Source organism: Eptesicus fuscus, chromosome 16 (assembly GCF_027574615.1).
Source record: "Eptesicus fuscus isolate TK198812 chromosome 16, DD_ASM_mEF_20220401, whole genome shotgun sequence".
Taxonomy (NCBI): Eukaryota; Metazoa; Chordata; class Mammalia; order Chiroptera; family Vespertilionidae; genus Eptesicus; species Eptesicus fuscus.
The window spans coordinates 40879209-41023387 of NC_072488.1; the positions used below are offsets into that span (position 1 = coordinate 40879209).

General features: G+C 41.4%; 4 protein-coding genes and 1 pseudogene across 5 annotated transcripts in view; 2 read left to right on the top strand and 3 right to left on the bottom strand.

Moving 5' to 3' along the window:
- Positions 1-13349: 13349 nt before the first annotated feature.
- On the bottom strand, positions 13350-19396 carry LOC103291526 (F-box only protein 48). Its single transcript, XM_054728002.1, is given in 4 exon segments — positions 13350-15247; positions 15755-15971; positions 15973-16094; positions 19340-19396. Coding segments are annotated over 3 exon segments (486 nt in total). The 5' UTR covers positions 16059-16094; positions 19340-19396; the 3' UTR covers positions 13350-15064.
- Positions 19397-23846: 4450 nt separating this feature from the next.
- LOC129151926 (F-box only protein 48-like) lies at positions 23847-27224 on the bottom strand (annotated as a pseudogene).
- A 10201-nt stretch (positions 27225-37425) lies between these two features.
- Positions 37426-43429, bottom strand: LOC129151869 (F-box only protein 48-like). 2 transcript variants are annotated; one of them, XM_054728287.1, is made up of 3 exons: positions 43421-43429; positions 38648-38980; positions 37426-38143 (listed from the first exon to the last, which is right to left on the bottom strand). In XM_054728287.1, the coding sequence occupies exons 2-3, from the start codon at positions 38945-38947 to the stop codon at positions 37922-37924; spliced, it is 522 nt and encodes a 173-aa protein (XP_054584262.1). In that variant the 5' UTR covers positions 38948-38980; positions 43421-43429; the 3' UTR covers positions 37426-37921. The 2 variants fall into 2 exon arrangements, with proteins under 2 accessions (XP_054584262.1, XP_054584263.1); XM_054728288.1 differs by lacking the exon at positions 43421-43429 and adding an exon at positions 43205-43254.
- A 446-nt stretch (positions 43430-43875) lies between these two features.
- On the top strand, positions 43876-111107 carry APLF (aprataxin and PNKP like factor). The gene is made up of 10 exons (XM_054728000.1): positions 43876-44042; positions 58740-58811; positions 72079-72251; positions 76011-76158; positions 76412-76541; positions 82952-83133; positions 93281-93633; positions 97413-97538; positions 106068-106114; positions 109832-111107. The coding sequence occupies exons 1-10, from the start codon at positions 43947-43949 to the stop codon at positions 110026-110028; spliced, it is 1524 nt and encodes a 507-aa protein (XP_054583975.1). The 5' UTR covers positions 43876-43946; the 3' UTR covers positions 110029-111107.
- Positions 111108-132945: 21838 nt separating this feature from the next.
- PROKR1 (prokineticin receptor 1) overlaps positions 132946-144179 on the top strand; it is a 15792-nt gene continuing 4558 nt past the window's right edge. The window contains exons 1-2 of the mRNA XM_008147517.3: positions 132946-133315; positions 137559-138182. Of these exons, the coding sequence (XP_008145739.2) occupies positions 137710-138182 (473 nt within the window). The 5' untranslated portion in view covers positions 132946-133315; positions 137559-137709. The remainder of the gene's footprint in view (positions 133316-137558; positions 138183-144179) is intronic.

Here is a 144179-nt window from a genome sequence, read left to right on the forward strand (position 1 = left end):
GACATCAATTATGGGCCTGGATTTCCCTTTTCTGTCCATGGAGCCCACAGCCAGCATCACTATCTGAAAGTTTACAGAGCGCCTGAATTGAGGTACTGGGTCCTATACAACATAGCATGCAACCAGGGGACCCACTTCACAATGAGGGTTGTAAGGAATGGGCCCAGGACCATGTGATCCATTAGTCATATGACACACTGTCACATCCAGAAGCTGCTGGAGTGGTAGGACATTGGAATGGCCTGTTGAAAGCACAGCAGAAGTGGCAGTTCAGAGGCAATACTCTGCAAAGAGGGGAACCAACATCTGGGATGCAGGATGTCAACCAAATCAGAGACTTCTATATGACACCGTGTCTGAGACCCAAGGGTGAAAGCAGGCGTAGCCTTACTTACCGCCATGCCCAATGACCCATGGGGTGATTTGTGGGTATTGGTCTTTGCAATTCTGGACTCTGTTAAATTAGAGGTCTTTATTCCCAGGGAGAACATTCTTGCTAGAGGACACTGCAAAGTTCCCACTAAACTATAAGTTGAATTTCTTGTGTCTTGGGACCAGCCCACAAGAAGTGGAGTCAGTAACTTGAATCAGAATTAGAAATGTAAGGGAGTTATTGGGGGCAATACGTATGAAAGATAAAAGTGGGAGGATTAGGCAGGGAGCACCTCACATTGTGGTGCAAGTAGGACAATGGCTCAATCCACATCATGGGAAGCTCCAGAGCAAAGATTGCCTGTTCCCCCATTGAGGAGAAATGGCCAAGTCCTCCTATTCCACCATGATTTACTACTTAAGAACAGAGGTATTTGGTCCATATGGATTTTAAAAAGAGCCTTTCCTGTATTTCAGAAAAGGTTCTTACAGATTCCACCCTTATATCTCCCTAGTGTCTAGTTAGCTTTCATATGAACTCTAGTCCTGTAGCTTTGGCTCAATTGAACATTACAATCCTTTATTCTCCCAATAAAACGTGGCATTTACTAATGAAAACATTGGCTTGCATAACTATTATCTCTAAAATGGACATCAAAATCCTAGTTTGGAACTAAAAGCTGAATATTGTTTCCCTTTTTTGTGGCTTAGCTCTGCTCACCCCTCTGAAGAGGCTAAGGGAGTAATAAAAATTGCCAGGAATAAAAAGTACTTGTAATAATATTTCAAATTATTACCCTGCATTGATTTATCTCATAGATATCATGTTGCATAAAAGAAACCAGTCTCCAAAGAATATAATGTATGATTTCTTTTACAGGAGGTTTAAGATCAGGCAAAACTGAAGTTTATAAAAGTCAGAACATTGAATACTTTTGGGGGTATGCTATATCACCTGGGAAACTGCAGGAGGAAATCTCATAAGATGCTGGAATGTTCTATAACTTGATCTGGGAATTGTGTATTAATATGGGGAAGATAAAATTGTTCATCTGTACACTTAAGATTAGTGTGCTTTTGAATATAATTGTATATTGTCTTTCAATAAAAATGTATTGTTAGTTTCCTATTGCTGTTGTAATAAATTATCACAAATTTAGTGGCTTAAAAGAGCACACGTTTATTATCTTACTAGAGGCCCAATGCACGAAATTTGTGCAAGGGGCTTGGCCCTTGCAGTCGTGGGGGCTTACCTCGGCCTTCACAGCCCCGGCTTTGTCCAGAAGGTCGTTCGGCTGTCCGGTCTATGTAGCATATTACACTTTTATTATTATAGATAATAAACATTCAAAAATGGGTCTCCCCGGGCTAAAATCCAGGTGTTGGCAGGGCTGTGTTCCTTTCTAGGGGCTGTAGGGGAAAACCCAGGTTGGGTTTTGTCTTGCCTTTTTGAGCTACTAGAGGTTTCCCAGGTTCTTTGGCTTGGACTCTCCTTCCATTTTCAAAGCCAACATTGGCCAAGTGATGATATCTCTCTGGTTCTGACTCTTCTGCCTCCCTCTTACCCATTTTAGTACCCTGGTGATTGCATTTGTCCCACCGGAATAATCCAGTATAATCTCCCTGTTTTAAGATTAGTTGATTAGCAACCTTTATTCTCTCTTACCATGTAATTTAACATTTCAAGATAATTTCCCAACCCAAAAAAAAGTTTAAAAAACATTTGCAATAAAATCATCATCCCATTTTCAAGTGGCATCTCCCCAAATGGGCTTTTTCTAGTACCAATTATTCCTGGATCTGCTTACTCTAGTGCTCACAAGTTTATAACATGCCCCATGATGTTTCAATTTCCTGTCCTGGCCATTCTCTGAAATATAATAGAAAATTCAGCTATCAAGAATATGAAACATGGGTTTCTAGGGAGAAGATGGCAAAATGCATATCAAGAGAGAAAAAAAGATCAGTTGTGACTTTCATCTCAAGGAACACGGAGGTGAACTCACCTCTCACTATAAAAAATAATTTTCCCTTTGATGGGGAAAGACCTTTCCAGAAGCAACAAATATATGCTACCTCTGCAGCAGCCTGCTTCATCTACCCAGAAGGCTGGCTCTGTTTGTTGACTTCTGGAAGTTCTGCACTTTGCCTGTTAATGCTGTTCTCCTGGTGAGATAGCCCAGCAAATATTATAAACTGTTAATGATCCAGTGTCCATGGGGCATATTCCAAAGTTTTAGACAATTCTTGTAAAAGCCACTTTCTGGGTAGGACAAGGCACATGATTAAGGAGGTTCATATAGTTCATAGTGCTTTTAATTTTAAAGAAGGTTGATTGGTAAGTCCTCATTCTCTTAACTTCTATTTAGTCTCTCTTATGTCCCATTGGTGAAGCACTGCAGTCATGACACTGGAGTTGATGGAGAATCAAACTGCAACATATAGGCAGAACACCAACATGAAGTTTTATCACAAATAAAGCAGTGGGGTGAAGGCTGAAAAAATGCCAAGCTTGGATTTGACTTAGACTTTAAGAGCTTATGACAGAAAAATAAATAAAAATGGAAGCTTTATTTATTTATTTATTTATTTATTTATTTATTTATTTATTTATTTCAGAGAGGAAGGGAGAGGGAGAGAGATATAGAAACATCAATGAATAGATCAATGCCTTCAAAACTCTGAGTAAAATGTATTTTTGACCTGGAAGTCTATATGTGTCTTTTTTAAGGCACTGCTCCTTCAATTCCTGACCATTCTGGGTTTCCACAATGATTCTTTCTGGTATCTCTCCCTGCATGTACTATAATTGACCTTCCTCTTCCTCTGCTAAATCATTTCTCATTCTTCCATCGACTTTCTGTTTTCAGACTGTGTTTCAATTACACATCTCCTTAGTCATATTGAAAATGCACTTTATATTGCTGTTTCTCTTTTTTCTTTTTGTTTTGGGGTAATCTGCAACTAGGTATAGAAAGGCCTTTCCCTGCTTCCTAACAATGGAAAGTTTTTCTCCTTGTTTTACTCATTCAGTCTTTCAATGGCTACTTATTGATTGTCTCTGTTCAGCCAGGCTGAGAAAATAAAACAAAAGTAAGCCCTTATGGCCTCTATTATAATGCAGTGGCAATTCTAATTCTACCCTATTCTTCCTGTGCAGATCAAGGACAAGGTCAAGTTCTTATTCTCAGGAAGGCAAAAGAACAGGCACATGCAAGTGGTTAACACTATCCTGTTACCTGTACATGTTATACACATTCATGTGGCCACCCTTCTGCATTCATGCATCTGTTCTCAGTGTTCTCTCCCTATGTGGATGCTTCTTCGGGGCATCAGAAACGGGAAAATCTTCCCCAGTCGATTCCCCCTGCATTCACTCTTATTTGCATTTGTCTATGAATTTCTTGTCTTTGTCAAATGAGTCAGCAAAGATGTAACTGTTCCCTTATTTGGCTTGTTTCATGTGCTTCAGTGTCATACTGCAGCCAAGGTACCAGGGTTGCATAGTCCATGGTGTCTGCGCATATGGCGCACGCACGTAAAGGCGTCTAGTTCGTTATCTTTTCTGCTCCATCTGGACACCCGAATGTTAGCTACAAATGCTAATTGGTTGAATGCTTTGCATACTTTCTCTTTCAAAGCCTGAAGGTTTTTTTAAAGTTGAAATTTCTAAAATCAATGAAAGGGTTAGTTAAAAAGTGAGGACTCAAAATGTAGTAAATATAGTTTATTAAAGAGTTAACTTAGACACTGCTGGTGGAAATGCAGACTGGCGCAGCCACTGTGGAAAACAGGATGGACTTTACTCAAAAAATTAAAAATGGAACTGTCTTATGAGCCAGCTATTCCACTTCTGGGAATTTGTCTGAAGAAACCCGAAACACTGATTCAAAAGAATATATGCACCCCTATACTCACTGTAGCATTATTTACAATAGCCAAGATTTGGAAGCAGTCCAAGTGTCCATCAGTAGATGAGTGAATAAAAAATCTATGGTACAGTTACATATGGAACACTTACTTGGCCATAAAAAAAAAATCTTATCTTTTGTGACAGTATAGATAGACCTGGAGAGTATTATTAGAAATGAATTAAGTCAGTCTAAGAAAGACAAATACCATATGATTTCACTTACATGTGGAATCTAATAAGCAAAACAAACAAACTAGAAACAGATGCAAAAAGAAAGAGAATAGACTGACATTTATCAGAGGGGAGGGGGTTGGGGGTTGGGTGAAAAAAAGGTGAAGGGATTAAGCAACCCGCCCCCTTCCCCCCCACACACACACACCAAACTCATAGACACAGACAACAACATGGTGATTACCAGAGGGAAGGGGAGGTAGGGGAGGCAGAAGAGGGTAAAGGGAGGATAAATGATGATGGAAGGAGTCTTGATATTTTTTTAACCAGTGTCTCCTTAATAAATTAATTAAAAAACAAATTATTATTTTAAATAGAAGAAAAATTAAAGTAATATATAGACATTGATATTATTGTAGGAATCTTATACAGCATGTATTTTTTAATTTATTCACATGAAGTCAGAAACTTCAGAAACAGTTGTCACTAGAGGGTTTTTAGAAATAAAATCTACACTAGAGTTTTGAAGCAAATGCTCTCAGGTAGCCTTTCTTGTTTAGTTACATAAAAGTGTGTGTAAGTGTGTGTGTGTGTGTGTGTGTGTGTGTGTGTGTGTGTGTGTAGGGGGGCTGTTTGCAGACATTTGCCTGTAGATTCTAAAACTATGTCCCTTAATCAAAGATGGAGTTTTTTACCCTTCTTGGGAGATTAATAATTATGAGGTATCTAGTTACCATGGAAATGTCTTGGCCATTTGTTTTTCATTTTATTTATTTATTTATTTATTTATTTATTTATTTATTTATTTATTTTTATTTATTCAAAATATTTATTGATTAATCACTACATGTCAGCCAGGCACTGTTTTTGCTACTGACCTTGTTGAGTTTATATTCTTTTTTTAAAACAATATATATTTTATTGATTTTTTACAGAGTGGAAGAGAGAGGGATAGAGAGTTAGAAACATCGATGATAGAGAAACATCGATCAGCTGCCTCTTGCACAACCCCCACTGGGGATGTGCCCACAACCAAGGTACATGCCCTTGACCGGAATCGAACCCAGGACCCTTCAGTCTGCAGGCCGACGCTCTATTCACTGAGCCAAACCGGTTTCGGAGAGTTTATATTCTTTTTAAATAGACATTATAATGTGGTGATAATTATTACATGAAAAGTCAGATAACAGGAATAAAGAGTCGAGGCTAGTGATGCTCTATTAGCGAAGGAAGTCAGGGCAGTCCTCTCCAATGAGGTGACATTAGGTTAAAGGAAGAAGGTGAGCCATGCTGATATCTGGGGGGAAATCATCCAGACAGAGAAAACAAGTGCAGAGGGCCGAGGTGGGGTGGGCTTGAGGAACGTGAAGGATGCCAGTGCGGTAAAAGCAAAGTATGAGCGGGAGGTGGGGGAGCGAAGGGGCCTGCAGGTAAGACCAAAGCAGCAGTGGAGTCCAGGTCATGTAGGATCATTTCAGGAAATGCCACAAATAAGTAAAAAATTCCATGCTGTGCATTCTAAAAGTTCTCAGGCCTTTTCTCAACTCCCGAGAAGCATATTTTCAATTAGATTTAGAAATGCAATACATTGTACCTGTCAATTTATTAAACACATAAATACCTTCCATCCACATTGTTAAAAACAATGGTCCCAGAAGTCAGGTGCCATTGGTAGGTCCCTCCTGCCTCCTTAGTCATCTCGCTTACTTTCTAGTTTCCCCTCTACTTCATTTCTCAGTCTCTTTGGCTGGCTCTTCTTCTTCCTCTTCATCTCTGAATGGTGGAGTATCTCAGGTCTCAATCCAAGGGTAAAGGGATGGGGAGAGGGGGATAACTGTTAATTCTCATAACAGTTCCATGAAGTACATACTTCTGTAATCTTCATTTTACAGTTGAAAATCTGAGGCACAGATAAATTGCCCACATAGTTAACAAGGAGCAGCTGCAGAAATGGAAGGATACCATCTAATAATCATTCACATTAGGGTAGCTATTATCCTATATAATAAAGAGCTAATATGCAAATGGTCGTCACACCCTCACACCCTCGCACCGGGGCTGGGGGACCTGAGGCCATGCCCCCCCCCGCCCTGTGGGGCTTGATGGGGTGGGGCCAGTTGGGTCTGGGTCTCGCATGATTTCGAGGCGCACACAGGTGGGCGGGGACTTGACTCTGGGTCCTGCAGTGTGCCCCAGACTCTGACAGGAGGGAGATTTTCATATACATTTTACTAATTTTCTTTCATCTCTGACATTTTTATTATAGAGAAAGGGCAAATAGCCATATTAAAATATTTCCTCTAATTAACTCCCTTTTAATGTGCACAAATTTTGTGCACCAGGCCACTAGTCTATATATATAAATATATATAAGCCTAAGCAACAGTTACGACTGGACAGTAGCTATGATGCACACTGACCACCAGAGGGCAGATGCTCAATGCAGGAGCTGCCCCCTGGTGGTCAGTGTGCACCCACAGCCAACCTCCCGTGGCTGGCCAACCTCCCACAGTCCCTCCCTCTGGCTGGCTGGTCCCAATCAGGATTGGGCGAGACGGCCCTGATAGACCCCGATTGCTGGCCAGGCCAAGGGACTCCACCCATGCAGGAATTCGTGCCCTGGGCCTCTAGTTATCTATGAACCTTGATCCTGAGTGGTGACTTGCATCACAAATATACTGTGCTTAGGCAGGGTCATGACAGTAAAATAAAAAACGAAGTCATATTGAGATAAAACTATATATCATACTTAGGCATATTTTACTTTCATTTTGAGATGTGGATATTGTATACACAATAAAGTATATATAATCCAGGAGACAGATTTCAACACTTAAATGTGAGCAGCTTATTTTTAAATGAAATGGAGTCTTGCATGTGAATTTTGATTACCTTGCTCAGCTCCCCAAGGCCCCTTCCCTTGTTCAATTTTCTGCCTAAATGAGTTTCAAGGGAAAGAATAAAAACATAATTCTAGAAGTTTTTTCACCCCTAGGTGAATTCCTTTCATAGTCTTTTCATATAGGGAAGAAGAATTTATTCACAATGTTAGCGAAAGGGTGAGAAATTTCTTTACACCTCAAGACTGTCAAACCATAAATGTCTATTTCTAAGTTCTTGAAACCAACAAACTCAGAACTCACATCCGTTACTTCAGTAAATATACTCACACTCACAGCCCAGCATCATAGAACTGCAGAATCAGTGGAGACCCTGGGATGAAGAGTTAAAGAATGAATCTGTGGAAAAGAAATAATACCCCTACAGAAAAACACCTGCACAGAATAATTGGACAAAAAGTGCAAAATTAAATCCATATGTTTTAAATTGTGCCTTTGGAGGTTCAAGTAAAGAAAAATATTGGGTGGCCAGATTAGGATTGAGGGGCAGAGAGGGATAGAAATTTTATTAATTGGAGTATTATATTCCTTGACATCTTAAACTTCTAGCTGTAGAGGCTGCTTGTCATTTTGGGTTGTACCCTCCCTATGTTCTTAAAGTCACACTTCACTCTTAGCCCAACCCTCCCACCTGGAGGTGAAACTGATTAGTTTCAGTTCTGTTATTTGGGACTCAAAAGGGTTCAGACAAATTCTGACTTCTGGCTTCTGAGATTAGCAAACGCAGGGAATGAGGAACTTTCTCACACTCAAGCTCTTGGTCTGGTTTCAGTAGAACTATTCCTCCCTCTGCTGGAAGCTGTTAGCATTGACCAGGTCTCAAGGAGGGGGTGGCAGAAACAGCTCTTCCAAGTACAAGCTGTTTGACCTTACTCACCTTACGTTGCTTCCGTGAGCCTCAATTTTTGCATCTTTAAAATATTAATGTTAAAAAACTACCTTTCAAGACTGTTTGATGAGTTAAATGGCCACATAAAAGGCACTCAATCGATGGAAGTTATTATGATTAGACGATTTTAGGGAAGACAGCCAGTCTGTTTCTCAAGTTTTTCAAGGTTGTAAAATATTGTTGGTTTTCTGGATCTGAGAAAACATACATAAATTATGTCAATCTAAGAAGTTGTTTGCTGTAGGGTATAATTTAAAACACTACTCAAAGACCAATGGAAATATTCCTTGGTCAGGGATACGATAACTAGACATCATCAAGATGTGAATTATCCCTAACTTAATAGTATTCCAATACATATCCATGGCGGAACATTCTCCGTTTCTCCTGGAACCTGGGAGAAGGACATCCTATAACAGCATGAAGCAACTGCTGTAGAGTAGAAATGGATGCTGTAGGGTGTTTTATGCAGAGTGGGCCTGAGAAGAGACTGCGTTACCTTACAATGCCACCGCGTAGTCAGCAACCATATTCTGGTTCATGAAGACTGTGGAGTTGGGAGGGGGGTGGGACACACTATAAGACTTAATCTTGCCTATGGAAAGTACTCCAGTCATTTGCACGCTAACTCAGGCTCAACACATTACTCAGTCTTTGGACTAGGGCTGCCAGGTAAAATACAGGTGCCCAGTTAAATTGAATTTCAGATAAAACTGAAACACTGTTTTTTAAAAAAATATATATATTATTGATTTTTTTACAGAGATGAAGGGAGAAGGATAGAGAGTTAGAAACATTGAGAGAGAAACATCAATCAGCTGCCTCCTGTACACCCCCCACTGGGGATATGCCCGCAAGCAAGGTACATGCCCTTGACCAGAATCGAACCTGGGACCTTTCAGTCTGCAGGCCGACGCTCTATCCACTGAGCCAAATTGGTTAGGGCCTGAAACACTTTTTAAAATTTGTTTTAAAAATGAGACATTTGACACACACTTATATAAAAATCATGATTTATTGTTTATCTAAAACTCAAATTTAACTGGGCACCTTGTATTTTTATTTGCTAACTCTGGCAATCCTATCTGGAGTTCCCCCTTTTCCCTTCTTCCCCTTTCCTGGCATCCAGTCAGGGCAGGAAGCTTGGGTAACAGCGTTGCATCAGAGGCGCAGCCTGCGGCCTGCACACCACAGCCTTTCCTGAGAGGCCTCTTGCCCCTTTGGGTAGCAGCCTCTCCTCTCAGTGCGTCCTTTGCCCCTAAAATCTGCAGGCTGTTCTCTGGGCAGGATCAGGGTTTCAGGTATGGGGTGCTCTAAGGACTCTGCGGCATCCTCTATTTCTCTCATGGTTTTGGCTGCCAATCCCATGGCTTCTGCTTTGGGGTCATGTGACCTCATTTCTCAGCTGCTTCTCTAGCTCTCTCATGGGGCATTGGAACTTTGTCAGATCTCCCTCAAGTCCCACTGAGCTGAGGGAAACTTGAGGGTGACCTCTCTCTCTCCATTCCTTCTGGAAGTTCAATGATAAGTATATTACACCTTCATACAGGAGTCACCAAATGGGTTCCATCTTGGGGGCTGGCCCTGCCCTGGCTCTTGACTAGCACAGGAAAGAATTTAAGAACGAGTAGAGTGAGATCCAAAGCAAGTTTTACTTAGGGAAAGTTCTGTATAGGGAGAGAGAGGCCAGGAAGCCAGTTTCCTGGTTACAAATCTGACAGGGTGCCACTGCAGAAGTACACGTCTCATTGGATGCGGGCAAACTCATGCCTGAGTTGTGCGCTGGGTCTTGTTCCTAATATGCTCCATTCTGAAAGTGCCATGGTGCCCCTTCTAATTGTGGTGTCAGTTTTTAAAAAAATCTTTATTGTAAAAATAAATCTTTATTGTTGAAAGAATTACATATGTCCCACACCCCAATTGATCTCTTCTAACCGACCTCCATCTCCCGCTCCAGGCCTTCACCACATATGAACATAGGGGTGCATACATTATTTCTGATTGGTGTTTTGGATTTCTTAGGATATATTCCTAGAAATGGGATCACTGGGTCAAACGGTGCTTCCATATTTATTTTTTTGAGGAAACCCCAATACTGTTTTCCATAATGGCCGCACCAGTCTGCATTCCCAACAGCAGTGCACTAGGGTTCCCTTTTCTCCACATCCTCACCAGCACTTGTCATTTGTTGATTTGCTGATGGTAGCCATTCTGACAGGTGTGAGGTGGTATTGTTTTAATTTGCATCTTTCTGATGATCAGTGACTCTGAGCATTTTTTCATATGTCTGTTGGCCATCTGTTTGTCCGCTTTGGAGAAGTATTTATTTAGATCCTTTGCCCATTTTTCAATTGGATTGTTTGTCTTTTGTTAAGTTGTATGAGTTCCTTATATATTTTGGATATTAAACCTTTATCAGATGTTGCATTGCCAACAGTGCCAACTATTCCCATACAGTGGGCTCCCTTTTCATTTCTTTCTCAGTGGAGAGATTTGGTGTTCCTATCTCAATCAAATGATCAGACTTACCTTCTACATGGATCAGACATTATGTGCTAATTCTTAATGTGATGCAATAAGAAGTATATTACATCACCTAGGTGGTATAGTTGTTAAATATGTTATACCTGTATCAAAACATGAAGAGACAATCAGTCAAATCAGTTACAGAAAATTCTATAAGATAACCAGTCTGAATTCTTTTTAAAAAGTCAGTATCCAAAAAAACAAAATCAAAGGCAGGGGGGATATTTCCGGTTAAGAGATTAAAGAGACATAAAAACGATATGCACATGGAAACTTTGTTTGGATCCTGAATTGAAAAAAAAAAATCTATAAAATCTATTTTGGGGGGCCATTGGGGAAATTTAGGTATGGATTGTAAATGAGATATTATTGAATTAATATAAAATTTTAGATGTGATAATGATATTATATACAGGAGAGTATACTTATTCTTAGAAGATGCATGCTGAAATATTTAGGGATAAAGTATCATCACATCTTCATCTTATTTTTTTTTTTAAATTTCTTTATTGATTAAGGTGTCACATATTTGTCCTCATCCCCCCATTCCCATCCCACACCCCTCCCCACGAATGCCCCAACACCCTGTTGAACTTAACCGTTGGATAGGCTCATATGCATGCACACAAGTCCTTTGGTTGATCTCTCCCCCCTCCTCCCAACCTCCCCTATCCTTCCTCTGAGGCCCGATAGTCCGATCGATGCCTCCTTGTTTCTGGTTCTGTTCTTGTTCCTCAGTCTATGTTGTTCATCATTTCCCCTAGATGAGCGAGATCATATGTCACTAGATATATACTTATAAGAACTGAATGTGAGACGAGCAATAATAGTTATGCTGACAGGCAAATGAATCAGTCTGTAGTGAGTTTCTTTCTGGACCAACAGTTCTTTTGAGACCCAATTTCAATGTCCACCAGTTCCTTATGTGTACATGTCAGCACTGACCCCTCAGCTCTGGATGGTGGACAAATGGTGGTAACGGAGGTCCGACTCCCTCTGGTTTGGTCTCGGCCGGACCCAGGGGCACGGCTTCACCCGGACTAAGGGGCACGTGGCCTCACCCAGACCCAAGGGGCGCGTGGCCTCACCCGGGCCCGGGACCCAGCCTCACCCGGATGGATCCAGGGGCACACGGCCTCACCCGGACACAGGATCCGGCTTCACCCGTACCCAGGGGCACAAGGCCTCACCCGGACCCAGGAGCACATGGCCTCACCCGGGCCCAGGAACCCAGCCTCATCCGGGTCCAGTGGCGCGTGGCCATACCCGGGTCCAGGGGCGCGTGGCCTCACCCGGACCCAGGGGCGCGTGGCCTCTCCCAGACCCAGGGTCGTGTGGCCTAACCAGGACCTAGGTGCGCGAGGCCTCACCCGGATCCAGGGACACATGGCCTCACCCAGACCCAGGGGCGCGTGGCCTCTCCCAGACCCAGGGGTGCGTGGCCTCACCCGGACCCAGCCTCACCTGGATTCTTCATCTTATTTTCAAATACTTCAGCAAAATTAATAATAAAACCAATGTGGAAATGTTAACAACTGGTATATCTAGGTAAAGGGTATACATAAAAGTTTTTGTCACATAATTATACTTTTCTGCAGGTTTTAAATTTTTAAAAATAAAGAGTTGGAGGAACATTCTTGGCTCTTCCATTTGAGTTGCTCATTCTCAGATAAGTTTTTAATTCATTCAATACAAATTTATTTAGCACCTACTGTTACATACTCTTATAGGTTACTGGGGAGTGGTAATGAACTAGAGAGATCTTTTGCTAACCTGTTTCCTCATTCATAAGTAGAGATACAGTAATAGCACCCCCCACATAAGCTAATGCTTATTGTGGAGTAGACACTCAATAAATGTTAACTATTATAATTCAACTTTGTCTATTGTTGACCTACTTCCATCCATTTGACCTTTGGTCTTTCAACTGTACTCTAAATAAAAAGGCATGATCCTCCATCTTATGTATTATTCTTATTTTGTTAATATTATTATGCATTTGAATTTTTGGAGAGAAGGTATTATGTTAAGTCAAAACAAAGATAAAGTAGTTAGGGGTTATATTTTTCAAATTAGGCTTGTATATATGTGACTATTCTAAGGTTTAAAGTTTATATTCATATAGATTTTATTGATGATTATGTCCTGGTCTAAGATTGGGTTATAAACTGGAATCAATTAAAAAAGTGTTTCTAAATTTTAAAAAAGTAGATATTGAACTGATTAAATATTAAAAAACACTGGAAATTCCAATAATCTTGTCTCTTTTACAAACTGTGTATATTTAACATGTTATTTTTTTTCTATATAAGGAGTAAGAGCACTCCTCCCACATTACTCCACCCACTCATGTTTTCAAATGCGAATGGCTTGGTCTGATAAACATACACTTCATTCTAAGCCCATACCATAAAATTTATCTTTGAGTTCCAAAACTTCCCTTTCAGTGTAGACTGAGATCATAGCTCATAACTTATTACACCAAGAATTACTTAAATGCAATAATACTACAAAAACCAAAAACTTAAAATTGATAGGAATGACCCAATAATTAAAAGTAGTAAGTGATACATTTGGGTGAAGTGTATTTTCAAGTATTTATTTAAAAAAATAAAACAATATTTCTACTTTCTGATTTTTCTCTTACAACTTTTGAGCATACCAATACAATTATTCATATATTAGCATTAATATCAAGCATATCATATATCTTATGAGTTTTACATTGCATTTCAGTACTTGTCTACTAACAATATAGTAAATTGTTTTTATTATATATTTTGGGTAGAATTAAAATAAATAACACACAAATAATTTAATATTTTTTATGGAATACCTACTATGTTCCAGACTTTGGGAACACAAAAATAAATAAATGGTCCCTGCCATCAAAAATCTCACAGTTTAAAGGGGGAGACAGACAGATAAACACAAATTTAATGTGGTGTGGCAGCTTTGAGAATGGCATGCACAAAGATCTATGGGGAACCTTCAGAGGGCCACTTAATCCAGAATGGTAGTAGAAGTTAGGGATGGTTTCCGGATCGAGATGGTAAGTTTTACAAAAGAGGTTGCCAAGAATTGAATGCGGCGGGGGTGGGGTGGGGGTGGGGGGATAGGAAGAACAATCCTAAGGAGGGGATTGCCAAATAGTCTTAAGAGATTGGACGGCCTGATCTTTAAGGCCCCTTCCAACTCTAAGAAGATCATAAGAGACAAGCAATCATCCCCTGCTTGATTCAAGAAAGAGAATTTGTAGAGAATGAGGGATATTTCTGATATTTGCCTATTTGTTAAAGACTGGTTTCCTGGATCCCTATTTTTCATGCTATAGAGTACAGTGTAAGAAGAAAACGCCACCCTAACTAAAATGTTTTGTAGACACCTACGATGGTGCTGGCCACAGATTCAGAATGAACAATCTGGTAGAGTGTATACTTGGCACCTACTTTTAAGAAAAAGAGAACAAACACTAAATTAAAGCTATAAACGTTAACAAAGTCAGGTATTTAGGGTTCTCTGAAACAATATAGATTTTTTTAAATGTAGAGAAAACAAAAAAGGAGCTGTCCTTTGTCTTGGTTATCTATGAGTAAAACACTAGATGGTGCTATAAGATGGGCAGAAAGAGAGGTTTGCTAGGAAAAATAGAATGGCAGTTCTGATGGTAGTTAAGTATTCTGAATATTTTCCATAAAATTTCAGTCTCTGAGAGTAAGTTTTAGCCCCATGGTCAGATTAATTTAAAACTAAACAACAAACTTAGCACATTTTATAATGGTTTCAATGTTTAACAGTTCAATCTGATTTCACTGAAATGGAAAACTTAAAGTTATTGAAATATACATTTACTGTACATTTAAACATATTGCAATTAATTTAATTTAGGTTATCTTCCCATAAGCCTAGTTATAACTATTTAATGATCTCCAAGACAGCTTCTTCAAATGGTTTCCTGAATTTTTGAATTATCATTAATCAGAAAATGCCAAACTCTCTTCTCATTCAAGTACCACAATATACTAACATAAATACATGAAACAATACATTTTGGAATTACTCTACTGGTACATTATTTCTTATATAAAAAACATTTCATGATTTTTTCACGTTACATTAAAACCAGAAAAATATTTTTTACTAAAGTGCCAAGTAAAAACAAAGCTTTTCTTTTACAAAATTTTCTACTTTTAAACATTCAAATTTTTAAAAGGTGAACAACAACAACAAAATGAGTGGATAAAGATATACCTTTTGCAACCTAAGAGTCATTTTAGGTTTAAATTCTCACAGTTATGAGATCTGTTTGTGATTTGGTCTTTTCAATTCTGCTTCTAGAATTTCCCCCCAGGTTTCAGCATCCATAGGGCACATGATTGTTTCTGGTAGGCTAATAGGAGAACATATGTTGCTGTATCTGCCACTTAGCCATCCAAGTTTCACTTGACTCTTCTTGTAATTCCTCAGTAGTATGTCCTGAAAGAGGTAAACCAGCATCATCACAGAAGGTAGTAGGTTGCTGCCTGGTGAGTTGAATTTGTTTGAAACCAGAGAAGCTGATTGACAGGGCTGAAAAGAAGATTAAGTTTTTACATTGATATACACATATACTACTAAATGTGTGTGTGTGTGTGTGTGTGTGTGTGTGTGTGTGTATAGATATATATGTATATGTGTATATATATAAATATAGTATGAACCATGGAGTTTGCTGTGTTTTGGATAATGTGAAGTTAAAAGAAGTAGTCACTTTCCTTCTGATTAACAGAGGAAAATGCCCAAACATTGAAGGATGGATGGGAGACAGTGTGGTTTGCAGGCAAAAAATAATAATTCAACTTTAAGTTCAAAAGTCAACACACTCTGTATGTCTGTATGTCATTCTCTATATGAAATCTTACCTCATGCAAGCAGAAAGTAAAGTTTGGTTCAAATCTATCACCATATACCTAAGAATACTGAGATGACAAAAATTACACTTACCCTCCAGGAATAACCGCTTTTTCGATCATCATCTACTTCTCTTTTGCAGACAGCTCGTACAGCCAAACAATGAGGTTTCCATAAGAAGTCATGGTTTCTTATTGTGGCAAACCAGCTCACGCATGTCATTGAAGCCCTGCACAAACTCTGAACGTCCAGATGACTGAAAATGTGTAAAGCAACTTCTTGAGGCAGCCATTTAAAGAAGTGATTTTGATTCATTTTTTTCCTTCTCAGTATCCACAGAGTTCAAGTCTATATCAGAAACTCTTGAATTATGGTTCCTCTTGGAGTTATTCTGCATAGCTTGCTGTTTTAGTTAGTTATCCGCATAGGTAACCTAAAAGTCAGAGCTTAAACTTATTCAGTCTCTTCAGATCAGACTACGGGTCCCACTGTGAGCCAGGTAACTTTTCGGGCATGATTTTAAAAACTTTAACTTTCTTGACTTGAGCCTTTCAATCTGTATCAATGGGCCAATAATGCTCTTCACATGTATGTTCTTGCTAGGATTAACAGGGATAACGTGTGAATCATCTAGCCTCACATCTGAATTGCATGTTGGAGACACTCAACAAATGTTACTTCTCTTCTTCTTTTTAATATTGTTAGTAAATGGGTTTGCTAGTAAACATTTGTCTTTTTGCTTGCTCCCTAAGAACATTATCTAAAAAAAAAAAAAAAAGACGATGATTTATTGAATTTAGTAGAAATGCCTATTGTGAGAACACATTCCAACTATTTATTGAAAATACCTTTAAAAATGTGTAGGACTCAATTCTATTAAGCTCCTGAATACTCATTGTCTGTGGGAACTGATGCCTTGTCATTAAGTTCTTCATCTACATTTTACAACCTAATCATAAACCTGATGGACATTTAGTAGTTTATATAAGAACTAGTGACCTGGTGCACAAAATTCGTGCACATTAAAAGGGGATTAATTAGAGGAAATAATTTAATATTGCTATTTGCCCTTTCTCTATAATAGAAGTGTCAGAGGTGAAAGAAAATTAGTAAAATGTATATGAAAACCTTCCTCCTGTCAGAGTCTGGGGCACACCATGGGACCTAGAGTCAAGTCCCCACCCACCCACATGCACCTCAAAATCGTGTGAGACTCAGACCTGGCTGGCTGCCCCCCCTCCCCCAATGGGCTAGATCCCGACCCAGCCAGTCCCACCCTTGTCAAGCCCTGCTGGGCAGGAGGCATAGCCTCAGGTCCCCTGGCCCAGCGCCAGGATGGGGTGTGTGGCTTGAGGTCCTCCTGCCAGGTGGGGGACACGGCCTGAGGTCCCCTGTCAAGCCCTGCTGGGTGGGAGGCATGGTCTGAGGTCCCCTGTCAAGCCCCACAAGGTGTATGGGGGTGCAGCCTCTAGTCCCACGGCCCAGCATGGAGAGGGGGCCACAGCCTCAGGTCCCCTGTCAAGCCCTGCTGGGCAGGGGCACGGCCTGAGTCCTGCCAACCCAGCACTGGGGGTGCACCTTTAGGTCCCCCATCAAGCCCCTCTGGGTGGGGGGCATGGCCTGAGGTCTCCTGTCAAGTCCAGCCAGGCAGGGGAGCACAGCCTAGGTCCCCTGGCCTGGTGCTGGGGCAGGGGGCGTGGCCTGAGGTCCCCTGTCAAGCCACCCCAGGCTGGGGGTGTGGTCTGAGGTCCCCCGGCCAAGTGCCAGGGTGGGGGGTGCAGCCTGAAGTCCCCTGTCAAACCCCACCTGGTGGGGGACATGGCCTGAGGTCCCCCAGCCTGGCGCTGGGGCGGGGTGAGCAGCCTGAGGTCCCCTGTCAAGCCCTGCTGGGTGAGGGATGCGGCCTGAGATGCCCTGTCAAGCCCCATGGGGGTGGGGGAGGGCATAGCCTCAGGTCCCTGCTGATTGCTCTTTAAGGCTCCTTATGGGAACTTGGCCTCAGCTGTGGGTGCAGCCATCTTTGTGACAGAGTGATGGTCAATTAGCATATTCCCTCTTTATTAGATAGGATTGCTTATCAACTTGTACCTAACGGGTAGGTGCTCACATTGGACACACATTCTATCTGAAATGGATAAGAGGTTGAGGTCAGGGTTACAATGACACAAAGTCTCAAATATTCAATTCCATGATAAGATGAGTGTTTTAGAAACGGCCCCTTGAAGCTATCCTACTTGCACAATTAATTATGAACCAAAGATAATAGTCACTGAGGCTATCAAGCACCAGTGACTAAGCACTATAATGCTTATTATTGTGTTAGGTATAGCATGTAACTAATGATTGTGGTGGTGAACTCACAAACCAATATACAGATGATATATTATAGAATTGTACCTCTGGAACCTATATAATTTTATTGACCAATGCCACCCCAATAAAGTCAATAAAATATTGAAAATAAATAAATAAATATACAAAAACGAATCTTGTACTTTTATTTCTATTAATTAATATATTGAAAGTGTTCTGTATAAATGTGAATATAAGTTAAACTAATGCATACAGGGTTTTTTTTCCTAACTGAAAAAAAAAAGTCCAGTTTCAGCTAATTTACCTGAGGTGCATGGTGCAGGCTTCCGAAATCAGTTGAAAGCATGGAGCTATTTTTGCATATGAAGATAGCTTATACTTACTTACAATTAGTTTACTTCACTTCCTTGTATAGTAGGGATTGATGGTGTTGGAGGAGAGGTTTGAGATACAGCTAAACATTTCTTTAACTTAGCTCCTGACAATTCCCTTTCCAAATGAGCTACTCACCTACATGTTCTGGACGTACCAAGGCCACAGTTGCTCCCGTCCAGGTGGTTGTTTATAATCCAAAGGAATACTGGTGGTGAGAATTTTAAGGCCTGTATTCAACAAAGGACTTCCTCCTCTTGAGGGTTTGGGGAAGTAAAAAAGCCAAGTGGTAAAAACAAGTTTTATGAGTCATCCCCAAGTTTTTGCCATGCACCCCCCCCCCCCCCCGCCCCATCATCAATACAAACCAAAGCCAAACTACCATATTCTTGAAAAGAATCTCATATGAGGAGAACGTTACTATTTGTTACCAGTTCCAGGATCTCACTGGGGAATGAAATGCGCCTTCTCATTAGTTACTCCACAAGAGGCAGAAGAAGGCTTTTGAATTTAACAGTCGGGGGGTACCTTGGTGAGGTTCCTAAAATCACACTAGACATATTTCTTCTGAGTCCAGTTTTGCCTGGATGCCTGGAAAACTATCCCCTTTCGGCCTCTTCTTTAAGAACCAACCTGTCGAGTCACCTCTTGAGTTAGGGAAGGGCTCACTCCCTTTCAGATGTCACTCGGAGGGAGATGGATCCGGAGACAGGACAGACGTAGCCGAGGGCGCCTCCCGGCTCTCGGGGAGCCCCCAACCTGTCCAGACCCCGCAAGTTGGAAGAAATGACCCCGCGTCCCATCTGAGCCACCCTTCTTGCGTGCCACTCGCAGGCTGCAGCTGACAGCTCAAAGAACACAGTTGACAACAACAACTCTGAGCACCGGCTGTCACTTCAGCTCTGCCCTCAGAGCGGAGGCAGCGCTGGCGCAGGGGCCGCGCCCAGGAGACAGCCGGCCAGACGCCGGCTGGAAGGGAAGGGATGACCTTACCTGCTGGAAGGTGCCCGCTTCTCTGGCCATTTGAATCCTCAGCCCACTGAATTCCATTCCCGAGTCCCCCTGGTCCCGCCCACTCTAGCCCCGCCTTGCTGACTCTGATTTCGCGTTGGCGTAGAGAGGAGCGCGCATTGCCTTTTGGGATCGGTAGTTTTACTAGGGCATCATCCGCTGGACCAGGCAGGAGAGGGACGGCGCTATGGACTACAAGGTCCGGCATCCTCCTAGCTAGATGGGCGGTGGGAGGGAGAAGGGGGCGGGCTCCCGGGGGTTTTAAACGGTAGTTGGAGTAGAGGGGACGGGGGAATCCCCGATTGCGTCACTGGTTGGAGTGGAGAGGCGGGATTCGGGACTCCTCGTTGGGGCCCCAGCTGCTGGAGAACTTGACACGCCCCGGCCAATTTCAGCTCCCGCCCCGTGTTTTTCCGGGGGGCCTGTCCAGGCTCCGCGCGTGTTCCTGGGAGGCGGAAACGGCTGCGGGGACCGTCTCCTTGCGGAGGGGCCTGATCCTCGCCGCCATGTCCGGGGGCTTTGAGCTGCAGCCGCGGGAAGGCGGCCCCCGGGTGGCCCTGGCGCCCGGGGAGACGGTGATCGGCCGCGGGCCGCTGCTGGGAGTAAGTGTGGCGAGGGCTCGGCCGGACCCCAGAGCCGTACAGGGAACGTTCTCGCTTCTGAGGCCCTTGCCCGGTCCTGAACCACGCCGGCCACGTCTGGATTTTAAAAGTTTGGGGGCAGCACGTTTTTCACTCAACTTGAATCAACTCACACACGTTCCTCTTATGTTGCCTTTAAAAAGCACCCAGTTGTGTTATCATCATTATAATCTTATCCGGTGGTCGGCAAACTGTGGCCCTGGGTCCAAGTCCAGCCTGTTTTGGTATGGGCCTGCGTCCTAAAAAAATTAGTTTGCCAACCACTGAATTTATCTTTTAAGTTTTTGGCCTCTTTTTGTGACTAATGGCCTCACTTTTATGGTGATAGTCTTTCAGTACCTAACCCTTATGGGGTGTGTAGTGGTCCGGGCATACCAAGTTCTTTAATTCTTTAAAACCCATGTGAGTTAGGTGCTCTTATTATCCTTATTAGTAGTCCCTTGCAGGAGGATTCCTGCTGGCTCTCCCCTGCCCCTCCTGCTTGCCTCCCTTCTCCCCACCTCCCTGCTTGCTGTCCTTCTCACAGCCCCCCCTGCTTGCCTCCCTTCTCCCCGCCCCACCTGCTTGCCTCCCTTCACCCCCCCCCCCTGCTTGCCTCCCTTCTCCCCACCCCGCCTGCTTGCCTCCCTTCTCCCCCAGGCCCCACTGCTTGCCTCCCTTCTCCCCCCCCCCCCCCGCTTGCCTCTCTTTTCCCCCACCTGCTTGCCTCCCTTTTCCCCCGCCTGCTTCCCTCCCTTCTCCCCCACCTGCTTGCCTCCCTTCTCCCCCACCCGCCTGCTTGCCTCCCTTCTCCCCCACCTGCTTGCCTCACTTCTCCCCTGGCCCCGCCTGCTTGCCTCCCTTCTCCCCCGCCTGCTTGCCTCCCTTCTCCCCCAGCCCCGCCTGCTTGTCTCCATTCTCCGCCGGCCCCGCCTGCTTGCTTCTCCACAGCTTAGCTCCCTTCTGCAGGCTTGGCTTCTTCCTACCTGTCTTGATATGCAAATTAACCACCATCTTAGTTGGGTTAATTTGCATACTCACCCTGATTGGCGGGTGGGCGTGGCCTAGGCACAGCGAAGGTCCACCCTACCCCAGACCTTCACCACCCTATTGTCTGTGTCCATGGGTTATGCATATATGCATACAAGGTCTTTGGGTGATTACCTCCCACTCATACACACTCCCTCGCCTTCCCTCTGAGATTCTGCACTCTATTCCACGCTTCCATGTCACTGGATCCACTCTGTTCATTAGTTTATTTTGTTACTAAGACTCCACATATGAGTGAGAACATGTGATACTTGGCTTTCTCTAACTTATTTCACATAGCATGGTACTCCCCAGGTCCCTCCATGCCGTCTCAAAGGGTAAGAGATTCTTTTTTATTGCAGCATAGTATTCCATGGTATAAATGTACCATAGCTTTTTTATCCACTCATCTACTGATGGGCACTTGGGCTGTTTCCAGATCTTAGCTATTGTAAATTGTGCTGCTATGAACACAATTTTAAATATATTTTTATGGATTTCAGAGGGGAGAGAGAAAGTTAGAAATATCAATGATGAGAATCATTGATCAGCTGCCACCTGCACCCCCATCCCCCACTGGGGATTGAGCCTGAAACCCAGGCATTTGCCCTTGACTGGAATCAAACCAAGACCCAAGGGGTGCATACATGTGGTGAGTTGGCACGGCCATGGCATACTGAGCGCGAGGGCGCCTTATGTGCCACACCAGCTCAGCCAGGTTCAGTGACCCCGAGAGGGGCCGGTGAAGGATTGAGAAAAGACACACAAGAGAATGAAAGCTGGGTCTGGGTGGGACGCTGCTTCTCTGAGGGAGAGACAGTGCCACGGACTGCAAGCCGTGTCTATATTTTATAGGCAGATGCCACGAGGCAAAGTAAGGGTGTGGTCAAGATGTTTACAACATTCTCATGGGTTTCAATCCTACTCAATTACATGCACCTGAACTCTATCAAGCCCACATCACTCAGGCAAGTGGGGCCACGTGTTCGGACCATAGGTTCAAGCTTACAACTATAGCTGTTGGCTATAATTGTGCTGGGAGGGCTCTGCCCTCCAAGCTGGGACTTGCACGTGGCCATGAGAGGACTATGCCCTCTCATTAGTCCAAGGCTTGAACCTGTCCATACTCTGTAGCCGCTCTCCACACATACATTCTTTCTCATTGGTATTTTGGTGTTTTTAGGATATATTCATAGATGTGGGATCATTGGGTCAAATGGAAATTGCATATTTAATTTTTTGAGGAAACTCCATAGTGTTTTCCATTATGGCTGCACCACTCTGCATTACCACCAGTGTACTAGGCTGGGGGCAATTGCTTCTGCCTGGAGGCTAATCGTTATTCTCAGTCTCTTAATGGGCCTCAGAAACTCCACACCTTGGGACAAGGTGTTTTCCAATATGGTGGATCTACTGTCTTCCCACTCACCCCCAGGCAAGATCCCTGGATTTCAATTGTCTGCATGAGAAAGATGTCCTCTGCAGCATGAGGGAATGACTCAGCACAGGAAACTGAGGTGTCTGCCTTCTGAGCTCTAACCCTAGAGGCCCCAACCCTGGATTTTGCTGACACAGCTCCAGTCCACTCTGCCCTCCTCTGCTGGAGCACAAGGTAAGTGGCTACACATGGAATTTTGTGAGTTGGCCCTGTATGAGGGTGCAGACAGCAACCCTGCTGCTTGTCACAGCCGGATATTATGTGGACACCTTTCTCATTTCCGGTGCTCTCTGCTGGCGGGCCCAGCTTGGGGATTAGACCCCAGAATTCTCAGTGGAAACCCCACAGATGAAATATCTCTTCAGCTGGTGTCTGTGGGAGTCCTTCCTACCAGTATCTATGCAGTCTCCACTTTCCGTCCTTGGTTATCAGGGTTCTCTCCAGCTAGTCTTCAGTTGATTATTCAAGATGTTCTTTTATTTTAGTTACTAGAGGCCCGGTACACGAAATTCATGGATGGAAGGTAGGTGTCTCTCAGCCCAGCCTGCACCCTCTCCAATCTGAGATCCCTCAAGGGATGTCCGACTGCCCGTTTCGGCCAGATCCTACCGGGATAGGGCCTAAATGGGCAGTCAGACATCCCTCTCACAATCCAGGACTGCTGGCTCCCAACTGCTCACGTGCCTGCCTTCCTGATTGCCCCTAACCGCTTCTGCCTGCCAGCCTGATCAGCCCCTAACCACTCCCCTGTCAGCCTGATTGATGCCTAACTGCTGCCCTAACAGCCTGTTTGCCCACCCCTGCAGGCCTGGTCACCCCTCACTGCCCTCCCCTGCAGGCTTGATCGCCCCCAACTGCCCTACCTTGCAGGCCTGGTCCCTCCCAACTGCCCTCCCCTGCTGGCCATCTTGTGTCCACATGGGGTCAGTCATCTTTGACCACATGGGGGCAGCCATCTTGTGTTGGAGTGACGGTCAATTTGCATATTATTCTTTTATTAGATAGTAGGATCAGATAGGATAGAGGCCTGGTACACAGGTAGGGGCTGACTGGTTTGCCCTGAAGGGCGTCCCAGATCAGGGTGGGGGTTCCATTGGGGCATGGTGCGGCCTGGGTGAGGGGCCTGTGGTGATTTGCAGCCTGGCCATGCCCCTTGGCAACCCAAGTGGAGGCCCAGGGATCTGGGATTTATTTATCTTCTATAAAACTTTGTAGCCTTAAGTGTAGGCCAAGGCTGTCCAGAGCAGGAGGAAAACTTGGCTTCCTCCATTGCCGGGGAAACCCAAGCCTCCTGTTCTCTCTGTGGTTGCAGCCATCTTGGTTGGGTTAATTTGCACACTCACTCCTGATTGGCTGTGGGCATGGCTTGTGGGTATAGCAGAGGCATGGTCAATTTGCATATTACTCTTTTATTAGATAGGATTATTACAGTTTGGACCTGGGAGTGTAGCATCCAATTTCTCTGCTGTCATTTTTAATCTCTCATCTATTCAGTTCTGCTTCTAGAATTTCCCCCCAGGTTTCTGCATCCATTGGGCACATGGTTGTTTCTGATAGGAGAGTAGGCAAATCTATGTTGCTGAATCTGCCACTTAGCCATCCAAGTTTCACTTGACTCTTCTTGTAATTCCTCAGTAGTGTGTCCTGAAAGAGGTAAACCAGCATCATCACAGAAGGTAGTAGGTTGCTGCCTGGTGAGTTGAGTTTGTTTGAAACCAGAGAAGCTGATTGACAGGGCTGAAAAGAAGATTAAGTTTTTACATTGATATACTACTAAATGTGTGTGTGTGTGTGTGTGTGTGTGTGTGTGTGTGTATATATATATATATATATATATATATATATATATATAGTGTGAACCATGGAGTTTGCTGTGTTTTGGATAATGTGAAGTTAAAAGAAGTAGTCACTTTCCTTCTGGTTAACAAAGGAAAATGCCCAAATTTAAGATTGAAAAAATGTTGAAGGATGGATGGGAGACAGTGTGGTTTGCAGGCAAGGAATAATAATTCAACTTTAAGTTCAAAAGTCAACACATTCTGTATGTCTATATGTCATTCTCTATATGAAATCTTACCTCATCCACGCAGGAAGTAGAGTTTGGTTCAAATCTACCACCATATACTTAAGAATACTGAGATCACAAAAATTACATTTACCCTCCAGGAATAACCGCTTTTTTGATCATCATCTACTTCTCTTTCGCACACAGCTCGTATAGCCACGCAATGAGGTTTCCATAAGAAGTTATTGTTTCTTATTGTGTCATTCCAGCTCATGCATGTCATTGAAGCCCTGCACAAACTCTGAATGTCCAGCTGACGGAAAATGCGTTGAGTCATTTCTTGAGGCAGCCATTCAACAAAGTTATTTTGATTCATTTTTTTTTTCCTTCTCAGTATCCACAGAGTTCAAGTCTATATCAGAAACTCTTGAATTATGGTTCCTCTTGGAGTTATTCTGCAATAGCTTGCTGTTTTAGTTAATTACCTGCATAGGTAACCTAAAAGTCAAAGTTTAAAGTTAGTCTCTTCAAATCAGACTATGGGTCCAACTGTGAGCCAGGTAACTTTTGGGGCATGATTTTAAAAATTTTAACTTTCATGCCTTGAGCTTTTCAATCTGTAAAATGGGGCCAATAATACTCCTCACATGTATGTTCTTGCTAGGAATAACAGGGATAACGTGTGAATCATCTAGCCTCACTTCTGAATTGCACATTGGAGATACTGGACAAATGTTACTTCTCTCCTTCTTTTTAATATTGTTAGTAAATGGGTTTGTTAGTAAACATCTGTCTTTCTGCTTGCTCCCAAAGAACATTGTCTTAGAAAAAAGAAGCGATTCTTCACAGATTATGATTTATTGAGTTTAGTAGAAATGTCTATTGTGAGAACACATTCCAACTATTTATTGAAAGTACCTTTAAAAATATGTGGGATTCAATTCTGTTAAGCTCCTGAATACTCATTGTCTGTGGGAACTGATGCCTTGTCATTTAGGTCTTCACCTACAATTTGCAACTTAATCATAAACCTGATGGACATTTTTGATTTATATGAGAATTGTTTATCAACTTGTACCTAGGTAGGTGCTCACATTTGACACAAATACTATCTGAGATGGATAAGAGGTTGAAGTCAGGGTTACAATGACACAAAGTCTCAAATCTTCAATTCCATGATAAGATGAGTGTTTTAGAAATGGCCCCTTGAAGCTATCCTACTTGCACAATTAATTATGAACCGAAGATAATAGTCACTGAGGCTATCAAGCACCAGTGCCTAAGCACCATAATGTTTATTGTTCTGTTATTTATAACATGTAACTAATGATTGCGGTGGTGAACTCACAAACCAATATACAAATGATATATTTTAGAATTGTACCCCTGAAACCTATATAACTTTATTGACCAATGTCACCCAAATACCGTAAATTCAATAAAATGTTAAAAATAAGTAAACAGAAAACTAATCTTGTACCATTACTTGTACCACCAATTACTCTATTGAAAGTGTTTTGTATAAATGTAATTATAAGTTAAAATAATGAATAAAGGTTTATTTCCTAACTGAAAAAAAAGTCCATTTTCAGCTAATTTACCTGAGGCGTATGGTGTAGGCTTCCAAAATCAGTTGAAAGAATGAGCTATTTTTGCATAGAAAGACAGCTTATACTTACTTAAAATTGGTTTATTTCATTTAGCACCTCCTTCTATAATAGAGAGTGATGGTGAGTTTAAGATACAGCTTAATACTTCTTTTAAATTAGCTCATGACAATTCCCCTTTCTAGATGAGCTACTCACCTATATGTTCTGGACTTACCAAGGCCACAGTTGCTCCCGTTCAATAGGTTGTTTATAATCCTAAGTACCTATGGTGGTGAGAATTTTAAGGCCTGTATTCATGCAACAGAGGACTTCCTCTTGAGATTTTGGGTAAGTAAACAAATCCAAAGTTTTATGAGTCATCCCCAAGTTGTTGCCATGCAACCATTCCTCCCAGCCCCTCCCCCCTTCCCCCCCCCATCATCAATACACACCAAAGCCAAACTACCATATTCTTGAAAAGAATCTCATATGAGGAGAACATTGCTATTTCTTACCAGTTCCAGGATCTCACTGGGGAATAAAATGCGCCTTCTCATTAGTTACTCCACAAGAGGCAGAAGAAGGCTTTTGAATTTAACAGTCTGGGGGGTACTTTGGTGAGTTTCCTAAAATCCCACTAGACATATTTCTTCTGAGTCCAGTTTTGCCTGGATGCCTGGAAAACTATCCCCTTTCGGCCTCTTCTTTAAGAACCAACCTGTCGAATCACCTCTCGAGTTAGGGAAGGGCTCGCCCCCTTTCAGATGTCACTCGGAGGGAGATGGATCCGGAGACAGGACAGACATAGCCGCGGGCGCCTCCGGCTCTCGGGGAGCCCCCAACCTGTCCAGACCCCGCAAGTTGGAAGAAATGACCCCGCGTCCCATCTGAGCCACCCTTCTTGCGTGCCACTCGCAGGCTGCAGCTGACAGCTCAAAGAACACAGGTGACAATAACTGAGCACCTGCTGTCACTTCAGTTCTGCGCAGGGGCCGCGCCCCCGAGACAGCCGGCAGGACGCTGGCTAACAGGGAAGGGATGACCTTACCTGCTGGAAGGCTCCAGCTTCTCTGGCGATTTGAATCCTCCGCCCACTGAATCCCATTCCCCAGTCCCCCTGGCCCCGCCCACTGTAGCCCCGCCTTGCTGACTGTGATTTCGCGTTGGCGTGGAGAGGAGCGCGCATTGCCTTTTGGGATCGGTAGTTTTACTAGGGCATCAGCCGCGGGGCCAGGCAGGAGAAGGACGGCGGGAGGGACTACAAGGTCCGGCGTCCTCCTAGACAGATGGGCGGTGGGAGGGGGAAGCGGACCAGCTCCCGGGGGTTTTAAACAGGAGGAGCTCGGGCGTAGCGGGAATCCTCAATTGCGTCCTTGGTCGGAATGGAAAGGCGGGACTCTGGAGGCGGCACCCGGGCGCCAGCTGCTGGAGAACTTGACATGCCCCGGCCAATTTCAGCTCCCGCCCCGCGTTTTTTCCGGGGGGCCTGTCCAGGCTCCGCGCGTGTTCCTGGGAGGCGGAAACGGCTGCGGGGACCGTCTCCTTGCGGAGGGGCCTGATCCTCGCCGCCATGTCCGGGGGCTTTGAGCTGCAGCCGCGGGAAGGCGGCCCCCGGGTGGCCCTGGCGCCCGGGGAGACGGTGATCGGCCGCGGGCCGCTGCTGGGAGTAAGTGTGGCGAGGGCTCGGCCGGACCCCTGAGCCTTACAGCGAACCTTCTCGCTCGCTTCTGAGGCCCTTTCCCGGTCCTGAACCACGCCGGCCACGTCTGGATTTTAAAAGTTTGGGGGCAGCACGTTTTTCACTCAACTTGAATCAACTCACACGTTTCCCTTCTGTTGCCTTTAAAAAGCACCGACTTGTGTTATCATCATTATAATCTTATCCGGTGGTCGGCAAACTGTGGCCCTGGGTCCAAGTCCAGCCTGTTTTGGTATGGGCCTGCGTCCTAACAATGGTCCTTAAGTTTTAAAATGGAAAATGTAAACAAACAAAGGACCTGTTAGCCTTTCAGAGAATAATTGCTCCAAGGGCTGAGGATATTGCTTCTTGATTTGACAAACCACAATATTTACACTAGTATCTGGCCCTTTATAGAAAAAAAAAAAAAAGTTTGTCAACCCCTGAATTTATCTTTTCTAGAATAATTTCTTTTAAGTTCTTGGCCTCTTTTGTGTGACTGATGGCCTCACTTTTATCCTGATAGTCTTTCAGTAGCTAACCCTTATGGCAGTGATGGAGAACCTATGACACGCGTGTCAGCACTGACACGCGTAGCCATTTCTGATGACGCGGCCGCATGCCGAGGATGAAACATTTGCTGCTCCTGAGGATGAAACATTTGCGACTAGAGTCTTGGAGTAAGTTTTTTCCTCAAAGTGACACACTATCCGAGTTATGCTCAGTTTTTTGGCGACGTTTGACACACCAAGCTCAAAAGGTTGCCCATCACTGCCTTATGGGGCGTAGTGGTCCAGGCATGCCAAGTTCTTTAATCCTTTAAAACCCTTGTGAGTTAGGTGCTCTTATTATCCTTATTGTTCAGATGAGAAAATTGAGTTGTAGATCGGTTATGTAAAGGCCACACACGTAAGGTTTTGGACACAAAGTGGCATTAAGCTGTTTAATCTCCACCCTCTTTTGGGATGTTTAAGAATTAGAAAAGTGGTCTGTTGCATTCTGAAACTTTGTAGCTCTCCTAAATATGTACTAGTACAGGCATATTTTCTTAATAGTCAACATTTCTTTTTTAGTGCCCACTTTGTGCAACACATTTTGCAGACTCTACGGGTGTGGGGCATACACATATGAGACATGGGTTGATGCCCTTCAGTTTTCTCTTGGACGGTGGAAACAAACATGTGTCAGTGAGCTAATGCCAGGGAGTAATGACTATGGACTGTTATCCTGGTTAACCTCCACTGTCTAAATGGAACGATTGGTATTAGCCTTAGAACCTTTCTCCAAGCAGGAAAAGTGAGAAGGAAGTCAGTCCTAAAGGGGTGTGTGCGCGTGGTGTGTGTGTGTGTGTGTGTGTGTGTGTGTGTATGTATGTAGTAAGGTTAAGGAAGAAAGTTGAAATTCACCTGTTGTTTATTTTTATTTTTTTACCTGGCAAGTAATTACTTAAATGTTTAAATAACATTGATACTTTCTGCCACAATTTATTAAGCTGTACAAACATTTGAAGGAACTAACTGCCTGGGAGGTTTGTCCTCTACCTCCCCTTTTCTCTCCTCTTCCTTCTTCCCTATATCTATCTCTCCCTCTATCCTTTTCTCTCTCCCTCTCTCTCTCTCTATCTCTTTATATCTTAGTTAGGAACTTAGCAGAGTATGTGCTTCATCTAGATCTTTTGACTCGTGACTAATGAGTTTTGATTTGCTTAACAAATTATATCACCAACTCAGAGTTCTATGGATCTAGTTAAAAGATGGATGGATTTTAGGTCTATGTTTTATAAACATGTAAGTTGCAGACCCTTTCATCAATTGTAGCTTGATCTTTTCTGTTTGTTACTGTGATATGAGCCTATTTGGCTTCTGTTTTTGAAAATGGTAAGGAGTAGAAAGTCATTTATCTGGTCTGGATTTTGCTTTTCCTTTTCAAAGCAAAATCCAGGGATGGGATTCTATTGCCGAATTTGGCAGGCATTAGAAGTGCTTATGAACAATATTTTACATGCATTGAAGGGAAAATGTGAAGAACGAACAAATCATCTGTGGTTTTTAAGATTTTGGAGCTGACAGACACATGTATTTCTTCTCTGGAGTGGTTAAAACTCAACATGAGGGTTGCTTTTTCAAACAATAGTATTTCCAATAAGGTTGGGTTTGTTTTTCCCTTTTCTTTGGTAATATGAGAGAGCAAAGACTTTGTTTTAACTGGAAAAAAATCAGTGTGTTGATTGGAAATTCACATCTATCTGAAATGACATTTAATAATAAAAGTGTAATATAGTAATTAGACCAGACAGCCAACAGCCTTCCAGATGTCATTCCAGACATCCTTCCAGAAAAAGCCACAGCGGTGGGGGCTGAGGCAGAGGCAGTGAGGGGTGGTCAGGCAGGCAGGCAAGCAGTTAGGGGCAATCAGGCAGGCAGGCAGGCAGGCAAGCGGTTAGGAGTCTGCAGTCCCAGGTTGAGAGAGGGATGTCTGACTGCCCCTAGGGATCAGGCCTAAACAGGCAGTCAGACATCCCCCAAGGGGTCCTGGATTGTAAGAGGGTGCAGGTGGGGCTGAGGGGCCCTCTCCCCCGCCCCCCCTGGAATGAATTTCGTGCACTGGTCCTCTAGTATTGGATAATTGGATAAGTGCTGACTAGACTTGTGGGATAATCATTACAACAATTATCTCATTTAACTTTTTACAGACATTACTTTTATAGCATTTATTAGTTTTCTTTCTCTCTTTTTTAAAGGCTTTATTTTGAGAAGCAGTGTTAGGCAGAATTGAGTTGAAAGTAAAGAGTCCCATCTACCTCTGCCCTCGCCTCCCCCCACATCTGTAGCCTCCCCCACTATCAACATCCTGTACCACAGTGATATGTCCTATGAACTTAGCCTTTGAACATGTCATTATCGCCCAAAGTCCATAGTTTACAGTAGGGTTCAGTCTTTGTGTACATTCTATGGGTGTTGACAAATGTGTAAAGACATGTATCCACCATTGCAGTACCACACAGAATAGTCTTACTGTCCGGAAAATCCTCTGTACTCTTGTCTATTCATCCTTCCTTTCCCTCTCAGCCCTTGGCAACTGAACTTTTCACTGCCTCTATAGTTCTACCTTTTGCAGAATATCACATCATTGGAATCATGCAGTATGCATATGTAAACTTTTCAGATTGGCTTCTTTACTTAGTAGTATGTACTTAAAGTTCCATAGCTTTTCATGGCTTTTTAATGAGTAATATTCCACTGTCTGGATATACTACAGTTTATCCATTTACCTACTGAAGGACATCTTGGTTACGTCCAAGTTTGGCAGTTATGACTAAGGCTGTTTTAAACATCTATGCACAGGTTTGTATGGTCAGAATGTATTTAGTTTTGTAAGAAACTGCCAACTGTCTTCCAAAGTGGCTGTACCGTTTTGCATTTCTACCAGCAATGAATGAGAGTTCCCGTCCCAAATCTTCATCAGAGTTTGGTATTGTCAGTGTTTTGGCTTTGGGCCTTGTAGTAGGTGTGTAGTGAATTACTTTTCTTATGTATATAAATATTACCATCTGCCATTTTTTTTTCATATGCCTTCATACTTCTCTATGAGCTCCCTTCTCTGGTAACTTGATTCTGTAGGTGGTATCTGGATATCTGTGTTTTTAAAAAAGCTTTGAAGATGATTCTGTTATGAAACCAGAGTTCAACACCACTTCTAGACACACTATGAGGGATGCTTGGCACAGATAGGTCTTTAAGAAAGGTCTGCTGAACTGAACTAAATAAGTAACAATTAAGAAACTTTAATTTACCAAAGTCTCAAATGAGGATTTAAATGCAGTTTTGTCCTCCTAAGCTTTGCTTGTGCATTTACTCACTATGTTGTCCCTGTCATAATATATTGATGATGAAGATGATGTTCTCACACTTGTATAGCATTCACTCTGCAAGCTGCATTGCAAGCCAAACAGGTTAGGTGAGTTGAAATTTCAACAGCAGCAAGTCAGCACAGTTCCATCATATTGGCTAACAACTCAGCAGCCTTGAATTAGGAGATCAGAAAGTTTTGGATTTTACTTTTAAAAATCTACATGATCCACATTTCATCAGTATTGTTGATTAAATAGGTATTTGTGAGATAGCCTGATAACCTTACCATTTACCCTGTTACTCTTATGGAAAAGTATATTCACAAATTTCAAAAAATTGCTTCACCTCCAGTATACTAATAACCTTTGTAAGCTAATTTGCAAATTGGAGTCTGCCTAGAGAGCTTACGGCCAAAATCAAGTATATTTTCTCAAAGTTGTCCTTTCTTTTTTTTTTTTTAATATATATTTCTATTGATTTCAGAGAGGAAATAAGAGGGAGAGAGAGATAGAAACATCAGTGATGAGAGAGAAATCATTTTTTGGCTGCCACCTGCATGCCCCCTACTGGGGATTGAGCCTGTAACCCGGGCGTGTGCCCTAAACCAGAATCGAACCTAGGACCCTTCAGTCCACAGGCTGATGCTCTATCCACTGAGCCAAACCAGCTAGGGCTCATATAGATTTTATTGATGATTATGTCCTGGTCTAAGATTGGGTTATAAACTACTATTTTTTAAAATAGTAGATATTGAACTGATTAAATATTTGAAAACACTGGAAATTCCAACAACCTTGCCTCTTTTACAAACTGTGTATGCTTAACATGTTATTTTTCTCTAAGAGCACTCCTCCCACATTACTTTACTCACTCATGTTTTCAAATGCCAATGGCTTGTCCTGATAAATGTACACTTCTTTCTAAGCCCATACCATAAAAATTATCTTTGAGGTCCAAAACTTCCCTTTCAGTATAGACTGTGATCATAGCTCATAACTTATTATACAAAGAATTACTTAAGTGCAATAATACTACAAAAACCAAAAACTTAAAATTGATTGGGGTGACCCAATAATTAAAAGTAGTAAGTGATACATTTGGGTGAAGTGTATTTTCAAGTGTTTATTTTTAAAATAAACAAAATATTTTTACTTTCTGATTTTTCTCTTACAGCTTTTGAGAAGACTAAAACAATTATTCATATGCTAGAGGCCCAGTGCATGAAATACATGCACGGGTGGGGTCCCAAGCCCTGACGGGCGATCAGGGCCGATCAGGGCCAGGCTGATTGGGGCCCAAAGGCCCCGTCGGGGTTGGGAGAAGAGGTGACTGTTGCTGGGCCGGGCGCAGAAGGAATAGATGCCAGATGCTGATGCTGCCCTTGGTTCCCTGCCACCCCTGCGGTTCCCCGCCTCCCCCACCTCTCCTTCCCTTGTTGCTGCACCACCACTGGGGGGCTGCTGGCCAGGGGAGAGCCAGAGGGAAGGGCTAGGAGAGGTTTCGGTCCCCAATTTGGAATGTGCAGAAGGCAGCCAATCAATGATTTTCTATCATCATTGATGTTTCTATCTCTATTTCCCTCTCTGAAATCAATCTTCAAGGGGAAGAAAGGTCAGGCAAGGGAGCTATTGATGGGAGCATTTGAGATCTTGCTCACATTTCAAATAGGATAACATAAGGTGGTCCTCAGGGGTGACAGGTGAGGAGTGGCAGTGGGTGGAGCAGGGCACTGCGGGCTGAGGAAAGGGCTGTAATGACTGGGAATGTCTGTGACAGTGACACGAAGCATGTGTTGGGGCCATCACTGGGATCATTCATCCCCAAGAGATTTTGATTCCAGACAGGAGGAGAAACATGGAGATCAGTGGGTCTTTCTTAGCCTAGAGCAGTGATGGCGAACCTATGACACGCGTGTCAGCACTGACACGCATAGCCATTTCTGATGACACGTGGCCGCATGCTGAGGATGAAACATTTGCTGCTCCTGAGGATGAAACATTTGCGACTAGAGTCTTGGAGTTAGTTTTTTCCTCAAAGTGACACACTACCCAAGTTATGCTCAGTTTTTTGGCGAAGTTTGACACACCAAGCTCAAAAGGTTGCCCATCACTGGCCTAGAAGGTGTGGCCAATGGCAGGAGTGGGCTGCCCTGCTGCCCTACAAATGTAAGCACACAGTGTCATTGCACATGGACGTCAGTCAGTGGCCAAATCAATGCCCAGCCAGCCCTGGTGGCTATGTCCTGCCGCTCTCTGGCTGTGCTGTGGCGCTATTGGCCGGGGAGGCTGAAGCCATGTCCCCAAGCGCATGTGGTATATACCAAGGGGCCAGCAGAAAGCCAGAAGCTGGAAGTAGGAGCTGAGGAGGCCTGGCAGCGCTGAGTCCACCATGGAGCTGGATGGGGAGCAGCTGTTGGTGCAACCGGCTTTGGAGTCGGAGGAGCTACGCTTCTAGCATGTCACCCATGAGTCCCCCGGAGCCCGCGGCATGCCAGTCAGGCCAGGCAGGGCCTGGGGAGGCCTTTCCCTCCTGGAGTCGTTCTTCCCAGGGTGGTGTCATCGGGCCCTTTTTTTTTTTTTTTTCCAGTTTACTTCTTTTATTGGAAAGCAAGCTCTGGGCTTGCAGTTCCTGGGATCCCTGGGCCATAGCATGCACCTCCAGGCCTCACTATGCCCCCCTCCCCCTCCTCCTGCGTTGAGTGTCTGGCCCTTGGTGGTCAGTGAGCATCATAGCGACTGGTCGACCGTTCGTTCTGATCATTCCACTGTAATGGTCGCTGAGCTTTTATTATATAGATTAGCATTAATATGAAGCGTACCATATATCTTGTGAGTTTTACATTGCATTTCAATACTTGTCTACTAACCTAGTAAATTATTTTTATTATATACTAGAGGCGCGGTACATGAAATTTGTGCACGGGGGTGTGTGTCCCTCAGCCCAGCCTGCAAACTCTCCAATCTGGGATCCCTCTCACAATCCAGGACTGCTGGCTCCCAACTGCTCACCTGCCTGCCTTCCTGATTGCCCCTAACTGCTTCTGCCTGCCAGCCTGATCACCCCCTAACCACTCCCGTGCCAGCCTGATTGATGCCTAACTGCTCCCCTGCCAGCCCAATTGCCCATAACTGTCCTCTCCTGCCGGCCTGGTCACCCCTAACTGTCCTCCCTTGCTGGCCTGGTCACCCCTAACTGCCCTCCCTTGCCAGCCTGGTCACCCCCAACTGCCCTCCCCTGCCGACCTGGTCGTCCCTAACTGCCCTCCCCTGCAGGCCTGGTCCCTCCCAACAGCTGGCCTGATCGCCCACAACTGCCCTCCCCTGCCAGCCATCTTGTAGCGGCCATCTTTGACCACATGGGGGTGGCCATCTTGTGTGTTGGAGTGATGGTCAATTTGCATGTTACCTCATTATTATATAGGATTCTGGGTAGAATTAAATAATACTAACATAATTTAATATTTTTTTATGGAATACCTACTATGTTCCAGGCTTTGGGAACACAAAAATAAATAAATGGTCTCTGCCATCAAGAAGCTCACAGTTTAAAGGAGGAGACAGACAGATAAACAGACAAATTTAATGTACTGTGGCAGCTTTGAGAATGGCATGCACAAAGAACTATAGGGAACCTTCAGATGGCAATTTAATCCAGAATGGTAGTAGAAGTTTGGGATGGTTTTGAGATCAAGATGATAAGTTTTACAAAAGAGGTTGCCAAGAAAAGAATGAATGTTGGGTTATAGGAAGAACATCCCTAAAGAGGAGGTTGCCAAATAGTCTTAGAGATTGGACGGCCTGATCTTTAAGGCCCCTTCCAACTCTAAGAAGATCATAAGAGACAAGCAATCATTACCTGCTTGATCCAATGAAGAGAATTTGTAGAGAATGGGGGAATCTTTCTGATATTTGCCTATTTGTTAAAGACTGGTTTCCTGGATCCTTATTTTTCATGATATAGAGCACAGTGTGGGAAGAAAACCCCATTCTAACTAAAATGTTTTGTAAACATCTTCTACAATGGTGCTGGCCACAGATTCAGAATGAACAATCTGGTATAGCGCATACTATATCATCTACTTTTAGAAAAAAAAGTGAAATTAAATGTTACTGGAAAGCTATAAACTTTAACAAAGTCTGGTATTTAGGGTTCTCTGAAACAATATTTTTCTTTTAAATGTGGAGAAAACAAAAAGGAGCTGTCCTTTGTTTTGGTTATCCTATATAATAAAGACGTAATATGCAAATTGACCATAACTCCATGACAAAAGATGGTGGCGCCCACAGCCAATAAGGAGGGAATATGCAAATTGACGCAACAAGGTGAGAGGCGGAAGGCGGCTCTGGCCAGAGTGAAGGTGGAAAGGCAGCTCTGGCCAAAGTGAAGGTGGAAAGGCGGCTCTGGCCGGAGTGAAGGTGATGCCAGCAGCCAGGGGAAGGAAGGCCTATTCTTGCACGAATCTTCATGCATCAGGCCTCTAGTCTATGAGTAAAACACTAGATGGTGATATAAGGCTGTTAGAAAGAGAGGTTTTCTAGGAAAAATAGTATGGCAGTTCTGATGTTAGTTAAGTGTTCTGAAAACTTTCCATAACTTTTCAGTCCCTGAGAGCAATTCCAGGTCTGCAGGCAACTAATAGGAACCTTAATCTCACAAGTTTTAGCCCCATGATCAGATTAATTTGAAACTAAGCCACAAGTTTAGCACATTTTAAAAATGGTTTCAGTGTTTGACAATTCAATCTGATTTCACTGAAATGAAAAATTTAAAGTCATTAAAATATAAATTCATTTTATATTTATCCCCATTGAGCCCCTCCAACTCACCCCTGCACCTCACCCCAGACCTTCACCACCCCATAGTCTGTGTCCATGGGTTATGCATATATGCATACAAGGTCTTTGGGTGATTATCTCTCACTCATCCACCCTCCCTCACTTTCTCTCTGAGATTCTGCACTCTATTCCACGCTTCCATGTCACTGGATCCACTCTGTTCATTAGTTTATTTTGTTACTTAGATTCCACATATGAGTGAGAGCATGTGATCCTTGGCTTTCTCTGACTTATTTCACATAGCATGATACTCCCCAGGTCCCTCCCAGGGCGCCTTATGTGCCACACCAGCTCAGCCAGGTTCAGTGGCTCTGAGAGGGGGTGGTGAAGGTTTGAGAAAAGACAGACAAGAGAATGAAAGCTGGGTCTGGGTGGGACTCTGCTTCTCTGATGGAGAGACAGCGCCACGGACTACAAGCCGTGTCTTTATTTTATAGCCAGATGCCACGAGGCAAAGTAAGGGTGTGGTCAAGATGTTTACAACATTCTCGTGGGTTTTGATCCTACTCAATTACATGCACCTGAACTCTATCAAGCCCACATCACTCAGGCAAGTGGGGCCACGTGTTCGGACCATAGGTTCAAGCTTACAACTATAGCTGTTGGCTATAATTGTGCTGGAGGGCTCTGCCCTCCAAGCTGGGACTTGCACATGGCCATGAGAGGACTGTGCTCTCTCATTAGTCCAAGGCTTGAACCTGTCCAAACTCTGTAGCCGCACTCCACACATACATTCTTTCTGATTGGTATTTTGGTGTTCTTAGGATCTATTCATAGAAGTGGGATCACTGGGTCAAATGGCAATTCTATATTTAATTTTTTGAGGAAACTCTGTAGTATTTTCCACAATGGCTGCACCACTCTGCATTACCACCAGTGTACTAGGCTGGGAGCAATTGCTTCTGCCTGGAGGCTAATTGTTATTCTCAGTCTCTTAATGGGCCTCAGAAACTCCACACCTTGGGGCAAGGTGTTTTCCAATATGGTGAATCTATTGTCTCCCCCACCCCCCCTACCCCACCCCCCAGACAAGATCCCTGGATTTCAATTGTCTGCATGAGAAAGATGTCCTCTGCAGCATGAGGGAATGACTCAGCACAGGAAACTGAGGTGTCTGCCTTCTGAGCTCTAACCCTAGAGGCCCCAACCCTGGCTTCTGCTCACACAGCTCCAGTCGACTCTGCCCTCCTCTGCTGGAGCACAAGGTAAGTGGCTACACATGGAATTTTATGAATTGGCCCTTTAAGAAGGTGCAGATGGCAACCCTGCTGCTTTTCACAGCCTGATGTTATGTGGACACCTTTCTCAGTTCTGGTGCTCTCTGCTGGCGGGCCCAACTTGGGGATTAGACCTCAGAGTTCTCAGTGGCAACCCCACAGATGAAATATCTCTTCAGCTGGTGTCTGTGGGAGTCCTTCTTACCAGTTTCTATGCAGTCTCCACTTTCTGTCCTTGGTTATCAGGGTTCTCACCAGCTAGTCTTCAGTTGATTATTCAAGATGTTCTTTTATTTTAGTTATTATTCCAGTTTGGTCCTGGGAGTGTAGCTTCCACTTATTCTGCCGTCATTTTTAATCTCTGATCCATTCAGTTCTGCTTCTAGAATTTCCCCCCAGGTTTCGGCATCCATTGGGCACATGGTTGTTTCTGATAGGAGAGTAGGCAAATCTATGTTGCTGAATCTGCCACTTAGCCATCCATGTTTTACTTGACTCTTCTTATAATTCCTCAGAAGTGTGTCCTGAAAGAGGTAAACCAGCATCATCACAGAAGGTAGTAGGTTGCTGCCTCGTGAGTTGAGTTTGTTTGAAACCAGAGAAGCTGATTGACAGGGCTGAAAAGAAGATTAAGTTTTTACATTGATATACACATATACTACTAAATGTGTGTGTGTGTGTGTGTGTGTGTGTGTGTGTAGATATACATGTATATGTGTACATATACAGTGTGAACCATGGAGTTTGCTGGGTTTTGGATAATGTGAAGTTAAAAGAAGTAGTCACTTTCCTTCTGGTTAACAGAGGAAAATGCCTTAATTTAAGATTGAAAAAATGTTGAAGGATGGATGGGAGACAGTGTGGTTTGCAGGCAAAGAATCATAATTCAACTTTAAGTTCAAAAGCCAACACACTCTGTATGTCATTCTCTATATGAAATCTTACCTCATCCAAGCAGAACGCAGAGTTTGGTTCACACCTACCACCATGTAGTTAAGAATACTGCAGACCACAAAAATTACACTTACCCTCCAGGAATAACCACTTTTTCGATCATCATCTACTTCTCTTGCGCACACAGCTCGTATAGCCAAGCAATGAGGTTTCCATAAGAAGTCATGGTTTCTTATTGTGTCATTCCATCTCCTGCATGTCATTGAAGCCCTGCACAAACTCTGAACGTCCAGCTGACTGAAAATGTGTAAAGCAATTTCTTGAGGCAATGTAATTAACTTATTTAATTCATTGTTTTCCTTCTCAGTATCCACAGAGTTCAAGTCTATATCAGAAACTTTTGAATTATGGTTCCTCTTGGAGTTATTCTGCATAGCTTGATGTTTTCGGTAATCTTCATAGGTAACCTAACAGGCAGAGTTTAAAATTAGTCTCTTCAGATCAGACTACGGGTCCCACTCTGAGCCAGGTATGATTTTTGGGCATGATTTTAAAAACTTTAACTTTCTTTTTTTTTTAAAAAAATTTTTTTTATTGATTTTTACAGAGAGGGAGAGAGAGAGAGTTGGAAACATCGATGAGAGAGAAACATCGATCAGCTGCCTCCTGCACACCCCCCACTGGGGATGTGCCCGCAACCAAGGCACATGCCCTTGACCGGAATCGAACCTAGGACCTTTCAGTCCGAAGGCCGATGTTCTATCCACTGAGCCAAACCGGTTTTGGCAAAACTTTAACTTTCTTGACTTGAGCTTTTCAATCTGTAAAATGGGGCCAATAATACTCCTCACATGTATGTTCTTGCTAGGAATAACAGGGATAACGTGTGAATCATCTAGCCTCACTTCTGAATTGCACATTGGAGATACTGGACAAATGTTACTTCTCTTCTTCTTTTTAATATTGTTAGTAAATGGGTTTGTTAGTAAACATCTGTCTTTCTGCTTGCTCCCAAAGAACATTGTCTTAGAAAAAAGAAGCGATTCTTCACAGACTATGATTTATTGAGTTTAGTAGAAATGCCTATTGTGAGAACATATTCCAACTATTTATTGAAAGTACCTTTAAAAATATGTGGGATTCAATTCTGTTAAGCTCCTGAATACTCATTGTCTGTGGGAACTGATGCCTTGCCATTAAGGTCTTCACCTATAATTTGCAACTTAATCATAAACCTGATGGACATTTATAGTTTATATAATTGTTTATCAACTTGTACCTAATGGGTAGGTGCTCACATTTGACACAAATACTATCTGAGATGGACAAGAGGTTGAGGTCAGGGTTACAATGACACAAAGTCTCAAATATTCAATTCCATGATGATTATTTTAGAAATGGTCTTTTGAAGCTATCCTACTGCTTGCACAATTAATTATGAACTAAGGATAATAGTCCCTGAGGCTATCAAGCACCAATGACTAAGCACTGTAAACAATGTTTATAATTCAGCTAGGTACAGCATTTAACTAACAATTGGGGTGATGATCTCACAATACAATATACAGATGATATATTATAGAATTGTACCCCTGAAACCTATGTAATTTTATTGACCAATGTCACCCAAATAAATTCAATAAAATATTAAAAATAAGTAAAGAGAAAACTAATCTTGTACTGTTACTTCAACCACCAATTACTATATTGAAAGTGTTTTGTATAAATGTAATTATAAGTTAAAATAATGAATAAAGGGTTTTTGTTTCCTAACTGAAAAAAAAGTCCAGTTTCAGCTAATTTACCTGAGGTGTATGGTGTAGGCTTCCAAAATCAGTTGAAAGAATGGAGCTATTTTTGTGTATAAAGACAGCTTATATTTACTTAAAATCAGTTTATTTCATTTAGCACTTCCTTCTATAATAGAGAGTGATGCTGTTAGAGGAGGGGTTTAAGATACAGCTTAGAGTTTTCATCAATGGAGGAACCAAGATGGCGGCATAGTTAAACAACTAATCTGCTGCCTCACACAACAATTTCAAAAATACAACTAAAAGACAAAAACGTCTACCACCCAGAACCACGGGAAAGCTGGCTGAGTGGAAGATTTACAACTAAGAAGAGAAAGGAGCACAATCGCTGAAAAGCTGAGGTACGGAGGCACGCGAATCGGGCCGGCGGCGGGCGGCTGGGTGCGCGGCTTTTCTTCAACCCGCAGGGAGACAAGCTCCCAATCACCCTGAAATCCAGTTTCTGGGGACACTCGGGGGACCCAGGCACCTACGGGGAGAAGCTGGACTCTCGGCCATTGGGTTGGAAAGTGAGAGTGACTTTTTTGCAGAGGTGTGCCCAGCAATCACTGTTTTACTGCGCTGGAGCGCGGGGCGCAGGGACTTGGAAAAGTGGAAAGGCAGAGACAGCTGACGGCAGCCATCGCCATTGGCCACGCCCCAGCCTAGTGACGCCCTGAGACCCCGCCCAGCCCTGAGACCCCGCCCCACACATTCTACAAACCCGCCCAGGCTCCACACAGCGGCTTTTGCATATAAATGGCCTGTTCTGGGGCAGCTCAACCAAATTAACTGCAGCTCCAGTCAGACTGCTCCAAAACCGCCCAAGCAAAGGAGGAGAAAACTAGCCCTTGCTGTAGCTCCTGCTGGGGGACACACAGTACACAAGGGTACACCAAGAGTGTCCACCTCAAGTAACTGGGAGGCTGACCCGTTGAACCAATAGGACACCTAGTACACAAAGCTACCCTACCAATTCAGGGAAGCAGTGAAAATGAGGAAGCAAGGAAACAGATCACAAACCAAAGAAATGGAGGAGAACAAGCGACTGGACATAGAGTTCAAAACCACGGTTATAAGGTTTTTCAAGAATTTCATGGAAAAGGCCGATAAATTCAATGAGGACCAACTAGAAATTAAACATACACTGACTGAGATAAAAAATATTATACAGAGACCCAAAAGCAGACTAGAGGATTGCAAGAATCAACTCAAAGATTTGGAATACAAAGAGGCCAAGGACACTCCTCCAGAGAAGCATGAAGAGAAGAGAATTCAGAAAGTTGAAGATAGTGTAAGAAGCCTCTGGGACAACTTCAAGCGAACCAACATCAGAATTATGGGGGTACCAGAAGAAGAGAGAGAGCAAGATGCTGAAAACCTATTTGAAGAAATAATGAACGAAAACTTCCCCCACCTGATGAAAGAAATAGACTTATAAGTCCAGGAAGCGCACAGAACCCCAAACAAAAGGAATCCAAAGAGGACCACACCAAGACACATCATAATTAAAATGCCAAGAGCAAAAGACAAAGAGAGAATCTTACAAGCAGCAAGAGAAAAACAGTTAGTTACCTACAAGGGAGCTCCCATACGATTATCAGCTAATTTCTCAACAGAAACCATGCAGGCCAGACGGGAGTGGCAAGAAATATTCAAAGTGATGAATAGCAGGAACCTACAACCAAGACTACTCTACCCAGCAAAGTTATTCAGAATTGAAGGGCAGATAAAGAGCTTCACAGATAAGAAAAAGCTTAAGGAGTTCATCACCACCAAACCAGTATTATATGAAATGCTGAAAGGTATTCTTTAAAAAGAGGAAAAAGAAGAAGAAAGATAAAAATTATGAACAACAAATACATATCTATCAACAAGTGAATCTAAAAGTCAAGTGAATTAAAAATCTGAGGAACAGAATAAACTGGTGAACTTAATAGAATCAGAGGCATAGAATGGGAGTGGATTGATAATTCTCAGGAGGAAAGGGGTGTCTGTGTGGGGAGTATGGGAAGAGACTGGACAAAAAACATACACCTATGGATAAGGACAGCGGGGGGGGAAGGTAAGGGCAGAGGGGGAGTAGGAACTGGGTGGTGGGGAGATATGTGGGGAAAAAGGAGAAACAATTGTAATCTGAACAATAAAGATTCATTAAAAAAAGTGTTTCAGAAATAAACTAGAAGTAACATGAAAAAAAAAAAGATACAGCTTAATACTTCTTTTAAATTAGCTCATGACAATTCCCCTTTCTAGATGAGCTACTCACCTATATGTTTCTGGACTTACCAAGGCCACAGTTGCTCCCGATCAATTGGTTGTTTATGATCCTAAGTACCTATGGTGGTGAGAATTTTAAGGCCTGTATTCATGCAATAGAGGACTTCCTCTTGAGGCTTTGGGGAAGTAAACCAAGCAAAGTTTTAAGAGTCATCCCCAAGTTTTTGCCATTCAACCGCCGCCCCCACCCCCACCCCACCCCCATCAATACAAACAAAGCCAAACTACCATATTCTTGAAAAGAATCTCATATTAGGAGAACATTGCTATTTGTTACCAGTTCAAGGATCTCACTGGGGAATAAAATGCGCCTTCTCATTAGTTACTCCACAAGAGGCAGAAGAAGGCTTTTGAATTTAACAGTCGGGGGGGGGGGGTACCTTGGTGAGGTTCCTAAAATCACACTAGACATCTTTCTTCTAAGTCCAGTTTTGCCTGGATGCCTGGAAAACTATCCACTTTCTGCCTCTTCTTTAAGAACCAACCTGTCGAATTACCTCTTGAGTTAGGGAAGGGCTCGCCCCCTTTCAGGTGTCACTCAGAGGGAGATGGATCCAGAGACAGGACAGACGTAGCCGCGGGCGCCTCTCAGCTCTCGGGGAGGCCCCACGCTGTCCATACCCTGCAAGTTGGAAGAAATGACCCCGCGTCCCATCTGAGCCACGCTTCTTGCGTGCCACTCGCAGGCTGCAGCTGACAGCTCAAAGAACACAGTTGACAATAACTGAGCACCTGCTGTCACTTCAGCTCTGCCCTCAGAGCGGAGGCAGCGCTGGAGCAGGGGCCGCGCCCAGGAGACAGCCGGCCGGACGCCGGCTGGAAGGGAAGGGACCTTACCTGCTGGAAGGTGCCCGCTTCTCTGGCGATTTGAATCCTCCGCCCACTGAATCCCATTCCGGAGTCCCCCCCTGGCCCCGCCCACTCTAGCCCCGCCTTGCTGACTCTAATTTCGTGTAGGCGTAGAGAGGAGCGCGCATTGCCTTGTGGGATTGGTAGTTTTACTAGGGCATCATCTCCTGGGCCAGGCAGGAGAGCGACGGCGCTATGGACTACAAGGTCCGGCATCCTCCTAGACAGATGGGCGGTGGGAGGGGGAAGGAGGCGGGCTCACTCGGGGGTTTGAACCAGTAGTTGGCCTGTCGGCAAAGGGGGAATCCTCGATTGCGTCACTGGTCGGAGTGGAGAGGCGGGATTCGGGAGGCGGTGCTTGTGCCCCAGCTCGGGGAGAACTTGACACACCCCAACCAATTTCAGCTCCCGCCCTGTGTTTTTGGGGGTCCTGTCTAGGCTCCGCGCGTGTTCCTGGGAGGCGGAAACGGCTGCGGGGACCGTCTCCTTGCGGAGGGGCCTGATCCTCGCCGCCATGTCCGGGGGCTTTGAGCTGCAGCCGCGGGACGGCGGCCCCCGGGTGGCCCTGGCGCCCGGGGAGACGGTGATCGGCCGCGGGCCGCTGCTGGGAGTAAGTGTGGCGAGGGCTCGGCCGGACCCCTGAGCCTTACAGCGAACCTTCTCGCTCGCTTCTGAGGCCCTTTCCCGGTCCTGAACCGCGCCGGCCATGTCTGGATTTTAAAAGTTTGGGGGCAGCACGTTTTTCACTCAACTTGAATCAACTCACACACGTTTCTCTTCTGTTGCCTTTAAAAAGCACCCACTTGTGTTATCATCATTATAATCTTATCTGTGGTCGGCAAACTGTGGCCCTGGGTCCAAGTCCAGCCTGTTTTGGTATGGGCCTGCGTCCTAACAATGGTCCTTAAGTTTTAAAATGGAAAATGTAAACAAACAAAGAACCTGTTAGCCTTTCAGAGAATAATTGCTCCAAGGGCTGTGGATATTGCCTCTTGGCTTGACAAACCACAATATTTACACTAGTATCTGGCCCTTTATAGAAAAAACGTTTGCCAACCCCTGAATTTATCTTTTCTAGAATAATTTATTTTAAGTTCTTGGCCTCTTTTGTGTGACTGATGGCCTCACTTTTATCTTAATAGTCTTTCAGTTGCTAACCCTTATGGGGTGTGTAGTGGTTCAGGCATACCGAGTTCTTAATCCTTTCAAAACCATGTGAGTTAGGTGCTCTTATTATCCTTATTGTTCAGATGAGAAAATTCATTTGTAGATCGGTTATTTAAAGGCCACAGGTAAGGTTTTGGACACAAAGTGGCACTAAGCTGTTTAATCTCCACCCTCTTTGGGATGTTTAAGAATTAGAAAAGTGGTCTGTTGCATTCTGAAACTTTGTAGCTCTCCTTCTAAATATGTACTATTACAGGCATATTTTCTTAATAGTCAACATTTCTTTTTTAGTGCCCACTTTGTGCAACACATTTTGTAGACTCTAGCGCTGTGGGGCATACACATATGAGACATGGTTTGATGCCCTCCAGTTTTCTCTTGGACGGTGGAAACAAACATGTGTCAGTGAGCTAATGCCAGGGAGTAATGACTATGGACTGTTATCCTGGTTAACCTCCAGTGTCTAAATGGAACGATTGGTATTAGCCTTAGAACCTTTCTCCAAGCAGGAACAGTTGTGAGAAGGAAGTCAGTCCTAAAGGGGTGTGTGCGCGTGGTGTGTGTGTGTGTGTGTGTGTGTGTGTGTGTGTGTGTGTGTGTGTATGTATGTAGCAAGGTTAAGGAAGAAAGTTGAAATTCACCTGTTGTTTATTTTTATTTTTTTACCTGGCAAGTAATTACTTAAATGTTTAAATAACATTGATACTTTTTAAAAAAAATATATTTTATTGATTTTTCAGAGAGAGGAAGGGAGAGGGATAGAGAGCTAGAAACATCGATGAGAGAGAAACATCGACCAGCTGCCTCCTGCACGCCCCCTACTGGGGATGTGCCCGCAACCAAGGTACGTGCCCTAGACCGGAATCGAACCTGGGACCTTCCAGTCCGCAGACCAACGCTCTATCCACTGAGCCAAACCGGTTTCGGCAACATTGATACTTTCTGCCACAATTTATTAAGCTGTACAAACATTTGAAGGAACTAACTGCCTGGGAGGTTTGTCCTCTACCTCCCCTTTTCTCTCCTCTTCCTTCTTCCCTATATCTATCTCTCCCTCTATCCTTTTCTCTCTCCCTCTCCCTCTCTCTCTATCTCTTTATATCTTAGTTAGGAACTTAGCAGAGTATGTGCTTCATCTACTCGTGACTAATGAGTTTTGATTTGCTTAACAAATTATATCACCAACACAGAATTCTATGGATCTAGTTAAAAGATGGATGGATTTTAGGTCTATGTTTTATAAACATGTAAGTTGCAGACCTTTTCATCATTTATAGCTTGATCTTTTGTGTTATAGGTTTGTTATTGTGCTTTGAGCCTATTTGGCTTCTGTTTTTGAAAATGGTAAGGAGTAGAAAGTCATTTATCTGGTCTGGATTTTGCTTTTCCTTTTCAAAGCAAAATCCAGGGATAGGATTCTATTGCCGAATTTGGCAGGCATTAGAAGTGCTTATGAACAATATTTTACATGCATTGAAGGGAAAATGTGAAGAACGAACAAATCATCTGTGGTTTTTAAGATTTTGGAGCTGACAGACACATGTATTTCTTCTCTGGAGTGGTTAAAACTCAACATGAGGGTTGCTTTTTCAAACAATAGTATTTCCAATAAGGTTGGGTTTGTTTTTCCCTTTTCTTTGGTAGTATGAGAGAGCAAAGACTTTGTTTTAACTGGAAAAAATCAGTGTGTTGATTGGAAATTCACATCTATCTGAAATGATCTATAATAATAAAAGTATAATGTAGTAATTAGACCAGACAGCCAACAGCCTTCCAGATGTCATTCCGTAGGTGCTTCCAGACAGCGGTGGGGGCTGAGGCAGAGGCAGTGAGGGGCGAACAGGCAGGCAGGCAAGCAGTTAGGGGCAATCAGGCAGGCAGGCAAGCGGTTAGGAGTCTGCAGTCCCAGGTTGAGAGAGGGATGTCTGACTGCCCCTAGGGATCAGGCCTAAACCGGCATTCAGACATCCTCCAAGGGGTCCTGGATTGCAAGAGGGTGCAGGTGGGGCTGAGGGGCCCTCTCCCCCGCCCCCCCTCCCCCACACGAATTTCGTGCACTGGGCCTCTAGTATTGGATAATTGGATAAGTGCTGACTAGACTTGTGGGATAATCATTACAACAATGATCCCATTTAACTTTTTACAGACATTACTTTTATAGCATTTATTAGTTTTCTTCCTCTTTTTTTAAAGGCTTTATTTTGTGAAGCAGTTTTAGGCAGAATTGAGTTGAAAGTACAGAGTCCCATCTACCTCTGCCCCCGCCTCCCCCCACATCTGCAGCCTCCCCTACTATCAACATCCTGTACCTACTATCAACATACAGTGGTATGTCCTATGAACTTATATTGACATGTCATTATCGCCCAAAGTCCATAGTTTACAGTAGGGTTCAGTCTTTGTGTACATTCTATGGGTTTTGACAAATGTGTAAAGACATGTATCCACCATTGTAGTGCCACACAGAATAGTTTTACTGTCTGGAAAATCCTCTGTACTCTGTCTATTCATCCTTCCTTTCCCTCCCAGGCTCTGGCAACTACTGAACTTTTCACTGTCTTTATAGTTGTACCTTTTGCATAATATTGTATCATTGGAATCATGCAGATGCCTATGTAGACTTTTCAGATTGGCTTCTTTACTTAGTAATATGTACTTAAGGTTCTATAGCTTTTCATGGCTTTTTAATGATGAGTAATATTCCACTGTCTGGATGTTCTACAGTTTATCCATTTACCTACTGAAGGACATCTTGGTTACTTCCAAGTTTGACAGTTATGACTAAGGCTGTTTTAAACATCTATGCACAGGATTTTATGGTAAAAAATGTATTTAGTTTTGTAAGAAACTGCCAACTGTCTTCCAAAGTGGCTGTACCGTTTTGCATTTCTACCAGCAATGAATGAGAGTTCCCGTCCCAAATCTTCATCAGAGTTTGGTATTGTCAGTGTTTTGGCTTTGGGCCTTGTAGTAGGTGTGTAGTGAATTACTTTTCTTATGTATATAAATATTATCATCTGCCATTTTTTCCATATGCCTTCATACTTCTCTATGAGCTCCCTTCTCTGGTAACTTGATTCTGTAGGTGGTATCTGGATATCTGTGTTTTTAAAAAAAGCTTTGAAGATGATTCTGTTATGAAACCAGAGTTCAACACCACTTCTAGACACACTATGAGGGATGCTTGGCACAGAATAGGTCTTTAAGAAAGGTCTGCTGAACTGAACTAAATAAGTAACAATTAAGAAACTTTAATTTACCAAAGTCTCAAATGAGGATTTAAATGCAGTTTTGTCCTCCTAAGCTTTGCTTGTGCATTTACTCACTATGTTGTCCCTGTCATAATATATTGATGATGAAGATGATGTTCTCACACTTGTATAGCATTCACTCTGCAAGCTGCATTGCAAGCCAAACAGGTTAGGTGAGTTGAAATTTCAACAGCAGCAAGTCAGCACAGTTCCATCATATTGGCTAACAACTCAGCAGCCTTGAAGTAGGAGATCAGAAAGTTTTGGATTTTACTTTTAAAAATCTACATGATCCACATTTCATCAGTATTGTTGGTTAAATAGGTATTTGTGAGATAGCCTGATAACCTTACCATTTACCCTATTATTCTTATGGAAAAGTATATTCACAAATTTCAAAAAATTACTTCACCTCCAGTATACTAATAACCTTTGTAAGCTTATTTGTAAATTGGAGTCTGCCTAGAGAGCTTATGGCCAAAATCAAGTATATTTTCTCAAAGTTGTCCTTTTTAAAAAATATATATATATTTCTATTGATTTCAGAGAGGAAGGGAGAGGGAGAGATAGAAACATCAGTTATCGGCCGCCTCCTGATTGTGCCTGCAACTGGCATGTGCCCTGACTGGGAATCGAACCATGAACTCCTGGTTCTTAGGTGGATCCTCAAACACTGAGCCACACCGATAGGGCCAAAGTTGTCTTTTCTTAATATCAGAAATTGGACTTGGGTAAATTCCAAGTGAAATAATAAACATATTATGTCAATTAACTTTTGCTCTTATGAGGAATAAGATAAACTAATGTAATGTTATTGTAGAGTCTCAGTGTTGGTGATTGAACTTTGGAGTGTATGCTGGACCCGATACTGGGAAGCTCTCTAGATAAGAAAACTTTATGGCTTGAAGACTGCTTTATAGTAGCCAGCTTATTCAATTCAGGTCTTAATTTTAGATTTTATTGACTTTACACACACACACACACACACACACACACACACACACACTGTTTGAGGAATTTTATGCAAATCATGCCTAAAATACATCTTGTGCTTCTTTGGGTTTGTGCATTTTCCCATAACACAGACCCAGATCTCAGATGGTTTTCTATTTTTCTCTACCATGAAAGTTTGACTTGGTGTATTTTTTATTAGTTGTTGATAGAGCAAACTAGATAATCTTGTGTGAAAGCACTGAAAGGTATAAAGTACTGTACAAGGAAATTTTTATTCTCTTAGGCCAGGCATCTTCAAACTACGGCCCGAGGGCCACATGCGGGTGTTTTTGCCGTTTTGTTTTTTTACTTCAAAATAAGATATGTGCAGTGTGCATAGGAATTTGTTCATAGTTTTTTTTAAACTATAGTCCGGCCCTCCAACGGTCTGAGGGACAGTGAACTGGCCCCCTGTTTAAAAAGTTTGAGGACCCCTGTCTTAGGCCTTAGTGGGCTATATAATTTATACTGAAAAAACAACACACAAACAAATTTTACCTCTTTTCTGTTCTTATATTTATAGGAAGCAGGCTAAATGGGAACATTGAATTATTGAGTTATATAATATTCAGAAATTTATCTGGGAAAATATCTTAAGAAAAGTTGTAAATACATATAGGCAAAAATGAAATGAATGGTACCATTCTATTCTATCTATTTCAGGATCCTGCTTTTACTTTATTCAGGTTTATTTTTAGGATTTTGGAAATAATAAACAAATAGGTTAGAGACCTTTTTTTAAAAAATTTTATCATTTTTTATTTCCAATTACAGTTGACATACATTATTATATTAGTTTCAGGTGTACACCTCAGTGATTAAACATTATATAACCTATTAAGTGATCATCCCCATAAATCTCACACCCATCTGACATCATACATAGTTTATAGAATGTTGACTATATTCCTTAGGCTGTACTTTATATCCCCATGACTATTCTGTAACAATCAATTTGTACTTCTTAATCCCTTCACCTTTTCACTCATCCCCCCAACTCCCCTCCCATCTGGCAACTGTCAAACCATTTTCTGTATCTGTAAGTCTTTTAGGTTAGAGACCTTGATTCAGAACATCTAAGCATTTCTCCTGGTAGCATAAGAAAATCTTCATTTTGTTTGACTTCAATAAATGCTAAAAATGAATATGTGGCAAACAAGTCACAAACAGATCCTTTTTTTTTTTTTTTTATGTCTCTCTCTTCTGGCACAAACTTTTGATCATAATGCATGAAACATTCAATTAAAAACCAGAAAATCAAAGGTAAGGGAACCACATTGTATCAATACAAAAGTCATATAAAAACAGAGAGCCCTGCCCCCAGTCGAGAAACAACATGAAGAATTCAAGTAAAAGGTATTTTTATAGTACCTGTAGAAAACTGCTATCAGTTTAGTGCTGCTCACAGAGGAGAGGAGTGACTTCAGCATTATCCTTCAGCTTGGGTATCCATCAGGGTTCTTTTCTGAGTTCCTGCCATGTGATACCCAATCTATAATAACAAAAGAGTAATATGCTAATTAGACCGGACAGCCAAACAACCTTCCAGACGTCATTCCGGACGAAGCCTCCACGTGGTGGCCCAGGCAGAGGTGGTTAGGGGTGGTCAGGTAGGCAGGCGAGTGGTTAGGGGCAATCAGGCAGGTAGGCAGAGGTGGTTAGGGGCGATCAGACAGGCAGGAAGAGGCAGTTAGGGGCAATCAGGCAGGCAGGCATAGTGGTTGGGGCGATCAGGCAGGCAGGCGAGCAGTTAGGGGAAATCAGGCAGGCAGGCAAGTGGTTAGGGGTGATGAGGCAGGCAGGCAGAGTGGCTAGGGGTGGTCAGGCAAGCAGGCAGGTGAGCAGTTAGGAGCCAGCAGTCCCGGATTGCGAGAGGGATGTCCCAGATTGTGAGAGGTGCAGACTGGGCTAAGGGGCCCCCCTCACCATGCACAAATTTCGTGCACCAGGCCTCTAGTTCTTTTAATATTAAAGAAAGTTCTTGTTCTTGAATGCTTAGTTAGCTTTTCTCTTTCTTAATATTCTTTCTCTAAATGGCTGAGCATAAATGAATTGTTATTAGATGTCTAGTATCAATATAACAGTTGCTAAAATAATGGGTGTTAATCATAATTGCTCTTGGCTGTAAGTAACAGAAAAGTATAGATGGCAGCTTAATCAAATAGGTTTTTCTTTTGTAATAGAGAATCACAGGGGCAGTCAGTTAGGGCTGGTGCAGCTACTCCAGGAATGGGCTCTTCTGTGCTCCTTGCTCAGCCTTTGCATATGGCTTTCATGTCTGTAGTCGCAGATGGCTGCTGTACTTTGAGGAGTCACATTTAAGCAGGAAGAAAGAAAGGCAGAGGGCAAAAGGTGCATGCCAGTTGAGCCAGGTCCTTTTTATCGGGAAGACAATCTTTCCAGAAGCTCTCCTCTGTTTTAAAATGCCGATTTTATGATTTTAATCAGGTATGGTGAGGCCAACTGATCAGGAGATTATTGCCACTGAAAAGACAATTTATTACTCACAGTTCCCAGGGCAAAGAAGGGCACACCATGCAGGGCCACACTAGGGAACCCTAGGTAAGTGGAAGGCAGAAGGTGGAGAGAGCTAGGGAAACTGGAGGGGAAAGCCTTTATTGTGGCTTTCTCCAGAATGAATGGGCAAGGAAAGGAAGCAGATTTAGGATGGACTAGTTTGAATAATTTTATTGAGCTCAGGTCCCTTGGGACTGCCCTTAGTTGTCTGATGCCTACCCCTGTGGTGATTAGGGCAGTGTAAGAGCCAGGTAAGGCCATGGGATTGGGGGTAAGGTTTTGGATTGGTTAGTTTGCATATGAAATGTGCACTTACAGGTGAGTCATTCATTTATTATCTCTAAGAATCCCATAACCCTGGGAGGGGTGGTTCTTTCCTTGTCAGTAATGCCCTAGGTATCAAAGCAGAAGATACAGGAGCTAGAAAATGTGGTTAAAACACAGTCCCTCTTATATCCTTTGCTAGAATAGTTTCTTGGCCATCCATCACTACAAAGAACTCTAGACATTTGGACATTTTTAACTGGGCACATTGTTACCCGAATAAATTGGAGTACTTTTAGTACTGAAGAAGAAATGAGTAGTTATTGATTAAGCAACTAGTAGCATTTGGTACACAGTGTCACATGGGAAGAATTAGCATCTAAAAAGTATAGGTGTAGTTTAAATTGTGAGTTGCAAATTCAAATGCCACCAGAGGCCAGGTATGCCATAAAGAGTAAAGTGGGCTCAGTGGAAGATTATAGGGAGTGCTGGTGAGATGGAGGGTGTGTATACTCTTCAAAGTAAAAAATGAAAAAATAATGTGGTTTGTGGCCTATTAGCTATCAGTTGTGGTGCCTAGTTAAATTACATGTAATAGAAAGATGCTTATTAATTTTACTGAAAAGACTGTAAATAGAAATATACTTTATCATGTTATTTAGCAATCATGTACACTACATTTTCTAGTTAACTTGATGGTAACTCTTAAGTACCAACATTTTTGAAATATTAGTTATTTTTTCCTGAATTTTTCATTTCAAAAGATTTCAGATCTACAGAAAAGTTGAAAGAATAGTACAATGAATACACATACTAGTATATCCTTAACTTAGGTTAACTGATAGTTAACATATTGCCTTATTTACTTTGTCTTTCTCTTGAACCCATTTGAAAGTATACTACATGTATTATGGCACTTTATCCCTAAGTATATCAACACGTTTTACCTAAGAACAAGGATGTTTCTACATAAATAGAAAATAAATACACATACTCATTATTACATTTGAGAAATTTGTAACTGTAATACATTTTAATATTCCACATTCAGTTTTATCTAACTTTTCCAATAATGTCTTTTTTAGCATTTAAAACAATTTAGTATCCAATCAAATATTATCTGATCCTAGCTGGTTTGGTTCAGTGGATAGAGTGTCGGCCGGCAGACTGAGGGGTTTTTATTCTGGTCAAGGGCACGTACCTCAGTTGCAGGCTTGATCCCTGGCCCTAGTTGGGGCACATGCAGGAGGCAGCCAATTGATGTGTCTCTCTCATATTAATGTTTCTCTCTCTCTGTCTCTTCCCCTCCCTAACACTCTCTAAAAATCAATGAAAAAATATCCTTGGGTGAGGATTAACAACAACAACACACATATATATATAATCTATAATCTAGACCTGTTCTGTCTTTCATAGCACTGATGGGGTTCAGGCCAGTCATTTCATAGAATGCCCACAAACTTGATTTGAATGATTGTTTCCACATAGTTAGACTCAGGTTAAGCATTCTGGGTAAGAGAATTCCATAGGTGATGTGAACTGAGAGTAGCATGTCAGGAGGCCCAGCTCTTGGTTGTTCTGTTCGCCGTCATGTTATTAGTGTGATGAGTTGGGGAAGGTGGTGCCAGACTTCTTCCAGAGAAGAGGACATTCCCTTTGTGAGTAGTCTGTGGAGTGATGCCTTGAGACTTCATGAATATTGTTTCCCATCAAGCTTTCACTTGAAAATTAATATCCATTGATCTTTTACTGAGTCAGTTTATACTTTGGTGGTTACAAAATAGTGATTTTTTGGTACTTTCCTTTCTTCTACATTAGCAGGCATCTATATATATAAAAGGCTAAACGACTGACTGTATGTCCATCCAACTGACTGACCAACCGGTACATATGACGCACACTGGCAATTTAAAAATAATCATTGACTCGATACATGTAAAACTCTCACTGGCACCAATCTAAACAGAGTAGGAATATTCTTACCTGAACCCATTTTTGGACATGGTCAGTTATATGTTGCTTTCTCTCGAGTTCGAAGGGCGTGTGACAAAGTTAAAGTTGTAAATACTTCATCACAAGGGAAATTAGTCAAGCACTCTGTGTTTTTACTCATAATGTGGTATACAGGGAGATATTAGAAGAAGTTTAATCAATTTATCAGTCATTGTTTTTATCAATGTTTTTATATCATGTCTTTTTTGTTGTTATATCATGTTTATTGTTTATTTATTAATCAATTTATATATTATTTTCATATACATTTTACTAATTTTCTTTCATCTCTTGACTCTTCTATTATAGAGAAAGGGCAAATAGCAATATTAAAATATTTCTTCTAATTAATTTCCTTTCAATATGCATGAATTTGTGCACCAGGCCTCTAGCTGTTTTATAAAGAAAGGCTTTTCCTCCCAGCCCCTTTCTTGAGTTCAGTACGAATTCATGGATTATTTTTGTATTGTTTGTGTTATATTCCATTATAATCATTATTCATATTGATGCCCAAGTTATTTCCAATTTTGCTGGCCCTCTGAACTGATGGAAGTGAGATGTGTTTTCAGCATTTCCCACTCAAGGTGTGACTTCTCTTCTGGGAGTGATATTATCCGTGACTCACTGCCCTCTCTTCTCTTTTTCTTTTCCTCCCAGTTGCCACCTGTCGGTAGCAGGATAGGTCCTGAAGCTTGGTCTTCTGCATTTGATGTCTCTTTCCCCTCTTACATGTAAATTAAAGTTTGTGGTAGTCTCTGTCTCCTAGTACTTTAGATGTGTGATATAGTTGGTTTTATTTTATTTATTTATTGATCTTAGATTTGGGGGAGGTATGTGATATGATTAGGATTTTTAGGTGGCTACAGTTATTCTATATGAAACTGGAATTCATTGATTTTAACTATTTTTATGGCTAACATACAAAAATGTCTGACTCTCAAATGAAGTTTTCATTTAAACCCGATGATTCCTATAATCAATAAGCAAAATTGTGGTAAGCTTTTAGTACCTTTTGAAGGATATTATGTCATTTGTCCCTACTCTCAATAGCTTCTAGCCAGCGTATTCATTTTGAATCCTGGGGTTTCTTTGATTTTCTATAGCCTTTCTCTTTCCACTTGCAGACCAACATTAGTCATTTCTCCCATCCACACCCCATTGTCAATGCATTGCTTACTAAACCCTGTCCACTTTATTCTCTACTGTGAATAGAGAATTGAGAATTTAAATAACACATCTTGTTAGACTTGGGTATGACCCTTAGAATAAACAGGACCAAGTGAGAGCCTGAGGCCTCTTGGAGCTTTATTTAGAGCTTAAATTTTCTCAGAATGTCTACTTTCTGGTTAAGTAGCCATTCTGCTTTATTTCCAGTTTTGTTCATATATTCTGGTAAATAATCTAAAAAATGATGTTTTGCCTAATGATAATGAGGGCAGTACAGTGTTAAGAGCAAAGGTGTCTCTAGAATCAGATTCTGTGGGTTTAAATCTTGGTTCCACTGCTCATTGGCTACATAACTTTACGTAATTGCTTAATCTCTCTTTACCGCCATTTCTCACCTATAAAGATGAAGATAATAGTATCTTCTTCACAGATTTTGTGAAGATTAAAAAGGATAATACATGATACATGTAGTGTTCTTGGTCTTGATACATTATTGCTGTTACAGTTAATATATTAATAACAAGGTGTGGATATTCATTCTGCACAAGGAGCAGTGACCAACTGTTAAAGTAAGCAGGTCCTAAGACATTTAGGATAATTTATTTGTGACCTACCTTCCACCTACCACCCACCCTTCTCACCCCATCCTGAAATTAAAATAAACTTTAATGATAATTTATTAGACCTGTAAGCTTTCCATTGAGAAAACATAATATTTTTAAATCTTACTCATTTGTTAAAGGTATGGTTTAAAAGGGACAATTATAACTAAATGCCTGAGGGATGTTAATTTCAAAGTCTTTAAAGCACTTTTTTGGTTCTTTATAGAGATGCACATCTAGCAATGAAATTACATTGTGTGGAGTCATTTGACCACTAGAGGTCATATTATGCTTTTATATTATTTAAAAATCTTTCTTGCTGATGTGTCTGTCAGTGAAGCCTACTTCAGGCAGATTGGAAGAGTCTATTATTGCTTCCTGCAAAAATATAGCTTGGAAAAAAAGAAACCCAAGCTGGACAATTACACATCATTATATGTCATGGTTTTATGTTTGACAGTTTATTATTCTATTAGTGGCCCAATGCACGAAATTCGTGCACGGGGAGTGGGGGGTTTTCTCAGCCCAGCCTGCACCCTCTCGCAATCCAGGATCTTTTGGGAGATGTCCGACTGCCAGTTTAGGCCTGATCCCGTATGGATCTCTGTGGATTGGGCCTAAACTGGCAGTTGGACATCCCTCTCGCAATCCGGGACTGCTGGCTCCTAACTGCTCACCTGCCTGCCTGATTGCCCCTAACCACTCTGCCTGCCTGATTGTCCCTAACCACTCACCTGCCTGCCTGATCACCCTAACCACTCGCCTGCCTGCCTGATTGCCCCCAACCCTTCGCCTGCCTGCCTGATTGCTCCTAACCACTCTCCTGCCTGCCTCATTGCCCCTAACCACTCGCCTGCCTGCCTGATTGCCTCTAACTGCTCGATGGGGGTGGGGGTGGGATCTGGGGTGTGGGGCCATGGTCATTATGGTCATTCTGCCATTTCGGTTGCTAGGCTTTTATTATATAGGATAGGGTTGGTTAGCAAATTGACTTGTATTATTGAACTTAACAATGAGATCTTAGTATTCGAGTTAGAAATAGAAACTTCTTACTCTCAGCCACAGAATAATTTGCATTTATTGAAACTATGTCTGAATGATTACATGTAGGTATAGAATCACATGAATATTTTTCTCACATATTTTTATTAATAACAGTATGAATTTGGAGGACTACCTACTCAAAAATGACCTACAAAAGTTACTTAAATTCTCTGGGATTTCAATTTCCAAATATGTAAAATGTGAATAATAGCTATAACAGTATTGAGTACTGTTTATAGTGAATCTTAACACTTACGTGAAAGCTGTATGCAAGTGGTAAAGTGGGTTATTAGATAACTGCTGTTGATTTTGGCCCACTGAGGTGAATTATTGGAAAGATTATAGGAACCTCTGAATTTCTATCCTCTCTTTTCTGGTAGAATAGATTATTAGTTTATATTTACTTTTCTGAAATAACCATGGTGGCTAATAGTGGCTAATTTTAATAGGGCTGCCTTTAAGATACTTAGTTCAATGAAGGCCTAGGGATGGGGCAGGAGTGAGGAGGAGGGGGACAATGGGGGGAAAGGAGACATCTGTGATATTTTCAACAATAAAAAGGATACTTTATTTTAGAAAATATTCTAAATATTAACTTGCAGCTGTGTGGAAAATTTATGGATGTGGAATTCATTCTGCTGTGATGCTTGATGTTACTACTTTTTAGTTACAGTCTTAAGTGTGGAACTGCTCTCTGGCTTTAAAAAATGGGTACTGATTCCTGGTAGTTCCACATTTTGACAGGTTTTGCAGACCTAATGGATTTAATTGAACTTAGGCATTACTGTAGTCTGCTTTTATCTATAATTTTGGTTGTGATGTGGGTAAATGATAGATGCTAAGGTAACCATAAGATGGACCAAGTAATTATCCTAAGTTGATGCTTGAAATGTTGTCATATGAATCAGCCACAAATTACAAAGGTAATCTGAACTATTGTGTTTATAGCCATGCAGCCAGGGCTTGATTGGCAATTTTAGCACTTAAAGTGCAAACAGTTTTTATTTATTTATTTATTTATTTATTTATATTTATTTATTTTTAAAATATATTTTATTGATTTTTTACAGAGAGGAAGAGAGAGGGATAGAGAGTTAGAAACATCGATGAGAGAGAAACATCGATCAGCTGCCTCCTGCACACCCTCTCCTGGGGATGTGCCCGCAACCAAGGTACATGCCCTTGACCGGAATCGAACCTGGGACCCTTGAGTCCCCAGGCCAACGCTCTATCCACTGAGCCAAACCGGTTTTGGCGCAAACAGTTTTTAAACGTTTGTATGCAGAAATGATTATGAGCATAAGTAGAGTACTATTGGCTCAAATGCAGAAAGCAAATATATACATATATATTAGATGATAGTCTCTTCTTCACTGTAAACATTTGATTGTCACTACTCCCTCTCCTACCTTCCTGTTGTCTTAAGTAGTGCTGATGGCTCCAGAGCTCAAACGCAGGGTCTGCCTGACCCTAAAGCAGGTGTCCTCAAACTACGGCCCGTGGGCCACATGCGGGTGTTTTTGCCATTTGGTTTTTGTTTTGTTTTGTTTTTAAAAAAATACATTTTATTGATTTTTTACAGAGAGGAAGGGAGAGAGATAGAGAGCCAGAAACATCGATGAGAGAGAAACATCAATCAGCTGCCTCCTGCACACCTCCTACTGGGGATGTGCCCGCAACCAAGGTACATGCCCTTGACCGGAATCGAACCTGGGACCCTTGAGTCCGCAGGCCGACGCTCTATCCACTGAGCCAAACCGGCCAGGGCCACCATTTGTTTTTTTTACTTCAAAATAAGATATGTGCAGTGTGCATAGGAATTTGTTCATAGTTTTTTTTAAACTATAGTCCGGCCCTCCAACGGTCTGAGGGACAGTGAACTGGCCCCCTGTTTAAAAAGTTTGAGGAGCCCTGCCCTAAAGCCTGTAGTCCTACCTTTTACACTTACTAGACTGCTGCTTCTAAAAGCTGTTGGTCATCATAACCTACACTATATTTACTGTATTTGAAATGTTTTCTAATAAAAACATATTATATATATTTTTTCTAATTTTATGAATATTATTGATAAGAATCCCCACTAAATGTCTGCCTTGAATGGAAACCATCATGTGGGTCTTGGGATCTGTTAGATTGCAAGCTTGAGTCTCTGCTCAGCCATTTATTCTTCTCTGAATTTGGGCAGGTCTCTTAATCTTGGAGTTGTTTTGTTTTTTTGTTCAATGAGGACAATCATGGTTTGTTGTTGTTGTTACTGTTGTTTTTTGGGGAGGTGGCTGTATTTGAAATTTTTATTTTTTTCCACTGTAGATAACAGACAAGAGAGTGTCCAGAAGACACGCGATTCTTGAGGTGGTGGGTGGTCAGCTTCGAATCAAACCGGTAAATATGTTAATGATACATTTTAATGTTTTGTCTCTCACTTTTTTTCCAGCTTCAGATCAAAGGGGCTTATTTTTTAAGTTATGGAAATAGGAAATTAATGTCAAAACATATCCTTTTTATTGCTAGGAGATAATTGGGAGATAAAGATCAAACTATTTACCTTCTTTCCTATAGGACAGTGTTACATTTACACAGAATTTTAATGAAAGATGACTACCAGTTCACGTGTACATGATTATTTTGTTCACGATGGGGTATTACAAATAAGATCCTATAAAAAGCTCATAACTAAGGGAGTGGGGTAGTGACCAAAGTCACTTTAAGTGTTATAGAGTTATATTTTAATAGATTTCTATACCTCTGTGTGTAGAGTTGAATATTTCTAAAATTTAGACCTTATTCAACTGTAGGATTTTAAAAATAATTGTAATTTGAAAGTTCCTTTTAAGGGCTAGAATTTTAATTACTTGCTTTTAGTTTAAGCACTGATATGTTGTAGGGAAAGCAGGTTCTGAGAATATACTATGTAATCATTCCTTTTCATTTGCAGAATCTATTGTATAGGAGAATAAAATATGTGTATGAGGGTCCATTCCTTTTCATTTGCAGAATCTATTGTATAGGAGAATAAAATATGTGTATGAGGGTCCATTTATTTTAGACTCAATGCTGGGGTGTTAAAATTATTAATATGGAATGAATTTCATTAATTTATAACATTTAAAAACCTACATGTATGTTCATCTTAATATGTATAACTTCCTGTTGTTTTATTAGTTCTTTCTTTTATACAGATAGTACTTTTATTATCCTATGCTGAACTATTCCCAAATTTGAGAAGTACCGTATTTTCCGGCGTATAAGACAACTGGGTGTATAAGATTTTCCTGGGTTAAAAAGTCGTCTTATTCGCCGGAAAATACGGTAGTCCAATATATCTAATCCATTATTTCTAATCCCATCAATAGTCCAATATACCATATTTTCCGGTGTATAAAACGACTTTTTAACCCAGGAAAATCTTATACGCCCAGTTGTCTTATACGCCGGAAAGTACGGTATCCTTTTAATTCTAGTATTGGGAAAATTTTTGAATACCGATGAATTCACATCACCTCAACCTTAAATAAATACTTTTTTTTTTTTTTTTTTTAAATTTCTTTATTGATTAAGGTGTCACATATTTGTCCTCATCCCCCCATTCCCATCCCACCCCTCTCCCCACGCATGCCCCAATCCCCTGTTGAACTTAACCGTTGGATAGGCTTATATGCATGCATACAGGTCCTTTGGTTGAACTCTCCCCCTCCCCCCACCCTCCCCCTACCCTCCCCTATCCTCCCTCTGAGGCCCGATAGTCCGATCGATGCCTCCTTGCTTCTGGTTCTGTTCTTGTTCCTCAGTCTATGTTGTTCATCATTTCCCCTAGATGAGCGAGATCATATGTCACTAGATATATACTAATAAGAACTGAATGTGAGACGAGCAATAATAGTTATGCTGACAGGCAAATGAATCAATCTGTAGCGAGCTTCCCCCTGGACCAACAGTTCTTTTGAGACCCAATTTCAATGTCCAGTAGTTCCTTATGTGTACATGTCAGCACTGACCCCTCAGCTCTGGATGGTGGACAAATGGTGGTAATGGAGGTCCGACTCCCTCTGGTTTGGTCTCGGCCGAACCCAGGGGCACGGCGTCACCCGGACTAAGGGGCACGTGGCCTCACCCATACCCAAGGGGCGCGTGGTCTCACCCGGGCCTGGGACCCAGCCTCACCCGGATGGATCCAGGGGCGCACGGCCTCACCCGGACCCAGGATCTGGCTTCACCCGTACCCAGGGACGCATGGCCTCTCCCAGACCCAGGGGCACGTGGCCTCACCCGGGCTTAGTTGCACAAGGCCTCACCTGGTTCCAGGGACACATGGTCTCTCCCGGACCCAGGGACGCTTGGCCTCTCCCAGACCCAGGGCCACTTGGGCTCACCCGGGCCTAGGTGCACGAGGCCTCATCCGGATCCAGGGACGCATGGTCTCACCCGGACCCAGGGACGCTTAGCCTCTCCCAGACCCAGGGGCACGTGGCCTCACCCGGGCCTAGGTGCACGAGGCCTCATCCAGATCCAGGGACACATGGTCGCACCCGGACCCAGGGACGCTTGGCCTCTCCCAGACCCAGGGCCACTTGGGCTCACCCGGGCCTAGGTGTACGAGGCCTCACCCGGATCCAGGGACACATGGTCTCACCCGGACCCAGGGACGCTTGGCCTCTCCCAGACCCAGGGCCACTTGGGCTCACCCGGGCCTAGGTGCACGAGGCCTCATCCGGATCCAGGGACGCATGGTCTCACCCGGACCCAGGGACGCTTGGCCTCTCCCAGACCCAGGGGCACGTGGCCTCACCCGGGCCTAGGTGCACGAGGCCTCACCCGGATCCAGGGACACATGGTCTCACCCGGACCCAGGGATGCTTGGCCTCTCCCAGACCCAGGGCCACTTGGGCTCACCCGGGCCTAGGTGCACGAGGCCTCACCCGGATCCAGGGACACATGGTCTCACCCGGACCCAGGGACGCTTGGCCTCTCCCAGACCCAGGGCCACTTGGGCTCACCCGGGCCTAGGTGCACGAGGCCTCACCCGGATCCTGGGACACATGGTCTCACCCGGACCCAGGGACGCTTGGCCTCTCCCAGACCCAGGGCCACTTGGGCTCACCCGGGCCTAGGTGCACGAGGCCTCACCCGGATCCAGGGACACATGGTCTCACCCGGATCCAGGGACGCTTGGCCTCTCCCAGACCCAGGGCCACTTGGGCTCACCCGGGCCTAGGTGCACGAGGCCTCACCCGGATCCAGGGACACATGGTCTCGCCCGGACCCAGGGACGCTTGGCCTCTCCCAGACCCAGGGGCACGTGGCCTCACCCGGGCCTAGGTGCACGAGGCCTCACCCGGATCCAGGGACACATGGTCTCACCCGGACCCAGGGACGCTTGGCCTCTCCCAGACCCAGGGCCACTTGGGGCCTAGGTGCACGAGGCCTCACCCGGATCCGGGGACACATGGTCTCACCCGGACCCAGGGACGCTTGGCCTCTCCCAGACCCAGGGGCACGTGGCCTCACCCGGGCCTAGGTGCACGAGGCCTCATCCGGCTCCAGGGACACATGGTCGCACCCGGACCCAGGGACGCTTGGCCTCTCCCAGACCCAGGGCCACTTGGGCTCACCCGGGTCTAGGTGCACGCGTCCTCACCCGGATCCAGGGACACATGGTCTCACCCGGACCCAGGGACGCTTGGCCTCTCAGACCCCGGGGCACGTGACCTCACCCATGCCTAGGTGCACGAGGTCTCACCCGGATCCAGGGACACACGGTCTCACCCGGACCCAGGGACGCCTGGCCTCCCCCAGACCCAGGGGCACGTGGCCTCACCCGGGCCTAGGCGCACGAGGCCTCACCCGGATCCAGGGACACATGGTCTCACCCGGACCCAGTGACGCCTGGCCTCCCCCAGACCCAGGGGCACGTGGCCTCACCCGGGCCTAGGCGCACGAGGCCTCACCCGGATCCAGGGACACACGGTCTCACCCGGACCCAGGGACGCCTGGCCTCCCCCAGACCCAGGGGCACGCGGCCCCACCCGGGCCTAGGTGCACGAGGCCCCACCCGGATCCAGGGACACATGGTCTCGCCCGGACCTAGGGGTGCGTGGCCTCTCTCAGACCCAGGGGCACGTGGCCTCACCTGGACCTAGGTGCACGAAGCCACCCGGACCCAGGGGCGCGTTACCTCTCTCAGACCCCTGGTCGCGTGGTCTCACCCGGATCCAGGGGCTCACGGCCTCACCCGTACTCGGGACCCAGCCTTACCCGGATCCAGGGGCCCACGGCCTCACCCGGACCCAGGGTTCAGATTCGCCCGGACCCAGGGGCACATGGCCTCACCCGAACCCGGAATCCAGCTTCACCTGGACCCAGGGGCGCGTGGCCTCACCCAAACCCAGGGGCGTGAGGCCTCACCTAGACCCAGAGGCGTGTGACCACATCTGAGCCCAGAGGCTCGCAGGCTCGCCTGGACTCGGGTCTCAGCGGGGTTTCGTCTTCTTGATCCCAATTCCTGTTGGTCAATTCCCTCTCAGCAATTCCTTCGGTCATTTTCTCAGAGCTCCAGGGCGGCTGCCGCAGAACTCGTTGGGCGGCGGGCTCGGCAAGGCTCTGGTGTGCCCGGTGCCCGGCGGTGGGCTGGTCCGGTGTCGCTGCGTCAGCCCTTGGGTCTGCAACGGTGGCCAGTCGCTGAGCGTGCGCACCTGGCCACTTCGGGGCATTGAGATTCTTGAAGGACTCGGAGGTCAGCAAGCACGGAGTCTCCCTCCCCATGTCTCCCAGGGGCTCGTCTGTCCGTGCTCGGCAGCGAGTGGAGCCGTCCCCTCAGCCGGAGACCGCCGGGGGAACTGCGCCGAGCACTTTCCAGGCCACCATTGTGTCGCCTGAGCCATAGTTCTTAAAGTGTGGACTTTGGGTCACCGGCATCAGCATCATCCTGCGTACCCCTCTCTTTTATTCTAGTTGTAGAGCATCTGCTCAGCCAGCCCCCCGGTCTTTCTGGCTGGTGTCTGCTCTGCTCTCCCGTCGTAGTCTCAATATTGTTGTGGTAGGCATCGATCAGGCTGCCGCCCTATGTCTCCATCTTGGTCCTCCTTTGTACAGTTAAGTCTTGATTGTTGTTGGTGTCACTGGGAGGGATTGTCCTCCAGGCCAATTGGCCGTGAGGACCCTCTTTGTCTATATAGGAAGAGTTGCTGTGCAGGAGACATGTTTGTGGGCCGGGTCTTGATGCAGCAATGCCTTGGCGCTCACTGAGTCTGCCTCTAGAATGCCTCCCTTATGCAAGTGATTGAAATCTGGTGTCATCTCCCACCAACCACTAGATGCCCTCGTTTCTGGGTCTCCAATGTAGTGTGGGTCAGCCACTACCTGAGGCACTCAGCAGGAAAAAGCTTCTGCTCAGCTTGGCTGGGGCGGAGCTACAGGGTGGAGCCTACAACCTTGGCTTCCTGTCAGCCCCGCCCTATGAGGCTCCTGTGTCTGTGTCCCTCTGTATTCCTTGCAAACACCTCTGAGAGAAACGCGCCCTGGAGTTTCGCCCACTGCCAAACAGTCCAGTCCCTCCCCTAATGAATCTGGACTCCCAGATTCTCGCCTGGAACTGGGTTTCAGTGTAGTTGGAACTGGGTCTCAGCGCAGTCTGGCGTCCCTGTCTCCTTCCCAGCAGGGCCACCCAGTGGCGCAGGCAAAAGTCCGTCCTCTGCGCACCTTCCAGTGCGCGCGTCTGGAGCCGCCGCTTCTCTGTGCCTCCGCCACCACAGCCCAAATTCATTCCCCCAGCGTGCGCCTGGCTTCCCAGGGTTTCGCCCGGAACTGGGGTTCAGTGCAGTCGGAACTGGGGTTCAGCACGGTCCTGAGCTTATGTCTCCTTCCCGCTAGGGCAGTTCAGTGGCGCAGGCAACAGTCCGTCCTTTGCGCCCCTTCCCGTGCGCGCCTCTGGAGCTCTGCCTTCCCCCGCTCCTCTGTGCCTGCGCCCCACAGCCCAGATTCATTCCCCCAGCCTGCGCCTGGCTTCCCAGGGTTTCGCCCGGAACTGGCGCTCAGTGCAGTCGGAGCCGGCGCTTAGCACACTCCGGAGCCTTTATCTCCTTCCTGCCAGTGAACGCCGGCCAGGCCGTCAGCCGCCCCTTCCTCTCCGGCTCCATCCTCCCCGCAGGCGCGCGTGCTCGTGTCTCCGCCAGTTTCTCCATACCTCAGGCTTTTACGGCTCCCCCGATTGTCCCCGTGGCCTTCTCCTTCCCCCCAGCTGTGGGCATTTCAGTCCGCCAGCTCTCCTGTGGTTCTGGACGATGTCCGTTCTGACCTCTAGTTGTGCCTTTGAAATTGTTGTGCCCGGCTGCAGGTTAGGTGTTTCACCTATGCCGCCATCTTGGTTTCTCTTAAATAAATACTTTTAAAGAAAGTTTGTATCTCATTCTACATTGTCTTAGTGTCTTGAAAAGTGCTAATATCTGTAGTCAGCATTCTTGGGGGGGTTGGGGCCTTTATTTACCATCAGTTATTTGTCTTTGAGCCCAACGATCTTTTTCTTCATAGTGAGACTTACTAGACCATAAGCTTGTTGAATATAGGAACACTGACTAATCTTCCTATCTCTAGTATCTCGCATAATGCCTAATGCATAATACGTAATTAATATTTATTCAGTTCATGAGTAAATGCTGCAGTGAGAACTATATGTGGCATATCTAGGAGTGGGGATATCATGGATTTTTATAAAAGTACTAGAGGCCCAGTGTATGAGATTCATGCACTCGGGGGTGTGGGGGGGGGAGGGTTCCTCAGCCCAGCCTGCGCCCTCTCGCAGTCCAGGACCCCTGGGGGGACATCCCCAGAAGGGTCCTTAGTGCTGCTGCAGAGGCAGAAGAAGCTGCCACCACCGCCTCACTTGCCAGCCGTGACCCTGGCTTCTGGCTGAGCGGTGCTCCCCTGTGGGAGCATACTGACCACTAGGGGGCAGCTCCTGCATTGAGCATCTGCCCTTTCATGGTCAGTGCGCATCATATCGACCGGTCGTTCCGCCATTCGGTTGATTTGCATATTAGCCTTTTATTATATAGGACTAGAGGCCCGGCACACAAAATTCGTGCCCAGGTAGGGTCCCTAGGCCTGGCCTGCGATCAGGGCTGATCTTCCCTGGCTGCTGGCAGCCAGCCCTGCCCCCCGCTGCCACTGGTCGCCCTCTGTGTGTGGGGTGACCGGTGGGGTGATCAGGGCCCCGGTGCTGCCTGCATCCGCTGCCACCCATCCCCGGTTCCCCGTTCCCCACCAGGCGATCGGAGCCTGCTGGCTGGGGGAAGGGACCGAGAGGTTGGCTGGCAGCTCCTGCATTGGTGGTCACTGTGCGTTATAGTGAATGGTCATTCTGCCGTTCAGTCAATTTGCATATTAGCCTTTTCTTATATACGATAGTTTCAATAAAATACCTATTCCCTTGAAATAGATTTATTTATTTATTCATCTACTTATTGTAGCTGCACCTACAAGGTGCAATTTAGAGAAATATACAGAAATTCTAAAACTGACCGTTTTTTGTTCTTTTTAAAAACTGACTTGGTTAATAGAAGTTTTAAAGATTTTGAAAGTAATGAGAATGAGGTGAACAAGTGATTTCTAGTTCATTCATTTTAATGTGCACTACATATTTTTTATTTGATATGCTAAAGCAATTTAAATATACAAGTGTAATAAAGAGTTAAGAGATAAATTTTAGCTTAAAACATTATAAAATTATGTAAATGAATATAACAAATGCTTTATTATGAAGATCCCTTCTGAATACTGTATGCTTCAAATTATGTTTAAGTGATTAAATATATTTTCTGCTCTCCTTCAATTTAGAAAGCTAACCTAATAAAAAGTAGCTTTGACTATGATAGATAAATACAATTAAGCAATTACTAATTTGTACTTTTAAATTTGTCTTTTTTCTCTCTAATATTTTCCTTTAAAAGTCTCTACTGTTAGTAGTTCTTGGAAGTAGTGCATGAGGAGATAATGTTAGCTCATGAGAGAATAGTGATTTTTTTTCCAAATTTAAGCTAGTCTGATATCAGCAGGGAGTAAATACATTATAAAGGCCAAATGATAATATTCTCTATAAATGACTTTATCACCAATGGTTTGTTATATCCTCAGGGTGAACTCATGGCTGTCAATGCTTTTATTTCATTTTAATAGAATCTTACTTTTTTTGGTTCTTGGTGATTGAGAGAGGTTACATAGCTATGTAAAAATTGTAAGATGTATTTTTGTCTTCATTTGGTTATTGATCCTCAAAATATACATCTTTGGGTGATTGTGTTTTTTCTATTGCACAATAAAATTCTTGAATTGTGATGGTTTTTCTTCCCATAAAATTATGAGTGTACTTGTAAAATAGCTATACAATACTGCAATAGCTTTTCCACAACTTTTGAAAAAGAGAGAGAATGCTTTCTAAATAAAAAAAAATAACAACATTGAAAATGAGAGGAACCTCTTTTTTTGGGTACAAATCAATCTTTCTTTAATATTTGATGATAACTCCAAGAGTAAGCTATAGAAAATTGACTACATTTTAGTTCCATTTATTCAGGGATAATGTATCCTTTGCACCACTTCTACAATAATAGCATCTATTTAGGTTCACCTTTATAATCCCAGGGATATGTTAAAAGGCACACAACAATGATATGATTGTGATATGGGCAGTTCATATCTTTCATTCACTGTGGGCTTGGGTTTGCCTGCCCTTGTCTGCTTGAGGAATCAAAATTAAACTAACCTACCTGAAGGAATTTGAGAGACTTCCATCTTTTTTAGTCTTGGAAGAGTTTGAATATTCAAAAAATTCTTTAAAACTTGGGTCTGGTTTTCGGAGGGATTTGAAAGGTTTTTAATTATTAATTGTATTTTAAAAATATAGGTCAAATTCAATCATCTTTTCTTTTGAAAAATATATATTTTATTGATTTTTTTACAGAGAGGAAGGGAGAGGGATAGAGAGTTAGAAACATTGACAGGAAAGAAACATTGATCAGCTGCCTCCTGCACACTCCCCACTGGGCATATTCCCGCAACCAAGGTACATGCCCTTGACCAGAAATCGAACCTGGGACCCTTGAGTCTGCAGGCCGACACTCTATCCACTGAGCCAAACCGGTTAGGGCCATCTTTTATTTTTATAGTAACTTTTTAAACAAGCCACCCCCATACAGGCATAAACATACATTTTTTAAAAATATGGTTTATATTCTTAAAGATAATTGTCAATTTTGGCGTAAATCTATTGGCATAAAATATTTATAGTATTTTACTGTATTATTGCTCTCAAGTTTTCCTTTATATGTAGTTATGTCATTGCTTTTCTCCAAATTTTTTTGTATGTACATGTGTATGTCTTCTCTCTTTGTGTTTATTAATACTGTTAGATTTTTAAAAAACTATCTTTTGAACTTCATGTGTGGCTTTTTAGTTGGAGTGTATTTAGTTTGACATTGATTTTAAAAACGTATTCAATGAATTGTATTGATTTAGGTATAAGTTATAGGATCAAACATTAGAGTTCTTGGAATATCATTTTTTGCTCTTAGTTCTGGGATTCCCTGTATGAATAGTTTTAGGAAGAGAAAAAGGACCACACACGTTGGTCTGCTTTCTTATGGCTGAATTTGCTAAGTGCTTGATATTTAACCTCCTAAAATTTAAATAAGTGCTTTCACGTAAGGAAAAAAATACTCAAACTGAATGTTTTCTTGACTTTGGGTTTGTGATGTATTTTTTTTTATTTTTATTTTTTTTTAATTTCTTTATTGATTAAGGTGTCACATATTTGTCCTCATCCCCCCATTCCCATCCCACACCCCTCCCCACAGATGCCCCAACCCCCTGTTGAACTTAACCATTTGATAGACTCATATGCATGCACACAAGTCCTTTGGTTGATCTCTCCCCCCTCCCCCCACCCTCCCCTATCCTCCCTCTGAGGCCCGATAGTCCGATCGATGTCTCCTTGTTTCTGGTTCTGTTCTTGTTCATCAGTCTATGTTGTTCATCATTTCCTGTGATGTATTTTTAAAAAAATTTATCTTTATTGTTGAAAGTATTACAGATGTCTCCCCATTTCCCCCCTTTGATCCTTATATCCCTCACTCAGCCCCGAGCCAAATGTAATTAATTTCCTTTTAAAAGTATTTTACGTTTTCTACTCTTAGAATTTTACGCCTTGTATTTAACATCTTAGCCTTTGTAAACTTAAGACTATACCATTATCTAATGTTTAGAGATTCAACTGAATTTCTAAAATATTCATGAATAAGAACATAATCGTATCTTATAAGAGGCAAACCTCACTGAATGAATGTTCAGTGTTCTAGAAGAAGCTAATGTACATTCCTGCTTTGACTCTTGTCCCTTCTGCTACCCAACATTCCTGACTCTGATGACCATGGCATACTCAAGGAAGGGGAGGCTTCCCTTAAAAGGAGTGATTTTCAAGGAGTAATAGGGAGTGATTCCAAGCCCAGCAGTGTGCACAAGCTCAGAACCTGGTGGCTTGTCATGCCTTGTTGCACTCAAAATCTCTGGCCAGAGAGCCACTTTGGGACGTAAATTAGGGGTGACTGCTAGCATAATGAAAGGTTTCTAAACATTAAGTTTAAATTAGAACTTGATTTACAAAATGAAACATTCACAACTCTTTTTAGGAATATGGCGCATCACTGCATTTTCATTCTTATATAGTCTTGTGCATGTTTTTCAAAATGACCCTGACCAATAAAATAATTGCCTACCTAATTTGTATAGCCTCTGTTTTAAATTGTTACCTCTATTCCTAATCTCCAAATTTTATTTTACTGCTTGCTTTTAACACACATTTAAAGAAAATACAAATGTTTTCAATTGCAGGTTCACCTGGAGGTCTGATGGCCAAATCCTCATGAAATTAAATTGCCAGGACTAGGTAGATTATATTCATTCTAAATTTCAACATTATCTTTTTTTTTCCTTAAATAAAATTTGGGCATATAGGTAACAACGCTTAGTATTTTCCAATAACACAGTTTTTGTTGCATTGCTTCCTGTTCTATATTAGTATCTCCCCCAACCCCAAGCTTGGTTAAACATACTGTTTGGACAGTTCAGCTCTTTTTCTTTACAAGTTGAGCTAAATAATTTCTAGGTTTCTTTCCCCAAATTCCATGGTTCTGTTGTTAGTTTAAAAGTATAATGTTATGATAATTGATGAAGTTACGTAAAGTGAGAAAGTTACTTGGGGGGGTTTTGAAAGCCAGTAAGCTTATATGCCTAACTGCTTGCTATTGGGGGCTTTTTAGAAGATGAAAGTGATTATTGTTTAAAAATTTATCTTATAGAGAATGGAATTGAAATGATTTTAGTGGTGAATCTATTTAAGTGACTCAACAGGTAGCGTTTTTAGTAAACACATTAGATTTTAAGCCTCATTTCTTATAGTAAACTCTTTGGAACCATTCCTGATATTATTCTCTAATGACTGGTAGTTGAAATATTGATTCTTCCTGCTATTAGAGACTTCTGTGGTAGGTACAGTTATATGCAGCCATGGACCTGACAGTCTAGTGGTGATTTATCAGATGATTATAGGTAATCTTTGAACTTATAGGGACTGATCAAACAATTCATGCAGAGAGGTATGATGGGATAAGACATTTCAGGCTGTAGTAAATCAAAGAGCATTTTGAGTAGATATCCATGATTGGATCAAAGATTCTGTGTGTGAATATTTGGGTGTATGAAGGTGGGAGATGAGTTTGAAAACCACTGAGGTTTATGAAGAGCCTTCACTGCTGTGCTGTGTTTGTATTGGGGAATCATCAGAGGCTTTCACAGAGAAATGTAAAAGAATAACTTGGAATGTAGTGAGGTGAATGAAGACAGGAGACGATGTGATGTTAGCTCAAGCTAGAAATGCGAGCAGTGGGTGTGAACTTGCACTAGGGAGTGACTGTGCAAATGGCAACGAGAAATAGATTCAAGAGATAGTTCAGAGGTAAATGATCTAGGATTTGACATTTGGATGGAGTGGGAGAACATTGTAATATGTAAGTGTGGATATTTTGGTGTGTTTTAATATATAACAGAAATTAAAATCAGAATATATCACATTTACCCCTGAAAGACCCTATTTATATTCTGGAGAAATAGGCTTTTTAAAAAATAAAAGCAACTGAAAAATAAGTTATAATGCAAGTGGCTTACCAAAGTTAATGATATTATTTGCTTCATGTTTTATCACAACATTCTAGACTTGTTTATATTTTACTTAGTTTATACAGGCTTAACATTTTTAAAAAATTAAAGTGAGTATATTTAATAAAAATTTTAACCAAGTTTACCAATGGAAAAAAAAATTGTTGTGGAGTAAAAAGAAAAGAAAAAGATACATTTCCAGAATTTCAAAATACATTAACAATAGGCCTATTATAAACTTCCTTAATTTTCCCATAGTGAATATATTTTAAAATAGGAACAGAAGTTTTTACCTACTGTATTTATACTGAATTCTAATCTATTCAAATTCAGGATGAATAAAACATACCTTAACACCTTCAGATGTTTTAAATGGTTGGGATCAGAAAAGGTTTTAATGTATGAAAATATAATTGTATCTCAAGATACTTTAATGAAATATAAATAGAAAAACTGGAAATGTTCAGCCCAATCCTGGGGTGGTAATTACCTGTTCTACTGGAGAGGCTGTTGATGTCTCTAGAAAGTCTCACTTAAATTGATGAAGCAGATGGATGGATGGATGGATGGATGGTAAGGGGAGTTGCTTTATCTAAGATTCTATTAAAAAACAACAACAAAGATCTGCATTAATGGAGATTGCTTTGTTACACAGTAAAGCTTATTTATTTTAAAAGCTTCATCATGTTGATGACAAAAAGGCTATTTGACCTTTGGAAATAGCCACTTTCAGCTTGATTCTAGTTGGAATTTTTAAGGTGTCTTTCAATAGGTCTTAGTTATGAAGGGAACTTCATTATCTTTAACATGGAAGCTTTTGGTGGCAAACATAATTCAAAATAATGGATATTATCATAGTTTTGACATTAAGATATATTTACTTCTAGCAATTTGAATATGGATGATAATCTCATAGTGGGATTTTATTCAAACAAAATGAGATTCCTCCATGAGAGGCTTAAAAACTCCCACACAAAAAAAATTATGCTGTTTGCTTGAGAGATAGAATCAAAATTTCCCTTCTCATAGTTTCTAATTTTTTAATCATAGTAAGAAATTATTAAGGGAAAATAAGTGGAAAAGAGGCTAGCCATTTCCAGGGGATAGGTGAATTTTGGATCTCAAAGTAAAAGGAGTAAGTTTCCATACTGGAGAAATTTTTTTCAAGTTTCTCTTTTCAATTTCAAATTACCTCAAGCAAATCAGAGTATCTTTTAACAAGTTAATGATAACTTTTTTTTTTTTATTCTTAGAGAAATGGGAGGTATATTACAGCTCTTTTTGTATGATTGGATAAGAATTATGGTACTTATAAGTTTCAGATTTATTAGAATTTTAAGTTTCTTATACACCTAAATTATTATGATATTAAAATTTTGCATTAGTTCATATTCAGTTGTATTTTTTCATAATTTTGAGTTACAACATCACTGTATTCTTTCTTTGTTAGATACACACAAGTCCATGTTTTTATCAGTCTTCTGAGAAAAGCCAGCTCTTACCATTGAAGACAAATCTATGGCACTGGTTGAACCCTGGAGATAGTTTTTCTTTGTTTGTTGACAAATACATTTTCCGTGTTTTCTCTACGTATTCTGAAACAGAATTGGAATGTACTTTAAGGTAAGATTGCCTGATTACCTGATGAAATGACATTATGTAATGGTATTTGTAATCTAATTCCTCAGCCATCTGCAAATGCCTCAGTAGAAACTATTCTAGTATTAAACTGTATTGGCGATATAGGAGTTACATGGTGTGTGTGTGTGTGTGTGTGTGTGTGTGTGTGTGTGTGTTTCTAGAAAACATTTGACTTTGGAAATTCATGCCTCAGTAGTGATTGTTCTCATATGTGGTGTCTTTTACCATTGTGTTCAGAATGTATTCTCCATCTAACAGTAACCAGGATAGTTAATTTGAAACTCACTATATTTTCTTAATCTTTTTGTTCACTTTAAAGTTTTTATTTTATTATGTTTGTTTTGGAAAGTATTACAGATATCCCCCATTTTTCTTTATTAAGATATTAATCTTTGACTTAGACTAAAGTTGCATAACTTTTCTTTCTTATAAAAATAACAGAAAATATAGAATAGGGAAACTGAGGAAATGAGGTATTATAATAAACATCTGGTGTAAAATTAAATTATAGAATACATAAACTGGACCTATAAAAGTAGAATTATTTACTTATTTCAAAAATCAGGAAAATGCTGTACATTTCTATTTTAAGCAAACTATGTCCATTGCCTGATAACTCATTTACATTATTATATGTCACTTTTAATTTTTATGTCTATTCAAATTAGCTTGTCCCCTTGGTGTGAAAGATCAGTGTTGTGCCTTCAGTCAGATTGTGAATTTCTAAATTTTTTGGTATTGATAAAACTGAAAATAGAACCTACTTTAAGAGCACGCTATTTTTTTCAGGCTATTATGAGGAGTATTATCTTGTGTGTTATTGCTATCAAGCCAAATGGTTGAAAGGTAGTAAATATTTTTATATGTTTTGGTAATTATGTGCTTAATTTAGGGTAACCAAATTAATTGTGTTTTTATTTATTTATTTAAATATATTTTATTGATTTTTTACAGAGAGGAAGAGAGAGGGATAGAGAGTTAGAAACATCGATGAGAGAGAAACATCAACCAGCTGCCTCCTGCACACCCCCTACTAGGGGATGTGCCCGCAACCAAGGTACATGCCCTTGACCAGAATCGAACCTGGGACCCTTGAGTCCACAGGCTGACGCTCTATCCACTGAGCCAAACCAGTTTCGGCTAATTGTGTTTTTATATTAAAAATTAAATGTTCTGGTATTAGTCTGCTCTTGTAAAATTTCCTTTAGGGTGTTGATTTCACTCTTAGCTTTTTTTCCATTTGTGATTTGGAGTTTTCAGATATTCCCATCTATATATATAAAAGGGTATTATGCAAAGTGTCCCCTTGGGAGTTCGACCAGAAGACCACGAGTTCAATTGCTCGTTATGATGTGTGCTGACCACCAGGGGGCAGCACAAAATGAAGGAAGGCCCTGGTCGGCAGCTGGGGAAAGAAGGCCTGGGTGGGCGGCCAGAGGACCCAATTGGCCCTGATCGCCAGCCAGACTTAGGGACCCTACCTGTGCACGAATTTCATGCGCTGGGCCTCTATTGATGATATAATGATTTCTGATGTGCAGTAATGATTTTCATTTTTTTCACTTTGATCCTTATGACTTATGTAGTAACAATAGTTGAAAGACCATTTGCTTAAAGATAATTTAACTATAATTTCTATTTTTAATTAAAAACATTTATCACATATACATCATTCAATATATGATTCAAAGGATATAGCCCTCCCTTTTGAGCATTTTGGCAATATTTGACTCATTTCAGAATGTTTTTGATTTCATTGGTTAAACCAGTGGTCGGCAAACCGCGGCTCGCGAGCCACATGCGACCGACACCCCCACTTCTTCTAACGCCACTTCTTCAAAATAGACTCACCCAGGCCGAAAACCGACTTCTGCGCATGGGCCACAAAGTTTCAGTCACACTGTATGTGCATGCCTGCATGTGGTATTTTGTGGAAGAGCCACACTCAAGGGGCCAAAGAGCCGCATGTGGCTTGCGAGCCATGGTTTGCTGACCACTGGGTTAAACATTTAATATTTGAACAGGCAGAATAAAGATGAACCTAAAATACTGAATACTTTCTCAAAAGGGGCTATGTCCAAAAGCAACCCTAGACAGTATGTAAACAGACATCCATGGCTATGTTTCAGTAGCACTTTCTTTACAAAAACAGCAGGTTGGATTTGGACTAAGTGTTGCAGTTTGCTGATTCCTGTATTAGAGTAAAAGCTAAGTTGCTTAAAAAATGACCTCCAAATGCAGTGCTTAAACAAGAGAGGACATTTTTCTGTCACACAATTTTCCAGAGTTATAGGCTGGCTCTCCTTCATAATGTAATTCATCTTCTCCTGTTAATGGAGAAACTCTGTCATCCTCAATATCTATCTTTTAGTTTCATTGTTGGTGTTGCCATTTGGTAAGGTAAGAAGGAAATGAGGAAGAGAATCCAGGACAGTGCCTTGCACATATCATTTTCACTTACACCCCAATTTCCCCAAATTAGGCACATACAGAGTTGCAAGGAAAGCTGAAAAATGTGGTCTCCAGCTAGGCGGACAGACATTGTTACAGATGCTTACTGACCAGTGCCATTCCAACTTTGCTGTCTGTTATGCCAGTAACATCCACTTAGCCTCTGATGTTTAATGATAACCACCTGACCTGCACAATTCTAGAATCCTGTCATCTTCATTGATACTGAGGAGCCCTGTTTTTTGGCAGCCTCTTCTACCACTAAAACTGACCTGTAGAGGCAGCCACCATCGAATTACTCAACACTGTCTCATTAGTGTGTACCTTACTGCTTAGTGTTCTGGGTCCTTCCAGGGAACATAGCCATCTGGTGGATACTCTAGTCTTATGTTAGAAATCCATTTTAGCATGCCTCTTTGGGATAACATTCAATTGTCTGTGTAGTCCCACTCTTCCACCCCTAGCCCCTAGCAGCCACTGACCTGATTTCTGTCCCTGTAGCTTTACCTCTTCAGAATGTCATATAAGTAGCTCATTTGCCTTAGCAAAATGTCTTTGAGATGCATGCATGTTTTGTACATACCAGCACTTCATTCCTTTTTATTTCTGAGTAGCATTTCTATTTCCATTTTCAAATTTTCAAAAAGATAAATTTGTTGGATCATCTCTATGCATACCTAAGTAATAATGATGCAACACTTTGGATGATCTTATCACATTTGCAGCAAGTAGGAAGTAATTGGTTCTGCTAGTATGTTCCACATGGGATCATATGTCAGAACATTTAGCTTCAGTCAGGCTGCATGTTTGGGGAGATTTCACAAGTGGCTTTACTGGCCAGAACCCCAGTAACAGTTATAGGACTTTATTTTTTCTCCAAGGGCCTAACTAACTTAGCTAATATATTTGCAGTTTGCATTTTCTCTTTGGATTCTGGGTGGTGATCTTAACTTTTATGGACTATCTGGACAAATATTAAATAAGTAAGTAGCTCTTAAGCCTTGAGAGAGATGACTGACCCCCATCTGATAAATAGCTGTGGTTTTTAGGCCCAGGATTTGGAGAGATCAATGTGTTTTATGGTGATCCTGTGGTCAGAAGACAAAGAACATGCTCTAGTTTAAATATTTTATTCTATTATACTACAGTCTCCTTTTTTGTTCTTCTAAGTCTGAGAAAAGTAGCATAACTCATTATTTAGATGTACTTGGGAGACTTACATTTATAATAACAAATAACAGCAGTTTTAAATTTAAATGATGAATAAATGATTTTGATTTTATTTTCTAGAAATAGTCAAATGCTTGATGAAGATGATATATTGAATGAAACACGAGAATCATCCTTGGTTAATTTGCCTGATGAGACAACTGGTGCCCCACAGCTGGAAGGAAGCACAGAAATAGCGACAACCCAGACTTCTACCACCAATAGTGTGGTGAGAAATTTAAGATCTCATCCATTTATAACCTGTCCCTTAAATTTTTTTGAGGAGAGAAAAGACAACTGAAATTAGGCACAACACTTCAACTAATAGAGATCATGAATGTCTTTGAGAAATTTGACTAATTCAGTCCATAATTGCAGATGGATTTTTTTATGGTAGCTTTCTGCAAAATAAAAAAAAATTTACAACTTTATTAAGGGAGCATGCTTATGTTTGGTAATTAATAAAATAGGTGACTTTTTAGTCTTTCGCAGGTGAATGTTCAGACATCAGTAAGCAGCAGTCCAACCCTGCCCAGAGGAAGAGAATCCTTCCAGCGTGGATGTTAACAGATCTGGGTGATCAAAACCTCCCAGCTCCAGTTACCAGTGGAAGTAGGTTTTGTTTCAAGCAAACATTAAGCAGAATTTGAAAGTTTTTCTGAACAAATGAAGAAGTGTATAACATAGCTTAACATTTTTTTAGATGTGTACATGAAGTCTAATTTAGAACACTAGCTATTATGCCATTTATCAAATATCCTGCTAATTATTTTTGGATTTAACATGTGCTAGACTTACCATATTAACAGATTTTTAAACAAACCTGTGCTGGCATGTCTAAGATAAAAGGCCAGCACAGTAAGGGCTTTATAAATTAATATAATGTTTAAAAAGTGCTAGGCACATGATGTTATGTGCTGGAGGATTTAAAGAAGAGGTGACCTCTGTCCTAGTATAGCTCACTGTCCTGGCAGATATTATAATGATTTATGTCATCTGCTGGGTATTCCCATTGGATTTAAGATTATTATAAAGGTTTCTATATTATCTTATTTAGTCAACATTTTATTTGCAACTTTTCAATCATCTCAGGTTCAGTTTCTTTTGATTGCTTGTTTTCTTTTATATGAGTTACATTTTCCTTTTATTCCATCCTAGTGACTTTCTGTTGGAAATTGGATGTTATAAATGATGTAGAGCTTTTGATTTTATGTTCCTCCAAATAGGTATTTTTGTTCTAATAGACAATTAATTTGGCCTGATAGGCAATTTTCTTCGAATAGGCAGTTAATGCAAGCCCTAAATTCTGTTCTCCCCTGTGTGAATAGCAGTTACAGTCTCTGCTTCGTTCTCTCAGCTTCCAGCTGCTTCTTTTTCTCTGCCTTCCAGGGCTTTCCCCAGGCCATGTAGTGAGCTAAGGATTTGGGTTGATTTTATGCATTGATTTTGGTTCTTGGTTCTCCGTGGGTTTCTTCCTTTTAGGATTTTATCCCTAGCTTTCTACCTGCTCCACAAGCCTCAAACTCTGTCCTCTGAACAGGTCAGCCAGTAAGGCTGCAGGCTTCTGCTACCTGTGAATTGGGAGATGCTCTCAGGAAAGAGCCAAAGTTCACAAATCTCACAGGTTGTAGTAAGTTTTCCAAGCTTAGATTCTTCTCTACTTTTGCCTTTTGGTCACTCTCCAGTGTCTTCAGAGAGTGGCTTTTATATATTTTGTCCAAAATTTATAATGGTTTTGTTTGGGATGATTAGTTCATTCAAGCTACTCTTACATTTTACCATGAACATTATCTTTTATAAAATAATAGCACAATTGTGTATTTATTTTAATTGATATTATTACTCTTACTGTTTTTAATATTTAGCATAGTGGTCACAGAAGTCTTCTAAAGTTTTTGATCAAGTATGTTGTGGACAGCATAATGCTAGTTTAGATTGTAGTAGGATCAGAGGAGTGATAATGCAATAATTAATAAATAATCCTATATAATAAAGAACTGATATGCTAATTAGACCAAACAGCAGAACTACCATCTGGATGACCTTCCAGACGACCGTCTGGATGACCTTCTGGACAAAGCCAGGGCTGCAACGGCTGAGCCCCTTGCATGAATTTTGTGCATCGGGCCTCTAGTACAGTAATAAACTCTGTGTTTTTGTACTCACAACTGTAAACCTACTTTTGCCCCATCCTGTATTTATTTTATTTCCAGCAATATTGCTAAATGATCTAATTAATTATAATAGTTTTTTTAGCCCCTTGGATTTTCCAGCTGTGTAATCATATTTATAGAATTATGACATTTTGGCTCTTTTTTTAAAAAAATTATGTTTATTGTTGTAAGTATTACAGATATCCCTCTTTCCCCCCATTGACTCCCTCAATTCCACACCTCTCCTCCAACTGAAGCCTTCACTGCAATTTTCTGTGTGCATGAGTTATGCATATAAGGTCTTTGGTTAATCTCTTCCCACTCCACTTCCCTTCCCTCTGAAATTCGTCAGTCTGTTCCATGCTTCTATGACATTTCTGGCTCTTTTGATCTATCTACTGCTTCTTAAATTTTTCTGACCTTATTTCATGCACTTGAAACTGTAAATTTTAAATAAAAATGGGTAAAATTGGTGCCTGTTTCTTATTCTGATTTTAATAGGAATTCTGTTAGTTTTTCAGCATTTAATAGGATTGAGATTGATTCTGGTACTCTTATGTTTAGAAAGTGTGGTTGTTGTTTTTTTGTTGTTGTTTTTTTCCAGGAATAACTATTGAATTCTCTGGATATTTTTTCAGTATAGACATAGTCTTGCATTTTCATGTGTTAATGTAATTAATGATATTGGTAGATTTCCTAATGTTGTACCATGCTGTGTTCCTGGAATAAGTTCAGTTTATCATAATGGCTTATTATTTTTATACTCTGTTAGATTAGATTTGCTAATATTTAGTTTAGAACATTTGTATCTATACTCACAATTATGGTTTGTATTTTTTTCCATGTATGCCAACTATGTTAGATTTTGGTGATAGAGCTATATCAGCATTCATATAAAATGAATTAGAAGTTTTTCCACATAGGCTCAAGGACAGTTTGAGTAACAGAACTATCTGTTTCTTTTTTTTGAAATTTGATTTTAGAGAGAGGAAGGGAGAGGGAGAGAGATAGAAAAAACAAACAAACATTGACCTGTTGCTCCACCCATTTATGCATTCATTGGTTGACTCTTGTATGTGCCCTGACTAGGGATCAAATCTACAACATTGACATATAGGAATGATGCTCTAACAACTGAGCTACCCGGCCAGGGCTAAATATAGATATTTTTAAATTTAGAATTTTATGTACATACTAGAGGCCCAGTGCATGAATTCGTGTACCAGTGGGGTCCCTTGGCCTGGCCTGCGGGATTGGGCCAAAACCGGCTCTCCGACATTCCCCAAGGGGTCCCGGATTGCAGGCCAGGCTGAGGGACCTCATCAGTGCACGATTGGGGCTGGGGAGGGACGCAGGAAGTTGGCCACCTGGGGAGGAACCACGGGAGGGCTCTAGGGTCTGTCTGGCTCATCTCGCTCAGTCCCAATTGGCCGGATCCCTACCGGGCAGAGTGTCTGCCCCCTGGTGGTCAGTGCACATCATAGCGAGCGGTTGAGCAGCCTTAGCATATCATTAGTATATTGTGCTTTGATTGGTTGAATGGCTGACCGGCCAACCAGACAATTAGAATATTAGGCTTTTATTATATAAGACTAGAGGCCCGGTGCACGAAATTTGTGCATGGGGGGTGTGTGTCCCTCAGCTCATCCTGCATCCTCTCCAATCTGGGACCCCTTGAGGGATGTCCGACTGCCCATTTATGGGCAGTCAGACATCCCTCTCACAATCCAGGACTGCTGGCTCCCAATTGCTCGCCTGCCTGTCTTCCTGATTGCCCCTAACCGCTTCTGCCTGCCAGCCTGATCACACCCTAACCACTCCCCTGCCAGCCTGATTGCCCCTAACTGCCCTACCCCGCAGACCTGGTCACCCCTAACTGCCCTCCCCTGCAGGTCTGGTCCCCCGCAACTGCCCTTCCCTGCAGGCCTGGCCGCCCCCAACTTCCCTCCTCTGCCGGCCTGGTCACCCCTAACTGCCCTCCCCTGCAGGCTTGATCACCCCCAACTGCCCTCCCTTGCAGGCCTGGTCCCTCCCAACTGCCCTCACCTGCTGGCCATCTTGTGGCAGCCATCTTGTGTCCACATGGGGGCAGCCATCTTGTGTGTTGGAGTGTTGGTCAATTTGCATATTACACTTTTATTAGATAGGATAGAGGCCTGGTGCATGGGTGGGGGCCAGCTGGTTTGCCCTGAAGAGTGTCCCGGATCAGGGTGAGGGTTCCCTTGGGGTATGGGGTGGCCTGGGCAAGGGGCTTGTGGTGGTTTGAAGGCTGGCCATGCCCCCTGGCGACCCAAGTGGAGGCCCTGGTATCTGGGATTTATTTCTCTTCTATAATTGAAACTTTGTATCCTTGAGCGGAGCCAAGCCTCCTGCTTGCTTTGTGGCCGCAGCCATTTTTGTTGGGATTTATTTATCTTCTATAATTGAAACTTTGTAGCCTTGAGTGGAGTCCAGGCTGGCCAGGGTGTGCAGGAAGCTTGGCTTCCTCCATTGCCAGGGAAACTCAAGCCTCCTGCTCGCTCTGTGGCCGCAGCCATCTTGGTTGGGTTAATTTGCATACTTGCTCCTGATTGGATGGTGGGCATGTGGATGTAGTGGAGGTATGGTCAATTTGCATATTTCTCTTGTGTTAGATAGGATTGCCACTTGCAATTTGATACACTGCCATTTGGGCAGAAACTGTGTCTGATTTAATTTGCATTTTTTAGTTTTTAGCATAGTAAACAATACCTTAGTTGGCTATTTTCCTTGGTTTGACAAATTCATCACGTTATAGCATTTTAGCATTTGGTCATTTGTTTTACCAAACTGTACAATTCTATTTAGTCCTATTTCTGACAATTTCTAAAATGATGTGGAATGTCTCCTAACCTAGATTTAAAACAAATATTTAAATAATTATATAAGTTTAGTTATTAATTTATTCATAAGTTTCCTTTAATAAATGCATTATTTTTATGTTGATTCAGCTGATTTTCCTGTTTAATAATATGGATAATACATATTCTATTAGTATTTTTCCTCTGAATTTAATGGAGTTGTTTTTTCAGGTTACTTGACTATTCTTTAGAATAGCTCTAAGCAAATTATAGCTCCTGAGCCAAATTTAACCCACTGCCTGTTTCTGTAAATAAAGTTTTATTGGAATACAGCCAGGCCCATCTATGTTTTTATTCTCTATGGTTGCTTTCACACTACAAAGGCAGAGTTAGATAGTTGTGACAGATGCTATATGGGCCACAGAGCTTAAAATATTCACTTTTTACAGAAAAAGTTTGCTAACCCTTACATTACCACATTAGAATAGTGACTACGGATTGCCTTACATACCTATATCCAGGCTCTCAAGGGAATCTTTGGACAAATTCTGTTTATGTTCACAAGTCATGCAGTTAGCATATTGAGGCACAGTTCTAGGTACTGGAGAACTGTGGACAAGGGGGAAACAGTGGACAAGGCACATATAGTCTCTGTCCTCATGAAGCTATCATTTAAGTGTAGAGGAAATAGACAACTAACCATGAAGACTTTCCTCTTAAAATATGTAAATCTTCCTTTCTGATGAGATAATTCATGAATTTGTTAACAAAATATTATACTGACATAAGTTTCCTAGTTATAGTGAATCGAGAAGTATAACATGGGATATAGTGTCCATTGTTAGTGAGATTTACTTTCTTCTGTGGTGAAATTTGCAGAGGTCACTCTCCATTTTGGATTATTTTGGGTTCTTAATCTGTAAGGTAACCTAAGTTGAATTCCTCACTGTGGCTGTTGGGGCTCAATAAATATATATAAAATTCATGTCAGATTTTTTTGTTAGAGAAATTCAATGCTAAAATAAAAAAAATATGATAGCTAACATATATCAGGTACTCTCCTAGTTTACATATCTTACCTCATTTACTCCTTTTACGTCCATTGTTTATGCTTATATGCATGCATACAAGTCCTTCGTTTGATTTCATAACTCCCCCACCTTTCCCAAACTTTCCCCCTGTACTTTGAACGTCTGTTTGATGCTTTACTGTCTCTGTATCTATCTTTTTGTTCAACTTTATAATGTTCTTTACTATCCCTAAATGAGTGAGACATGTGGTATTTTTCTTTCATTGACTGGTTTATTTCACTTAGCATAATGTTCTCCAATTCCATCCAGGTTGCTGCAAATGATGAGAATTCCTTCTTTTTTATGGCAGCATAGATTCCATTGTGTAGATGTACCACAGTTTTCCGATCCAGTTCATTTACTCCTTTTAATAACACCATGAGCTATCTACAGAATAAAAGAGTAACATGCAAATTAACCCACCAGCCAATCAGGATGGTGGGTTAATTTGCATATGCAGATGTTCTGTACCGCCCCAGCCGCTCCGGGCCTCTGGGCAGCGTGGGAAGGTAGAAAGGCGGCTCCGGGCCAGAGTGGAAAGGTGACTCTGGCCAGAGCGAAGGCAGTGTCGGCAGCCAGGGGAAGGAAGGCCCATTCTTGCACGAATCTTTGTGCATCGAGCCTCTAGTTTATTATAATTTCCTTTTTCCAAATGATGAAAGCTTTGTTCAGAGAGGTGAGGTGAAATAGTTAAGGATGGAGTCTGCCCTCATTAGCATCTTAATCTTGCTAACTCCAGGGCTGGAGCTCTTGGCTATTGTTTGCTTAATACTTTTTGAGATTTGCAAATAAGTATTTTCAAGTTGACATTACCATAATGGAACTTTAATTTTACTAGCTTCTTCATCCTTTTTCTTTCTTTCTTTGTTGTTATTTTGTTTTTTGTGTTTTTTGGGGGCATTGAATATTGACATTGGAAGATATAGGAGATAATTTTCTCCTCCTTTTTCTTTGTGTATGTGTACTTATGTGTGTTTAAGATAATGTAAACCGGAAAAGTGGAAGAGAAGGAGTCTGCAAAAATAAAACCCAAGAAAACATAACACAGCAAGGAAGAAAGAGATTGATTTCACCAGGAAGCTCAGAAAGTACATCAGCAGAGCAAGACACAGGAAAAAAGTGCAGAAATGCTAATCAGGAAGAGTCTATCATTTCATCCAAGGTGATTAAAAAAAATAATTATCTCATTGTTTTCTTAATCAAGTGTTCTATATAGCAATTAATTATATGTTGTATACAGCAAGGAAAAAACAAAATTGCTTCTTACTAATGAGTTTATGAAGTTTATAAAAAGAAAAACTAGCTCTTATTTTGCTGGCTTTAATATAGTATTTGCATTGTAGAAAACAAAGTTATTTAGAAATTTTCAGACTGGGGAAAAGTTAAAGACCACCTGACTGTGGTTATAATTGGAACCTCCATTATTAAAAACTGGCTTCTTATTATTATATTAGTTATTCTCAAATGGCATGTAATCACCTTTTTCTTTTCTTTTTTTGTTTGTTAATCCTCACCCGAGGATATTTTTCAGTTGATTTTTAGAGAGAGTGGAAGGGAAAGGAAGAAACAGAGAGAGAAAGGTTGGTGTGAGAGGGACGCACCAATTGGTTGCCTCCCACACATGCCCTGACCAGGACCCAGGATCGAGCCTGAAACTGAGGTACATGCCCTTGACCAGAATCTAACCCAGGACCATTCAGTCCGAGGGCCAACACTCTATTCACTGAGCCAAACCGGCTTAGGGCAAACCACCTTTTTCTTGATGAGTATTCAGAGAACAACTAATGGGCTAATTCTTAATAGCCTGTTGCAGGATTACTTCTGGGCTAACTTCCAGTATTTATAAACCTTCTCTTTCAGTTTTTGCTAACTTACTAAAATAGTTTGGATGACTTATGCATTCTTTAGCACTGAGTACTTAAAGAAAATTAGGCCTATATTGGATGCATATAACAGGAGAGAAGAAGAAAAAAATGATATCCCTGGAGCAGAAAGGTCAGATATTCTTCCTCTTGGTGGAGGGGTGGCTTCAGATACTGTTTTCATGATCCTGTAGACCTACGGCTGAGCTCTGTGGCCCTCATCTTTTTAGTCTCAATGAGAGCCAAAGGATAGGATTGGTTTTAGGATAGTGTGCACTGAAGTGATTGAAAGGCCAGTAGCCTTCCCAAGGGTCGGGTTTTTTATAATACTCTCATTCCTGCCTCGTCTCCACCAGAGCAGATCCAACTTCCTACTGGATCCTTCTTCCAGCTAGAGAGGTGGGGTCTAATAACTATAGCCCGAACCCTTGCTTGCTTTTGGAGTCAAGTTTAAGAAATGAAAACAAAGTGTTTTCTGACTCAGTGTATTGCCCGTAAAAGCTTATAAGGTAAAACTTATTTGCTTTGAGACCTAACATGCTCTACTAACTGAACATATTATTATGACTGCCTTTATTTTCCAAGAAAAGAAGTTTATTTTTTCAGAATAAAATCTATAGTATACATGTTTTACTATGTTATTTCAACCCATCAGTTTGATGATCACAAGTATAACTTACACAAACACCTTTTTAACGGATAGATTTTAGAGAGGAGCAGTAAACAGGGCCAAAATATTTAAGGTATTTGTGAGATTTTGATGACATCAAAGTAGTATTCATCAAAATGAATGAGCTCTACTTGGCCAATTTCTTTTCCTAATCTTAGGGTTTCTGAGGGAGATTCAGCTCTCATAGCACAGGAGAAACAGGGTTCAAGGTTTCATTACCTTTTCATAACCTTTTATGCAGGGCTTTTTGATAAAGCTGGGTCAGAGATGAGGACTTAGACTGAGACCCAAGATGAACTTTCTAAGCCCCACCCTCCATCCCCACCCAGTTTCACTCTTAACACTGGCTTGCAGCTGGTCCTGAAGGGATGTCTGCAGTGCAGAAGCAGGTGAGAGGGAAAGTTACAAAAGAGTGAAAACAGGAGGTGCGGGCTGCCTGTTTATACTGTAATAGCATGAGATTTCAATCACTTCAGTGCACACTATCCTAAATTATGTGGGGCTAAGAACCGTTTGGCCAGGCCTGCAGAGTAGACTTGGGTCAGTTCACTTGGGAAGAATCAGTCACATTTTCCTGGGAAAGAGAGAGAAAGGAGGAAGAGAGAAGGGGCAGAAATCACCTTACCCCACTGGGGCCTACTCCTGAGATTCTGATTCAGTTGGTCTGTGTGGCCTGCACATCAGTATTATTTTAAATAAACATTTTCAATTTTAATGTGCACACAAGGTTGAGAGCTACTGATGTACCATCATTAAACACCTTGGAGGTAACTGGGCCCAAGAGCACATTGCTAGAGACCAAGGGCCTCAAACATAGGTCTTTTCATTTTGGGTACAATGGATTTCTCTACCGTACATATGAGATTGTCTGCAAGAGTTTTGTGGCTCTGTAACTTCTGATAATGCAGAGAATTGCTCTGAAATAGTTCATTTTTCATCAGTTTCCTTATGTCACCCCTTACCAGTTATGTAATTATCTAATTGGGGAGTGAAATGAGGGTGCTTGAATTTATGAACTTTAACAGAAATAGTGGTATGTCCTATACACAGTTTAATTAGGACTGGGTTGTAAATGACAGATGGAAGCCTAACTGGGTTGTAAATGACAGATGGAATCAACATAAGCAAAATAAAGTATATCAGCTGTCTATTGTTGGGAAACAAGCTACCCCAGCACTTAGTTGCTTAGCACAGCAATGATTTATTATCTCTTATAATTCTGTGGGTTGGTTCAGCTCAGCTAGGCAATTCTTTTATGACACAATTTTGGTGTCAGCTTGACTGCATTCAGCTGGGAGCTCAGCTGAGGCTAGAGCATCCATGGTGGCTTCACTCTCAGGAATGGTGCCCCAGCAAGGATTGATGGAATGACTGGGGGCTGGCTGGGCCTCCTCCTTCCACTTAACTATTAAGTAGTCTAAACTGAGAATCTGTGCCTGACAGAGTGAAAGAAGAAGCTTTCAGGTCTCTGAAGGCCTAGAACTGGAACTGGTACATGATCATTCTGCAGCAATCTTTTGGTCAGAAGAAGTTACCACTTAGATTCAGGGGAAGGGGATTAGACTCCACTTGTCCAGTGGAATGATTTATATAGAAGGTATGGGCAGGATTATTGGCAGCCATCATTGATGACTGTATCCCACACAAAGATATAGGAATAATTCAATTTCCAGAATGGAAAGAAAAACAGCAGGAACTATAGATCATAGGGACCAGCCAGAGACTTGATCAAATCAGGTTGGTCTATGGTTTTCTTATTTTTGCTTCTTGAATTATTCTTTACTGCTATTGACAGGCTTTTTTCACATGGTCTACAACATGGTCACAGGTAGCTTTAGGCTCATGTTATTCAGTTTTTTAAGTTAAGAGAAAAAAACAACACACACACACAAGTGTGTCTTGTCTCTGTGGTTGCTTTAGTGTTAAATTATAGGAACTTGGATAATGGAATCTCCATTTTGACCATTCATAGTGGTCAGAAAGATGAGGCAGTATTACCCCTTTCTCAGTCATTTGATAATGAATGGAGGAAAGAGGTCTAGGAAGAAATGAATGATGTACATTATACTTTTTAAAAATACTATAGTTAGATTTGGATAAATTCAGAGAGCAGGAAAACAACTGGTAGTTTTCTTAGGTTGGTTGAGATCAACCTAACAAATAAGGAGGCTGGAAATGGTTGGGAACATTGGGGTACACCCTGGGCAGGGGCAGGAAAGACTAAGTTAACCTCTTTTGAAGGAGGTATTTGAGTTAGGTGTTGAAAGATGGCTGGCCTGTTAGCAAGTTGGTTTGGTAAGGAGGAGTAATGTCAGTGAAAGGCATAGTTGCTGAGGAGAGGTGCAGACGCAGGAAGTGTGTGGTCCATGGATGTCTATCTACACTGCAGTGTCTTGTGTGTGTGTGTGTGCATGGATGTGTGTGTATGGATATGCATGGGCAAGAGCAGAGGAGGAAGCTACAGAACAAACCAGGGTGAAAGCCAGATTCAGTAAGAAATCAGGACTGTATTTTATGGTTTCAGATACTTTTTGAAGTATTTTGAGTGAGAGTTATGTGGTTAGGAGCGTGTAGCAGTGATATGTAAGATGGAGGCAGGACCTGCCTAAGAACCTGCCACAGGCGGCCACAGGGAATGAAAGCCTGGACTGGGATGGTGCCATTGGGACCAGAGAGAAGTAGAGAAATGAGAGAGACATTTTGAAGATAGAATGAACAAACCTGATGACTAACAGAATATCGAGGAAGAGATTGAAAATGTTCTTAACAAATATGGCAGTTGGGGAAGAGATGGGGAGGACTTTCTTGGTTTGAGGCAGGGGTGATAAATCTGTGAAAGCTGCCTAATAGAAATGAAAGTCTGTCTCATAAGAGAGAGAAAAAATCAGAGCTAAAGTGTTCTGTTATGCCACACTATTTGGGAGCAACTTGCAAATACACCTGTATTTCATTCAGAGCAAATGGACTATATGTGGAGGTGGATGCTTTGGTGATAAGAGCCATTTCCAGATATACTTCCTGCTCTGTCCTCTCTGTGCAGCTTCCCTCTGTGATAATAATTGCTGAAAAATAAGCTGGCTGTTAAGTATCTCATTTCTCTACAGATAGATGCCTGCTGTGGAGTCTTAACTCATTTTTCTTTAGGGAAATGGCAGAGGAGATAAAGACTATAATGCTTACTTACACAGCTATTTCTTAGGAAAGGCTATATTCCCCAGAGCTCCTAAGTATTGGTTTATTAAATCAAGGGATCTTATACCCTTTACTCCTGATTGGTCATTTGGGTTAGTACCATTTATAGCATAGTTCTGGTCAGTCCCATAGAAACATCTTTTCATTTATCATTCATTCATTCATGCACTCAATAAGCATTCATTAATAGTAGTAATATAGTGGGCATTAATTATGCTATTAACAATAACAAATGAAAACAAAAAACTACAACCATTTAGTGAGCTCTTATTCTGGGCTAGACCCAGCACTAAGATATTATTTCATTTAATTTTTAGAAAATCCTGGAAAGTAGGTTGATTATATATCTGGTTTTTAGATTATGAGACCTGAGGTTCTGAGAGTTTAAATCAACTTGTTTAAAGTCAAAGGTTAAGAAATGGCAAAGCTGATATTCAAATTCCTTTTTTTCTTCAAAGATTAATCTAATAATCATTATACTAAGCAGTCATGTGCAAGGCAGTGTACAAGAATTTGGGATTAAAAGATGAAAAAGATGGACTTAATAAGGGATCCTAGGGACATGATTTGAATTATAAAATAATGTGACCACATATTGATTTTTATGGGGGCTTTGAGGGGGACTACCCACGCCAGCTGGAGGATTCCTAGGGAAGGGTTCCTAAAAGAAATGATGGAGCTGAATCTTAACAAAAGAGCAGTAGGTACAGCCCAGGTGTAGAAGAGGTAGAGGTAGGAGTCCATCGCAGGTAGATGGGGCCGCAGGTATATGAGCAGGGGGGATACAAATGATATGCTGAGAGTTCTCAGTGCAAAGTGGGTGGCAGTGTGAGATGAGGGTGAAGTCAGAAGTGGGAAGACCTTGAGATGTTTTCAGCCACAGAGATAACCCTGGCAGCCCTGCAGAGGAGAGATGGGAAGATTGGGGGAAGAGGGAGGCGATTAGGGAATTATGTAACACGGTCAAGAAATGAAGAGAACAGGACCCAGGGCAGTAACTTTAAGGATGAAGCAAAGGCATTGGATTAGAGTAATGTTTAGGAAGCAGAACTGTAGGACTTGTTGCTTGGATCTGGGGAAAGTGGAGGAAAGGAGGGAAAGGCACACTTCCAAGGTTCTGGCTGAAATGAATGGATAAGTTATGTCGGCATAGCTATGGTTCAGAATACAGAGGGAGGGATTCAATTTTGACATTTTGAGTTTAAGGTGCATTGGATATTGAAGAAGAAATGTCTAGCTAGTGATTGAATAAATATATGAGTTTGAAGCTCAAGAGTGAATGTGAGGCTAGAGTTTAGGATTTTTTAGTCTCTAGCATGTGGGTGCTAATGGGATGGATGTAGGACTTTTAAAGCAACTTATGAGCACAGACATTCTTTCCAAGAGCAGCTTGGAAACAATGATGAATTACCTCATTGAACTAGTATTAGGAGGAAGTTTTTTATTCTGTCCCTTATAGTACATGAAAACTTCAGATGGTGGAGGAATGGGAGGAAGGAATAGTTCAAGTTAATGAACTATTTTAATAGCCTTAATAATGCAATCCAGCTGCCTCCAAGCACCAAGGTCACCTTCCATGAGCTCCATGCTCCTCCATCCCTGAGGTCTCCTAGCATGTATTTTTACAGTGTAGGGGATCCGTCCTCTCTATAATGAATCTCTAGCCTCCCATACTTCATTCTTCATATTTTCATCCAATCTAAGAAATAAGCAATGTGGGTATTTTATAAAATATGGAACTTTCTGCCTTTCCCCTACTTCTTCCAAGTACAGAGCACCTTGCATTTTTCCTGTTCCCTCAGTTGCTAGTTCACTTGCTCTGGCTCATGAGCTTTGTAATTGGCACAGTGCAAATTTATGTCTCAGCAAACTTACAAATTACTGCATGTAATGGATTTTGGGGATCATTTATAAATAATTGAAACCATGATTGTTAAATTCTTGAATGCCAAGGGTCTACTGGATATCAATATTTCATGGAGTTCCATAAAGAACATTATGAGTTCTAGCTTCTGTGACTCTTAAAATGGTATATTTGAGAACCCCCTGACCCATAGAATTTATATCTGTGACTTTATAATTTCTTTCTCTTTTAGAATAAATTAATGTGTTAAACATATTTCTTGTAAAGATATTTAAAAATAAAACAAATCCTTCCTTATATTTCATGGAAGTAGAGGGAGTTGAAATATGATGCCAAACATTTCATGCCTTATATTTTATTTCATTTTCTTTTATTTGTTTTTTATTTTTAAATGGCAAAGTAATACATGCTTGATGTGAAAAAACAACACCACCAACACAGAGTATTCAGAAGCATGTAGAATAAAACATATATATCTTGAATTGTCTTATCCTTCAGTCCCATTATCTTACAAATATTTTTATTTGTATCCTAAACCTTTTCATTTAGATTTATACAAGTAAGTAACACATAGCTATATAGGGCTTTAAAAAAAAAAAGCTGACTGGGATCATGGTACTATGTATATTGTTATTGGTTAATTAAAAAAAAAAGCCCTGGCCTGGTAGCTTAGTTGGTTAGAGTATCATCCCCATGTGCTAGGATTTCAGGTTTGATCCCCAGTCAGGGCACATATAAGAATCAACCAATGAAGGCATAAATAAGTGGAACAATAAGTTGATGTCTCTCTCTCTCTCTTTTCTCCATCCCCCCCCTTTCTCTTTTCTTCTTTCTCTATATAAAATAAAAAAAAATACACACACACATACACACACACATATACACACTGAGTGGCCAGATTATTATAATCTCTGAACACATAATAATCTGGCCACTCAGTGTGTGTGTGTGTGTGTGTGTGTGTGTGTGTGTGTGTGTGTATACACATACACACACACACACACATTAGAGGCCCAGTACATGAATTCGTGCATGGGTGGGGTCCGGCCAGCCTGGCCAGGGGGAAGGGACATGGGCAGTTGGCCGGCCTGCCTGCTGGTCAAACTCCTGGTTGAGGGGACAATTTGCATATTAGCCTTTTATTATATACTAGGGGCCCAGTGCACAAATTCGTGCACCTTGAAAGGAACTGTGGGCTGTGAGGCTGTGGTGGGTACAGGGGTGGGTCTTGGCTCATCCTGCCATGCCCCAGGGCCCCTGTCTGCTGGCAGCCCCGCTCCCGCTGCCGCTCCCACGCACTGATGGTGCAGGCCCCACTTGCATCTGCTGATGGCATGGAGTGATTGGGGCCGGCGCCAGCAGCCAGTGTGAGTGGCAGCTGCTGCCTTGATTGCCCCTCAGGAGCAGGGGGAGGTGGAGAAGCCCTCAGGGCGATCAGGGCCAGAAGCCACTGCTCACACCTGCTAATGGCGCTGAGTGATCAGGACTGGCGCCGTGTGAGCAGGTGTGACAGGAGCAGGTGTGACAGGAGCAGGTGTGAGCAGGGCTGGTGCTAGTGCTGGGCGGGACCATGGCAAGCAGGAGAAAAGAATTTTCAGTAACCACCAGAGGCTCACCCCAATGACAGCGACTGGTGCCTGGCCTTGGTCTGGCACCCCCGCTGACCTGCTACACCATCCCACTGTGGCCAACACCTGCCATGTTCCGCACACACACCCCTGGTGGTCAGCGCATGTCATAGCGACCGGTTGTTCAGTTGTTCAACCATTCGGTCTATTTGCATATTAGCCTTTTATTATATAGGAGGATATACACTGAGTGGCCAGATTATTATGAGTTCAGAGATCATAATAATCTGGCCACTCAATACACACACACACACACACACACACACACACACACACACACACACATATATGTATGTGTATATATATATTTCAACCTCTACATGGTGTTTTATAGTAAGAATGCATTCTAATTTATTTAACTTCCTCCCTAGCTGTACCCTTGTTTCCTTTTTTCTACTTAAGTGTGAAGGATGTTGAGTGGGGCTCCCCCTCTCACCATTGTCCTATAACTGTTGCTGAGGCCCAAACCTGGGACAACACTATGAGTATTTCATGTTTGAAAGGAGCCTCCAACAGTGAAAGCCAGACCTTTCCCGTGGGGCTTGTTGAAAGGCATTCACTGGCCCACCTTTAGGCTGTATACAAAGAGAACTGAGAGACAAGGCTTTTAGATTTGGGGGAGTGCTATGCTTGTGTAGAGAAGGTTTTTCTGCCTTTCTAAAATCAAGAGAAGAGGGGGCTCTGAGAGAATTACTTGTGGAGTTTAGATATACCAACAGGAAGAAGAGAATGGCATTTACTTGGACATTGGCTTAGCCAGTGGATTTGCTGGCCTACTTACCCAATTAGTACCTGCACAGGCAGAAAAGCAACCTATAAGAGTTGACCTGGTGGGAGACTGCCCAGTGGGGAGGTGGCCCAGGATTGTCTCAGTCCCACCCCAGAGATCCAGTCTCTGGCATGTGTTGGTTGGTCCTGCAGCAGAGGGAGATGAGAATGGGGTGTGGTTGAGCAGCTTAAGGAAAAAAGAGTTTATGGTTTAGAAGAATGGTATAAATGTCACCAGCGGAAGGTTAGCTCCAAGAGGTAGCCAATGATTGCTTTTCCAATAGTTATTTATTATAAGAAACATTATAAGACTTAGGTTCCATTTATAAATTATTAAGTCAGTTTGGATAATATTTTAAAATTACTGAGTTTTTTAAAAAAGAAAAGTATTAAAATACAAGTAATTTGTCCAAAAGAAGCCATGTTAGTAATATCTTCTCAAGAAATTGGAACTGTTAGGCATTAAGTAATATCAAAATCAGCTTTTTCCAGATGCAGCCAGTATACATGAGTCCTCAGTTATACATGGGGTGAACATTCATATGTATCTAGTATGTTGTCATCACTTCCTAGAAATGGTTCCCAGGAGGACTGGGGTGTATCTGAGCAGTGTTTTCACTCCAAAGGAAGTATTAGTCAGTAAGCGGTCATCTTTAATAACATAGGACCAGGTTTACTCTTTGTGCTGGCAGTAAGTACAAATGAAAAAGGTCTTATAGTGTTAATGAGAATACTGACCTGGTTCACAACCCCTCTAATTGATTAAACTGAAACTTTTACTCAGATCATGTCAGAGGAATCATGTTTATTTTCTGAGCTGGCCATAATATAGCTTCATGTAAATTTATCTGTGAGGGAGGAGCAATTTTATTATTCAGTTATAGGGAAAAATCATGATATTTAGATGGGAGAAATGAAGTATTGCAGTAACTTACAAGAAATTATAAGGACTGTGCATGTTAAGAGTGAAACACATTGTTGAACAGAAAACTTAAGAGATTTATTAGGCTTTTTGAGGAAGATTATATTCAAATGAAAGCAAATGTTGTATTTGCTTATGCTTCATTTCTGTTTTTTCTGGTTATCTTTTATGGAATGTTTGACATGGTTAGAATGGTTTGGTCCAGCTATAAATTCTTTTCTAATAACTATGTTTTTTTTAAGTTATTAACTAGAGACATAGAAAATTGTATTTTTAATAATTCTGAATGAAGTAAATATTAAAAATTTAAAAATATACATATTGCATGAATCTTGTAGTGCCATGCTTTTATGCTTAAGTTTACATATTCCTTTTTACATTTTTTTTCTGATTTGTTTTATAGGAAATGCCACAATCAGTTTCTGCAATCATATTAAGTAACACAGATGTGGGTAATAAGAAGACTAATGCACTGAGAAATGAAATCCCAACAGAGGAACTTGGTAAGGTTTCTGAAGATGAAATCATCACTAAAGGAACACGAAATAAAGAAGAGACAGTGAGCTGTTCTGAGAGTTGTTCGAGTGCCCAAGGCAAATCTTCCCATGGGGAGTCTCAAGGATCTTGTCCTGGGCCTAGCTCTGATCCCTCCAACCCTGCAACTCTGCATGCAAAAGCAGCTGATCCAGTTCTACAAGGTTCTGAAGAAAACAAGGTCAAGAGAACATCCTGCATGTATGGGGCAAACTGCTACAGGTAAAATGAAATTATAGGTAGCATATAATTCCATTATTTCAATGGCATATAGCTATGTAGATATATGTTATCATGCATTAAAAGCCTACTAAAACACATTGGCCTAAATATTAGGAGCTTTTTTATGTATCTACTTGGTTTATACTTTCTCAGTGTGCATTCTTGCAAATCGTGCTATAACGTTTTAATAATTAGATGTATCATATGTAGACGTGCTGGTTAATGCAAGGATTTGAACTGGGGATTCCAGATTTGAAAATTGAATCACTCAGACCCAGATATTTGCTTATTTAGTGTCTTATTGAGATATTAGAAAGATAGCTTCATAAATAGTTGTGTCATTATAACTATCAAGATAATTTTAGGTTGTGTTTAGGCATCTTATTATACTTGTGCATTTTCCTCTATATTTTTTAATGGTCCTTTTGAATCACTATGATGCCTTCTAAAACAACTGAATGTATTTTTTCTGGATTCATTGGTTACTTCTATACTTACCTCATTTGATTATATTGCACTATATTTTCTAATCATTTATTAAAATTAATATCCATTAGTTTTAGCCTATAGTTTCATCTATAACATTTATACTAGAGTGTTTATAATTATGTAATACTATTTCAGAAGTATTTCTTTGTGATTCCAACTTGTGAAACCAATACATCCCAGTAGAGTTTGTCTTCTTTGCAATAGTGTGCATATATCACATATTCTGTTTACTTCACACTCATATTATCTTTCTTTAAAGTGCCTTGCCATTCTAGCACTTGAATAACAATAATTTTTAATTTCAACAGTTAGAATTTATGCATTTATTCACAATTTTGTCTGTTTTAAAAAAGCCTTAGTTCCACATGTGGAACATAATTTTTAAACTTGTAGAATATCTCTTACCTTTTAAGAATATTTGGTGTGCCTTGAGATTCCATATGAATTTCTCTAAGAAATGCCATTGGGATTGTGATAGGGATTACATTATATCTGTAGATTGCTTTGGGTAGTGTTGACATCTCAACAACATTAAGTCTTCCATTCCACAAACATGGGATATCTTTACATTTATTTGTGTCTTCTTTAATAAAAATTAAATCAGTGTACAAGTCTTTCACCTCCTGATTAATTTTATTTGTAACTGTTATATTTTTAAAATGATATTGTAAGTGAAATTGATTTTAACATTTCTTTTGGGATTGTTTATTATGAATGTAAAGAAACAGAACTTATTTTTATTATTTATCCTGCAGTTTTGTTGAATTAGTGTATTACTTCTAAATGGTTTTTGTAGAATCTTTAGCGTTTTCTGCATATGTAGAAAATGCATAAACATGTACACCAAAAATATAATGTTCATGGCAGTGTTATTTATAAAAGCCAATAACTTGAATGAACCTAAGGGTCTATGAATAGTAGAATGGACAAATAAATTGTAACAACTTCATACAATGGAATGTTACACAATAATGAAAATATACTACTGCTACATCCAATAATATAGAGTAATCATGTAAACATAAAGTCATTCTCAAAGAAGTATCCTATCTAATAAAAGAGTAATATGCAAATTGACCATCACTCCAACACATAAGATGGCTGCCCCCATGTGGTCAAAGATGGCTGCTCCCATGTGGACACAAGATGGCCACCACAAGATGGCCAGCAGGGGAGGGCAGTTGGGAGGGGCCAGGCCTGCAAGGGAGGGCAGTGAGGGGTGATCAGGCCAGCAGGGGAGGGCAGTTAGGGGTGGCCAGGCCGGCAGAGGAGGGAAGTTGTGGGGGACCAGGCCTGCAGGGAATGGCAGTTGGGGGGGACCTAGGCCTGCAGGGGAAAGCAGTTGGGGGGGACCAGGCCTGCAGGGGAGGGCAGTTAGGGGCAATAAGGCTGGCAGGGAAGCAGTTAGGCATCAATCAGGCTGGCAGAGGAGTGGTTAGGGAGTGATCAGGCTGGCAGACAGAAGTGGTTAGGGGCAATCAGGAAGGCAGACAGGTGAGCAGTTGGGAGCCAGCTGTCCTGGATTGTGAGAGGGATTGTGTCCTGGATTGTGAGAGGGATTGTGTCCTGGATTGTCCTGGATCCTACCAGGATCGGGCCTAAACGGGCAGTCGGACATCCCTTGAGGGGTCCCAGATTGGAGAGGGTGCAGGCTGGGCTGAGGGACACCTCCCTCCCCCGTGCACAAATTTCATGCACCGGGCCTCTAGTATACTATATTCTTCAATTTAAATTCAAGAACAGAGAAAACTAATGTGTTGTTTTATAACATCACTTCTCAAAGTATGGTCAAGAGACTCCTGAGAAGTTCTGGTTTCCAGGAAGCTTTTAGGAAATCTGTAAGGATAAAACCATTTTCATAATGATATTAAAATTTTGTGAGTTTGCCTTTTTCACTCTAATTCTCTCACTCACAGATGTACAGCAGAGTTTTCCAGAGGCTACATGATCTGCATTACTGTTAATGATTGAATGTAGAAGCAGATCTGAGAATCCAGATGCCCTCTATTACGATTGAGCCAGACATTAAATACATTTTCAAAGTTTGAAACAGTGTCTCCATGAATTTTTTGGGGAAGGTAGAGTTATTTACATTAAGACATGTTATTTATGATCTATAATAATAAAAGCATAATATGCTAATTAGACTGGACGTCCTTCTGGACCAAGCCAGGGATGTGAGGGAAGCCCAGGTCCCGGGTGCCGGAATAAAGCCCGGGTCCTGGGTGCCAGAGGGAAGCCAGTGCCAGCAGCTGGGGGAAGGAAGGCCTACTCTTACATGAATTTCATGCATTGGGCCTCTAGTCATCATAATAAAAGGCTAAAATGCAAATGGTCATCATGCCATGATGCCATAACACTGTGACACTGTGACACCTTAAGGACTGATCAGCAGGAACCTGAGGCTGCATGGCACTGGGCCGGGGCCATGCCCCCCTGAGGCTGTGCCCCCTGAGGCTGTGCCCCCGGCCCCGGGGCCAGGGACCAGAGGCTGTTCCTCCCGCCCTGATGCCAGGGCTGGGGGACCTGAGGCCCCGGTGCCAGGATGTGAGACTGCATCCCCCACCTGGTGAGGCTTGATATGGGTGGGGCCGGCTGGGTCTTGGTGTCGCCCAATGGGGGCATGGCTGGCTGGACACTTGTATTATAGAGAAAGGGCAAATAGCAATATTAAAATATTTCCTCTAATTAATTCCCTTTTAATGTGCACAAATTTCGTGTACCAGGCCACTAGTAACATATAAAGGGTTATTTTTAAATATATCTTTTAAATTTCTTATTTTTTTATTTCTAACAGGTTAAACAACCACATAAACAAAAGCTCTCTGGAGTTTTAGTAAACTTTTCTTGCAACCAAAAAATTTGAGATACACTATTTTCTATGATAGGATAGTATCTACTTTTGGGTAGTTAATGATTAGAAGGAGACCTGTGGATACTTCTAGAATGTTGGTAATAGTCTGTTTTTTTTTTTTTCAGTCTTAGCAAAGAGTGCCTAATTATGCTCATTAAAAGTCCTTAAACACTTATACTTTTATCTGTAAAGTAATATTATCAATTGACATACATGGCTTACCATACTTCACTAGAAATTAATTTTGTTACCATGGAGAGTTCTGTATTGAATACATGATGAGTTTTGTTTTTAACAATGTAGCATATTAGTTCACATTCTGGAATAATTAGATGTGTGTTGCTTCGCTTCCTGCCATATCCTATTAATTATTTTTTAGTATTTCGCATATTCTATTAGTTATTTTTTTCTCACTGTATATTTGTAACCCTTACAGGAAGAATCCTGTTCATTTCCAACATTTCAGTCATCCTGGTGATAGTGATTATGGAGGTGCACAAGTCATGTGTCAAGATCTAGCTGATGACCGGCCTGAATGCCCTTATGGAGAATCTTGTTATAGGTATGGAAACCTAGTAGGTTTTGTTGTGCTTCCTGTTCTTAATTTCTGTTATTTATTCATTTATGCCTGCAGTTTCTCATCTCAAGCCTTTAACTTTTAGTTTTTAAACTCCCATAGAAAGTAGGTTTTCATTCTTCTAATAAGTAGGATTACAATATTTCTTTTAGATAATTCTAAATTGTTGAAGTTGTTAACCTTATAAATATCTGAAATTTTTCTCATTTCTAACTTTCTAAAATGCAAATCATATAATTTAAAAGGGGCTGATGCTATCCCATCGTACACTCTTATCCAGGCTCCTTAATGTGACACAAATCAATTCAGGATGTTATCTCTGCCTCCCTCAACTCCACCGTTCTTGCCAACACATGAAACTGGATCCTGTAAGGAAAGTAAAGCTACCTCTCTCTCCTTCTGTAGCATCTTGTGCCTGTGTGTATCATGAAGAGTAGAATTTATCTCACGAGATTATTTGTTTTTTTACCAGAATGCCTCCTTCTCCAGACAGGAACTTTCTTGACAGTAAGGACTCTTTTATCCTTGTATCTGCAACCTTGCTTAATGAATGAATGAATTTTAAATAGATCACACTACCAAAGAAAGAAGTAGTGATTCCCTCATAGGAAGAAATTCCCTCAAAATTCATTCTTAGTCTTAGAGAGTGTTAATTCCAGACAGCCATTTTTCTGATAATTATGGAATACAGGTTACTAAACCTAGTGGACTTTTTGAAGTTGTTGCCAGTTTTGTAATTGTGGTCTTTAATAAGAAGGCAGAATAAGCTTCTGAAGATAGAAAGAAAAATGCCTTATCATTTGGAAAATAAGTGTTCCATTCCAACAGAACATCATTAGATATTTTCATCAGCTGTGTCAATAAACTTGAAAATTAAGGAGAAATTAACAAATTCCTAGAAAATACGTCTTTTAGAAACATATTCAAGAAAAAATGGAATAATCCCATAATATTAGAGAAATTGAATACATAATTAAAAGCCTTCCACTAAGGAAAGGCTGTTTGGTGTTAATTCTACCAAATATTTAAAGAAGAAACACTCAATGTTTATATAGAGTATTCCAAAAAAAGTAAAAAAGGTTATATTCTCCAACTCATTTTATGAGGCCAATATAATCTTTTTTTCAAAAAATATTTTTATTGATTTCAGAGAGGAAGGGAGAGGGAGAGAGAGATAGAAACATCAGTGATGAGAGAGAATCATTAATTGGCTGCTTCCTGCATGCCCCACACTGCGGATCGAGCCCTCAACCCAGGGCATGTGCCCTGACTGGGAATTGAACTGTGACCTCTTAGTTCATAGGTTGACACTCAACCACTGAGCCATGCCAGCTGGGTGAGACCAAAATAATCTTAATACTAAAACCTAGCAAGAAAAATACAAAATGAAAAATTACAGGAAAAATGACTTTAGAATTTAGATGCAAATATTCCTAAAAGAACTAAAAAAGGTTGGTTAAGTGAATCAAGCAATTAAAAAAAAAAGAGAGAGAGAAACTATAATATGACCAAATTGGGTTTGGTCAAGGAATGCATGTTTTGTTTAATATTAAAAAATGTTAATTTTCCACATATCAGAATAAGTAGAAAATTATATAATTTTAATAATTATAAAAACTGACAAAATTCATTTATTTATGATTATATTTCAAAGTAGGAATAGAAAGAAACTTTTTAAATATTATAAAGAATATCTACAAAAAGCTTATAGCAAATATACATACTTAGAAGTGATATGTTAAATTTGATCTTTCTGATATCAGAAATGAGATAGTAATATTTCTTCCCTTAATTCTGTCAGTTTTTCTTCATGAACTAACTGTGGTCTGTCTTTAATAGAAAAGCCATAGAAATGGGAAACTCACTCAGATGTTCCCTTTTTCCATGTAACACCCCTCTGGTTTCTGCCTGCTTTTGGGATTATCTATTGCTTTAAGATTATTGTTTTTAATAGGTTTCTTCTATCATTACCAGAAGTAGAACTCTTACCTTGTATGATATGACAGAGCTGCTCAAGCTTATGTTAGTGTTTGTGAGATATTTTCTATCCTTTTACTTTCAATCTCTGTCTTTATATTTAAAGCATGTATCTTACAAATAGTGTATAATTTGTTCCATGGTCTTATTTTTTTATCCAGTCTGATAGTCTCTACCTTTTAAATGTAATCCTTAGTCCAGTTACATTTAATACAATTACTAATATATTTCAGTTTAATTTTGTCTTTTACTATTTGTTTTCTATTTCTCACACAAAGTCTTTGTTCCTTTATTCTTCTTTTCCTGGTTTCTTTCGGATTTAGCCAAGTGTTTTTCATTCCATTTTTCCTCTCCATTTACTTTTTAGTTATATACTAGAGGCTGAGTGCATGAATTCGTGCATAGGTGGGGTCCCTCTGGGTGGCCTGCAGGGATCAGGCTGAAACCACAGTCCAATGCCACCTGCAGTTCCTCCCTGCTGCTCCTGCTCATCCCAGTCCCACTGTGCCTGCCGCCCACAGCAGCGCTCACCAGCCATGAGCCCTGCATCAGGCGCCCTCCTAAGGGTAGTGGCCTGTGGGATTGGATCAGGCTGAAATAGACTCTCTGACATCCCCCAAGTGGTCCCAGATTGCAGAGGGCACAGGCCAGGCTGAGGGACCTCACTGGTGCACGATTGGGACAGAGAGGGACCGTGGGAGGGCTCCAGGGTGTGTCCTGCCCATCTTGCTTAGTCCCCATCGGCCAAACCCCAGCAGCAAGCTAACCTACCGGTCAGAGCATCTGCCCCCTGGTGGTCAGTGCACATCATAGCGACTGGTCGACCAGTTGACTGTCTTCCCTCTGGTGGTCAGTGCATGTCATAGGAAGCAGTTGAGCAGCCTTAGCATATCATTAGCATATTATGCTTTGATTGGTTGTTCGGTTATTCTACCGTTTGGTCTATTTGCATATTACCCTTTTATTATATAGGACTCGTGGCCCATTGCAGAAAGATTCCTGCAAGAACAGGGCTTCCAGTGGCCGCAACGGCGGCGGCGGCAGCGGGGCACGTGCCCCACCCTGCCCTGCCCCGCCCCGCCCGCTGCCACCCGCCCGGCCTGCCCGCCGCCACCACCACCGTCGCCGCTGTGGCCACTGCCACACGCGCCGCTGCCTGCCCCATCCCGCTTGCTGCCGCTTGCCCCGCTCCACCCGCTGCCGCCGCCGCCGTTGTGGCTGGCCTCCTTTGTGGCGGCTGCGCGTGTTTTCCCTCCCGCAGCCACCTTGCTTTCCGCTTTCCCTCCCTCTTCCTTCTATGCTGTCTTCAGTCTTCACTCCTCCCTCCCTCTGCATATGCAAATTAACCGCCATCTTTTTTGGGTTAATTTGTATACTCGCTCTGATTGTCTGTTGGCGTAGTGAAGGTACGGTCAATTAGCATTTTTCTCTTTTATTAGTGTAGATTATTACATAGGATATTTTTTCATGTAACATTCTGTTTAATAGTCATCACTGACTTCTTACAATCTACCTTACAGTTCTAATTTTACCATTTGCCAAACAATGCAATAATCTTTCTTACATCAGTTTAACTCCATTTCCTCTTCCACCTTTTTTTATATATCATCATATATTTTTACCACTATACATGTTAACTTATAAAGTATTGTTATTAATTCCTTGAATGTTAAGCATCATCACTTTTTTATATTTACTGGCATATTTATTACTTTGTGTGCCCTTCATTTTTTTTCCTGATTTTATCCATTTATTTGGTATTATTTTCTTTTAGTCTTAACTTCTTTTAGTATTTCAGGCTGTGAAAAATTTGCTGGAAAAGAATTCTTTCAGCTTTTGTGTGTATGAAAATGGCCTTATTTAGTTTTTTGTTTCTTTGTTTTTAAGGATGTTTCTACTCAGTGTAGAATTTTAACTTGGCAAATTTTGTTTTCTTTCATCTCTTAAAAGATATCGATCTACTGACTCTTGCTTGCATTCATAGTTTATGTCAGAAGTATATGCTAGTATTGTTGCTCTTTTATAATTAATGTGCTTTTTCTCTGGCCATATACTATAGGAAGTTAAAGTAAAGGAAAGGATATTATTAAATTTATTTTTTTCTGGACTACAGGCATTATTCCAATTTCTCTGATGTTATTATTTTTCAAATCGAATAAAAAATCAACTTGAAAAAAGATAATTAAAATGATCCAGTTGATGTTGTCATTTTAAATACCTTGCCCATTTACTAATTTATTATTTTTGCATTGTACACTGCAGTCTGTCAGAAGACTAGCTGAGAGACTTCCTTTCCCTGCCCTCTCCTCCCCTCCACTCCCCTAGCTCAGTTTAATGCATTTGATTTTCTTGAGATACTTGTCTGAATTAGAATATTAGATACTTAATGTCCAGCATAACCTACTGATCGCTGCGCCTGCCTCTGAATCATTTGCTTCCTCTGGTGTGCAATAGGTTTTATGCAGTGCTTTATTATTCCTGTTCTTGCTATTAAATTAAACACTAAATTTAGAATGCATATACACTAAAATGATTGGAATGATTTTTCAACCAGTTTAATGTAAAAATGTGAATTCAAACTCATACATTGCCTTGAATTTACAAAACCTTAGCAGGTGTTATGCATATGAAGATGTTGGTGCCTTCATGTTTCTCAGAAGCAGCACCCTACTTTTTTTATTTTTTATTTCATTGTACCTTTTAAGAGGGATGAGGTAAGGAAGTGTATCAGTCATCAACTATAAGTGCTCTCATTGTAATGAATCTGCAACATGATCTGTACAGTGTGAAAGAACAGGGTTTCACCACAAGCAATAAATCATTTAAATGTATATTTGATAATAAGTAAATTTATTATATCTTGTTTTTGCTGATTCAAGTTTACAGGTATGACATAAAATGTTTTATTTTCCCAAAATGTTTTCAGTTATTGCAATATTATCTTAACTGATAATGTATGCAGGTGTACATTTCAAATTATAAGATACTGACTTTTAGAAGCCACTTAATAAAAAATAGGAACCTGTATTTAGTATAATCTATATTATATAATTTAAGGCAAAATGAATAGATTTTATTACAGAAACACTAGTTATAGTTGCCTGGTAATTGAAATTCCCAGAATTAGTTATGTGAGACTATCAATCATTTTATTTGTAGTTGAGCAGAATCAAAGTTGATAGTATCTTTTAATGCATTTTTATAGGATCTGCAGTTAGAGAAAGTAACCTATCATTTGCCATGTTATAGTTCTTTAATCATGTATAAGAGTATGGTCTTAGAAGAAAACTATTTTAGACTAAATGTTGATCACTTGCTACACAGTTTTACATAATATTTGACAATATTTTTTTAAAAATTCATTTATAAATAGCAGTAACACCACCAATTATCATCATATAGCCTTGATAAAATATGGCTTCTATGGTATTTTTCTTCTCTTTTTTTGCTTATGTATTCATTTTAATAATAAATTTGTTTTTCTTTGTTATATTTAGTATTAATTGCAAATATATAAGAATTTGCAGATTTCTTTTGGCATAAGTAGTAAATTATAATTACTTCCAGTTACCAAATTGACTACTTTCTATTGTTTTATACTGGTTTATTCTTTCATTATTTAACAAAGACCATATTTATTAATTATTTTTTTCTCCTAAATTTTGATACTTAGATATTTGATAACATAGAATTCATATTTTTGCATTAGGTTTTAAAATAAGTGTTGGAATTCAAAAATGCAAGGTAAATTATTTTGGGATGAAGCAAAAAGATAGTATGATCATTTATTCATTGAGCAAATATTGAACACCTAATGTGCTAGTCACTATTTTAGATAGTTGATGTAAAACAGTACTTCCGGTTCATTTAAATTTTGAGTGTTAAGTTTTGGTATTAAATTACCAAATGTTTGGAAGTAAGCAAAAATAAAAATTACTATTCTTGTCTCATTATTTTTGCCTACTTAATCTTTAGGTAGCTCTTTATGATGGAGATATATGGGTTTTAAAATCAGCAGACTTAAAATTCTAGTTATGTTTATGCCAGTTCTATGGTATAACTTGGATCTTTCTGAGCCTCAGTTCCTTATGAAAACATGGAAAACAGAGGTTAGGTCATTTATGATTAGGGTTCTCCACTCAATGGTGGAGAAATTGAGAGCAGAGAGCAATTTATTCATATTTATACAGTCATCATTATATTCCCAGCTACTTTTCATAGCCTTCTTTGCTGTCTCCTCTTCCTTTTTCCTCCCTGTGATTATTGCAGAGCCAGAGGACTCAGTTCTCTGATCTCATCCATTCTCTATTCTATCCTTATTCCCTGGGTGAGCTAATTTAACTTAATGGCGCCAGACTCATGTTTGAATGCCCCCACTTGGTTGTAAATAGGTAGTTCACACTTACCACATCAGAAACCATCAGGAAAGCAACGGTCCCAAGAGTGCTCCATCTTTGTCAATGACTTCACCTTAACACAGAGTATTGAGGCCCCAAACCAAGAAGCACCCTTGCTTCTTTTCTTTTCTTCACACCACTCTTCCAGCCCGTCAGCAGTTCTTGCCATTTCAACCTTTAAAACCCTAACCACTTCTTACTTCCTCTGTCTCTATCACCTTAGTCATAACCTCTTCCCTGGGATATATCCCTTTCCTTCCCTTGCCTTTCTGTAGTTTGTTTTCTGTATAGCAACCAGAGGAATTCTCTAAAAACAAGTTGTGAAATGTTGTTTTCTTACTTAACACCTTCCGGTAGCTTCCTACAAAACTCTCTACCATGTCTCCCAAGTTCTCTGACTTGATTTCCTTATATTTTCCTTCTCATTCATTCCCCTTGAGCTATACAGACCTTTCTGTGTTTTTCCACCTGCCCTAGCTTGTTTCTACGTTGGCCTTAAAGCAAATTTAAAGACTTTTTAAAAATTACCTCTTCCTGAAGTGTTCTTCCTTCAGCTATGTATTGTTACTCATATACCTATATCATTAAAATCAGAAATGTTTTAGAAAATGTATATTTTAAAATGTAACAGCTCACAAAAACCTGGTGTGGTTATGGGTGTATGGTTCTGTGTTTAGAACCCAAAGATTACTGTTAATAATTAGTAACAATGCAAACACACACACACCAAAAGAACCATACAGGATTTTGAGGCCTGCTGAGTTATAGAAAATGCCATTTGTGAAAAAGGTTGATATAAATCTTTTATGAATGAACTCTGAGTATTTCCATTCATTATTAGGAACAAGTCCTGGATGGAATTTAACATCGTCCTAGAAAGTTATTACAAATGCTCATATGCCTCCAAAGAACCCTACAGAATTGCCACTTAGCATTAACTCAGGATTATATGAAAAAGGCATTCTGCCTTATTATTAAATAACTGGTTTTTGAGAATGGAATATACATAGGCAAATGTTAGAAAATATTCTATAAGTGTGTGAAGTGTGATTGGGGACATATTCAACCATAATAATTGTATGTATTATTGAAGGCAAAATTTAGCTATGTAGTATTACTTGGCAATTACTTTTGCTGGCACAGTTTTCAGATATTGTTGGCTATCTTAAAGTAAAATTGATTTCTATTTCTATAAAAATAGCTGACAATTGTAAAATGCTAAATAGCCTACAAATGTTTATACACATTACTTCACTTAACCCTTGGAACAACCTTGTGTGAAGTAGGCATTATTATCCCTGCTTACAGAGGAGGAAGTGGAGACTTGGTTCATAGGACTTACCCTGAATCCCATAACCTGTAAACAGTGTCGTTTCAGTTCAGACTTAAGTCTTCTGATCCTGAAACCAGAGCCCATTGCACAACATAATGCTCAAGTTAAACAAGACAGATGAGAACAGGTCCAAGACACAGTGGCAACTCTCTCTGAAGCATCTGGGAAGAACTCTGTGTTCCTTGTTGACCTGAGTGATGGATGGACTAGAGCTAAGTGTTTTATGATGCTGAGCAGTTAGTAGTCAGGAACCTGATTGCAGTGGAGTCTGCTTACTATGACTGTCAGATTTTTCTTTGGATTTAGAAGAACCTTAAAAGTATCTTTTAGACATTACACAATACACACACACACACACACACACACACACACACACACACGTATTTTATATTGTGTTATGTGTTTTATATACTATTTTACATTATATTTTTATATATGTAACATATGACATTGACATTTTAAAAATAAAATATATTTTACTTTAGGAATATGATATATTTTGTTTGTCGCATGCTGTCTTTCTCTAGAGTATAAGTCATGAGGAAAGAACTTTGGTTCACCACTCTACCTTTTCATCTAGAAATATGCCTGGCATCAGTAAATGTTGAAATAAAAAAGCAAATGCTGTGTACAGCATAGTGAGTGTAGTTAACAAGGAAAAGCAAATGCTTTTCAAAGAGAGGCTTATTGGGGTCTAATTGTCTGTGTGAGTTAGTGAGTGTTCTAGTTTAATTAAAATAGTCATTAATTTTTAGTGACTGGAAAACTAGATCTTACTTCTGATTTCTTCTCTTTCTTTTTCTTCAGGAAGAATCCTCAGCACAAGGTAGAATATAGACATAGTACACTTTCAAGTAAGTAATTTTTCTTCAGGAAACTCAAAATGAAACCTTTAAATGAATCTCTTATTAAACCTACATACAGTTTCCAGTGATTATGAATTTTTTCCAAAATCTCTCCTGTGAATTTGTCAAATTGCTAATTTTAATGATTTTTATTAAATAAAAATATAAGTATTTATGCAGCAAATATTTTCTACAATCATTGTGTAACAATATATATTTATCCTTGCATCTATTAGGATTTTTTTCTTTGTAAGTACCTGAAAACAAAATTTCAAATTGGTCTAAACAGTACAGAGAACTTGCTCACTTCTATAATTGCAAAGTTCAAATATAGGACTAGATTTAGACATAATTTATGCTTTGGCTCACTAATATTGCTAATAATGTCACCAGTGACCCAATCTCCTTCCACCATTCTGTCTTTAGAGGGGTTGATATTATCCTAAGACTGACTTTTCTTCCCATCCTTATTCAGCTGGGATGATAAGTACCCACTTTTACATCTAAGGAGAGAGAGAATTAACAACTTTGACTCTCACTATTCTAAGAAAAAAATCATAAATTCACTTTTTTTTACTAGCTTAGATCACATTCTTTCTCTTGAACCATTCACTATGCTACTGATTAGTTTGTACCAGCCCTGGAACCAGAATAGAGTCACCTCCTTCAAAACCACAGGGATCCCCAATAGAAACTAAAATTTTTGGGGAAGGAGTAAAAAACAGGAATAGACACTAGACAAGCAACTATTAATGTCCATCAGTCCTATTTACATCAGCCTGTTTGACCTTCTGTTTCCCCTCCTTCTGAACTGTAATATTTTTCCCTTTTAACAAATTCTGGCTTATTTGTATCATTGGCAGAGGCCAGTTCAGCGCACAATATGAGAGTGAGAGCATAAAATGCATACTTTCAGGCTATGCCTATGTGTATCTGTATAAACACAACCAACTTGTAACCTAGTGATAAAAATAATTAATTTCACTATTGGGGATTCCATTTGATATTTCTGGCTGAAACATACTTTAGTGCTTTACTACTCCAGACACCAATATACTCATTTTATCTGAGGAAATATGTATGGAGATTATATGTTTTACTGTTTTTACTGAGGCTGTATCTAACGATGTAGCATTTATGGTTGTTAACTTCCTTTCCAGCAATAATGTAATAATCTTGATTACAATTATATTTTATTGATGAAGTTTAGCATTTTTCTATGAAAAAAAGTATTTGATACATCTGTGTATCTTCCCAGAAATAGGAACCATTTTCCTAAACACTATCAATATGTATTATATGGCATCATTAAAAATATCTGAATTTTCTTTGCAAAATCTCTTTGAAGTAAAAATATTTTTACTTCATTAGAAAGACTTTTTTTTAAAAAAATTATAGATATTATTAAGCAACATTTAGCCTTATGTTTTTAATGTACTTTCAAAGGCTCTGTGGCAACATAATTAGAATATCTCTTCCTATTCCAAAACCTACAAATTAAAGTATCTGGAGTATTTCAAATATTAATTTAAGTATTGAGGTCTCATATTTTTAAATTTATTGATATCAGACAGAATTATAACATACTTGTTTTCTTATTTCCCAAATCTTTAAAGTTTAACATTACCCAAGATCTTAATCTCATTTATATAATGTTCATTTACTCACACATTTATTTATTTATTTATTTATTGTATGTCTAACAAGTGGGCAAAGTTACAGAGAGACAGGAATACCAGCACTGAGTTGACATGTTTTGGTGAGATGCTCCAAAACCTGGGGTTATCAGGGTACGCTAGAGGTGGGAATTTTAAGTTAATGTGGTCTTTAAGGTGGTAGGATTTCAGTCATCTTTGTTTCTTAGCTTGTGGTGGGTGGGTTTAGGACATCCCAGACAAAGTGAATAATAGATCAATCAAGGACATCAAGGTAGAAAATGGTAAGTTATGTTTGGAGTTAGCAAGATTTCCCTCAGGAAACCGAGGTGATTCTTACGCTAATGAGAATTGTGTAGCTTATTATGTAGCTCCTTTTTAGCTTTGGCTACCAAGAAACTTGATGCTCAAGTTATAATAATTATGTTAAAAATTGAGATTGACATATATTTTACTTTTTATTTGTGTTTGTATTTTTTTTAATCATCTCTATTATTATTATAAGCTATTCTCAAATCCTCTTAACAAATTCTGGCTTATTTGTATGAGTAGTGATATTAAGAAAAATATAAATATCTATTTCATGTGAACTTTCGGAAGACATTAACTAAAGCATATGTAAAAGCATAGACATTAATATTTCTTACCCATACATTTGCTTTTCACCACAGGGATTGTCCTCTGCTATTCAGAAGATTTCCAGATAGAACCGTCCTACTATATACATATTGATTTCAGAGAGGAAGGGAGAAGGAGAGAGAGATAGAAACATCAATGATGATAGGGAATCATTGATTGGCCTCCTGCATGCTCAAAACTGGGGATTGAGCCTGAAACCCAGGCATATGCCTTGACCGGGAATTGAACTGTGACCTCCTGGTTCATAAGTTGATGCGCAACCATTGAGCCACACTGGCTGAGCCTACTTGTTTCTTTTTTTTTTTTAATATATTTTATTGATTTTTTTACAGAGAGGAAGGGAGAGGGAGAGAAAGTAGAAACATCGATGAGAGAGAAACATCGATCAGCTGCCTCCTGCACACCCCCTATTGGGGATGTGCCCGCAACCAAGGCACATGCCCTTGACCGGAATTGAACCTGGGACCCTTGAGTCCGCAGGCTGACGCTCTATCCACTGAAACAAGTCAGGGCCCTACTTGTTTCTTAAATGTTCCATATCTTCCCAGAGTCTTTCACTGCCTTACTTTAGACCAACTCTGATGCTCACTATGGAAGGAATATAAAACAGAGTGGGATGAGGGAAGAAATTAATTTGGAGACAGAAGAATTCTAGTATTAAAATATTAATTAGAAATCTATAAATTCTAAATGCTGTTACCATAGTAATCTTACTTGTATAATGAACTATAGAATATCATAGATTTATAAACTAAACTTTCCAAAGTATGTAAACTTTGTATCTTCTCATTTGATTACAACCCTCATGCATCAGTCAGATTGTGCGAGGTTTGCTGTGATAATCCCCAAATTTTACTGTCTTACACAAACACGAGATATGTTTCTTCTTCACTTCCAGCTTCGTGTTGGCTGTGGCCTCGTCCCAGCTCAGCGTTCAGGCTGGAGGATCAGCCCCTGCCTGGGACCCACTGCTCTCATAGCCAGGGGACATCATAATAGCAGAACCACAGAAAGGCTCTGCAAGCTTCTCCTTGGAAGGCCACACACCACTTCCACCCACTAGTTTTGGCCAAGAATTGTGTCATTGGGGATGGAGAAATATAATCATATCATAGGGAGGGGCAGTGAATAACTGGGACAGAAATACACTGTACCATCCCAGAAGGCAGGGTGGCCTGGATATGATTACGATATTATGAAGGAACCATTATTATGAATCTCATAGGACATTTTAGTCCAGGAGCCTCATGGTAGGAAAAGCTAGAAATAATAAATAACAGGTAGTCATGTTAGTCCCCTTTCTAGGAGTGTGTAGTGATTAGCTATATATTAGGTAAAGTGATTTTTTCTTGACAGAGAAGGGCATTTTACAGTTAGCCATCTCTAATCCCAGGTTGAGTGGCAATTCATGTACCAAACTTCTGTTTTTCAGTCCGAAACACTGTGGATGACGATGAGGGGCAACCCAATGAGTACGACCTGAATGACAGCTTTCTAGATGATGAAGAAGAAGAGTATGAGCCCACGGATGAAGATTCTGACTGGGAACCTGGCAAGGAGGATGAAGAGAAGGAAGATATGGAAGAGCTTTTGAAAGAAGCAAAAAAATTTATGAAAAGAAAAAAGTAACTTGGTTATGCAATAATACATGGCTCACATTTACTATTTCTTTATGGAAAAATATTCAGAAACTAAGGAGGCACTTAAGCAATAATTGGTTTCCTTTCTATAGTTATGACTTTACTATTGACTCTTTACAAATGAAACATTGAAATGTTAACCTTCAGTGTAGTCTATGGAATTTTTTTGTTGTTGCTTTGCTTTTTCTATCCTATTTAAAGCATCTAGAAGTGGAAAGTAGACAAAGTTAAAGACAAATAGTTGATATTTTTCATGTGCTTTGTCTGCTGGTTATAAAAAGCAAAAAAAACACAGGTTTTGGTCTTTTTTTCTATTTTCCAAAAGATTCTGTCTTTGTAGAATACTATGCAAGTATAACCCGGCAAATTACATCATGGGTGGAAAAGCATGCCTCTTTTCATTGCTATTGAAGTAATTCTTCAAGCAGAACCAGGCTTTAAAAAATGACAGCCATCATATAATAGCTAGCATTTTTCTAGTATCCTAGATGCAAGCTTCGCATTTCATCGACTGTTTTATTCTTTGAAACTTGGGGACATTAGTACCACATGGATACTGAAAATAGATTCCATAATACTATAGAATGTTCACCATGCAGGGAATGTTACTTAGTGCTCCACATCTGTAATTTACTGTGTGTCTGAGTTCAAACATAGAACAACTTAAAGAATTTGAGTTTCTTTTTCAAATGGAAATCCTGCCTGATTATTTTAACTTTCATTGTGCTGTCTTTACATTAAGAATATAGAAATGATTTTTGACCATAATTTTTTCAAAGGACCTTAGTTCTTTCATCCTTAGATGAAGGTGGCAAGCTATCTGGCCTTTTATTTGTTCTCCAGTGTCATGAGCTATGTCTCTGTATCTCTGTTCCCAAACTTCTTTAAGCCCAGTAATAATCTCATCTCGAGTGACTTAGAATTTTTGAAATATAGTTTAGAATCTTTAATAATAGTTGAGTATATGTATTGGAAATAATAAATCACTAAACCAAGTGTCCTTGTTAAACACTAATATTTTCTATTCTATAGGAACTACAAATGTACATATTAAAAGAGCAACACAGATTTGTAATGGTTTTCTTAGTGTTTTTAAATCTTTCCAAGATAATCCTGTGAGGCTTATTGGGTGGTGAGTTTGGGAGTGGGAGGTGGAGAACATTATGAGGAAAGACAGGATGAACCAGATGGTACCGCATCTTCACCCTTTACCCGGAAGGAATCTTCTCACCTTCTCCTGGGGCCCCTTGGCATTCTCTGATGTTCACCTTCAGCCATAGACACTGAATGCCTGGGTTCTCCTGGATGTCTTGGTGCTTGGACTCCTGCACCGTGTCAGCATCATTAGGGCAGCAGGTGAACACCAGAGCGTTGCTGTTCTGTGTATTTTAGCGGGGCAAGGGGAAAAGCCAGAAGGTTTTCATCTCGTGGTCCTGCCCCCTGGATAAGGAAATGCAGGGTGAAGAATGTGAGCTCATTATGACTCTGAACAATCCCCATCCCAGTGCTCACCGGGAAGTCCAAAATATTCCCTAATTGTGTCAAGGCTAGCTTAATGGAAGTATAGCATTGTAATTCACCCCTTTTGTTTTGAAAGAGAAATTTATTGTTCTAAAACTGAGATGAAGCACAGTGTGTGCCCAGCTGGAAAAACTCACCTTTCTTTGATGGTGTTGATAACTAAGTGCTAACTGACAGGAGATAAAATTGTGTTGCAGGTGTGACTGATAGCCACAAAGCAATCTGCCTGCCATTTCCTTCTTAGATGTAGCACTTGTTATTTCTGATTCATGGTTGACATCTCAAGATGGCACCAATCATCCAGACCTACATAACCACCATGCCGCCTGATGAAGAGAGGGCCCGTTTGTGACTTAGCAGATTTACTGATGTGTGAAATAAGCAAGTGTCTGGAATTAACAGTCTGGACATTTATGGAAACATTCCCTAGTCAAGGGTACATGTTTGTTCTCCCCAAGCTTAGTTTTTCAAACTGGCATCCTAGCTGTTGTCTCCCTAAACCAGTAAAAATCACACCCAAGACATTTCATTTTAACAACACAGAAATATCACTCCTATCAGAATGATAGTGTTAAGTGAATGAAATTCCTGCAGTTCCACTCAACATGCCATCATGCCCTGACAGCCACATCCAGTTCACTTTAAAGGACTTCTGAAGTTTCCTGGGTGGAGGCTTCCCATTCCCGGCAAGACCATGTCCGGGAGGGGACCTCTGGGCCCCTGTCCCGGCTCCATGAGCCTGCCTCTCTGACCTCCTCCAGGGTGGGTCCAGCCTCCAGCCCCCAGCCAGGGCCATCAGGTGCTCCTTCGGGGAACCTGCTCAGCCTACGGACAGACAGGAGCCTCCATTGCTGAGGCCTCTGAGATGTCTTGACGGGTCAACCTTTCCTTTCTCTGAACTTCCCCAGGATCTGTGTTTATTTTCCTTTAGCCAGTCAGGATTGATCGTTACATCCAGCAAAAAGAAGAACTTTGAATTATTACACTACACTATAAATTATGATTGAGCTATGTAATCAACACTACAGTTTTCATTTTAATTAAGGAATTGTTAGTGTTAACGTAGATACTTCTTTTTTCTCCAAAAGTCAGTAATTAAGTAGGCAGACTGAGGTAAAAATGTTGAAAAGTCAGTGTTTACCTTTTTAAGACATCTCATATAATGCTGTAGCAGGAATTTCTGGCATTTTGCCGAGTAATGAGTCTCCAAGTTCATTCTATTTGACAAGTGCTATTTCAATGCTCCCTAAGCTCTAATACGAATAGGGACTTCTTAAAAGGAAAAAGTTCTTGTAGATCTTCCCACCCCAGTGTGTGGAGTGCTACACCAGCACTTATTGAGCTTAGTTTTAGAGATTTTAAGTTAAAAGTTTAAACTGCCACAGTTGGGAGTGAAAAAAAATTGTGACTAATTTATTATAAAACATTAAATGAAAATCTATAAGTACATAGAGATACTACTAATAATGATTTTTTTTAAAGCAAAAGTAAGAAAAGGCTGATTTTTATTAACTCCTTACTCTGGAAAATTTTAATAAACATATATTCTGCCTTTGGGAAGGAACTGTATTTCATCCTCAGTAGATGAGGGAATATTTTTAAAAAATATGTATTTATTGATTTCAAAGAGGAAGGGGGAGGGAGAGAGCAAGAAACATCAATGATGAGAATAATTGATTGGCTGCCTTTTGCATGCCCCCTACTGGGGATCAGGCCCAAAACCCGGCATGTGCCCTGACCAAGAATTGAACGGTGACCTCCTGGTTCATAGGTCAACACTCAATTGAGCCACACCTGCTGGGTAGAAATATTTTTATGGTAGAATGCCAGCTAATAAATGTAGAAGGAATGAGAGAATAAGGAAATCACCATTTTCTAACCCCACAATGTAATAATTTATTCAGGCAAGGATCATTAATAGACTGAAAAATATCATCCCCCAGATAAATTACAAATGAGAAAACGTAGCTTTACGTTGGAGAGGTCAGATGTCACCTGTCGATAGTGGATGGCCTGGATTTAGGTGCTTCTTAAGTAATGTTCTTGCCAAAGTGTTTCACTAAATTTAATCAAGCCTTTGACCCTAACTCTCAGGAAAGAAGAAATATAGTAGATAGAGGAACATGGTAAGTGACACCACAGCAAAATATAATCAGATAAATACAAAATGTGAGCAGTTCTACATGATCTCTTAAAAAAGACAATGTTCTAAAAAGATAAATGAGGAACCCTCTAGACTTAAAGAGAATAAAAAAAATCATAACTACTCCATGTAATGCATGAATCTGAATTTGGTCCTTGTTTGGAAATAAACCAGCTCTAAAAGATATTTTTAGGACTATTAGAGAAATTTGAACATGAATTGCATATTAGACGATGGTAGGAAATTGTTAATTTCCTGGGCTATGATTGAAGTATTTTGATTTTGAGGGAGAATATTCTTAATTGTAGGAGATACAAGCTGAGGTGTTTATAGCTGAAATAGCATAATATTTTTATCTTATTTTCATTTGGTTCCATTTACTAGTATACACATTAACACAGATAATGCAGATATGGCAAAAATATTAATGTTTAATTTAGCTCATGAGAATACAAGTATTCATTATACTATTATTTTAACTTTTCTGAGTGTTTGAAAAAAAAAATCTCAACAAAATAAAGGAAAACATGGGGATGATTTCTTTAAAGAAGGTGATGTATAGCTCTATCCTAGTTATTCTGAAAACAAAAGAACCCTATGTTAAAAATATTGATTATTTCAAGTTGACTTCATTCTTTTTTTTTCAAGTTGACTTCATTCTTTTAAAATTTTAATTTTGTTTGTGTTTTAAAGTGCATATAATATATTAATATCATGGTGCGTGTAAATACATTGTGCCAAGTATTTACATAAATACTTGATATAGGGAAATATACACACTCAAAATTGTCTTGCTCCTGCAGTGCACAATAAAAATTATTTGGAGACCACTTCCATGCCTACCATGTCTCATGTTTCCAGGTCAACTTTTGAATGGCTACTAAGGCAGGTAGAATAACCAACCAGGCTACAGGTTTGTAGAGCAGAGAGAATTCATTCATACAAGAATACAAGAACGGAGGTGGGGACAGCTCTCTTCCTCTGACTCAGGGGGCTGTCTGATCACACCTTTCCTTGTGTTTTGGGTGGCCATGACATATAGATTCTTTCTTCTCTCACATGAACCCCAGACCCCAAGTGTCTGGGCTACTGAGAATGGAGTTCTAAAGAAATTAGGATATTGGAGTGGGCAGGGGGCAAGAAGAGAGCAGGGGATTGCCTGGAAGTCAGAGGTGTCATTCCTTTCCTAAAACACCCTCAACAGACTTCCATAGCCAACAGTAGCCTTTCCCAAATGGAATACTGATTCTATAGGATGTTTATAGGTGAGACTCAAAAAGGAATTCAATGATGAAGTTTGTGAAAAGCAAATTTGCACTGTGAATCTTCAAAATGGGGTTTATAGTATTCACTGTTTCTAAAACTTATATAAACATGATTTTTTTCTAGAAATTCTGTTATGTTCATTCACTCCTTCATTCAACAAATACAATTTAGTAGCTATAACTGTGGCAAACATTGTTCTTGTTACGGTAGATGCAGAAATGAATAAGACAATATTTTTCCCCAAATGGAGCTTATATTGAGACTAGAGGCCTGGTGCACGAATTCATGCATGGGTGGGGTCCCTCTGGGTGGCCTGCAGGGATCAGGCCAAAACCCGCAGTCCAACGCTGCCCGCAGCTCCTACCTGCCACCCGCTCATCCCGGCCCCACTGTGCCTGCTGCAGGCTCATGCCCAATCAGTCCCGAGTGCTCGACAGCCATGAGCCCTGCGTCTGGTGCCCTCCTAAGGGGTGTGGCCTGCGGAGTTGGGCTGAAACTGGCTCTCCACCATCCCCCGAGGGGTCCTGGATGGTGAGAGGGCACAGGACAGGCTGAGGGTCCCCACTGGTGCATGATCGGGCCAGGGAGGGACCACAGGAGGGTTCCAGGGGTATCTGGCTCCATCTCACCCAGTCCTGATCAGGGCCAATCAGGGTTGGCCAGCCAGGGAGGGACTGTAGGAGGGCTCCAGGGTGTGACCAGCTCATCTCACTCAGTCCTGATCGACTGGACCCCAGTAGCAAGCTAACCTACCAGTTGGAGCATCTGCCCCCTGGTGGTCAGTGCATGTCATAGCAAGCAGCTTAGCAGCCTTAGCATATCATTAGCATATTATGCTTTGATTGGTTGTTTGGTTGTTCTGCCGTTTGGTCTATTTGCATATTACCCTTTTATTATATAGGATAACAGTAAATAAGCCAAGAAAACTGACTATGATAGAAGTGTAGTAAGTGCTATAAAAATAAAACAGGGAAAAGAGAGTGGGGGGAGGGGCTTTTGGGGGTGTTAATGGTGGTGGCTATTTTAGAAAATGTCCCTGAAGAGTGATATTTGAGAGGAGACCATAGTGAAGCAAGGCAATGGCCATGTGATGATCCAGGGGAAGTGTATTCTCAACAGAGGTACAAAGGCCACAGGCCGGAAGGAGCTTGGGGAGTTCCAGAAACATCAAGCAAGCATTGCCTAAGGTAGAATGAGCAAGGTGGAGAGGAGACAGGAGGGGTGAGAGACCTCTTCCTTTGGTAGAGTAGGCAGGAGCCAGATCATGGGACTCTTCAAAGAAGAGTGAGCATTTGGGAGATTTTGTAGATTGTAGACTGTGAGGAAGGAGTAAGAAACCGAGTCAGATTTGTATACCTGCTGAACACATAGGGGCAAGATAGTAGGTGAGAAATGAATGACCTGGCATCTTGAACTTGAGTGAGGCAAACAGGAGTGAGAGGCATGATGGGATAAATCTCATAGAAAATAATTATCTCCACTTGCAGCTGCTGACTTGGATTGCTCTGTGGGCAGCTCAGGCTTGTATTGTCCTGAAGGAGGGGAGGAGACAGTATTCGCAGGGGCATTCAGAGCTCTTTGGGGGTCCTTTATTTCTACCTGCGGGCCTGTCCCAGCAGGGAAAAGGGGGTCTCCCTAGGTGTGCCATGGGAGTCTAGTTTCCACGAGTGTAGGGACTGTGTTCTCTTTTTCTCACATGATACTTAGCCCGTGCTGTATGGTTGATCCTCCTCAGTAAATGTTTGCTCCAGTGAGATGCATTTAGACCTTGTGACTTTAAGAAAATGAATACTCAAGAAGAATAAGTGACTTACACTATAGCCAGTAAATCTAAATTCATATCACCTGAGAGAAAGATAAATCTAGAACACAAGAATTCTTATAAATATCTCTATCATAATCATTAATAACACTTACATCAGTAAAAGTTAAAACACTTCAGATAAAAATAACAGACCTTGTGTTCATATTAATTAAATGTATTCTTACATATGTGTTGATATGTATAAAAGAAATATTAAACTTAAGAATAAGACCTTCTTTGGTGTTAGGTGTGAATGCCTTTGTATTCATTTTTTAAATTATGATATTTCTATATAATTCACTCTAACTCAAAAAAGTCATTTCTTTCCTGTGGCCTTTGTTATGTTAAAAAATTTTAAACTTTTCAAAATGGGATTAATCATGCCCTTTAAGTAGTTTCTCGAATTGATGGCAGGTTAGCTAATATTCCTGAACTTTTCTATACAGCTCATTAACTCCCTGTCAGACAGTAACGTCAGAAAGCATTTATTTCATCATGATGATTAGAGAATATGTATTGGATAAAAGTAATAAAAGTATCATTGTCATTTAATTTTACTGTTGGAAGAAGCTTTCAAATTTCTTGAGAAGTAACATGGGCTATGGAAGAAATGTTGACTATAATTTGAGTCAATAATGGGTTGCTTCCTCTATTATAAGGTGTAAAGGTCCATAAAAACACAGAAGAACATTCATCAGTAGCTAGGCAATAACTTAATCTTAAAGAAATGTTCGTGTATAAAAATAAAAGAATATTGACATTCTATAATATGCTTAAAATTTCATTTTTTTCTGAAAAATCAGAGAAAGACAAACAAAAGGCACAACATAAAATCTCCCACTGCCACCCCCACCTTTAGATCCTATTCCCATTTACAACTGGTTAATTAAAGATTCAGAGAGTTTAAGTGAATTCTTCAAAATTACAGAGAAACAAATAGTAGTACTGGTGGTTCTAAGGGGATGGCAGGTGATTTAGGCCCTTTCCTTGCGCATTCTATGTCAATAGCTCAAAAACTCCTTTCCAACCTACCAAGTCCCTCTACCTTTGAAGCTGCCCCTAATCAGTAGTGGGTTCACAGTTCATCTGATGCCTGAACCAACTTTCTCACACCGAAACATAAACAAAACCAAGAAGTCCGATTTTTACCTCATGCTTTGAATTTTTTAAAATTTATCTTTATTGTTGAAAGTATTACAGATGTCCTCTTTGTTTCTCGCTCCGCCCCCCATTGAAACCCTCCACCCCACATCCACCCCTCCCAGGCTTTCACCAGACCATTGTCTGTGTCCATGGACCATGCATATATCCATATAGGTTCCCCGGTCAATTTCTTCCCCTCCAACCCTCGCCACCTTTCCTCTTGAATTTGCTTCAGGACACTGCTATAGAACGTGGACAATCAATAACCAATGAGTACAATTATCAGCCCTAATGGAAATCCATTGCTTTAGTGAACGAAGGTCTTGTTTGCTAGATTTGCAATTTAAAAGAAGGAGACAAATCAGTAAGGGAATAAAATGAATGCCAGCTTGGCACCATTCTTTTGGTGCTACAGTATTTCTGAAAGAGGAGTTTCTGATTAAAGATGCAAGGACCCTGTCATGCTAATTTCAGCTGATATCCTGACTCAGAATGTCATCCTGCCCCTGTCACTGTCACATCTGACAGCTGGCTTAATAATTACATTTATGCCGTGTTTGCTTTTGTTGACCTTTACTGAGAAACGCATTTTCGAGCTCTGGACAGGAATAGAGTGCTTTGATTTGGGGGAAATAATAGGTTTGCATCATCCCCAGCAACCCACAGATCTGATTACCTATGATATTTCCACACTTTACTTCACGACTGACTTCTAGAGGATGGCTGGTAGTTGAAGCCACTCTGTCATTATTCCCCAGCGTTGGCCCTCTGCACACAAGTCACCCTAAAAGAGGGAATGCTTGCTTCTGTCTGAATGAAGGCTCTTGCTGGCCACTTCTCTCCAGAGGCTCCAAAATCTATTTATTTTGAATCCCTAGATTTTCTTACATTCTGTTAAGGTCTTTGTGTGAGCACCTGTGAACAGTTCTTTCAAGTTGCAGGCTAGATTTTCCCCATCTTTCTTCACCTGCTCTTCTTCTGTTCCCTTATGTGATCTCTACTGCCCTCTATTGGGTCTTCAGGGTGGTGTAGTAGCAAAGAGCCCTCAGACAAGGGTGAGACTCAAGTTTTCTCATCTGTAAAACCATCTTGCAGACGTGTTGAAAGGATGAGAGGAGATCCTGTATGTAATGTGCTCAGCAGATGCTTGGCACACGCGGTGGTAGGCACTGGGTATATGTAACTGCTCTGATTTTCTTTATGTCCCTATTAAGTTATCTCTATGGCCCTATTGCTCCTGCTGTGTGGGCTTTCCACCAGAGCATCTTTTCCAGAGGAAAAACATTGAAGACCTGTAAAGAGATCACAGAGTGAGTGCTGAGTAGCTCTTTGCTGAGATAACATCTAGAATATGTAACGTGAAGTTTTATTGATTGCTGAGTCTGCTTTCTTCTGTACAAGAAAGAGGTTTCTGGTTAAGTTTACTTTTATTTGCAGCTTAGAAAGAATTTTTCTAGGAAAGAACGGTTTTACATTTATCAAAATTTTTAGTATCTAGGAGTAGTATACATCTTTCCCGTTCACCTATTAATGTAACAAATTACAAAATAGATTTCTCATGTTGAACCATGCTTGTATTCCTAGAATAAATCCTGGTCATGATTATCCTGCTGTCTCTGATTTTACTAATATCTATTAAAGGTCTTTAAAAATCTTTGTTCATAAGGGTGATGGGTAAATATTTGGGGATATTTCCATCTGTTCTGCAATAGTTCAAAGTTCATTAACTTTCAGAGTAAATTTGGGTTTGGTACCTTTTTGGTAGTACATTTTCATTTGTCTATATTTACTGTGATTTCTACCTCTTCTTGAGTCAATTTTTGAAAATTTCATAAAATGATCCATTTCATTATATTTATAAACTTTTACTTTCATATTTAAAAATGTCTTGTATATTTATATCACTTTTTGATTGCTAAAGTTAGCCTTTGCCATTTTTCTGTTTATTTCCTTCAGAGATTTCATGCCTTTGAAACTTTTCCTTGGTAATGGTAGGTGTAACTTACGGGTGATTTGAATTGTATGATTGTTAAATTGTCGTCCCCTCCCCCCCCCATTACTAACTGGTTAATTACTTTATTCTCTTTGCTTTAGGTGCCTCCCTGAATCACTGACCACTAAAAAGATAAGATGAAATAGGAAAAATGTTCTAATATCAAGACACTTGGATTCCCATTTTTGTTCCAGAACTTAGAAGCTTTGTAGACAAACACATACCATGCCATGAACTATCTACTCCTTTCAACGAGAGAATCATTACAGTAGGGGCCAGTGGCCCCACACGGGGAAGGTAAGCCATAATGATCTTTGGTCCTCTTCTGGTTCAAGGAGTACAAGTATAAAAAGCACTGTGATAGCCCTAGCTATTTTGGCTCAGTGGATAGAGCGTCGGCCTGCAGACTGAAGGGTCCCAGGTTCAATTCTGGCACATGCCTGGGTTGCGGGCTGGATCCCCAGTACGGGGTGTGCAGGAGGCAGTCAATCAATGATTCTCTCTCATCATTGATGTTTCTATCTCTCCATCCCTCTCCCTTCCTCTCTAAAATAAATAAAAACATATTTTAAAAAATAAAATAAAAAGCACTGTGATGGATTGAACTGTATACCCCCAAATTCATATGTTGAAGCCCTAGTCCCCAGTACCTCAGAATGTGACCTTATTAGGAAATAAAGTCATTACAGATGTAACTAGTTAAGATGAAGTCATACTGGAGTAGAGTAGACCCCTAATCCAATATGACTGGTCTCCTTAAAAAAGATTTTCACGCCTTATTAAAAAATCGGGCCACAGACAAGAACAACAACATGTGAGGAGAACAACATGTGAGGATGGAAGAAAAAATTGGGGTAAGGCTTCTACAAGCCAAGAAGTGTCAAAGACTGTCAGCAAACCACCAGAAGTGGGAGAGACATGGAACAGATTCTTCTGCACATCTCTCAGCAAGAATCAACTATCGATCAACACCTCGATCGTGGACTTCTAGCCTCCAAAATTGTAATACAACACATTTCTGTTTGTTGAGCTACTTACTTTGGTACTTTGTTATAAGAAGCCCTAGCAAACTAGTATGGGCACTAAGTTAGATGATATCTCTAAATACGCCAGCATCTCATGATTCCAGTCTTTGTAACCCATTTCAGTCTGTATTAGTCAGCCTTTGGTGCAATAATGGTGCATTATTAATAATACCAAAACTCAGTAGCTTAAATCACAGACATTTATGTTTCACTTATGGGTCAATGGCTGGGGCTCTGGGCTAGGCCGGGCTTGGTCCAACATGTGGGGAAGATCCTCTGCTCTATGTTCTCATTTTGGAAGCAAGACTAAAGGAGCAGCCACTTCTGAGACATGTTGTTCTCAGGTGGAAGGCCAAGCTCGGAAGGTCAAGCAAACCATGCAAGTGGCCAGATAGAGTCTATTCATTCACATTCCATTGGCCAAACAAAGTAAGTCACCTGACGAAGCCCAAAGTCATCAAGGAGGAAGGAGGCTAGTGCAGTTAGGAAAGTATACTCTACCTAGCAAATAATGGCTAACAAATAATCCAGTCTTCTGCACAGACCCTATGGCTTAAAAGGAGCTTTTTGGGGGGCAAGATGTATATATACATTGAGTAAGTAATTGATCACATTTACAATAATAAAAATCTAGCAGAAGTTTTCTGAACAATCACATTGTGTTTGTGCGGTGTTAGATAAGCTATTTCTTTTTTGTGAAATGCCCTCGCTACCTTGGTCTCCCTTTTCTCCTTTCAAGATCTGCATTGCCTGGCATGGGGCTTTGCATACAGCAAGCAATCAATACATGTTTGTTAAATTTATTTTTCAATTTAACCTTTTCTTCTTGATGTGACTTCTTTAAAAAAAAGTAGCCTTTTGAAGAGAAGGCATTAAAAAAATGACTGAATTGAATCGAGGACAGGGAAAAGAACTGCTCTTTGAATACAGCTGTTGCTGGAGCCCCAGGCAACCTACTCCGATTCAAGGATTACAAGCAAGGAAACAAAATGCTACCCTACTGAGATTTTCTCATGTCTTTAAGAGCCAGTAAGTTAGCCCCAACTTAATTAAGTCTCCCTTTTTCATCCCATATACTTTTTTTGTGCTTAATTAATTCTCTCACTATTTTTATTTGGTATCTTTTCTAGAAATGACAAGAAAATCTTAACACATTTTATTCTCCTGCTAAGTAGAACTTCCAGGGGCGAATCCCAAGCATGTGTATAATGAAAATGTTCCTCAGGTGATTCTGATGCACAACTCATTAAAAATCATCTTTGTAGCCTTGGCTAGTGTGCTCAGTGGTTAGAGCATAATCCTATGCCTGAAGGGTCTCAGATTCGATTCCGGTCAAGGGCATATACCTGGATTGCAGGTTCATTTCCCCACCTCCGCTCCCCACCCCCAATCCCATACCCTGGCCCCAGGTGGGGCGTGAGGGAGGCAACCAATTGATGTGTCTCTCTCACATCAATGTTTCTCTTTCTATCTCTCCCACCCTCCCTCTCTCTCCCTTCCACTCTACCCAAAAGGAGTGGAAAAGGATCCTTGGGTGAGGATTTAAAAAAATCATTTTTGTAGAGGTAACAAAATAAATCCCCAAGAGGCTTCTTAAAATTCCCTAAACATGTCCATGTTCAGTCCTGTATCTTGCCCTATTTTCCAAACCAGTGTTTGCCTCATCAGAATGGAAAGGGAATGCATTTTAAGTTCTGGAAACATGAGTTTGAATCCCAGCTCTGCCATTTACTGCCTTTGTGACTTTAGAACATTACTACACAAGGCTTTTTTCCAATATGAAATGGAATTACTCATAGGACCTACCTCAGAAAGTTGTTGTGAGGATTGAGTGAACAATGCATATACAGTGTTGGCGCATGGTAGGTGCTCAATGAACACTTGTCCCTTCTTTGGCAGGGCATGGCGTCTGCACAGGAGGATGAATGGCTGGGTCCTGGAGGAAGAGCGCACTGCAGAGGCAGCTGGAGTCTCCCTTCGGGAGTCAGTCTCCTCCATTTCCAGAAATAACCTGAGCACCTCAGACAAAGCCAATAGGTAAAATCTTGACTGTGAATACCCCTGGCTTATTTAGAACAATTCAATGGTAATTTTTGTTGTTGTTTTTACATTCTGAAAAGTCTGTGTGAAACTGAATAACTAAAAGATAACAGGGAGTTTTTTAAAATCCACTAACTACTTTTGCTGAAGCTTTTCCTGTGGATTACTCAAACTGCTGACCTTTGAACTGTTAGTTTTGGGTTTTTCATAGATGTCCTTTATAAGGCTGAAGATGTTCCCTCTGTTCCTATTTGGTTGAGTGTTTTTTAACATGAGAGAGTTTAAATTTTGTCCAATTTTTCTGCATCAATTGAGATGATCATATGGTTTTGTCATTTTTCGATTAATATGGTATATTAATTCCAGAGATAAATTCTACTGGGTCATGATGTATAATCTTTTTAATATGTTGCTGGATTTGGCTTGTGAGTATTTTGTTGAGGATTTTGCATCTGTATTCATAAGGGATACTGGTCTAGAGCTTTCTTGTGGTATCTTTGTCTGGCTTTTGCATCAGGGCAGTATTAGTCTCATAAAACGAGTTAGGAAGTTTTCACTCCTTTTCTATTTTTTGGAAGAGTTTGATAGAAGTGAAGCTGTCTGGTTCTGGGCTTTTCTTTGTTGGAAGTTTTTTATTTTTATTACTACATCAAGCTCTATATTTGTTTTAGATCTCTTCAGACTTTCTATGTTAGCTGAGCTCCGTGGCAGTCACTGCTTAAACTTTTTAACCCAGAGATTCTTCAACAGAGTCCTCTCTTCTCTGCTCTTGCCTCTAATACCAGAATGCACTTCTCTCCTGTATTGGGTCCAAAGGGCCAGTTCTGGTTGCTTTCCTGGTCCGAGGTGTCACGGAGGCTGCTGCCTTGAACCTGGGGCTCCAACACGCTGCCACGGCTTCTCTCACGACTCCTCGCCATCAGGCAGAAAAGTGGAGGAGGAGTCTGGCCACACGACCGTCTTGTTTCTCTAAGACCAGGGCAGTTCACTTCCACCACAGGATCTTCCTTACGGCCTCTTCATTCCTCCCTACCACACAGCCCCGAATGTTCCTTCCTCCTGCAAGCCCAAGGCCCATCCATTTCCTGCCTGGGCGTGACTAAGATGCAGAATAACTGCATAGCTGTCTTGTCCTCATGGGTTCCAGGAAACAATCTCCTCAGGGAAAGTCATCTGAGCTTGGAATTCTACCAAAGTTCAGATTGTTCAGTCTTCTACCTGGTTTCCTTAATACATATCTACACAGAAAGTATTTTATAAACCATGTACACCATTATAATGTTAAACTAATACTCTGGCACTGGAAGGGGGATTATTTTGAACATTTGTGATTTTATAGTCTATTCTTTCTATCTGCTGAAATTATACATTAACATATGCTAATATCACATTGATAGATTATTTATAAGGTTATCTTAAGACACTGTATTTAGGAAAATATCTATACCAAACTTTGAACATCTTGTTCAGGCCTGCTTTGTTCCCACAGCCTTCGGCTAATAGCACTGGCTTAGTCTCCCACATAGACATGTTCATCATTAGAGGAATCCTGCTTGCGGCTGGAGTTCTACAAAAACAGCCCCTCCCACTTCCCCTCCTTGGACTTAAAAGAAGCCTGAACTCTATACTTCGCTAAGATAGATCTGGGCTCCTATCTTCTCAGTTGGTGCCTTCTCGATCAATAAACCTTCCCTTGATCAGTAAACCTTCCCTTACTCCAAACTCGGACGGTTTGAATTTTGGCTTTTCAAAGAGTCAGGCCTTTGGATTGGTAACAGTGGCATTTCTGTGTTGGCAACTTCAACCCTTCTCGAACCCTTCTTACCAACAGATGGCTTCCATTCTACTTCACCTACTTTACCGGAAGCCCTAGTCCTTTGTCTGCCTCACTAGTCTCACTTCTCCCTACCTCCTCCAGCTCTGGGGGTTAATTAACATTGCAAGTATTTTCATTAGGTCAGCAGTATCGCTACGGTCTGGCTTTGGGCCAGTGATAGAAGTGCTTCTGGGGCTTTGCCATGTGTGTCACTTGTTTCCCACCCCCTACTACACACACACACACACACACACACACACACACACACACACACCTTAAAAATGGCTTGAATATAATTTATTCAATAAACCATGTGAAAGATTAATTACACATTTTTAAGTGTAATTTGAGTTCAACCTTCTCCTGTGCATTTCTCTGGGAGCACGGAACTCCGAGACTTTAATTGGAATGACATCATCTTCTTGGCCCTGCGATCATGGCTATTCTCCTGGCTGCAGCTCCAGCAAATGTCAGGCAGACCTAAAATCAGGAGAGGGGGGAATGATTGTGAGGAATTAACTGAATCAACCCATATTTATTATAAAGCTGCTCTGGGATGAATGCAGTAAAGGTCGAGGAAGCAAAGAAAGCTCAAGATCCTTCCAAAGCTAGAGGGTTTATTTGAATTCTTAAATTAAGCTACTGATCCAATTTCAATGCTTACAGTTTATGCTCTTGGCTAATTTGATAGGCAAATGGTATCTCATTTGTTTTTAGATGATTACTGGTGAGGGTAAGCACTTTAAAATACATTTTTATTGTTATTTACATTTTTTTGGTGTGTGAATTGCTTATTTGTGTATTTTTCCCATTATTCTTTTGAGGTACTACTTTTTTGTTATTATAATGAAATAGTACTTCATACACTGTTGTCCTTTTGTTTGCAATAGTTGTCATAAATATTGTTCCTGGTTTGACATTTGTCTTTTAGCTTTGTTTATGATTTTTTGCCTTTCAAATGTTTAAAACTTTAATGTAGAAAAATCTCTCCATCTTCTCCTTTGGGATATTTTCTACTTTTTTTTTCTTAATAAAGCCTTTCAATACTCTGAAATCAGATAAATTTTTATCAATGTTTTCTTTCAGTTCTTATTTTTTAAAATTTAACTCTTTAATCCTTCCATATTGAATTTCAGAATATAGTGTGAGATAAAGATCTAAATTAAAGATTTCCCCAAATAGTTGAATCGCGTATTTATTGTTATCTCATCCTTTTTCTCATTTGTGAAATTTAAAGCATTATACAAGTAATATAGATTCATTTTTTAAAAAAAATTAGAAAATGCAAACAATTGAAATGAAGGGAAAAGTACTTATATTTTCTCTCCACTCTGCATTGGTGTTAGCAATTTGCTTTGTTTTACCATTCTCTACTACTAGATGTGTGCAGATATTTTTCTCTCCAAATGGAATTGAACTACAATATGGTTTTGTAACCTGATGTTTTCCATTCAGTGATACACCATGACTATCTTTCCATGTCAATCAATATACTTTTAAAGCACTGTAGCCTAATTAAATATGCCATACTTCCAGAAAAGTGCACATTTTGCAAGTGTACAGCTGGAGGAATTTTTATCAACTGAATGCATGCATGCAACTAGCTACCAGATCAAGTAAAAGAAATTACTATTGCCCCAGAAGCCCTACAAATGGCTCTTTCCAGTCATCTCCCTTCCCATTGTTCTTCTATCCCGATTCGTTTCACAGCCCCATTTCTGACATGCTTGTTATGGGTTAGACGGTGCCCTCCCAAAAGTTATGTTGAAATCTAATGTTACCTTATTTAGAAGTAGAGTCTTTGTGGTTATTATTAAGTTAAGATAGAGTAGTGGGGATGGGTCCTAATCCATTATGACTGGAGGAAAATGCCATATGAAGACAGAAACACATGAGGGGGAACACCTTGTGATAAGAGAGGCAGAGTGATAGAGCTGCAAGCTGAAGAACAGCAAAGATTGACGGCCTATGAGATGCTAGGAAGAGGTAAGGAAGGATTCTACTCAGAGACTCCAAGGTAACATGGTCCTGCTTACACCTTGATTCACTTTAGCCTCCAGAACAATTAAAGAATAATTTTCTGTTGTTTTACGACACCTAGATTGCGATACTTTGTTATAGCAGCCCTAGGAAACTTATAGATACCTAACCCAATTTCCATGGATTTGGGTTTTTTTGAATGTTTTATTATTTTTTATAGTGTTATGAGTATTCTTTTAATTTTTTTTCTTAGAAGAAACCGTAAAAGCGAACTATCTGTATCAAAGAATATTAATGGGGAATATTAGTAAGATGATGGCTATGAATCACCAAATTACTATCCCTGAGTGTTGTACTTGGTGATATAAGCTGCCTTTTTTTTTTTTTAAAGCTTTTTTCCTGTCCCTGCCAGTTTCACCAGGATTCCCTAGCCCCACATGAAGATATAACTGACTCCTGCCATCATTTGCATGAAGCAAAAAGTTCAGCCCCTCATCTCTGGGAGTCCTTGGGGGTTCAAGTTCAAGTTATCATTCAAGTTCTTGAATAATCCTCTCACATTCCTCCCTCCTACCCAACTCCTGAACACATTCTTTCATAAAGACTTTGGGGGCCTGGCTGTGTTGCTTCCCCTGAGAGTGCCCTGTGGAAAGGACCCACCTCAGGGTTTCAGCAGCTGAGCCTGCGAGGGGCCAGCTGAGCCCACAGTGGCATTCCATGTGGCCCTCGCTACATCAGAGCCAAACAAGGAGAGACCCTTCTTCCCCACTCTACTAGGAGCCCCGAAACAGCACTACTGGTGTCCTCTTGTCTCCCAGAGTCCCCGTGTCTATAGCCTTGTTACTTTGGGCTTAATCAGGAAGACTAGGATCTGAGACGGATATCATGTGTCAGCTCCATTCCTGTCCTCACCTCTCCCATCCCTGACTTCCCATGTAAAATATTCCAGATTAGTGAGTCCCCTGAGTTATCAGACTTCATTCCAAGACAGTGGGCCCACTTTATTCTCAAACTCATTATCTGCTTTTTCTCTTGAACTTTCATATTTTTATATTACTAGGTCAAATTTCCTCTTATTACGCTGTTGAAAAAAAATTCTTGTATGCTGCTACCTGTTTATTCTTTTTTTAAAAATATATTTTTGTATTGGTTTCAGAGGAATGTTTATTTTTCCTGATAAACATAGGATAGTTTTGCCAATTACTAAGAACTTTTTAAGGATGGCATTAAACCAGTGAAATTCATGAATGATTGCCATCTTTGAAGTGTATGGGCTTCCATCAGGAATGAGGGCATGTCCCTGGACCTATCTGAATCTTCCTTCACGTCTCTTCCAGGGGGCTGTGAGGCGGTGGAGGGGGCTGGCAGAGCGCAGTCTGAGGACCTGCTGAGTGGGCTTTGGGAAGCTGGGCGAGCATTGCTGGCTCGGATGCTGGGGAGGTAATTGGAAAAGGATGATTACTGAGCCAGCTCTGGGTATCTTCCAGGAATCCTTGATTTTGTTCATGGCACTGGATGAGAGCATGTGCCAAGAGAACAAATCTGACGAAAGCAAAAACTAACCTGACTGAATACATTTGCCAGACAGGAGGAATGGTGGCTGGGCCCTGGAGCCAAGGAGTATGGAAATTGAGAGCAGGTAGCAGTCCATATTGTGGGTATGGCTGGCCAGAGATGGAGGCCTGGGATGAAAGTCAGGAGACTTGGATTCCAATCTGGGCTCTGAAATCAGCTCTCTCCATTCCCTTGGACTACGGGCCTCCCCTCTTGAGCATCTGTTTGCTCCTTTTTCAACATGAGTGCTCACTGAATGAACTTGGAGGCTTCCTTGAGCTGAGTTTCTATGTGGTGTATACTAGAGCAGTGGTCGGCAAACTCATTAGTCAACAGAGCCAAATATCAACAGTACAACGATTGAAATTTCTTTTGAGAGCCAATTTTTTTAAACTTAAACTTCTTCTAACGCCACTTCTTCAAAATAGACTCGCCCAGGCCGTGGTATTTTGTGGAAGAGCCACACTCAAGGGGCCAAAGAGCCGCATGTGGCTTGCGAACCGCAGTTTGCCAACCATGGTACTAGAGCATCACAGGAGTTACATGGCTAAAAGAAGCCCCACGATGTTAAAAACTGCCAAGTCTGAACCAAAGGACATAATTAAAGAATAAAATGATAAAAACATGAGAATTCAAAGGGCCTTTGGGATTATTCCTGCCAGTGGAATAGGATAGAAAACTATCCACAGTAGTCCAAGGGCATTGTTTAACGGACAACTCCAAAGAAAGTGATTTCCAAAGGAGTTCCTTGATCTTGTTTGATGAAGGCTCTCTGGGATGGTGAGTTTTCCTACATATTGTGGCTTCCTCTTGGCAGCAGACTCTAGTCACAGGGAAAAAATTCTAGGCTCTTAGTGTCCGTGGGGCCACAAGTTTGAAAAAAAATTACGTCCTTGGAGTTACTGATTGTGTATATTCCCTTCCTTTTTTTTTTTTTTTTAACTCTTTTACTTCCAGATGTTGTTCTAATCCAAGGTAGTCCTAGCTTAACTCTGACACAGAAACAACTATTCAAACAGGGTCCTGATGGGTGTTTGCCTCTCAGATGAAAGGGATCTCTTGAAGCTTTTGGCAGAAAATGACATGTAGGGACCACACCCTTCAAACCATTGCTCAATAGGACCTGCAGTGCATAGAACTTGCCAAACTATATGTGTCCATTTATTCCATTTTCCCCATGCTGATCCCTGGCCAACGCCTTATCCCAATTATTTCCTCTTGACTTTAACACCAGAAATCATCCCTACTCAGAAGGTAAAAACCTTCTTCATTGTGGCTCATCTTCTTCGTTACTCTCAAGTACCTTTCTTTGCCAGGTCTTTGAAGGGGGAGAAGGAAAATTCTAAGGTCCGCATACATGGTAGCCAGCCTCCAAGATGGCCTCCAAATCAGTCCCTAAGGATCCCCACCTCTTGGCATTCACACATTTTTTTGTGGTGAACAGCTTATAATAGAAGCAATGGGGGAGGGCAGCCTATGACTGCACCCACATGACTAAAGTACGCAGCACCAGTGACAAACTGGGACCTAACAACAAACCTTGTGAGTGACCTTGGAGGTGGATCCTCCTCCTGATTTAGCCTTTAGATTTGACTGTAGCCCTGGCTGACAGTTTGACTACAATGTCATGACAGACCCTGATCCTGGAATCACCTGATGCTCAGACAGTCTGTGAGATAATTCATGTTTGTTGTTGTAAGGCACTAGGTTTTGGGGTAATTTGTTACACCGAAACAGATAACTAATACAGTCTGTGCCACTTGTGAGTGGAGATATATATGTAGTTTGGAAGACATTTGCTATGTGGAATGACAAATCAACACTTGTCTATCTTGTACCAGGCTCTGTTCTAGGTCCCTAGATCCCTAAACTAATTTGATAATAAGAATTGTCTGGGGTGCTGGTTAAAAACACAGATTTCTAGGCCCCTTCTCTGGGTTTGGGGTGAGACCAAAGAATCAGTACATTTAATTAGAACTCCAGTTAATTCTTATCATTAGGCAAGTTTGAGAAATAGTGCAGAAGAGGTTTCAAAATGAATGAGACATAGCCTTTTCTCAGGAAACAGGGCAAGATGGAAAGCAAATCAGTACACAAAGGTGCATTTAAAGAGAGGCATCAAGTGGTAAGTAAAGACCTGAAAAGCCTTGGGGGGAATCAAGGAATACATCCTGGAAGAAATGGTACATGAGCAAGGTCTCCAGGGGTGGTTAAGATCTCATGGAGCAAGATACGAAAAGCATCACAGAGTGATTATAACAACTGGTATTTGTCAGGTGCCTGCTAAGCACCAGGCATTGCGCCAAGCACTTTACCTACCTTACCTTATTTAATCCTCATAACAAACTTATGCAGTAGGAGCTATTGTCATCTGGAATTTACAAACAGGAAAGCTAGGCTTTGGTTACCATACCACCCAAGGCACGCAGGTCCTGTGTGCAGAGCTAGGTAGAGAGGAGGCAGCTGGCTCCATTCTTCCATTCTCTTAGCCACTACCATGTTACATGACCCAGCAGACATGAGGCTCAGAGATGTATAAGGGCTTTGACATTTTTGCAAATGACAGAAGTATTGTGCAAATGACAGGGCAAGGTGTCCAGGGAAGGATATAGACCAGGGGAAGATACTACATGAAGCGTTAGAATGTGGCAGTGACTTAGTGCAAGTCAACTCATTCATTTTGTAAATTAGGAAAGGGTGCCCTAGTCACACAGTTGATAGTGGCAAAGCGGACTGAAGGTCCAGATCCCAGGCAGCCCCCTTTCCAACATGGACAATTGGAGGCCGGACTAGGATTGACCTTGGATGCTTTGGTAAGAAGTCTGAGCTGTTCTAGCTCCTTTTAACGGTTTTAGTGTACAATTCAATGATATTAGTGCATTCACAATGTTGTGCAACTATTACCACTATCCATTTCCAGAACTTTTCATTATTCAAAATAGAAAGTCTGCGTCCATTAAACAATAACTCCCCATTCCTCCTCTCCTGGTACACAGCATCACAATATTTGTTCTTTTGTGTCTGGCTTATTTTACTTCACATGATGCTTTCAAGATTCACCCATGTTGTAGCATGTATCAATATTTTACCACAATTTTTATTGTGATAAAATACACATAATATTTACAATGTTGACCACTTTTAAGTATACAGTTCAGTGAATTAAGTGCATTCATATTGTTGCAACCATCACCACCATCCATCTCCAGAACTTTTTTTCATCTTGCAAAACGAAAACTGGGTACCCATTAAACAGTAACTTCCCCTTCCCTATCCCTCCAGCCACTGCCTACCAATATTCTACTTTCTGTCCCCATGATTTTGACTACTCCAGGTACCTCACTTAAGTGAAAGTATACAGTGCTGTCTTGTGTGACTGGCTTATTTCACTTAGCATAATGTCCTCAAGGTTCATCCATAGGTCAGGATTTTATAGCATATGTCAGAACTTTCTTTTTCAAGGCCGAATAATATTCCATTGCACGTATACACTACCGTTTGTTTATCCATTTACCTGTCGATGGACATTCAAGTTGCCTCCATCTTTGACTATTGTAAATAATGCTGCTATGAACATGAATGTGCAAGTATCTTTTTGAGACACTACTTTCAATTATTGTGGGTATATACCCAGAAGTGAAATTTCTGGATCATATGGTAATCCTATTTTTAACTTTCTGAGGAAGTGCCATATTGCTTTTCACAGTGGCTGTATCATTCTACGTTCCCACCAACAGGGCACAGGGCTTCAATTTCTCCACATTCTCATCCACACGTGTTATACTTCATTCCTTTTTTATTTGAGGATGAGAAGTATTGTAATGCATGTATATGCCACATTTTAAAAAATTCCATTCATCGGTTGATGGACATTTGGGTTCTTTCCATTTTTTTTTTTTTTGCTATTTTGAATAATGTTGCTATGAACATTGGCGTACAAGTATCCTAGTCCCTGCGTTCAGTGTTTTTGGAAGTGGACCTGCTGGATCATAGAGTCGTTCTATATTTAACTTCTTGAGAAATCTACAGACTTCTGAGAAATCAGAGATTGTGCTCCGTAAGTTAGCTCTGGTCACCCCAGCCTTCTCCTGAACAGACATCCCGGTGGGTGGGGGACGCCTCCCTCCTTCCGGCATCCACACTGCCCACCTCCCCCACTTGGTTGCTTTGGGAAAAGCACTTCTCCAAGCCTTTCTGACACAGAGGTCGGTCCGAGCGGCTGAACCGATGCTGATCCCAGTGCCCAGTTGGGCGCACCCAAGCGAACGAGGTTTGGGTGGGTCCCAGCGTGTCCTGCGCGGGCGGTGTGTGGGCAGGGCCGGCGGCTCCTCCCGGCGCTTTGAAATCTCCCCAGCGAAGCGGGCCGTGTCCACCCACTCTGGCGGAGGCGCGGGGCTGGCCAGGTGAGACAGCCCAGAAGCCCCGGGCCCTGGGGCGGGCACAGCCCTGCCAGATGGGCACCTCCAGCGCAGAGTCCCCACTGAGCCCTGCTCCCAGCGCGGGCGCCCTCGGTCCCGCCCGAGGCGGCCATTCGGGAGACTGAGTCCGGGAACGCGCGCCGCCCGGCGGGCCCGCCCCCCCCCCCCCCCACCCCGCCCCCGGCGTGTCCCAGCCTGGAGCTGCCCGGGGACCGCACCAGCCTCCCCAGCCGCGCGCGTGCCCGGGCGACTCCTAGGTACCCCCGCTTGGAGCCCGGACCCCGGGCACGCCCCGCGGAGCCAGCCGCTGGTGCCTGGGTGCCCCCTGGCCGCCGGGGGCGGGGACAGCGAGTGCCAGGAGGCGGGCGCGGGACACGGGTGGCCTCGCGGCGGAGCCGCCCTCCCTCGGATCTGCCGCGGCGGCACGAGCGCAACCCGCGCCGGAGTCGGGGAAAGAGCCGGGAGAAGAGGAGGAAGAGGAAAGGGACCTGTTCTTTTCGGGGAGAAGCGGCTTTGTCCTCGGACCCGGAATAAAGAAACCCGACCTGCTCCGCTGGCGCCGGGATGCCGCAGGTACTGAGCGCGCCCGGGAGATGCTCCCAGGAACCCCGCGCCGCACCGGCCGCGGCGGGGCAGAGGCTTTGCGTGGGGAGGGGGCTTTTCAGGAGACTGGCAGTGGAGCTCGTTTCTTCAGGGGAGCCGGGTACCCACTCCTGCCCTTAGGTGTAACCTCCGAAGCTCCGAGGACAAAGCTGAGAGCAGCCGAGGGCTGATCAGCAGGGGCTGCAGAGTGGCTTCCAGGTTTGCAGGAGGAGGGGTCTGGCCAGGGGGCCGGCGCTAATCGGCAGGGTCCCCAGGGACATCTGATGGGAATAGGGTTCTTCTTGGAGGGGTGAGAATTCAGGATTAAAGGCCGCTGGACAATTTCTCCCTAAATCCTAAAATCGAACACCCTGCCCCACAGGAAGTTTTTAAAACCTGACTTTGAGCCTTCTGGCTGACATGCTTTTGGGTACCCTACCCTCAGAGGTGGCATGCCTCCAAGACACAGGTCTGCAGGGGGTATGGAGAATCCCACCCGGATTGCAGCCGTACCTGTCTGGGCTACGAGCCTGGTCCCCTCGGACCTTTCAGCTCCTCACACCTGACAGGGGCAAAGGGCAAGGCCTGAGGGACAGAACTGAAGGCTCAGAGGAAGGAAAAAATCCTGAGAAAAGCGGGGGTGAGGAGCTGGGGAAAGAGGCAAGAATGGGGCCAAACTTAATTGGGATACAGAGGAACTTTAACCCTGGTCCCCCAAAGACAAGCTCAGATGTCTCATCTTTGAGGAAGTGGGCAGCAGGCTTTCCTGGGGGCCCTAGGGGTCTCCCTTTTCCAGGAACCTCAGGTTTTCCATAGCTTCTCTCTCTGGCTTTCCTGACATTTCCAGGGCTCCCCAGGCCCCAGTCTTCCTTTTACACCCCAACAACCTGGTCTGATGTTTTCAAGCCTGTGAAGGACTGGGACTAGGGGAGAGGGCAGGGGACAGGGGGACTTCCTGTTGTTCTCTGTCCCCAGCAGTGCAGAGGACAGCCCCTCCCCTCTCCATCTCCCATCTCAGCCCTATTATGGGGTGTGATGGAGTCATCCAGGTTAGGATTCCCCTCCCCTTCTTTGCAGCCGACTGGGAGGCCTGAGCATTCCATAGTCATTCCTTGCAGTTCTAGGTGTAACACCCTCCCTCTCCAAGGACCTCCATGCTTTACAGACATTATTGATCTCCTGCCTGGAGGATGCTGAAACTCTGTTTACCTCAGGACACACACCAGCCAAGGAAAGCATTGTGCTCCAGAGCCCCCTTCCTAAGCCATTCAGCGCTTAGGCTGTGACTTTTACCCTATAGCCTCTGCCTGGGGTCAAGCCTTGGTAAAGACTGTGGGTGGCTTGTAGGGTCACCGCAGACTTGAATGTTGGAACAGCAAGCCCAGCGAGAAGCGGGGAGGGTGGCTGCTAGGAGGCCGTGATTTTAGAGCAGTGTTTTGCCAGGAGGAAAGAGACCAACTCATCGCCGAAACCGGTTTGGCTCAGTGGATAGAGCATCGGCCTGCGGATTCAAGGGTCCCATGTTCGATTCCGGTCGAGGGCATGTGCCTTGGTTCAGGGCACATCCCCAGTAGGGGGTGTGCAGGAGGCAGCTGATTGATGTTTCTCCCTCATCGATGTTTCTAACTCTCTATCCCTCTCTCTTCCTCTCTGTAAAAAATCAATAAAATATATTAAAAAAAAAAAAAGAGAGACCAACTCATGGAGAGCAGACAGGGTTGCCTCAAAGCCCTCCCTCTTCAATTGTATTCAGAATCACTTTTTTTTTCTTTTCTTTATTGATTAAGGTATTACTAGTACATGTGTCCTTATCCCCCCTTGCCCCCTCTTCCTCGTGCCCTTACCCCCCTGATGTCTTTGTCCATTGGTTCAGCTTATATGCATGCATACAAGTCCTTTGGTTGATCTCTTCCCCTTACCCCCACCCTCCCTTACCTTCCCTCTGAGGTTTGATGGTCTGATCGATGCTTTTCTGTCTCTGGATCTGTTTTTGTTAATCAGTTTATGTTGTTCATTATATTCCATAAGTGAGTGAGATCATGAGATATTTATCTTCCTCTGACTGGCTTATTTCGATTAGCATAATGCTCTCCAGTTCCATCCATGCTGTTGCAAATGGTAAGAATTCCTTCTTTTTACCACAGCGTAGTATTCCATTGTGTAGATGTACCACAGTGTTTTAATCCACTCATCTGCTGATGGGCACTTAGGCTGTTTCCAAATCTTAGCTATGGTAATTGTGCTGCTATGAACATAGGGGTGCATATATCCTTTCTGATTGGTGTTTCTAATTTCTTGGGATATATTACTAGAAGTGGGATCACTGGGTCAAATGGGAGTTCCATTTTTAGTTTGTTGAGAAAACTCCATTCTGTTCTCCACAGTGGCTGCCCCAGTCTGCATTCCCACCAGCAGTGCACGAGGGTTCCTTTTTCTCCGCATCCTCACCAGCACTTGTCATTTGCTGATTTGTTGATGATAGCCATTCTGACAGGTGTGAGATGGTACCACATTGTTGTTTTGATTTGCATCTCTCGGATGATTAGTAACTTTGAGCACGTTTTCATATGTCTCTTGGCCTTCCTTATGTCCTCTATCTTCCGTTTGTTAAGTTGTATGAGTTCTCTGTAAATGTTGGAGATTAAACCCTTACTGGTGATAACATTGGCAAATATATTCTCCCATACAGTGGGCTTTCTTGTTGTTTTGTTGATGTTTTCTTTTGCTGTACAGAAGCTTTTTATTTTGATGTAGTCCCATTTGTTTATTTTCTCTTTAGTTTCCATTGCCCTAGGAGCTGTATTGGTGAAGATATTGCTTTGGTATATGTCTGAGATTTTGCTGCCTGTGGATTCCTCTAATATTTTTATGGTTTGCCGTCTTTATGTTTAAGACCTTTATCCATTTTGAGTTTATTTTTGTGTATGGTGTAAGTTGGTGTTTTAGCTTCATTTTTTTGCATGTATCTGTCCAATTTTCCCAACACCATCTATTGAAGAGACTGTCTTGACTCCATTGTATGTTATTGCCTCCTTTGTCAAATGTTAATTGAGCATAGTGGTTTAGGTTGATTTCTGGGTTCTTTATTCTATTCCATTGGTCTATATGTCTGTTCTTGTGCCAGTACCAGGCAGTTTTGAGAACAGTGGCTTTGTAATTCACTTTCACCACTCCTGTTTGACATAGTTCTGGACGTGCTAGCCATAGCAATAGACAAGAAGAAGAAATAAAAGGTATCCAAATTGGAAAAGAAAATGTAAAACTGTCATTATTTGCAGATGACATGATACTGTACATAGAAAACCCTAAAGACTCCGTCAAAAAATTATTAGACTTAATAAATTAATCCGGCAATGTAGCAGGATACAAAATTAATGCCCAGAAATCTATGGCATTTTTATACACCAATAGTGAATTTACAAAAAGAGAGATTAATAAAAACAATCCCATTTACCATTGCACCAAAAAAATTAAGATACCTAGGAATAAAATTAACTAAGGAGGTAAAAGACATCTACTTGGAAAGCTATAGGACACTGAAAAAAGGGATAGAGGACGACATAAACAGATGAAAGAACATACCGTGTTCATGGATTGGTAGAATCAACATCATTAAAATGTCCATACTACCCAAAGCAATCTATAGATTCAATGCACTCCCCATTAAAATACCAATGACATATTTCACAGACCTAGAATGAACTCTCCAAAAATTCATCTGGAATAAAAAAAGACCCCGAGTAGCTGCAGCAATCCTGAGAAAGAAGAACAAAGTAGGTGGGATCTCAATACCAGATATCAAGCTGTATTACAAAGCCACTGTTCTCAGAATCACTTCTTTTAAGCAACAGAATGGAACAATTCCACAAGGACAAAGATCAGGCTGTCAGGACAGGAAATGGAGTTTGGAGCAGGTCACTTTCCTTCTCTTCAGCCTCCCACACTCCCAACTTCGGTCCATGAGAAAAAAGTGTAACATTTCAGAGTCCTCAGTGGAAGGGAAATAAACCGAGTCAGTGCCTGATTGTCTCTATAGCAATCCAATCTTCCCTGAATGAGTGGGTATGTGGTTGATAATACTTTCTCTTCTCTCACTTTTTTTTTTTATTTCCACTCCATCACCCAGTGTTCACTCTGAGCAGGTGGCTAATGGATCTGCTTAGGTTACAGGATGGTTTTAAATTTGGCCGGATTCACTCAGATATATAGCCAACTGTTTGTATGTCTTTTAAAGGCTTAGGATGGAGCTGAACCCCGAAGATGCTGGCAGGGACACTCTGACTCATTAAGACCGAACTGAGTGTCAGCAGAGAGAGAAGACAGCTCCCCAGGCATCATCCCAGAGGAATTCCCAGCTGTGTTGCTCAAGGCATCATCTGGCCACCATGGGAGTCATGGATGAGAATGCCACCAACATCTCCACTGGCTTCCTTTCTGTGCTTGACCCCCACGGAGCCCAGGCTGCTTTCTTCCCATTTAACTTCAGCTACGGCGACTATGATATGCCCTTGGATGAAGATGAGGATGTAACCAATTCTCTGACGTTTTTTGCTGCCAAGATTGTCATTGGCATGGCCCTGGTGGGCATCATGCTGGTCTGTGGCATTGGCAACTTCATCTTCATTGCTGCCCTGGCCCGCTACAAGAAGCTTCGCAACCTCACCAACCTACTCATTGCCAACCTGGCCATCTCTGATTTCCTGGTGGCCATTGTCTGCTGCCCCTTTGAGATGGACTACTACGTGGTGCGCCAGCTCTCCTGGGAGCATGGCCACATCCTGTGCGCCTCTGTCAACTACCTGCGTACTGTCTCTCTCTACGTCTCCACCAATGCTTTGCTGGCTATCGCCATCGACAGGTGAGTAAGGGGACAGTGGGGACAACAAAGGAAGGGGCATTGGAATTGTTGGCTGCAATTATAATTGAGGAGAGATATCTGTATTCACCAGAGATGTGGATCTATAAGGGCTCAAAAGTTGGCCCCATGGCTTCTTGGCCTTTTTGCTAAGATCAAGTGTACTATGAAAAGTTAGCTCATTGACTGACAGTGAGAAGGCTCTAGATTTCTAGCTGTGGGCAGGCTGGAGGTAGCAGAGCCCGGATGACTGGGCAGTGGGAAGGCTATGGATCCCTCTGCTATGGTTATGCTCCTAGATGTTGTATCTGTTCAAGGTTTAGAGAGAGACAGGGAAGAGTAGGGGTGGAGGGACAAGATTAAATGCTAGGCAGGTAACTCTTGAGTCAACTTAAATATCTCGACGGAGGTTCCTGTCTTATTAAGACTTCCTCTACTGAAACATGAACTACCCAGCCCCACCAGCACCAATTGATTTTAAAATAAAATTGAGGGATTTATTTTGAAAAACAAAGTAACTAACTAAAAAAAAAAAAAAACCCAAAAGAGAACATATGCTTATTTACTCTTAGTTGTTGCAGTAGTCATTTTGCCCCTCTTCATACATTTGCATGCAGCAGCATAGAAGACCTGTTTCTACGGAAGGTAAATAAAATCAGTAAGAGCAGCCTATGCAAATCTTTCTGATGTTATGCTTAGTCTTTTCATTTAGTATAATCACCTGTGCTAATGACCAGGGTGGTTTCTGGTTCCCTCAGGACAATCTTTGCAAGCTCCTCTCATTACAAAATACCTTGTTACAATGTAGAGACACTTACCTTGAGGGTCAAATCAGGCCTCCGTGTACTTGAATCTGAACTGCCCGCCTCTCTCCCTTAACCCAGAAAGCCTGAAGCACAGATGTTCTCCCTGTTCCAAGGCCTCAGGGCTCTGGTGGAGTTCAGCCTGTCTCTCATAGTTGGGACAATGTTCCGGGGAGCAGCACAGCAAATAGAGCTTGTTTTCTGGAGTCATAGGCAGGACAATGAGGCATACACTGACCTGGAAAGACACCACTCCTGAGGAAAGGGGGTTGAAAAGGAACCAGGCTTTAAAGCCACTGAGGGGTGGAGACTTGGGAAGGAAGATGTCAGGGAGTTAGCAGCTTAAATAGCCCTTAGTCTGCACCCATAGAAGGTGCTTAAAAGGTCATCCCTGCAGAGGGCTACTTCTCCTTGGCCAAGGTCTTCCACATGAGTGACAGAGCCCCACAGTATATTGTCCATCCAGGGATGCACCCTGAGTGGACCTACAGAAGGAGCAGGAGGGGGGAAGTCAAGCTGGGTATCTGCCCCTTAAATCCCCTTCATAGCTGTGGAAGAAAGCTCCAGGGACCTTATCTTGGACCTTTTTTACAAGTAGAAGCTACCACCACCTCTCTTAGCACATCAACAGGACAGAGCATACAGGGTCATTTCCTGAAGTTTCATTCTAGCTAGACATCTTTTCACAAGGGGTGTTCTCAGCCACTAACAGTGGGTGGGACCCTGCTGTCGGGGTGAAATCTATTTCACTTTTCGAAAGGTGTAACACTGTAGTAGGGAGTGGCTTCGAGGATAAGTTAATGGGAATTGGGTTATTTTGAACATGTAAGAGGAGAGATCTATATTGATCTACTGAACTCCTACAAGTCCTTATCCTACTTTCATACTAAACTCTGCTTGTCTGAAATGCTGCAGGCATTTCCCTGGCAGTGTGAGTTTATATAATGCAATTTAAATACAACAAGAAAGATGAATTGGGGAACCTGCACCGCATCATAGAGACTGCTGTTGTTCAGAATGGGGTCGTGAGTGGAAACTTGCACCCAGACATTGGAGGACAGCATTGTTGCCTGCACAGGGCCATCCAAAGGCCTTGGCCAACTAACTAGCTGTGCCAGTACATTAAGTTCTTTTATTGATGTTTGTAATCTTTGCTTCAAATCATTTTTATTTTTGTGTGTTTTTACCATCCAATTTCAATTTAGCCTAGGACTTCATTGATTATTGTCTGGTCTCATGTGTTGTTCAGGATTTGATCAGTAGATTTTCAGGTTTGATTTGTTTAGTTTTGGACAGCTAATTTTTATCTTGATATAACAATATACCTACGGTTATAAAAATACATTTTAAAAATGAAATTTCTATAGGAAAATAATGTTAGCAGTTATTCTGCCTGGGTTTAAATTCCTGCGGTACCACTTATTAGCCTTATATTAATTATTTTACCTTATTCTCCCTCAGTTTTCTCATGTATAAAATGGGGATAATAAGAAAACCTAACGTATTGGGTTGCCTTGAGGATTAAATTATATAATATATGTAATCATTTGAACAATGTTTAAAACAGAATAAACACTAAATAAACAGTGGATATTATAGTTCTTGAATTAACCCTTAAAGAAATAACAACAACAACAACAACAACAAAAACACACACACAGATAAATGAATGAATATTTCTGATTGGTTAACCTCTTTGTTTTCATTGAAGTGATTGTTTGAATGACATGATTTAAAAGATAATAATACAAGGTTTCTAAGAAACACTGCTATCAAGATATAGCAGAACAGAACGGTTACTCTTCTATCTGCCTGGACTTCTTTGTTTCTGTTATTGGTTCCATGGTTTTCCCAGGCATCTAAACTAGCAAGTCTCCTCTGTCCTGGCCGCTCTCTCCCTTTCTCCAGCATTCACTTCATTTCCAGGTCCTGCCAATACTTACCCCTCCCTCCCACCTATTCACTCAGGGCTGGACTATCATAGTCTCCTCTTGGCCTTCCATGTTTCTTGGCTCTCTCAGCCAACCTACTCCCCGCATAATCCTCCCTAAACATTCATTCATTCATTCATTCATTCAAATAATGCATTTTTTTAGAATGACTGCAAAACGACTGACAGATACTATTCTAAGCATTGGGGATATGATGAATAAGAAAAATAATTTCTTTGCCCTCATGGAACTGACATCCTTGGGATGGAGAGAGTTAACAGTCAGGCAAACAAACAAGAAAGGCATTTTTACAGCATGAGAAAATACTCTGAACAAAAGCAAATAAACACTAAAACATTGAGAGTGACTGAGGGTGGGAGACATCAGGTGTAGAGGCAGGAAAAGTGTGTCTGAGGAGAAGACTTTTGAACCTACCTCTGAAAGATGGAGGAGGAAAAAAAAAAGCCAGCCTTGTGAAGACTGATAAAAAAAAGCATCCCAGATAAAGGGAATAATAAGTGCAAAGGCCCTGAACAGGAACAAACCTGGTGGTTACTAAGAACAAAGAGAAGGCCCCTGTGGCCTGAGGGAATAAAGCAAGACTGCAGCCAAATTAATCTTCTGTCTTGTATGTCTCCCCTCTCTGGTTCTAAAGACCTCAAAGAACTCCATTGTCTACAACATATGCCTCAAACTCCTTCGCCTGCTCTTGAAACCTTCCATTATTGAGCCGAAGGCTGTCCCCCAGTCTCATGCTGGGTAAACACATTTATGTCCTGTTTTCCAAATAAGGTTACAATATTTTTGAAGGCTGCTACTATGGTTGACTACATTTCTATTTGCTTGGTGCCAGGAACTATTGAGGGTGAAGTTTCACTAAAATCCTAGGTGCCCATAATTCACAGACAGCAGAAGCTTATAAAAGAAGTAAGACATGGTTCCTGCTCTCTGGAGCGTACCACCTAAAGTGGGAGAGGTGGGTGGGGAGTGAGGTGACACTTATGAAACAGTTAAAGGATAAAGAATAAATTTTAAATGAAATTTACAGAAGGGTGAGATCATCGTGTACCTGAGTAGTTAAAGGAGGTTTCATGGAAGAGGGGGACTTTTTAACTGGCTTTCAACAAATGGTGATCAGCAAAGTAGAGGCGAGGTTTTCCAAGAGGAACAGTGTTTACAACAGCCTAGAAGTGGGAATGCTTGAGGCATGAGGTCCCTTGCAGAGGATGTAGTGCAGAGGCAAGGAACATATGGAAAGTCAAGATAAAAAAGGACAAGGTCATATTCCAGAAGATCTCAAAATCTAGACACAGGGAGTCAGATCTGATGGCAGCAGGAAACTGAAAAAGATCATCAGAGGACCCCTGGCCCTCTGGGCCTTTGTTCCTTCTTTGACGTGGAGACACCTGTACTGTCCTTGAGGTGTATCCTTCAGATCCCAGAACATGTGGGGCACTGTGGGACCCTTCCTTCTTTTACCCCAAATCCAGGGGAAACTGACCAGTCTGCCTGCCATTGTCAGCTCTCCTCTTCTGTCTGAATGAGGCCAGCTAAGGCATGAGTAATCATTCTCAGTCCCAGGTCCTACAAATGCTACCTGGTGAGATTATTGGTCAGAGCTGGCTGGCCCAAGGAGTAAGTCATACAATCCCTGCCCATCCCACGAGTGGCCTAGTAGCTGCTGCAACCTCCACTTCCATGGTTTGATCTGGGGCTGGGTCCTGGGGACAGAGAGGGAGCCCAAATGCTCTTGGTTTAATCACCCAGCCCACTATCACCATACCATTACTGCCTGGACATTTCTTTGTCTATCAGCCTTCATTCTTTGTTGGCTCGAAGTGGATCTGGACCTGAGCCAATGTAGTGGTAGACACACAGGGCAAGCCAAGGGCATACTCATAAGCTGCCAATTGCCTGACACCTTCTTGGAACATCAATAGGTAGAAACCAACTGTGATGGAGAGAAAAGAGAAGGACTATTTGATGCCAGGAGAAGGGTAGGACGAAGGGCTATTGCTTGCTTTGGTTGAAAGTGTGGGGACAAATGGCGTATTTGAGAACCCACTGCATTTGGAGCAAGATATGGATGGGTCTGCATCATGGTCCCGTCAATTTCTAGCTGTGTGGCTTTTGGCAGGTTATTTAGCCTCTCCAAATCTTTGTCTGTTCATCTGTAAAATGGGTATTTTTGCTCTCTTACCTACTCTAATGAGAAAGTGGATTTGAAAATGTTCTATAATTTGTAAACTGCTTTACAAACATAAGCAAGTGTTACTAATACTAGAGTTCTAAGTTTTGATCCTAGCATAGCCAAGGCCGGTGGCAATCCTTAAAGCAATTTCTGCAATTTGCTTATTGGTAAATGTATTTGGAAGGCCTCTTGCTCAGTTCCTGGAGCTAAGCCTGGGGATAGAGTTAGGGTGATGTCAGAGAAAGCCAGGATGAAAAAACTATCAGATGGGTAGTCACAGATTACCTGAAGGTTAGTTTTGATATGAAAATAAATAGAATCAGTAAAATATATCCTAAAATAGAAAGTAGTAGAGAACTTTCAAATGCAGTATTTGCTAAAAACAGGTGAAAGAAAATTGCTATGTATACAGAATAACTCTGAAAAAATACATGCTAACAGTTTCTTGTGTATTAATAGCCTGTTATTTATATACAGTGTTTGTTTGGATCTTACAGTATCTCTGTGAGGTTAGTGAGACAGGGAATATCCCTTTGTTACAGATGAGGAAATTGAGCTCACAGGGCTAAGAAAAATGGCTCAAGTTCACATAACAAGTTTGTGGCAAAGCTAGGATTAGATTCTTGGTCTTCTGAGTCCTAGGCCAGCATTCTCCTACTCTCCTACTTTCTCATTGAAAAAACACTTTGGCTTTAAACATTATAAAGATGTAGGAAGTTACTATTGGGAATAGAAGAAATAGAATTATATAGTGAAAATTCATATACTAAACATGTATGAATATAGAAATATTCTTTGACAAATTAATCAACGAAACATGGTGGTATAGATAGAGAGGGAGAGAGCTAGTGAGAGCAAAAACCCTAAGTTCTTAGTTTTTGCTATGAGTCAGAGCAAGTTTGGTGCACTCATTGTAGCAGGAGCGCCATGGCTTTTGTGAAGGATGACAAAAGCACTGCCAACACTCTGCAGACACTGCATTCCACCCTCGGCACTAAGGGGTTGGCGAGAGTGCCAACGATTGTTGCCGGTGGTGGAGCATGTCAAGCAGACAGCTGGGTGTTCACAGGGTGGA

Excerpts from the sequence above, each read along its gene's own strand:
- LOC129151869 (XM_054728287.1), bottom strand. The coding sequence starts at position 38,947 with ATGCAGAATAACTCCAAGAGGAACCATAATTCAAAAGTTTCTGATATA. Across the intron at positions 38,144-38,647 it reads AAAGTGGTTATTCCTGGAGG|GACACACTTCTGAGGAATTA; the intron begins GTAAGTGTAATT and ends TACCTCTTTCAG.
- APLF (XM_054728000.1), top strand. The coding sequence starts at position 43,947 with ATGTCCGGGGGCTTTGAGCTGCAGCCGCGGGACGGCGGCCCCCGGGTG. Across the intron at positions 44,043-58,739 it reads GCCGCGGGCCGCTGCTGGGA|ATAACAGACAAGAGAGTGTC; the intron begins GTAAGTGTGGCG and ends TTTCCACTGTAG. Across the intron at positions 93,634-97,412 it reads TATGGGGCAAACTGCTACAG|GAAGAATCCTGTTCATTTCC; the intron begins GTAAAATGAAAT and ends TAACCCTTACAG.